The sequence below is a fragment of the Theropithecus gelada genome, chromosome 6, assembly GCF_003255815.1.
Source record: "Theropithecus gelada isolate Dixy chromosome 6, Tgel_1.0, whole genome shotgun sequence".
Taxonomy (NCBI): Eukaryota; Metazoa; Chordata; class Mammalia; order Primates; family Cercopithecidae; genus Theropithecus; species Theropithecus gelada.
In genome coordinates this window covers 142608174-142752352 of record NC_037673.1, presented here as the reverse complement: position 1 = coordinate 142752352, position 144179 = coordinate 142608174, and the positions used below count along the sequence as shown (strand labels likewise).

At 40.0% G+C, this 144179-nt stretch overlaps 1 protein-coding gene across 1 annotated transcript; it reads right to left on the bottom strand.

The window, feature by feature from the left end:
- Positions 1-42003: 42003 nt before the first annotated feature.
- Positions 42004-129638, bottom strand: RBM27 (RNA binding motif protein 27). The gene is made up of 21 exons (XM_025389087.1): positions 129364-129638; positions 113729-113847; positions 109363-109487; positions 103859-103950; positions 103011-103204; positions 101889-102149; positions 99043-99336; positions 95356-95490; positions 79851-80015; positions 76289-76438; positions 73508-73652; positions 71518-71671; positions 70607-70903; positions 68753-68893; positions 64054-64173; positions 62531-62605; positions 62228-62392; positions 60771-60875; positions 60143-60334; positions 46785-46895; positions 42004-45286 (listed from the first exon to the last, which is right to left on the bottom strand). Exons 1-21 carry the CDS (start codon positions 129420-129422, stop codon positions 45203-45205), a joined length of 3183 nt encoding a protein of 1060 aa, XP_025244872.1. The 5' UTR covers positions 129423-129638; the 3' UTR covers positions 42004-45202.
- Between the last annotated feature and the right edge of the window lie 14541 nt (positions 129639-144179).

The window sequence follows — 144179 nt, the reverse complement described above, 5'->3', positions numbered from 1 at the left end:
TAATCCCAGCACTTTGGGAGGCCGAGACGGGTGGATCACGAGGTCAGGAGATCGAGACCATCCTGGCTAACACGGTGAAACCCCGTCTCTACTAAAAAAAAATACAAAAAAATAGCCGGGTGCGGTGGCGGGCGCCTGTAGTCCCAACTACTCGGGAGGCTGAGGCAGGAGAATGGCGTGAACCCGGGAGGCGGAGCTTGCAGTGAGCTGAGATCCGGCCATTGCACTCCAGCCTGGGCGGCAGAGCAAGACTCCGTCTCAAAAAAAAAAAAAAAAAGTGAGTGGCCAATGTGGACATCAACCTTGCCACATAGCATGGTCCCATTGTTCTGTGGCCTTCTTCTGTTCCTCAACCATGCTAACCTCATTCCCATCTCAGAACCTTTGCCTTCATGGTCCACTATTTAGAATCTTCTTTCTTCCACTTTTTCACCTGGCTGGCTCCTCCTAGTCATTCAGTTCTTAGCAAATGTCACCTCATCAGAGAGGACTTCCCTGACCTTCCCTGACGGCTGATCAAAATTAACTACCATCTACCCCATCCCCAGGTCAGTCACTTTCTATCCCATTACTTCATTCTTACTTTTCAACCTAGCACTTACTACTACCTGAAAATAACTTGTTTCTTTACTGGTTTACTTTTGTACAAAATCACCTGTGAGCTGTCACTAGAATATAAGCTCCATGAAAGCAGACAAGGCTAACCTTGTTTGTCATGAAATCTCCAGCGCCTGGCACACAGGAGATGCTCAATATGCGTACTGAATGAATGAATAAATGAATAAGTGAGTCAGACAAGCAAAGTTTGGCCTGGGGCTGCAGAGTAAGTGATTGGCATTGCCCTGGAAACCCAATTCCCAGTGCCCTCCTCCCGCTTAGACCACATTGCCTTCCCGATGTATGTGGGAAAAGATACCTGAAAAGATAAACAAGAAGAGCTGAAACTTTTCTAAGCCCAAACTAAAGGGGAAATGCTGAGCTCTTGTGGAGGAAAGAGGAAGCGTGTCCTGGCTTCGGGAGGATCACTGCTTCCTTTGTTCACCTGAGCCTGTGGGTCAAGAAAGCAGATTTCTGACATCATAAAACTGATTAGGACAAAAAAAGAAAAAAAAAAAGTCAACACTGGCTATGACATGACTGTTCCATTGTACAATCTGATCGAGGAAATGTTTCTAGGATTACCCAGACAGTCAATTATTCATGAGCTAAACGTCCAGGCATCAATTACCTGGCTTGATGCTCTTATTCATTAAGGAGATTGAACAGCCCAACTTAACAAAGCTGGAGAAAGTTGCTAAGTAACAGAAGTTACCTGACCAGCCACAACACTGCAGCCTCCACAATATGAGTCGTTTCATGGCAAGAGAGGGTCTGGGGATCACCAGCAGGCGAGATCAAATGGTAAACCCCACCGGGGCTAGCTTCAGCTTTAGCAAAGGGAAGGAGGCTGAGGGTGGACAGGCTAAATTTGGAGAAGGCAGAAGGATGTGCAAGATATAAACTAACTCATCTTCTCCAAACGAGGTGGGTGTTTGCCAGGAGGAATACGAATATTTCACCACACAAATTAATTACTATTTAAGTAAGAAGTCAAAGATGCTTATCAAGCATTTAATGAACGAAAGTAAACTACAAGTATAACCAAGATTTCCCTGGGTGATACAGATTCTTGGGTTTTCTCTTCAGGTATCCATCTCAGAGTGAGTCTAAAAATCATTCTAAGGATAAGGAAATTTATAAGCAGGATATAAAAGTTTATATAGAAAACACCGGGCTTTATTTTATTTATTTATTTTTTTTAAAAACTGACAGTTTATTTGGGCCATGGTTGAGGACTGTGCCCGGGACACACTTCCCAGGTTGCCTTGGAGAGTGTTCTGGGGAACAAGGGGGAGGCTCTGGTTTTCAAAGAAAAAAGGATGAATCAGGAGAGGGGATATTACAAAAGCTGTTTGTCAAGAATTCTCTTTGGCTTACAAAAGTAACACTGGTTAGTAATTAGCTACACATTGTTGAACCAACCGCAGGATGTATGGCTTCTTCTTTTTTTTTTTTTTTATACTTTAAGTTCTAGGGTACATGTGCATAACGTGCAGGTTTGTTACATATGTATACTTGTGCCATGTCGGTGTGCTGCACCCATCAACTCATCATTTACATCAGGTATAACTCCCAATGCAATCCCTCCCCCCTCCCCCCTCCCCATGTTAGGCCCCAGTGTGTGATGTTCCCCTTCCCGAGTCCAGGTGATCTCATTGTTCAGTTCCCACCTATGAGTGAGAACATGCGAACACGGGGCTTTATATACTCAACATAATTAACTTTCTCCTTGTAAAATCTTCCTCCACTTTATATAAAACTATAGTCCCCTCAACTACTACCTCCAGTGCTTGTATTACTTTTATCATCAGAAAAAAGGCTTCTGTATTTTTAGACTTGAGCATGTAGATCTTGAAGAAAGGAGTTTGTGTTTTGGACTTCAGTGCATACAGCATTTGACACAGGGTCATCAAAATATCAGGATGCTCACCACACCTGATGTGTTGACACTAGACACAGGGTGGGTATAGGACCAGCTACATAATTTGCAGGGCCCAATGCATAATGAAGGATGGATCCGGCTGGGCGCGGTGGCTCATGCCTGTAATCCCAGCACTTTGGGAGGCCGCAGCGGGCGGATCACGAGGTCAGGAGATCTAGACCATCCTGGCTAACACGGTGAAACCTAATCTCTACTAAAAATACAAAAAATTAGCCAGGGGTGGTGGCAGGCACCTGTAGTCCCAGCTACTTGGGAGGCTGAGGTAGGAGAATGGCATGAACCTGGGAGGCGGAGCTTGCAGTGAACCGAGATCGCTCCACTGCACTCCAGCCTGGGCGATAGAGTGAGACTCCATCTCAAAAAAAGAAAAAAGAAAGATGGATCCCATTGTTCAGAAATTATTAAGAATTTCCAGGTGGCAACAGCAGAGCATTTAATCAGGTACAGGCCCCCTAAGCACAGGACCTTGTGCAACCCCAGTTTGCACACCTGAAGCTGGCCCTGGGCTGTAGGGTTAAGAGCACAGGCTTCCAAGTGAGACGCATCAGAGTGCAAGCCCGTTTTATCCTTACTGTCTGTAAGTCTCCATGTTCTCATTTGTAAAATGGAAATAATAATAGGGTTTTGTGAGGATTAAACAAGATCATGCCTGGCACATGCTGACCACTTCATCAGAGATAATTGTCTTTAATGCTGTGGAAATGTTAATGACAAGTCGGTGACTATGGGGCCAGGCTTTGCCAAGCCTGGTGCTAAGCACCTGCATAGGGTAACTTCAATAGAAGCACACACAAAAAACGAGGCAAACCCCTTTCTCTTCTCACTTGGGTATCACCTAGTCTCAGTGTTCAGTGGAATTCCTTTCTTCCCACAGCTATTAGCATCTAAGAAGGACCTGATTTGGGTTGATGTAAATATTTCATGGGAGGTAAGGCTGTTGCAAGTTTGATAACTAAGGTTCATTCCATGTCAGAATAATTTGGTTCATTTATTCATTAAATACTTTGATGGTCATACTGAGCACCTGCCTTATCCTGAGCACTTCGCCAGACATAGAGGAGGAAGCAGATAAATTACATACAATTCCTATCCTCGGGGAGGCGGAATGGGCATGGGGACATGCATTCCGGAAAATACTGCCACCAGCCCTTCACATGACTGACTTGCTCACATTCTTTTTTTTTTTTTTTTTTTTTTGAGATGAAGTCTCGCTTTTGTTGTCCAAGCTGGAGTGCAGTGGCATGATCTCAGCTCACTACAACCTCCGTCTCCTGGGTTCAAATGGTTCTGCTGACTCAGCCTCCCGAGTAGCTGGGATTACAGGCGCCTGCCACCATGCCTGGCTAATTTTTTTTTTTTTTTTTTTTTTCACTAGAGACGGAGTTTCACCATGTTGGCCAGGTTGGTGTCGAACTCCTGACCTCAGCTGATCCACCCGCCTCAGTCCCCCAAAGCGCTGGATTACAGGCGTGAGCCACCATGCCCAGTCTCACATTCTGTTAGATGTCAGCTCAAATGTCAGCCCCTCAGACAGGTCTTCCTCAACTACCCCCCTACCAAGAAGACTACCCAATGACCCTGTCACACCACCCCATGTATTTCCTTCCTAGATCTTATTGACTTATTTGTAAACTGGGACCATGTCTTGTTCATCTCTGTATCTCTAGAACAAAGACCTGACTTGCATAAGAGAACAGTAAATATTTTTCAACAAATTAATTAATCAAGTCCTAGAGGGATTTGATGGTGACATGGGAATGCAGAGGATGAGCATGGTGCTCTGCCTATAGTCATTACCGAAGGAGGTGCCATTCACAGGAGATGCCATCTCAGATGAGCCTTGAGGGATGAGAGGCAGCTCGATGGGCAAACAAAGGTGGGTGGATCCAGATTGAGGGGACAGCATGTACAAAAGCAAGAGGCCCAAGAAAGCTCAGGAACCACAGGTGTTTTAGGAGGCAGAGGGGCAAGGGTCAGGTGACAGGAGGAGCAGGAACTAGATCCTGAGATGGAAATGGGAACCAGATCACAAAAGATCTTGCATGCAATTCTGAGGAATCTGAGTTGTATACTGTGGGCAATAAAGCATCTTGCATGTATCTGCCTGCCATATGCCAAGCATGAGCTAAGTACAAGGGATACAGCAGTGAGCAAGACTTAACATGGTCCCTGCCCTCAGGGAGCTTACCTTCTAGAAGGAAAGACAGACATGACATAATTATTTATGATTTTATCATTAAATAAAAATAATCAAAAGCACTGTGATTACACATTACAGAGAAGAACAGGGTATGATAAGAGTCCGTAACAGGGAGGTCTAACCTGGTCTGGGATTGCAGAAGCGTACTCCCCCACCCACAGCACCCACTCCTTTTGACTTTCAAATCTCCTGGAAAAATCCATCGCTTGATGCCAAAAGTTAGCTTAAATTTTTCCTACATGTGCCAATGGGGAAAAAATATTTCACATATCCTGATGAGCTCAATTAGTCCATTCCTAGAAGGATATATTTTGTCTGATGCCATTTATATACAATTTTAAAATGTGCAAAATGCTATTATTGTCTATGGATACATACATATAGTATAAAGACAAGGGTAAGACTGATGAGCACCAGGCAGTATGGTGGCTCCTTCCAGGACAAGGTTAGGGAAAAGAATATCACTGGGGAGGTTCAACTGTTTTTATAGTGTTTTATTTCTAAGCTGGGGTTAGAAACATGAACTTATTCTCTACACATTTTATAATTTGAAGTATAGTTTCACTTTCTAAGAAAAAGTTAACTAGTCTATACTGAGGAGTTTTTTTGGTTGTTGTTTTTGTTTTGTTTTGTTTTGTTTTGTTTTGTTTTTGGAGACGGAGTCTCGCTCTGTCACCCAGGCTGGAATGCAGTGGCACGATCTCGACTCACCCCAACCTCTGCCTCCCTTCTCCTGCCTCACACCCTCCCGAGTAGCTGAGATTACAGGTGCCTGCAACCATGCCTGGCTAATTTTTGTATTTTTAGTATAGACGGGGTTTTGCCATATTGGCTAGGCTGGTTTCAAACTCCTGGCCTCAGGTGATCACCCACCTCAGCCTCCCAAAGTGCTGGGATTATAGGCGTGAGCCACCGTGCCCAGCCTACACTGAATATTTTTTATTAGCCATCATTACCGTTAAAGAAATTGTATCATCTGTTCTTCAAAAGAATATAAAAAAAGGAAATATCCATGTGGTATCAATTCTCTCACGTATTGCAGGGTAAATAAACTCCAAGCCCACACACATTTTTGGGTAAAAACTTTCCTGGGCCTGTAAGTTCTTATCAGGGCTTCTGTATATAAAACAAGTATATAGGAAGAAAGGAATGCTCCTTTTATTTATTTTACTCTATCCTTATAAAAGCAACTCTTCTTCTAAACTAGGATCCTTTGGTGACTGGCCGGACCCCTGGAAAATTTTCCTTTATCTTTATTCTGAAAACAGGCAACTAAAATGAAAAGCAATCCAGCAAAGGCAGAAATAGCTGGAACCTCAAATTGTCACCAACAATGCCAAAGCCTAGGCGCCAGTGGAACAGCTCCCCAATCAATGGTTAAGTGCATGGGAATGACTGATCTTTTGCCCTGTCATAAATGGCTTCCAACTCTACCCCTCAAAGGGACTTCTGGTTTGCCTGCATCTCAAGGTCTATGACTAAGGTCAAAGCCAGACCCTGGTAGAGGAGGAACGAGGGGCTTCATTGTTTTCAACTATTTTCTCATGAGTCCATGGTAGATCTCTGTGGCAGTCCTTAAAATAGCCAGTGAGGAGTAGGTGGACTGGCAGCCAGTTATTGATCATTCAACAGAGTGCTAGCAGCTGTCATTAGGCCAGAGTAATAGACCAAGTACCCGCCCTCCCCTGGCAGAATACATTTCCCAAATCCTCATCACAGGCCCAGAACTAAAAGCCCTAACTAATTTGCTACCTCAGCAGCACCATGACTAATAATATCCTCTGATAAATTGAGATAAATGATGTTTGGAAGATGGACTGTGCTTTCTAGATTGACAACCCAATCCTAGGAGACACAAAGGCGTCAAGCCATCATCTGGAGTGAAAGTCTATAAAACAATCAACAGTAGAAGCTCTTTTCCACCCTGGACCTGTTTCTAAGGGCCTATTCAACTGCTAAATCCATCCACCCATTCATCCATCAAAACATAGTTTAGTGTCTATCTGTGTTAGCTTCCATTTTTGGTTATGGGATATGAAAATGACCGAGATTCTGCCCTGGAGGAGGACACAATCAATGTCGACCACATACACCACTGGAAAGAGAACATGGCCTAAGGTTTCTAGGGGAAAAAAATCTCTCTCCAGCTTTAATATGCCAAGTTAACTAGATGATGAAATAATTGATGAAGGTTAGATAGTCTTGTCCAGGAATGACCAATAGGTTTGTTTTATCTCCTGTGCCACCTATATTCAATCGGTGGTGGCTGCCTGAAGAATTGTGATAAGAATGATTCTGAGCATGAGTTCAGGTGGTAAGAAAGAATACTGTGATCAATCAGTGATGTCTGTTACAGGTGAAGAATGAGAGAGTGACTACACATATCTGCTTTCCCTGCCGTAGTAAAAAGATAACAGGCTAGAAGCTTTTGCCGGCATACCTGGGAGATATTACGGGTTTGATTCCAGATCACCACAATAAAGTGAAGATTGCAATAAAACAATTCACACAAACTTTTTTGGTTTCCCAATGCATATGAAAACTGCATTTATACAATACTATATTCTATTAAGTATGCAATAGTTTCATGTCTAAAAAATGTACATAACTTAAAAATACTTCATTGCTAAAAAATATTAATGACTATCTGAGCCTTCAGCAACTCATAATCTTTTTTCTGGTGTGTGACCTTGGCTCAATGTTGATGGCTGCTTACTGATCAAGGTAGTGGCTGCTGAAGGTTGGGGTGGCTGTGGCAACTTCTTAAAATGAGACAACAATGAAGTTTGCCACATGCATTGACCCCTTCTTTCATGAAAAGTTTCTGTATAGCATGCAGTGCTGTTTGACAGCATTTTACCCACAGTAGAACTTCTTTTAAAATTAGGGTCAGTCCTCTCAAAACTTGCCACTGCTTTATCAACTAAGTTGATGTGATAGTCTGTAAGAAATTCCTGTGGTCATTTCAACAATGTTCACAGCATCTTCACAAGGAATAGATTCCATCTTAAGAATCCACTTTGTTTGCTCATCCATGAGAAGCAGTTACTCATCTGTTAGTGTTTTCTTATGAGATGGCAGCAATTCAGGCACATCATCAGGTTCCACTTCTAATACCAGGTCTCTTGCTATTTCCACCACACCTACAGTGACTTCCTCTGCTGAAGTCTTGAACCCCTCAAAGTCACGCATGAGGGCTGGAATCAACTTCTTCCAAATTCTTCTTAATGTTGACATTTTCACCCCCTCCCAGGAATCACAAGTGTTCTTAGTGCTATCAAGAATGGTGAATGCTTTCCAGAAGGCTTACAATTAACTTTGCCCTTATTCATCAGAGGAATCATCATCTTTGGGTAGCTATAGCCTTGTGAAATGTATTTCTTAAATAAGAAGACTTGAAACTTGAAATGATTTCTTGATCCATGGGCTGCAGAGTGGATATTGTGTTGGTAGGCATGAAAACATTAAACTTTGTGTACATTTCCATCAGAGACCTTGGGTGACTGGATGCATTGTCAACAAGCAGTAATATTTTGAAAGGAATCTTTTTTTTGGGGTAGTAGATCTCAACAATGGGTTTTAAATATTCAGGAAACCATACTGTAAAAAGATGTGCTGTTGTCCACGGTTTTTTTAAATACAAGTCTTGCTACACTGACCAGTCTAGTCTCAAACTCCTGGGCTCAAGAGATCCTCCTCATTTAGCCTCCTGAGTAGCTAGGATTTCAGGCTTGTGCCACTGCAGCTGGCTCACCCAGGCTTTGTTGTTCCATTTATAGAGCACAGGCAGAGTAGATTTAGCATCATCCTTAAGGGCTCTAGGATTTTCAGAATGGTCAATGAGCATTGACTTCAGTTTAGCGTCACCATCTGCATTAGCCTCTAATAAGAGAATGCATCCTTTGAAGCTTTGAAGCCCAGCATTGGTTTCTCCTCTCTAGCTATGAAAGTCCTGGATGGCATCTTCTTCTAATAGAAGGCTATTTCATCTACACTGAAAGTTTGTTGTTTAGTGTAGCCACTCTCATCAATTATCTTAGATTTTCTGGATAACTTGCCGCAGTTTCTACACCAGCACTTGCTGCTTTACTTTGCACGTTTATGTCATGGTGATAAACCAACCTCTGCTAGCTTCCAACTTTTCTTTTACATAGAATTGAAGAGAGTTAGGGCCTTGCCCTGGGTTAGGCTTTGGTTTAAGGGAATATTGTGGCTGGTTTGATCTTCTATCCAGATCACTCAGCCTCTCTCCATATCAGAAATAAGGTTGTTTCACTGTCTCACCATTCCTGTGTCCACTGGAGTAGCACTATTAATTTCCTTCAATACTTTTTGAAGTTCAAGATGAGTTGTGTGGTTTATGATCAAATGTAGCCCTGGGGCCTTGCCGCACCCTCAGCAGCAGGGTTCTCTGATCCCCCACATCACAACAGTGGCTACTTTCTGTGATGTTGACGATGATGATGAAGATGAAGATAGTGATGGATACTGTGCCAGGCACTGTTCTAGAGGCTTTACTGAGATTTCTTTATTTAATCCTTCCAACAGTCCTCCTAGGAGGTAGATTCTACTATTATTCATAACCAAGAATTAAGAGGCTAAACAACACCCAAGTCCACAGTGTAGCTGCCTTCGTCAATGAGGATCATCTAAAAGCAAAGTCCGTTGAGGTCTCATCCTTTACACTCTAATACCACTCATCCTAGAAGTCTCCAGGCAAAGAAGAATTTATACCTCAGGTTGGGAGTTAGATTTAACAATTCTACATGCCTCTATAGCTTGGAATTCTGTAAATTTAGGCCCATGAACACAGAACATTGGTGTAAAGGGCCATTGCTTTAAGCCGAAGGGTTTTTTTCAGGAACAGGCAACTTGATGGAACCAAAGTGAGCACAATCAACCCTAGAATGTTGTACTTGTATTATTAATAATTTTAAAAAGTATTTTGGATTATTAAGTTATAACAATGCAGCAAAAACTAGAATTTTCCCCCATTTCACTCTCATCACCTGTTTCTGTTCCCAGAACTCGTAAAATTTCCATTTTCTAATATCACATTTTACAGAGCCCTTGTCCATAATGTAGACCACATCCTTTTAGCATTTACATCCTAGCAGGTAAATAACATTAATTTTAAGAAGTTCCCATCATATGCTTCTTAAGAACTAGCTAAAGTCTATATATAGTGCAAATGCTTGGGCCTGTCTAGACCACCAAAAGGAACTATTCTGACATAGAATATTGGGGAAAGTTTGTTGAATTGACAGCCCCCTTATATCCATTGTTTTCAAAATATCTTGTTGAAACTTCATATCTTAAACTGTGTCCATTTTGCCCACAAAGCAGTTATAGAGACCTATAGATGGACAGCATGGGCAAATGGAGCTCAACTGTTCGGTCCCCATATCAGCTCAAGCCTAGGGGCCAGAAAGTTCTACCCTTGCTTAGGAAAGTTACAGAGGGTAATGTGTCCGCATTTATAGAATAATATTTAGTATCTAAGCATGGGGCTGTTTTCAGGGGGAAAAATAAATGTATATCGGCAAAGTGCTCAGTGTCCAAAACATTTAGGCCCTCAATAAATGGTAGTTGTCACCATTTTTGTGGTGGTGACAGTGGCTATCATGGGCATTTTTCCATAACATGGTATCTTTCCCTCACCAGTCTTTTCCTTGGCCATTTAATGACTGCATAGTATTCCCTTGTAGAGATATTTTGTAGTGTATTTATTCATCTGTATTTTCTGAATGTCTTCGAGTATTATGTATCACATAAATAATAACATATTTTTTAACCGGTACTTGCAGCCACTTGTTCTTGCTACCAAAAAGATAATAATCAAATTGAAAAGTTATCTATTGAGTACAATGTTCATTATTCAGATGATGAGTACTCTAACAGCTCAGACTTCACCATGACACAATATATGCATGTAAGAAATCTGTACCTGCACTCCCTAAATATATTTTAAAATAAAATTTTGAAAGATAATCAGATATTGTGGCCAGGAGCAGTGGCTCACGCCTGTAATCCTAGCACTTTGGGAGCTCGAGGTGGGCAGATCATGAGGTCAGGAGTTCAAGACCAGCCTGGCCAACATAGTGAAACCTCATCTCTACTAAAAATATCAAAAAAAAAAAAAAAAAAAAAAAATTAGCCACGCTTGGTGGCGTGCACCTGTAATCCCAGCTACTCAGGAGGCTGAGGCAGGAGAATTACTTAAACCTGGGAGGCGGAGGTTGCAGTGAGCTAAGATCACGCCACTGCGCTCCAGCCTAGGTGACAGGGTGAGAGTCCATCTAAAAGAAAGAAAGAGAGAGAGAGAGAGAGAGAAAGAAAATCAGATATTGAAAGTAAAGTACTCATGGCTGGGCTCGGTGGCTCACACCTGTAATCCCAGCACTTTGGGAGGCAGAGGTGGGCAGATCACCTGAGGTCAGGAGTTCAAGACCAGCCTGGGCAACATGGTGAAACTCATCTCTAGTAAAAATACAAAAAGTAGCCGGTTGTGGTGTTGGGCACCTGTAATCCCAGTTACATGGGAGGCTGAGGCACTAGAATCTCTTGAACTCAGGAGGCGACGGTTGCAGTGAGCAGAGATCGTACCACTGTACTCCAGCCTGGGTGACAGAGTGAGGCTCTGTCTGAAAAAAAAAGAAAAGAAAGTACTCATTAAACATACACATTTTTAAATACAAATGTGCTATTTTTAGGATTATTGAAGAAAGTCTCACCTAGCTGATCTTTAAATAACACCAAATTTCCTACGTTGTTACTAAACATCTTAGAGAGACTTAGCACCGAGTGACACCCTTCTAAATTGAGAACATTAAATCTCTTTGTATATTCTTTGCAATGTTTAGCAGTAATCAGACTGCAGAGATTAATGTTATGCTGGTTAACTCATGTCATTAAGAGCCCGAGTGAGAATTTGAGCCTGAACCCTTATGTAAACATGGGGTCCTCAACAGTGTCTCCTATTCTATACCTGGATGGGCAAATGAGCTATTTGAGAACCCGCAGAGACATGTAAATAGGCATAACTATTTGGGGAATCATGAGGGCACTGAAAGATAGTTTCTTATCTATTTTATTTTGAAAAACATCTAAAATATCAAATAAACTTTTTAAAAGCACAAAATAATTTCAAAGCTATTGTAATGGATCTCTTTTCACAATATACAGGAGTTTTTTGTTTGTTTGTTTGTTTGTTTCCTGAAACGGGGTTTCACTCTTGTTGCCCAGGCTGGAGTGCAATGCCGTGATCTCAGCTCACTGCAACCTCCAACTCCCTAGTTCAAGTGATTTTCCTGCCTCAGCCTCCCGAGTAGCTGGGATGACAGCTGCCCGCCACCACGCCCAGCTAATTTTTGTATTTTTAGTAGAGACAGGGTTTCACCATGTTGGCCATGCTGGTGTCAAATTCCTGGCCTTAGGTGATCCGCCCACTTTGGCCTCCCAAAGTGCTAGGATGACAAGCGAGAGCCACTGCACCCAGCCTGGAGTTTTTTGGTTTGTTTTTTGTTTTTTGGCAACTGGAATATATCACATATCCAGCTCTAAAATTAACTAAAAGCTTTTATTTTTCACTGGAAGTTTCATTGAAGATTTTCTGCAAGCCATGTTTCTCTTCCAAATGTGTGAATAAGTTACAGCTTTGCTACACATTTTACTGTGCTTTCCTGTTACTTTTGGTGTGACATTTGCCTTGTTTTGTTTTGTTTTAAGACGGAGTCTTACTCTGTCTGGAGTGCTGTGGCACGATCTCGACTCACTGCAACCTACACCTCCCAGATTCAAGCCATTCTCCTGCCTCAGCCTCCTGATGAGCTGGGATTACAGGCGCCCACCACCACTCCCTGCTAATTTTTGTGTTTTTTTAGTAAAGACAGGGTTTCACCATGTTGGCCAGGGTGCTGGCCTCCCAAAGTGCTGAGATTACAGGCGTGAGCCACTGCACCCGGCCTGCCTTGTTTTAATCAAACAGTTATTTCAAAGCTTTTGAAAGGCACTGGTGTGGAAGGGAGAAACTTTAGCCAGCAACTCAAGCAACACTTTGCAAAGGGCCATTTCAGTCCACCGCAGAGGCCATGAGAGCACGGAAGGATTGTGCCATCACAGTGCATATATCCCTGCCCTTACCCACAGGATCCATTCTACTATTTTCTAAATTAAAATGTAACTGTTACACACTTTGTCTTTGGCATTTCAGACTTGCGTCTGTGAAACTATGGTGTGACTTAACTCCATCTGTGTCATGAAGGTGTGTGGGGTAGTAATAAAGTTGGTGCCTGAGTCAAAATGGGATGTGGGAGAATCGACGTAGCCAACGCCTGAAAAGAACTTCAGATACAATAATAACCTCCAAAGAGTTTTTCAGTTCACAGATTTGGAAAACAGAATGTTTGGATGAAATGTTCACGGGCAGTTAAAGTTGTTCCCCACGGACCCATCCATGGATGTAGCCCACGGTAGTGGCCGGTGCTAAAAACTGCAGGTGTAGATAAAACTGGAGGGCCTTCTATCAAACTCTGGCCAAGAATCTTGCAGTTTGGGAAATGCCACATGAGGATGTGTTTGCAACAATTCAGAAATGGCAGACGAGAAGCAAAAAACAGACTTTTCCTACACAGCGGTCCAGCAGGTACACGCAAAACACATAGTGTTCAGAGGGGATACACACATCAGCTCCACTGGGAGACGGTCTGAGATACTGGCTTAAGAGCACCAGTTCAGGCTGGTCGTGGTGGCGCAGAGCTGTAATCTCAGCACAACTTTGGGAGGCTGAGGCAGGAGGATCACTTGAGGTCAGGAGTTTGAGACCAGCCTGGCCAACATGGTGAAACCTTGTCTCCACTAAAAATACAAAAAGTAGCCAGGTATATTGGCACATGCCTGTAGTCCTAGCTACTCAGAAAGCTGAGGCAGCAGAATCGCTTGAACCCAGGAGGTAGAGACTGCAGTGAGCCGAGATCATGCCATTGCACTCCAGCCTAGGCAACAGAGCAAGACTCTGTCTCAAACAGAAAAGCGCACCAGTTCTAGAGTCAGAGGGACATGAGCTGGAATTCCAGGCTGTGTGACCTAGGGCTAATTAATTAATCACTCTGAGCTTCAGTTTCCTCATTTGCAAAACAGGAACACTATTAGTACCTGCTTCACAGGGCTAGGTGTGAGTGCTTATTACGATTGGCACAGACAAATAAGCCGAGGTCACATATGCAGAGGCTATTCCACCATTAGTCATGTCCCCCAGATCACACATGATAAAACGACAGCAGCGACAGTGCTGCTGCAAGAAGAAAAGTATGAATTTTAAAAGACTATAGGAATTTGTGAGGGCCACCAGAGAAGTTTGATGGACTCCCACAATCCCCAACTTATAATTGGAAAAATACAACTTTTCTCTATAAAAGTTATTTTTCTTGGCCGGACGCAGTGGCTCACTACGCCTATAATCCCAGCACTTTGCAAGGCTGAGGCGGGTGGATCACCTGAAGTCAGGAGTTTGAGACCAGCCTGGTCAACATGGTGAAACCCCATCTCTACTAAAAATACAAAAATTAGCCAGGTGTGGTGGCAGGTGCCTATAATCCCAGCTACTTGGGAGGCTGAAGCAGGAGAATCGCTTAAACCCAGGAGGTGGAGGTTGCAGTGAGCCAAGATCATGCCATGGCACTCCAGCCTGGGTACAAGAGCAAGACTTCATCTAAAAAAAAAAAAAAAAAGTTATTTTTCTTACTGTATGTTTATTATGGAGACATTAGAAAATATACAGAAGTAAGTCAGACATGGTGGTATATACTTGTAGTCTCAGCTACTTGGGAGGCTGTAGTGGGAGAATCTCTTTAGCCCAGGAGGTCGAGGCTGCAGTGGGCTGTGATTGTGCCACTGTACTCCTGCCTGGGCGACAGAGCAAGCACTTGTCTTTTAAAAAAAGAAGAAGGAAAGAAAAGAAAATATGGAGAAGCACAAAAAATGCAGGAAAAGCAATTCACAGTCTAAAATTACTCTCACATTTTAGTACATATCACTTCAATGTATTTTTTTCTGGACATCCATATTTATTCATACAACTGTTAATTCCTACTACCTTCTTTCTAAGGTCTCTCTGCCCTCAATGTTTCCTGTCCCCAAAATGGTACCACCTTTGTCTAGTTGCTCAGGATAGTATTTAGAAATGACTTTTGGTTTTTCCCTTTCACAAATCTCACCACCTCCAAGGACATCACTCATGTCCAGCCAACCAACATCTCTTGGCTTCTAACTGAACTCCCAACTTCTGCCCTTACATCTCTGTGTCCCTAGTCAATTCTCAAAATAGCTAGAGAGATCCTTTTTAAAAGAGTTTCATCTCATCATACCCCTGACCAAAACCTTTCAATAGCCTCCTAGCACACTCGGAATAAAATCCCAAGACTTTCTCAGGGCCTACAAAGTCCTGCAGGTTCTATTCCCCTACTCCTCACCCCTACAATATTATCTTCCTCTCCACTTCCTAGTCCATACCCTGCTTCCTGTTCTCCAAGCACAAGAATTGCAGGACCCCCCATCTGAGCTTGCACACCCCTCTGTCTGAAACTGTCTGCTGCCAAGATGTGCACATGACTTGTTTTCATGCGGGTCTCTGTTCTTCTGGTTTATTGTCTGTCTCCATGCCAAGAACAAAACTCTGAGAGAGCAGGGGCTTTGTTTACCTCATTCACTGCTGTGATTCCAGGTTCTAGTACCGTGTCTGTCTCATAAGAAATATACACCATAAGGAGAGGCTTGGTGGCTCACACCTGTAATCCCAGCATTTTGGGAGGCCAAGGCAGGAGGATAGCTTGAAGCCAGGAGTTCAAGACCAGCCTGGGCAATACAGCAAGGCCCTGCCTCTACAAACATTAAAAAAAAAAAAAAAAAAAAAAAAAAAAAAAAAACTTAGCCAAGGCCAGGTGAGGTGTCTCACGCACTTTGGGAGGCCAACGTGAGTGGATCACCTGAGGTCAGGAGTTTGAGACCAGCCTGGACAACATAGTGAAACCCCATCTCTACTAAAAATATAAAATTAGCTGGGCATGGTGGTGGGGACCTGTATTCCCAACTACTCGGGAGGCTGAGGCAAGAGAATCTCTTGAACTCGGGAGGCAGGGGTTGCTGTGAGCCGAGATTGTACCACTGCACTCCAGCCTGGGTGACATAGTAAGACTCTGTCTCAAAAAATAAAAATAAAAATAAATAAATAAATAAACAAACTTAGCCAAGCATAGTGGTGCACAACTATACCCCCAGCTATTTGAGGTTGCTGAGGCAGGAGGATCACTTGATCCTAGCAGTTCAAGGCTGCATAGAGCTATGATCACCCCACTGTACGTCAGCCTGGGTGACAGAGCAAGACCTTGTTGAAAGAACAAAAAGAGGGAGGGAGGGAAGGAAGGAAGGAAGGAAGGAAGGAAGGAAGGAAGGAAGGAAGGAAGGAAGGAAGGAAGGAGAGAAAGAAAAAAGAAATAAGGAAGGAAAGAAAGAAAAAGAAAGAAAGAAAAAGAAAGAAAGAAAAAGAAAAAGAGAAAGAGAGAGAAAGGAAAGAAGGAAAAGAAAGAGAAAGAAGAAAAAAGAAGAAAAGAAAGAAAGAAAGAAAAAAGAAAGACACCATAGATGAGCGAGACATTGACTCAGAATAGCAGATGTAAAACTACAACTACGGTAAGTGATAAATATGATAGACAGGCTGATTTATGCTACAGTAACTAGCAGCCCTCAAATCTCAGTCGTTGAAAATAACAAAGAATTGTCCCGATGTAGTGGCTCACGCCTGTAATCTCAACACTTTGGAAGGTCAAGACAGGAGGATCATTTGAGCTTAGAAGTTCAAGACCAGCCTGGGCAACATGTCAAAACTCTGTCTCTACCAAAAATACAAAAACTAGCTGGATGTGATGGTGCATGCCTGTAGTCCCGGTGGAGCCCGGGAGGTCGAGGCTGCAGTGAGCCATGATCATTTTACTGTACTCCAGCCTGGGCAACAGAGTGAGGCCTTGTCTCAAAAAGAAGGAAAAAGAAAGAAAAGAAAAGAACAAAGAATTGTTTGTTGTTTGTCACAATACATTGCATCATACATCAGTGGGATGTGGGGCGGTCTCTGCCCAGGTCACCCTACTCAGTGATGAAGGTTGACTGAGCTTCTACCATCGCACAGTTGCCAGTCCAGGAAGGGGAAGAGATTCGAGCAGATTGGACTGTTCCTCAAAGGCTTCTACATGAACTGATACTTGTCATTCCTGCTCCCATTTCACAGGCCAAAGCAAGTCACATGACCGCAGTAACTCCCTGGAGGCAAAGGAGTATGATTCATGTGCCTGGAAGGAGGAGAATTGGAAGTTCAGGGTAAGTCAGTGGGGACAATGTGAATGTGACCTGGGACTAGACATGGCTTTCTTGGCTGGATCCCTGGGTCCCCTATTAGGCCATGCCTACAGGTCCACAGCGCTGGTGGGTGGCAGGTGGCTCCAGCCCTGGCCTGGCTGGGGCTCCCTGATGCCTGGGGCCTCCCCACCCAACAGCAGGCCTGGGGCAAGGCACACTAGGATGAGTGTCAGCTAGGCAACATCAAACTCAAGCACAAGCATGGCTGAATCTGGCAGCTGAGCAGGCCATAAATGCCCGTGGGTCACGAGTCACTGGGCCATTGAGGTGCATAAGGCTGCCACAAGCAGGACCCCCATTAAATCAATTTTCTTGCTTGTTGCTGCTTCTGCAGGGTGCTGGGGAGCAGGGGTGGCTTTTACATGGGTGCTCCCCAGATTCTGTGATTGGCCCAAGAGGGAGCAGTTTGGGTGAGACAGGAAAGGGGAGTAGGAAGTCATTTCTTGGCAAGTCCCTTGTTATGCTTTTGAATTAGGAAGGATTTTGAACACACTCAACACACCACAGAATGGCACAATGAACCCCTATCTACTCAGTACGATGCAGTGCTGACCACCAACTGCCCATAGCCTGCCCTACCCCCTTGTGTGTTCCTTTGAAGCAAATCTCAGGCATTGGGTTATTTTTCCCGTAAATATTTGAGAATGTATCTCTCCAAGATAAAGACTCTTTAAAATATAATCACAACACTTACCACACATAAAAAAATTATTAATACTTCCTTAATATCAATAAATTTCTAGGCTGGGCACGGTGGCTCACGCCTGTAATCCCAGCACTTTGGGAGGCCGAGGCAGGTGGATCACTTGAGGTCAGGAGTTTGAGATCAGCCTGACCAACCTGGTAAAACCCCATCTCTACTAAAAAAAATACAAAATTAGCCAGCTGTGGTGGCACATGCCTGTAATCTCAGCTGCTTGGGAGGCTGAGGCAGGAGAATCACTTGAACCAGGGAGGCAGAGGTTGCAGTGAGCCAAGATCATGCCATTGAACTCCAGCCTGGGCAACAAGAGCAAAACATCATCCAAAAAAAAAAAAAAGAATTCTACTAAATGTTCAAACAAAAGAAGTATCCACGAAGTCTGAAAACAGGAGAATGCATAATAGTTTATTGATACTACAATTTGTGACAGAATTACATTATCTTACTACCAGAGTTTTGGCTACCTGGTATTTGGTGAACGGCACTGATGACTTTCTCAGTGTTGTGCAGAAAATGCCTGTCTCCTCCATGGGGACTCTGAGAACAAATAATGGAGATCCTGAATCCTATTTGTGGGATCACGCTTTCCTGAGAAAGTGATATTTGAGCTGACATCTGAAGGATGTGTCACTAAAGGGACAGAGAGAACTTCTTGGGCAATGGATCTGTGGTGAGGGGAGTCATTGAAAGAAGAATCAAGGGGACAATAATTGGAGACAGGGGAAGAGAGGCAGGCAGAACCAGGGTTCTGCGTTCTTGCACATTTGTGTGATGGTGAGAGTGCGCATGTATGTATTATTTTTACAAAGCAGATATTGAACCCAAATTGTTTCACAGCTTGCTTTTTTTTCTTTAACTTAACATTATATCATACACAACTTTCCTTGTCGTTATGAATTCTAATATACATTCTTCTTTTTTTTGAGACGGACTCTTGCTCTGTTGCCCAGGCTGAAGTGCAGTGACACGATCTCGGCTCACTGCAACCTCCATCTCTTGGGTTCAAGCAATTCTCCTGCCTTAACCTCCCGAGTAGCTGGGATTACAGGAATGTGCCACCATATCCAGGTAATTGTTGTATTTTTAGTAGAGATGGAGTTTTGCCATGTTGGCCAGGCTGGTCTTGAACTCCTGACCTCAGGCGATCCACCCACTTCAGCCTCCCAAAGTGCTAGGATTACAGACAAGAGCCAGCACACCCAGCCCACATTCTTTTTAATGACAGCATATAACCCCATTATATAGTCAAGCCATGATTCATTTATCCAATCTCCTATTGTTCAACTTTGAAATAGTTTCCATTTTTTCACTACAGTAAATGACACTAAAGAGAAGACCCTTTGTAATTCAGTCTTTGCACTCTTCTACTATTATTTGCTTTGGATAAATTACTCAAACCACAATTGCTGGGTAAATGGGTGTGCACACTTTCAAATTCCTTTCTCTCTCTGTCTTTCCTTCTCTCCTTCCTTCTTCCTTTCTTTTTGTGAACTGCCAAATCAATCTCAGAAAAATCTTGCGCCTCTTTGTACTCAAAACCAATATGACTTTTCTTTAAATGTTAAGACAATGGAAAGTCACTTTATTTCACTATTTTCTAGCACAATACATTATACCAGAAGTGAGGGAAAATGTTGGGAGGAAGAGATCTCCAGTTGCTCAGGGATATTTCATTGAGACAAAACAGCAAAACTCATCTGTCAGGCAATAGTTTCCAGTAAGTACCCATCATCTATCCACAGTATAGATCTCTCTGGCAGCAAACATTTAGGTGCCATATAATTCAGGAGTCATTGTCGAAACCGATCAATGGGTCTTGTACATGATAACAAGCTTTCACCCGCAATTGAGAGCTGAGGAGTCTGTGCCTCTCTGTAGAGCAGCCTGGACCGTGAATGGCAAATCACCATTCAGCCCTCGGTGAGAGGCAGCACTTTCCGTTTCAAGACCAGCCCTGAAGCAGCGGAAAAGGGAAGTCGTGTGGCTTTGTGGTTTGATTAGAGGACTGGGCCATTACAACTTCAAGTTCTCTTTGGGCTCTGCCAATGACTTCTCCGATGGCCTCAGTGCAGTCTGTCTCTTTTTTCTCAGCAGTAAAATGGAGACAAGAATGCTAGCTTCTTCCACATAAAGAATACAACCAAGTACTTGAAGACTTTTAACACATCTGGGCATCCATAAAGGAAACTGTTGCCCAAGACAATTCATTTTTTTTTTTTTTTAAATCACCATTGTAGAGGTTTTGTTGCTTCGGAGAAATCTAAGTTTAATCGTTATGTATAAGAAATGGGGCAAGCTGGGCACGGTGGCTCACGCCTGCAATCCCAGCACTTTGGGAGTCGAAGCGATCACTTGAGGTCAGGAGTTCAAGACCAACCTGGCCGACATGGTGAAATCCCATCCCAACTAAAAATACAAAAATTAGCCAGGCAAGGTGGCAGGTGCCTGTAACCCTGGCTAGTTGGGAGGCTGAGGCAGGAGAATCACTTGAACCTGGGAGGCAGAGATTGCAGTGAGCCAAGATTGTGCCACTGCACTCCAGCCTGGGCAATAGAGTGAGACTCAGTCTCAAAAAAAAGAAAAAGAAAAAAAAAGAAATGGGGCAAATTGTCTCTTCCCTGTCTCCACTATGACCAAGTAAGCATAACACTTTATATTAATTAATTACATATTAATGTTTTCATATTAAAATATGAAGCTCGTTGGAAGCATGAAAACAAGGTACAAGAAATATGTGTTTATAATTAAGGAAAGATAATAACTTATTGTTGAATGAAAAAGATAATGAAAGTTATATGATCATTTTTGAAAACTGTGAGCACATATATATGTAATACATTCACATAATTTTAAAAATCTAGAGGCATACAAAAAAATTTCAGGTGGTTGTCTGTGGATTTTCCATTTCTTCCGTTGGCCTGTCTCTATTTTCCGATTTTTCTACAATGAACACTTGAGTGCTAAATGAATTACTTGAGTGCATGTGAATTACTTGAGTGCTAAAAATTATTTTGAAGTAAGTGATGAATATTTTAGAGGACAATGATCTTTGTGAACCTAAATAGAAAATAAACCGGGAAGCTTTTATATTATATATATGGACACAATCCAAAACTGAGTAATATGAAATATTTGTTTTCGTTGGAAAGTAAGTAAATCAAGAGGAGCAAGCATTTCCTGACTTGAAGTAGACATGTTCAGAGACCTGGTTAGGAACAATTACTGACTTTTGTATAACATCTTAGAAAACTCTGTCTCTAACTGTTGTTACAGATCAGGTTCTCCTTCTCTGCAGATGATGCAGATTTTAGTTCCAACCATAGACCTGGTTGAAGGTGAGACGGAGCATCTAAATACTCATTTCCTCTTCATATTCTAGTAGCAGTAGACAACCCAGCACCTAGCACCGTGAAGTCTCATGTAACACAAGACTCTCCTGCCAGAACACACGGGCCCATGTATACCCAGTGCAAGCCTATTGTGCTAAGTAACATGGAGCCACATGGGGTCTCCATTCATGACCACCACGATAACAAGCCTATATATGGTGGCTGTCATAGACTGCTTGCTCATACCACTCCGGGGGAGAGATCAAATACAATACTGAAAGGATAAAATAAATAACTGCTTTTAGCCTACCCCTTCTACCGGTATGCACTCCACTTTTGCTTTGAGAACCAGCGCTTTCTGAGTGGAGACAATCTTGGTGAGCCTGTCAATCAAGAGTCCTACCCTCTTCTGGCTGATGGTTTGACATAGGCCAGGCCCATGTTCTCTACACAGAAACAGGATCTTGAGTGCATTGACAAGAACTGCAGGAGTTCAACCTGAAAGTACAGTCCCAGCTGGGCGTGGTGGCTCACGCCTGTAATCCCATCATTTTTGGGAGGGTGAGGTAGGTGGATCGCTTGAGGCCAGGAGTTTGAGACCAGTCTGTGCAACATGGCAAAACCCTGTCTCTACTAAAAATACAAAAACTAGCCAGGCACGGTGGTGTACTCCTGTAGCCCCAGCTACTTGGGAGGCTGAGGCAGGAGAATCACTTGAACCTGGGAAGCAGAGGTTGCAGTGAGTCAAGACCATGCCATTGCACTCCAGCCTGGGCGACAGAGCGAGATTTTGTGTCAAAAAAAAAAAGAAAAAAGAAAGAAAAAGAAAGAACGTACAGTTCCTTTATTCCTGCTTCTTCTGAACTGTCTGCTTTCTGTCGTTCCTTGAGATTTTCAGCCTTTCTTAAATTCTGTAAGCTACTCTATATTTCTAGTAAATTTTCTTTTTGTTTAAGTTACACTTAGTTCCTATTGTCACAACCAAGGAACCCAAAGAAATACTAAGCCTCGTTTATGGACTACTTTCCCATCCAGCCCTTGGATTCACTGCAAAGTCACAAGATGACACCAGATAATTGCATGTGCATTTTAAAAATGTGTGCCTGGAGGCTGATGACAAGAGGTCAGAAAATATCTATTATTCACTGAAAAAGCAATGAATGCAAATCAATGTGTATTGTAATACTCAACTACAAAAATAGCACACTTTTGAGATGAAGATGAGTCCCCACTACTATAATCTGCCATAAGAAGAAAAACATTCTGAAGTGTAACTAATGTAAAATAAGCTGGAATCCTGCAAAACATCCCCCAAAGCAATGATGGTGTAGTAGCAAAAGTTTTAGTAACCCCCAAGTAAAGAGTGCTGAAAAGAGAGAAGGGGATAAAAGAAGCAAAGATGGGGCAGCATATACAAACAACTCTAGGCTGAGAATCAACAGAGCAGCTCTGTAGGATGTAATTGTGAAGCTGATGACTTCAGGAATTTCTAAACAGCATCACTCTGATTAAGAAGGGAGACAGCATATATTATTTCTCAGCTCTCTCTTTCTTTGTCCAGATTCTCAGAAGACAGTCTGGCTGATTCTACCCACTAGTGGTTGCTTTCCCCAAGGTTAGGTGTTCACCTACAGTCCAATCACCTGAGGCCAGAGAGGGACAGGGTCATGTAATATAAGAAGGTGCAGAGGTCAGCCCTGAGAGAGGAGAGGAGAGTTATGAGAAGTGATGGCAAGAGCCCAGAAGGAGATATCAATTTTACCTCTGTAGCAATTTTAGAACAAGAGGGGGACTAGAGAAGAGGTCCCCTGTTCAACTGCCTGACCACGTTATCACCTATAATGTAACTTTAAGATAGAAAGGGTTGGGCCGGGCACGGTGGCTCGTGTAATCCCAGCATTTTGGGAGGCCAAGGAGGGCAGATCACGAGGTCAGGAGTTCGAGACAAGCCTGGCCAACGTGGTGAAACCCCATCTCTACTAAAAATTCAAAAATTGGCTGGACATGGTGGCAGGCGCCTATAATCCCAGCTACTCGGGAGGTTGAGGCAGGAGAATCGTATGAGCCTGGGAGGCGGAGGTTGCAGTGAGCCGAGATTGCGCCATTGCACTCAAGCCTGGGTGATAGGGCAAGTCTCTGTCTCAAAAATAAATAAATAAAATGAAGATAGAAAGGTTCATGTTAGATCATTCTCAAGACCCTGCCAGCAATAAAGCATTGTGGCAAAGTTTCTGCACAGTTTGAAGATTACTTTGTTAGTACACGAAGAACATTTATTCACAGCATGAATTTCAGTTGGGGCAGGCATATTGCATGGTGATAAATAGAGCATGGACTTTGGAGTCAGGCTCCCTGAGTTCAATCCTGGCTTACAGTGTACCTCTGGTTTCATGTAAGCACTCTAATACCACTTTGTATGTCTATCATGAGAGATCAATGAAATCACTGATGCAAAGGACTCATTGCAACGCCTAGAATTTTATTATTATGAGATATAAAAATCCCATTGTGAAGTTAGCAGGGAAAAAAAATGCATGAACAAAACCATTTCTCTCTTTGCCTGATTTCAGTGTTTAATCTTATCATGAATTCATAATCTGCTATCAACCTTTTGCGACAGAAATCAACGCAATCTCAGAACTCATTCTTTTTTGCCATGACCTTCATTTAGGCTAAATGAAGTGAGCAAAGCAAAAATCTCTATGTTATCACAGAAACATTGATAATTGATTGTTTTTTAAGTGATGAGGGGAAAACAAGGGCATTTCTCACTAAGCCCTGGTTCACACAGGGAATGTGAACACTGACTCCCTCCCGCACTGCTCCCCCCACCCCTGCTCACACCCTTCCTGCCTCCTGCCTGCTGTTAGTATCTCTCTAGCACTGTCCTAGCTCCTGTGATGTACCCTCCCAGGACTAGCTTCAATAGAGGGAAAAAATACACTTTCTATTGATTTCATTTCATATACATTTATGCCGTTGGTTGGCTGCTTTTATGTTACATCCAACCTTCAGAATTCAGGTTGGATATGTCATGTCATGATGTGCAGGAGGCATCGCGGCGTCAAAAAGAGACTGAGGCCTGCAGAGAGAGCGCCCCTGGACTTTAATGGGAGCCGAGTATATTCAAAGGGAGAATTTTGCTTTCAGTGTATTTAACACTGCTTGCCTGGAGTTCTGCCTCCACAGGGGCTAACATCTGTGTAAAGACAGCAGGGAGAGGAGCTCCTGACCTAGGCCCTGCTGAGAACAAAGCCAGGACACCTGAGAATTGAAGGGCTCCCATCCTTTAAAGCTTTCCTAAGACAAGCATTGCTTATCATTCTCCTGCATGTCTTGGTGCTTTTACTATCCATGCATGCATCACTAAACAATTTATCCATAACATCATTGTGCAAGTTTATAAAGTTGATATAAATGGCATCACATTATATGCATTCTATTGCCACTTGCTCTTTTTGATCAACATTATGTTTCAGAGATTTATTCACATGGCTCCAGTTCATTCATTTTAATAACTGCATAGCATTTTATTGCTCATAATACGTTTCATTTCTTGAGTGATGGGTGTTTGTTATATCCTCTTCTAAACTTTATAGGAGTCTGAAATATTTCATGATATAAAAAATAAAGTGAGTGCTATCATTTGGGTTTTTGTGGATAACATAATACTTCTGGCTGTTCATGGCTGTCTGAGTAGGCAAGAATGTGCAGCTTCCCACACATCCATACTCCTGGCTCTGTAAGCTTGAGCTCAGCCAGTAATCATTTTGTAATAATACCTAGTATTTATTGAACATTTTTGCTATGCGAGGCACTGTGCCCAGTGCTTTCAGAGGGTGATCTTGTTTAATCCTCATAACAATCCTACAGGGAGGAGGGTGTCATTATTATCCTCTGTTTATAGCTAAGAGAACTGAGGCTCAGAAGTTTGGTAACATGGCCAACTTCTCACAGCTAGGAAGGTGCAGAGTCAGGATTTGAAAGCAGGCCTCTAGGATTTGTGTTCTCACCACCATACCATTGCTTCCTAGTTGGGAGAGTGAGGGATGCCTTTCACTTGGTTTGGATGCTCTCGGTTTGCCTGTTCCCTCCCGCAAGATACTCTCAGCCAAACACCAATGGTAGGACGGAAATGTAAAAGGAGCTCTGGGATTGTAACCTTCATCCAAATCCTTCTTCATTACAGTTTTGGTGAAGAAACCACCCTTTCAGATGGTTTAATCTACACATTAAAATAGTTCCAAGAACCAGACACTACCCTAAACCCACTTTCACCCCACCGAATTTGCACGGCCTCCATCCTTCCAAACAAGGCTCGCTAGGGCTTAGGACCTACCACAAAGGTTGGCTGACAGACTTTTTGGGGCCAGATCTTTAGATCTTTGCGATTTTTCTTAAATTAGGTTATACTTAAAGTCATTGTCATTCTTATTCTTTTCCCTCGTCACTTGTCTTCTTTTTTTGCTTCCTTTTCTTTAAATGCAAATAGTATTTACATTATTTAAGTTGAGGATCTAAAATATGCCAATTTCATAGTTTCATCTTAGTATTTTTTTTAAAAAAATTTTGTATATATTAGGAGCCTTTAAAACGGACATGGCCTGGAAGACTGAGAAGGTTTACTTTGACTCTGGTGCAGAGGGAAGGTCCAGGGTCTTGTAGGTCCCACTGTGTGCTGAGAATTCCATCTGATGCCCTGGATAACCATCAAGCCTTTGCAACAGCCAAACTAAATAAAGACTCTTGGATGATTCTGAACTCACTATCTGTGGAAGGCCTATTAAAGGGTAACATGAAGGGTATCAGTGCTTGTGTTTGTTTGTTTCACCATATGTCCAGTCCAAATTAGCACTGGCTGTGGATGAGTAACCACTGAAAACTGCCGTTGCTCAGCCAAGCTGACAGGTGACCCTTCTCAACTGCAACCTTCCTCCAAAACCTAATATTAATTCTATTCTGCAACTGTGCTACCAAAATCCAAACCAATCAGTGTAAAAACAATTAAACCTCATGCCTCTGAAAAATCATCGTCTGATTAATCAGACAAGATTGCTTTTGGCCAGGCACGGTGGCTCACACCTGTAATCCCAGCACTTTGGGAGGCCAAGGCCAGTGGATCACTTGAGGTCAGGAGTTTGAGACCAGCCTGGCCAACATGGTGAAACCCTGTCTGTACTAAAAAACTACAAAAATCAGCTGGGCATAGTGGCATGCACCTGTAGCCCCAGCTACTTGGGAGGCTGAGGCAGGAGAATTGCTTGAACCCGGGAGGCAGAGGTTGCAGTGAGCCAAGATCATGCCACTGCACTCTAACCTGGGCTGCAGAGTGAGACTCTATCTGGAAAAAAAAAAAAAGTTGCTTTCTAGCCAGGGATCTGATCTGCTATTTTAATAATTTCAAACATTCTGAGCAAGACTGCTGCTCCTTTTAAAGGACTGCTGTAACTTCAGGCACTTGTGACAAAACCTGGGTGAATTATTAGACAATTTCATGCTGGTTTGCAGAGTGATTAAAACAAGTGGCCTTGAATGATAGCATATGTTATAAAGAGATGGAGCCTTTCAGTTATAAAAGATGTATCAATCAGGGGAAAGCAAATACAAATTAAAGTTTGATGAGCAATTGGATATTAATTGGTACTAACTCTGCTTTTTATGTCACTTTGATATGGAGTGGATCATAAACATGGTAAGCGATACTAATAATGTATATTCACTTCAATACAACTTTATGGCTCCATTTATTAAAGAAACCAATATTGGGATTGAGTTGTGAATGCACGAGTGTGCACTTTTCCTGTTGTATACCTTCATCTAACTCTTGCCGGGCAGGCTCTCCACCACAATCTGCAGGATACATTACAGTTGCTTAGACATCTAAGAGTCATTGCCTAGCTTTTTCTTTATGCATCAGTTCTAAATTACAGTCGAAACAAATGTAACAGCAAACTAGGGCTTTATATTTTTTCTGGAGTTTTTTTTGGTTTCAATAAGTTGCCTGCTCTTTACTGAATTTAGACAGCAATCTCAAGGGAAGGAAAGTCATCCTGATGTCGTTAAGTAGACATCAGGTAGACATCAAGTAGACATTGTAGTGTAGATCTATAAATAGCCAAAATGTTTTATATCAAATACAACCCAATTTTTTCTCAAATATAAAAGTAATTTTTTTTAATTTTAAAAATACAAAGATGACACATAATCAGTAGTAAAAAAAATAAAACCCTATCTTTTTCAAAATTAAAATGAAAGTTTACTGGATAATCAGTTTTATAATGTCCTTTTCTCCTTTAACAATCCATTCAGACCATTTTTAAATTTTTATGTTACCTGGATTCATAGCTCAGTTCTGCCATGTCCTTACTATGTGATCCTGGACAAATTACTTAACCTCTCTGTGCTTCTGTTTCTCTTCTCGGGCATAATAATACGTGCCTTAAGGATCATTGTAAAACTAAATGAGACTTTTTAAAAACATTCTTTAAAATGATTATTTAACACTTAGCACTATGCCTGACAAGTCCTCAAAAAAGTTAGCTATTTTTATTATGACAATATTATTTATAATGGGTGGGGTCTATTCAATCATATTGCTCTCCTATAATTTATTTAATCAATTTGCTATTGCTGGCCCTTCAGGATGACACCAACATTTCTCATTAATACCTGGCATTATTACCTTGGGATAAATCCTCAGGAGCCAGTATGCCTAAGAGAACTTCTAGGAAATACAGCTTCTCTTTCCTGCAATGGTTGCCATTACTCAGAGTTTTAGCACAACCATTTGGGAGATATGATACTTTAGCACTACCTTTGAGGCATCTACTTCTGTATAATACACTTATCCTACTAGTTTAGTTGTTGTTTTGTTTTTAAACCATCCACAATTTGCCTTTGTTTGGGTGAAGTGTAGCCCAGTTCGGAGCTAGGCTGAACAATTTTCTTGAGATCCCTGAGAAGACCAAGCAGACATTCTGCTTTGGCAGGTAACCTTTACCTACTCTACGTGTCAGAACCAAACACATACTTATGTGCATTTGATTTTTTTTCTTGGAAGAAAACCTAACTATTAATTAGGCTAAAGGCTTTAAGCAAAATATTTCACTAGGCTATTTGCCTCAGAATCTATATTTTTATAGCCTGTCCATTAATTGTGAACAGATTATTTAAAAGGGATATATATTAATAAATATTAAGGGTGGAAACCAAAAAAGTAAACCAGGACAAAGGTTCCACTGTAAGTGTATCACCTCAGAGAGGACCCCCAGCAGGCAATGAAACGGAGCTTTTTCACAAAGCAAAGGGAGGAGGGATGTCAGGGGCGGCACTAGGCAGGATCCTGGTGTTTTGAATCTGTTTGATTAAAAGGCAGGTTTGTGTAGAGAATTAGAGAAACAAATCATAGAACGGACACCTTGTGATGTTAAGCCCCTTCACAAACAAAAGACATGTGTTGCATCTCATTAAAACAGGTTTTCTTTTATTGCCACTGATGGATTGGGATGTCATAATTTTCCCTCAAAAGTAAATGGCCTATTTTCAAAGTAGGCAGAGGGTCCGTGCTCCTTATATCTGTTCTTAATTCAAGAAATATATCTAACTGTAGTCTAACAAGAGTCAGTCTCAGAAGAAATTAATGAGGAACATCCATTAATTATTTATGCTCTGAAACAGTAGGTCTGCTAATGTTTCTGCTAATCACCAAAGCTAAACAGATGTATCTTCATAAAGACAATCTTGAAGAATAGAATGAGTATAAAAGAGACACAAATAGAAAAAAGATGTATATGTATGGTGATGACAGGAAATAATAGTGAGCATCACTGCTCCTAAGACAATATTTGTTTAAAGTGCAAAGCAAAAATTGTCAGAGAGCGTTCTGTTCATGATTTCTAGCATTTAAATGTTATAGTAAGCAATAATGGTAAGAGTTAAGTTTATAGGGGCTAAAACTAATGCTAGAAATGAAAAGAATTAGACTCCTACTTTTTAAAACAGCATTTAGAAAGCTGTCCAATTTCCATAAACATTCTAAAAGCAGCATCTTTCATGGATGCTAAATGAATGGTAAGGTTGTAAATTTTAAAATCATCATTTACAAATACAAAATTATTCAAACCTTTATTTTTGCCTCCACACAAAATTGGTCAGAATTGAATCTGTCAGTCACTTCATGGAGTTGCAAAGATGGTGTTAACATGGCCCCCTCATGGTTCTGTGATCTGCAGTATGGAGTAGTAAAGTGGAGCCATTTCTGAAACCAGATCATCTGGACGTAAAGTTTGACTCTACATTTACTAGCTTTGTAACTTGGGCAAGTTAACCTCTCAGTATCTTAACTTCCTCACTGGCAAAATGGAATAATAAGAGTACGCACCTCAAAAAAAAACAACAACAACAACAAAAAAAACAACAAAAAAAAAAACAGAGTACCTACCTCAAAACGTTATCAAATGAGTTCTTAGGACAGTCCAAAATAAGTGCTCAGTATTTGTGAGTTATTATTATTATCATGATGGCCTTATTATAGTCAATATATGAGAATGACAATGCTGGGTATGTTTCATAGAATTCACATTTTGTATGGCTGCAGCTTTCATGATGGAATGATAGTGACAGGCTCCACGTTGCCTCCTAATGCATATTCCCGGTCATGATGTTGCTTCTCACAGTCCTTTGAATATAATACAATTCCCTTCACAGTCTAAGGGAGATTTGCAGGATGGTTGGTATCAATGTGGTGATCAGTACAGGGGCCACAGGAGACACGGCTTGAAAACTCGGTCCTTTTTCCAGTGGTCTGCCTCCAACCCATGCTGGAGACCGGGGATTAGATCCTTTCAATGGCACTTTTATCACTCAGATCTTTTATCCAAATTGTCACAGGGGGATGTGCCTTTGCACTTCTTTGGAAAAGTCACCTATGTCCTGCCTGCTGTCATCAGTATATGACATCAGTGATTCTAGAAAATACTTCCCATTCTGCATGCCAGAATCACTTGGAGAAGTTTAATATATATATTTAATAATATATTTATTGTCCAGGCGCAGTGGCTCATGCCTGTAATCCCAGCACTTTGGGATACCCAAGTGGGCAGATCACTCGAGATCAGGAGTTCGAGACCAGCTGATAAGTTTTGTTGTTTAATAAAACACAGAAGTGACATAGAAAGCTTTGGCTGTATGTGGGTTTTGTTTTGTTAGTACAACTGATGGCATGTGGGCTTTGCCCAGCCCTGTGTATTTTCCCCACATTTTGTAAGCTACTATTCAAAGGCAGTGATTCTTAACATCTGGGTCATTGCACATTTGACCTAAAGAGTGTCATTTATGAAAGATCCACTGTCATAAATGAGGGTGGATTTGAGGTTATCCCTTCTAATGAAATCACTCTCCCTCACTTGCATTCTCTAATGCTTTCTTGCATGGAGAGGAGAGGCACTTCTATTGCTGTGCATAAACTGGCATTCTGTTTAATCTCTACAGCAGTCTAGGGAGTGAGTGCCACTGATAGTGCATTTAAAAAGGTGGTTGAAATATTGCTTTGCTTACCAGAAAAAATTCAGGGGTGGGGGGCTATTTTTAGCTCGTCCTGACCACGTATGCTCACATGATCGTGCAGTACCTACCGAGTAGGGTACAGCAAGACCCTGCTCTAGTCTCCAGCAGGCCAACGGCATGTTCCCCTATGAGCCAGAATGACTGTCTCACCTTTCAAGCTAGAACCCCTCACTGGCACAGGTCCTCCTTCATCCCACAATCGACCTCTCCCTAATGCCCCTGTGCCTTTTCCTCTCTGCCTGCTCAACTGGGATGGCCTCAGCCTCGGACTTACAGGAGGTTTAGAAGAAATAAAGACATGAAACAATACAAGAATAGTAGATTCCTTTGATATTATCCTCCGTTTTCCACCCACCCCCATGAACATACCCCTTTAGCATCAATGATCCCAGAAGCAGTTGGTAGGAAGTGAAATTAAAATAGAAATACCACAAAGAGAAGACAGCCTATGACCAAAAACCACGCTCCCTGGAAGTAGCACATTAGCTCATTCATCCAAATGTGGGGAAAATACACAGGGCTGGGCAAAGCCCACATGCCATTAGTTATACTAACAAAACAAAACCCACATGCAGGCAAAGCTTTCTATGTCACTTCTGTATTTTATTAAACAACAAAACCTATCAGTCATGTAACAGGCACTGTTTTTTGTACAGAGACCAACTGAATTCTAAGAGCTGCTCAGCTGTATGGCAACATTTAGGTCTTTCTACCCACACCGGCCATGTTTCTATTTCCCTCTCCACATATTCCTGATCTGCAGCACATGCTTATTTGCTGTATTGTCTGTAAAAATGTGTACGCTCTCGCAGAGCAGAATGCAATTCATCTGAAATAGAAATACGAACACTTTATAAACTAGGAAAATGAAAAAAACACGGGGGAGTGATGTATATTTTGATGACTACCAAAACTGGTGATACTGATGAGTTTTCTGCCACATGGTAGCAAAACTCTCTAAGGTGCCTATGCACATATTCAAAATTTCCAGACCACTTTTTCACTTATCACAAACTTCCTCTCGGGTATTTTTACTCTAGGACAGATACTATCACCTTAAAAAAGCAACATCCAGAACTGCACCTATTACTAAAATATCTACAGAGTATTTAAATAACAGATAAACCAGGTATGGGAGAAAGAAGAAAATTAAGCAGTTATTCTAGAATTTCTCTTCTTCCCAGTGTTGCCAGCCTCTGTCAGGAAAAAGGAGTTAACGTTCATAAAAACCTGAGCTACTAAGGTTATGCAAAATCAACGTGTATGGGGAGAAATAGCAAGGATGTTTCCTCTGTGTTTATCTTATAATTTATTATCCTCCTGAAACAAATGTGCAGATGACACTCATTTGTTCCTGACATAATGTGGTAGGTGGTAAAGTTCTTCAAAACTTGTGTAAGCTGCTTTTTAGTATTACTACCAATTCATGAAGTAGCAATAGCAAATTATCTTTACCCACATGAAAGTCCCAGTCTCTCATGTACTTTGTAATCTTAATTACAATAACTTTGTAATCTTATTTACGATAACTTTGTAATTTTTGTATTCTCTAGTAGGAAGTGCTAGAACAATGTAAAAGTTTGAATGATTACATAATCCTTACATTTGTTGCCTGAAAAAAAAGTCTCCTGTTGGCTATAAAATAGGCTTACTTTTTTTCTGCAGGTGCTTACCCTTTAGGGTGAGAGTGGAGTGTTAGAATGGAATCCACAGGTAATATTAAAAAGTCCCTTCCCCTAATGCTCCAGATCTAGTCCAGACAAAGTCATTATTAAAAATTTCACACCTGTTATCCTGTTTTGATTTGAAATTTGAAGAACAACTTTGCCTCTGGCTTCTGGGTAGGCACATGAAGTTAATCACTGCAACAACAAGAGAGAAGAATAAAGCAGAAAACGAAGAGGGACTCCCTGTGAATTAAGCATGGTGCCCCTGGCTATCCCGGAGGAAATCAATGTGACCACGGCCTCCCTTCTTCTTAAAGGGGTATCCTGTGAAACCCCGTCTCTACTAAACATACAAAAAAACTAGCCGGGCATGGTGGCGGGCGCCTGTAGTCCCAGCTACTCGGGAGGCTGAGGCAGGAGAATGGCGTGAACCCGGGAGGCGGAGCTTGCAGTGAGCCAAGATCGCGCCACTGCACTGCAGCCTGGGCGACAGAGCGAGCCTCCGTCTCAAAAAAAAAGGGGGAGGGGGGAAGGGTGGGTATCCTTTGCTGTGGGGAATGGGATTTTAAAAAAAAGGTTTACAATTTTATGAATAGAGAGATGATGTCCTAAGGAAGTATAAAATTGAGATATAAAAACAGCCTCATAGAAAAGTCTTTCTCTGAGAAACTATTTGCAAACTATGTATCCAACGAAGGACTAGTACCTAGAATATACGAGGAACTCAAAAAAATCACCAAAAGAAACCACAAATAATCCCACTAAAAAGTGGGCAAAGGGGCCGGGTGCGGTGGCTCACACCTGTAATCCCAGCACTTTGGGAGGCCAAGGCGGGCAGGTCACTTGAAGTCAGGAGTTCGAGACAAGCCTGGCCAATATGGCAAAACCGCGTCTCTAACAAAAATATAAAAAATTAGCCGGGTGTCTTGGCGCGGCACCTGTAATCCCAGCTACTTGGGAGGCTGAGGCGGGAGAATAGTTTGAACCGGGAGGTGGAGGTTGCAGTGAGCTGAGATCACACCACTGCACTCCAGCCTGAGAGACAGAGCGAGACTCCATCTCAAAAAAAAAAAAAAGAAAGAAAAACCAAGTGGGCAAAGGTGGCCAGGCGTGGTCGCTCACGCCTATAATCGTAGCACTTTGGGAGGCTTAGATGGGCAGATCACTTGCTGCCAAGGAGTTTGAGAACAGCCTGGCCAACATGGTGAAACCCCATCTCTACTTTACTTAATAATTTAAAATAAATGTATAAAAATAATAAAAAAATTTTAAAGTAAGTAAAGGATATGAATAGACGTTTCTCAAAAGAAGATATACGAATGTCCAACACACATGAAAAAAACGCTTAACACCACTAATTATTAGGGAACTGCAAATTAAAACCACAGTGAGATACCATACCACCTTACTCCTGCAAGAATAGCCATGATTAAAAAGTTAAAAAACAATAGATGTGGCGTGGATGTAGGGAAACAGGAATGCTTATACACTGCTAGTAGGAACGTAAATTACTACAATCTTGATGGAAAACAGTGTGAAGATTCTTTAAAGAACTAAAAGTAGATCTTTAAAGAGCTAAAAAGTGGATCTAACAGTTGATTCAGTAATCCCCACTGCTGGGTATCCCAAGGAAAAGAAGTCATTTATATGAAAAAGGCATTTGCATACATATGTTTATAGCAGCACAATTTGCAATTGCAAAGATACGGAACCAATCTAAGCACCCATTGACTAAAGAGCTGATAAAGAAAATGTGCCGTAAATACACCATGGAATACTATTCAGCCCTGAAAAAGAATGAAATAATGTCTTTTGCAGCAACTTGGATGGAGCTAGAGGCCATTATTCTAAATGAAGCAACACAAGAGTGGAAAACCGAAAACCTTATGTGCTCACTTATAAGTGGGAGCTAAGCTATGAGTACACAAAGGCATACAGAGTGATATAATGGACTTTAGAGACTCAGAAGGGGGAGGGTGGTGGGGGTTAGGGATAAAAAACTACATATTAGGTACAATGTACACTACTCAGGTGATTGGTGCACGAAAATTTCAGAATTCACTACTATAGAATTCATCCATGTAACAAAATCCAAGTGTACCCCAAAAGCTATTGAAATTTTTTAAAGGGAAAAAAATACCAATCTAATAATAAAAAAAAAGTAAGTAAAGTCTCCCTCTGGTCACTTTAATAGTGTGGCATGTTAGAAGGGAAGAGGGGAAACAAGCACAGATTCATCATTTCCAGACAAAAAGTGTGTCTAGTTTCTATTTGCGTGTTTAAAACATTTTTGTCTTCCAGGGTGTTCAATAAATCAATATGCTTGCTTAAATGGTTATAATAGAACTCACTAAAAAAAGAAATGTTTAATCATTTTAATAACGATTATTTTCACAGTGTGTATCATTTGAATACTTTTGTAAAAGTTACAAGATGAAGAAAATGACAGCTTGCTTTTAATTTTTTTTCTGCCTTTTATCCAGAAACACAAAATCCACGAATGACTTGTGAAGTTATTTCACATACTTTGTACTAATGATATATCTATTCAATAGCTATTCTAGTGTCCCCCAAACAAATCTATTCTATATACAAAACAGTTTCATCAGTTTTTCTATTTGAATTGTTTTCCTTTGGCCACACCCTATAACATAATTCATTGGCCAGCTTTTTTACACAAGTATACACATTTTACAGAATTTTTTTTTTTTTTTTTCCTGTCTCCCAGGCTGGAGTGCAATGGTGCGATCTCGGCTCACTGCAATCTCTGCCTCCTGGGTTCAAGCAATTCTCCTGCCTCAGCCTCCTGAGTTGCTGGGATTACAGACGTGCGCAGCCATGCCAGGTTAATTTTTGTATTTTTAATAGAGACGGGGATTCATCATGTTGGCCAGGCTGGTCTCCAACTCCTGACCTTAAGCGATCCCACCGCCTTGGCCTCCCAAAGTGCTGGGATTACAGGCATGAGCCACCGCGCCCAGCCACAGAATAGTTAAGGAAATATCTCATTTTCTATAACTAAGGGATTCACACTAAAGGATTTAATGGGCTGAAGCAGATCATGTAACAGACAACCGAACAGCCAGTAAGGGTCATTCTGAAGTGACTCTCTTAAATAAACACCCAGAACAAAGAGCCCAATACTAGGGAAGTGTTTATGCTTTTATGTGGTATGAGGAAAACTAGAAAGAAAGGATTCTTATTAGGAGAGTGAGCCCCTTCTACCATCTTGGGAAGTGATTTGTAAGACTGTTAAAACATGCTTTGACACACCTCATGACTACATGTAATGTGTACTTACAACTGATACGGATTAGAAAATGTCGTCACCTATAGCTGTCTTTATCTAGTTGATTATCATGGTATACAGTATTATAGAAATACAGAGGTGCCAACTCAGGTATGCAGTATACCTTTCTCTTTTCTTCAACATTGCTTACACATTTATTTAGGTGGTTCCACAAGATTTAATAACCAAGGTAGAAAATTCAATTGCAGTTGCAAATAACTCGAGACCATTTGACGAAGCTTAGATCTGCTGATAGTGATGTACATTTCACAAAATACTTTCAGTGAACTCCCATTTAATGTTCATTGCAACCCTGTGAACATTAAATGGGTACTAATATTATAATGTTCATTTTATATGAGTAAACTGAGTCTTCTAAAGACTAAGAAGATCAGGGGCAGAGACTATACCTGTGATGCTAGTGCTTTGGGGGGCTGAGGCAGGAGGATTGCTTGAGCAAGGAAGTTGAGGCTACAATGAGCCATGATAGCACCACTGCACTCCCACCAGGCAGCTTGGATGACAGAGAGTGACCTTGTCTCCAAAGAAATGAAACAAACAAAACAAAACAAAAAAAGACTAAACCCTGTTCACAGCTCACACAAGTAGCAAGAATTGAGATGTGAGCACAGTATCAGGCAATGGTAAAAAGCTCCATTTTGATGTCAGACATAACGTGGTTTTAACTGTTGGCTTTGCTTTGAGACCATAGGTGACACAACTGCTCTATGCTCAAGTTTCCTCTTGTACAAAAAAAGAAAAATAATAGTATACTTCAGAGTTGAATAATAATGTTTAAGAAACTTTCTACAAAGAGTAGATGAAACTTCTTTGACATACTTGGGGGCCTCAGGAGACCACACAGCACCATTCTATTGAGATGACTCCAAATAATTTTCACATGAATGGCTAGAGTGCAGAAATGTATAATTTATTAGGATTTAAATAAATCAGGGAGAAAAGTGCTTTAAAGTTATTGGTAGAAAATTTTCAGAAAATAAAGTTATAATTCTAAGAAACTAAGTTTCTACGTATAAAATTCTTCCTTCCCTATATTTAACATTTCAAAGCAAAATATGCTGAAAAACTCTTTAATAACATGCATTTTTTTAAGCATTCGATCACAGTAAAGGTTTTAAAAAACACACATGACATACTTCTGGAATCTTCACAGAGGAAAAAAAACACACGACATAATCCAATTTTATTTTTAGGGTGAAATACCTGTCTTAAAACATGTGCTGTGTGGCCAGCAGAATGTTATAATCATTCTCTTTTGTCTCAGCAATTTTCCTGATACAATTATCATATTGGAAATATTCCCTAATGCTACAAAGTTTGTCAAGAATATAAGACTTTTTCATTGAACCTCTTAGAACATGCCTAGTTTTCTCATGGGCTGTCAAAGAACAAAAAGTCCCCTCTTCTTCAAGGCCACTTACATCTTTTTCTTTTTTCAGATGACTATTACCATAACAACTACAAGTCAATAAACATTTCAAAGTTCTCCAAATAGCAAAAATTAGAAAGATTTGGAATGATCTAAGAAATCTGAACATGTAAAAAAACAACTCCCCAAACAGAACAATGACATGAACATCAGTTTTATTCACTGAGAATAATTCTTTTTAAAAATCTATGGCATAAACATAACTATAAACGAACACTGCTATTCTCAGCACTTTTTGTCTAGAAAATTCAGTGTTCTATATGAAAACATCATTAAATTAAAGCATGTAAACTTATTTATGTACAACATGATTTTTTTTAATGTGAAGGTTAAAAGGAAAAAGACACGAGAAATATTGAAAAACACAAAGAATCAAGGTAGAAATACTGCAAGATTATCATAATTCAATTTGTCACAGGGAAAACATTTAAGATAAAATTGAAAACAAAATAACACAGGTTATGATATAGCTAAATTATTGTGAATGTATCAAATTGGCTGGCTGTATATTGTGGAGGTCACAGAAAATTACTACTTTAAAATGTTCCCCCACAAATTAACATAAATAAGCTGTTCTCTGTGGTTTCCAATATGCTACCTAAAAACACAGTGTTGCTCCCCAAGGGAGTCTGGTTCCAATCCAAGGCAGATGAGAAAGATGCAGCCAGAATGGTAGCGTTTGACAGACACTAATAAAAAAGACCAGTGACATTCTACAGACTTGGCAATATTCCGTTTTATTAGAAGCAGTGGAGCACAGAGGTTAAGAACTTGAGCTCTGGGGTCAGACCTGTGTTCAAATGCTGACTCCACCACTACAGGTTGTGTGACCTCAGGAAGGCAAATTTATCTCTCTGAAACTGTTTTCAAAGCTGAATAAGGTGGTAAGAACACCTTCCTCAAAGGCTATGGTAAGCACAGAATGTAGGCAAACGACTCACTCCACTAATTGGGTCACAGTCTGCATTCAGTCCATGGGTTATTTCTTCAAAGTGAGTTTAAAATTATCAATCAGGTTAATTCAAAGTATTTGTTTGGTACCATGGTATTATAGTATTATAAGAAAGTCAGGTTTTATTGCTTAAGGAATTCCAAAAGAGAAGTACATAGACAAGGGGGTAGAAATACTGAAATGTGTAACTCATAACTCCATGATGAGTTCTGATTTCACTACTTTGCAGACTTAATGGTTTTCTCCTTTGCATTTCTGAATATATGGGAATATTCTTATGGACATGTCCCCAGTCTTTCTTTTCGCACTTTAGAAACTGGGAAAGGTCAGACATGTAAAGAGACAAGTGACACACTTGCTCAAGAGTAAGAAAAGTGGCAAAGGCAGTTAGTTATGTTTTATATAGGGCTTATCTATTTCTTATATTTCTTATAAACTTATAGGGATATGTTTGAAAAAGGTGAAATTCAGTGGCACGTTAGAATGTACACTTTTTTTTTAAGGTATCAAAATTGGTTCATTTTAAATTGTTGATGGCTAAGGTGAACTCTAAGTGCAAAATTTAATTCAAAGCCAAATAATCTCTTACTGATTTATAGCCCTTAAAGAGTTGTAGTTGTGGGCCAGGCACAGCGGCTCACGCCTGTAATCCCAGCACTTTGGGAGGCCGTGGCGGGTGGATCACGAGATCAGGAGTTGGAGACCAGCCTGGCCAATATGGTGAAACCCCGTCTCTACAAAAATACAAAAATCAGCCGGCGTGGTGGCACGTGCCTGTAGTCCCAGCTACACGGGAGGCTGAAGCAGGAGAATCGCTTGAACCTGCGAGGTGGAGGTTCCAGTGAGCTGAAATTGCGCCGCTGACTCCAGCCTGAGCCACAGAGCAAGACTCCATCTCAAAAAAAAAAAAAAAAAGAACTGTAGTTTTATGGACTTCACAGCTTTTTAAAAAATATACAAATAATTACTGCAGTGATTTGAATTGCATAAAATGTAGCACCAATATATCAATATTCCCATTCCCTTCCCAAGACAAGTAATGACAAAAATATAAAACCGTAGGCAAGTTTAAAAAGTCACTGAGAAGTTGTCTACTTTTAAAATTAAAAACTACAAAATACTCTTCAAGAAAAAACATCAAGTAAAAAAAAAAAGGAAAAACAGAAGTAGTAACATTTTATATTCAAAATAGTTTCTACAATGTCACGGCAAGGAAGAAAATGACTTTAAAATGCGCTCCATCATGCAACTCAATAGGCTAATTTTCCAAACTGTAATTTTGAAAGCCAAATAGTGGGAACCTGACAAGATTTTTATCTAATAGGATGAAAATATCAGGTGCATATTGGGTAGGTATTGTTTTGTAAACTTTCGTTTTGTATGTGTATACTGGGTTCCAATGCAAAATGTGTCTCATTTTGAGTTGCTGTGAAAAAAGATTCAGTCCCTGCTCCAAGACTAAATTTTGCCTTTTGGAGCCCCCTGCAGGCTCTAAATGTTAATAACGTAAATCCTAAAGTAAATAAATAGCCCTACTGTTGGAGGGTGGTTCAGAAATTACCATTCAATAATTTATGCAGGAATACATGTTTACATAGATAAATAGGCAGCGTTTGGTCTAAGAACTCAAACTGACTATGTGAGTAGTCTCAATCTTGAAGCGAAATTATCCTCAAGAAAAAATTAATTTGGCAAGGTCTGTATTAGGCCTTACTAATTAAATTTAAAATTAGAAGAAATATATCAATACCTCACAATAATAGAAGTCTGGAGGCAAACTAAGAAGTAAAACCGCAAGGACTTTAGGAAACTATTAATAAGACACTCATCTTTATAAGGTTTTTACAAAAGAGTGTTAACAATTTAATCAACAGAAACGGCTAAGTGCTGAAAAGGCTTGTTTCCGCCCCTATACTTGCCTTCAAAGAATAGAGTAAATTACAATTTTGAACAATCAAGTGCTAAACCTGAACTCCAACTCTACATATTATTTTAAGAACTAGTAGGTCACCACATCAAACTAGTAAAACTATGAAGTTGGCTGGGGGTGGTAGCTCAAGCCTGTAATCCCAGCACTTTGGGAGGTCAAGGTTAGAGGATCACTTAAGGTCAGGAGTTCAAGACTAGCGTGGCCAACACAGTGAAACCTTGTCTCTACCAAAAATACAAAAATTAGCCAAGATTGTGCCACTGCACTCCAATCTGGGCAACATAACAAGACTCTGTCTCAAAAACAACAAAAAACAAAAAATACCTCTATGTAGTGGTTAGAAAACTGAAGTGGAAGTGAGGTCAGAAATTCAGGCTTATCTTTATCTAAAACAAGCTAAGGGGTCTTCTTTCCTTGCTGCTCTTTCACAAAAGATAATTTAATATAAATGCAAAGACAAAGTAACAGCAATGTTAATCATGCTTATGTTAATGAACACCACCACCACCACAGTAAGAAATGCTTGCAGAAGCTTAAGAGTAGATGCAAACACAAATAACTCACAATCTTCAAACACTATTCTGACCTTGATTTCACCCTGTATCAAATTGCCTATCTTAGAATGCTGGAATGGTTTAGTTAACCTAAGGTCAACTGCAGAACAGGGAAGAGGCCAAATGGTAGATGATCCTGTTGAAAGGAGAGATCTTGGCAATAAAATCAATTTAGCATAAATGAAGGTGATTCATAATACAAGCAGTAGCAGTAGATTGCCTTTTTTTTTTTTTTTCTTTTCTGGGTCAGTTTTGGTTGGTCTTTCAAATTAGGTCTTTGAGACTAAAAATGAACATAAAATGAGCAGCTCTGCACAGCAAGGTAATATTGGTCCATTTAGTCTAAAGCAACCCAATCATCCAATATCCCCACATGTTGATAAACACAATTGTATCTATGTTTACAGTAACATATCTAGATCCAGATTTGATTGTATGCTGGGGCTTATGATTCAAAATTTATCTTTGGCTTTAGTACAAATTTACTTCAAAATCAGTAAAAATATCACATAAAATCATTAATTTCTGTTAATGAAAGCTCCATTTTAGTAAAACATTTGATTTATTCAATAGATGTAACTATGTTCAGAATTATGCCTCCTCCCTCCAAAAAAGTCCCAAAACTAATGTTTATTGTAAATATATTTAGGATTAATTATGATCTATTCAAAGCAAATGGTGACAAACAGCTTATTTGCTATTTACATAATATATAAAATAAATTTTATTTGAAAAGAATGAAAATAAACTTTACTCTCATTCTTTGAGTATTTTCTTGTATAAGCTGAAATTTAAAGAATGCTCCTTCTTAAACAATGCATAATCATTGGAAGGGGAATTTTATAATAGCATTTTCTAAAATGGTAACACAAAGTGATACACTTCCCTTCTCTTTCTCATCACCACCCAGTCCTTAGTACATAAGATCACTACCTACTCCTGTTTGTCCCTTACAAATCTTCGTCACATTCAGAACTGATTTATCTTTAAATCATCTCTTGTAGGTGTTTTTTCCCTTCTCCCTATTCTACTTAAGGAAAATGTCCCTCCTACAATTGGCAGGCATAATGAATATCCTCAAGACAACATTAAAATAATTGCTTTCATGAAACTGTTTTGTGCTTTTTATCTGGGATACCTAAGAACCATCCATGAACAAAATAATGTGGCTATCAAAGGTTACTTACAAGTAGCATTTTAATACCTTCTCTTTCACTCTCCAGGTTACTCTGTTGAGAAAGTTATCCTATTTAATATTTAATAGCCAGTGACTTCAAACCCAACTTCATATTGAATGACATTCTCTCGTTTATGAACACAACATAAAACACACATACATGGCCACTACTCACCCACTCTCACAAGCAAGCATACACACACATTTTCTTTCTTTCCAGAACAAGCCAGAATTACAGCTCTTTTGGTGATTGTTATAATTTTTGGAATGGTTCATAAATTTTCCAAATTCTTTTAAATTTGTATTACTTTCATCTTTTTTTCTTTTTTTTTCCAATTGTGAACCATTCCATATTGCATCTTTATTGCAAAAGTCAACATGCTTCTTAGAAATTCAGATTGTAATTGATAAAACAAACATTACATATATGAATTTAAATGTATAAACAGTTAGAAATTCAACAATATCTCCTATTATACTATTACACAAGATCACAATTTTGTAAAAACTATAATACAGGCATACTATACATCAAGAGGAACCACTATTCCTTTTCACATGATTTTTTTCTTTTTTGAAAAAAATGACTCATCACCAAGGACCCTTTTCACCTTAACAGGACTGCTTTCCAATTTATCATCTTAGCTGGTAACAATATTTCTTCAATGTTATACAATGAAATTGAGGGAAATTTTGCAATACTTGGGGTTACCTTTTTATCTTGGACAGTAATCCAGTAGTATATCAGGCTGACCTAATCAACTGGTGGCTATTATTGATACATATAAATGATGTCATACACATTAAGAGGAACAGAATTTGCCTTAGATGCTGTATGTTATTTCTGTAAATAAAGATGCCAAGAAAACATGTATGGCAGTTATTCACTTTTAAGTGAAATTCTAACAGCTGAAGATTCGATGGTGGAAGTAAAATATTCCAAAGGGGGCGGGGGATATATATAAACTATTTTACGCTAACCTTAAGTGTTCCAATATTATAATTAACTCACTTTAAATTCATCTTTGAGTCAAACATGTTTTAAAATTCTTTGAAAGCATACTTTTAAAGTATTTTTAGTCCTGTTTAAGGTGTACTGAAAACTTTTATAGAAAGGGCCTCAAATCTTACTGAAAAAACTGTTTTTCACTTTAACACATCTCTTTTTTATCCTCTGCCCCCAATACTAAAAAGTCAAATTTTCAACTTTTTACTGATAAGATGTTCATTTTGAGGTCAAAAAAATCATATGAAAAGGAATCTCATTCTGTTGAACTGTCAATCTACTGAAATTTTTCTTACAGTTCCATTTATTTACTGTAATTTTCAGTTTCCAAATACAAAAATACAACAATTCTTATTGAAATCTATACGCTGGTAGTTTTAGTACACAAAAAGAAAAAAAAAAAAAAAAACACCCAAACAAATTATTTACAAAATTATACAGTTTAAGAAAAAACTTTGTACAAAAAATATATAAATCCTTTGTTCCCTCTATCACGATTAAACTGTCAGGACTCAAAATATTCACCACAATGAATCTTTCAAAATATATACCGACTGAGCCACAGACATCAAGAAAAATTTCATTAGAGATGATGGAGGAGTAAGGAGCAAGATTGTGTACTCTAGGTACACCATTCTAATGTTTTCCTTCTTTTATAAGCTTATTTTACCTTCAGTGTTACTAGAAATATAACAATAACCTAGAAAGAGGAAGTCCTTATTATTATGAAAGAAAATTATATGAACTTAAAAAGGACCCTGGTTTGACACATCAGTCCAGGAAAACACGCAGAAGAATAAAGATTATCAGAACATGGGATTTAACTTCTTATAGCTAAGTAAATCTAGAATCCTGATGGTTTTAAGTTCTTGAGTGAATAGTTTCTATTTTGAGAAATAGTCTTTACCTCAGCAAACAAAATCTTTGACATAGTGGTCACCAAGAACCTTTTGGAGCCAACAGGAGGTTTCAATTTTTCATACCACACATATATAAAAACAAAGATGTGTATATCCTTGAAAAAGTGATGGCCTATGTACATTAATCATTTTATTTTCCCAGGGGTCAGTACAGTGTAGTGTTGCTCCTCTGCTTTTCCATCTAACATTCAGAACACAAGGACATAAATTTACATATATATTTTACTTAACAGATACTCTACTCTATACAGTGTACAGTAAAAATGCACACAGGAAACTCTACTGAGGGATGCATATGTTCATGGATAGCAACAAACTACAAAATTATGAAAAAATAAGGTCATCTGATCAAAGTCATATATGACTCCCATTTATTACTAGCATACTCAGCCCTCAACCCCCTCCCACCCACCTCCCACCCCCAGTCACCTCACTATCATGGTTTAAATTTAGGAAAAGAATTTCAGACGTTTTAAAACCCTTCTGTGTAACTATAACTGAACTGAAGCTTCAAAAGAGGGAGAAAAAAAAAAAAAGCTGGTGATTCTCTTCTCCCCAAAATCCTTTCATCATTCTCATCAAAACATCACTTATTTATCCAGGTACTGGTTTGAACCTTTTATTGGAGACTGCCTGCGGTTGCCCAAATGAACCACTTATATCAATGATGACGTAAGTCAGGCCTATTAATAGAAAGGCAAGAGGAAGAAAAGGGGGATGAGAAAGGGGCAATAGGTGAAAGCCTTTTACATTCTGAGTTATAAAAATTTTTAAAAAGACCAGCTGAACCAGCGCTCACTAAATATCAAAGCAAACTAAGAATCAGTAGCTGGAAAAGTCCAGGAGTTCATATGACAAGAGAATGGAAATACTATAGAGCTAGCTACCACTGCTGTAGCATTTAAGAACACACAGTTTGTTGTGATTTTCACTGAAATAGTACTACCACACATAAAAACCATGAAAAACAAATTTAGACTGAATACAAATTGGGCTCCTCCAAAGTAAAAAAAAAAAAAATTAAAATAAACATATTTTTCTTCCAAGACCACTCTTGAAAGCAAAAGGGTATTTTAATTACAAATATTTCCTACTGTCTGATGACCCATCCATAATAACTGAGAGTTAAAAGATTACAGGTGATTTTGACATTTAATTAAACTTTATCAGTAGATTATAATCCAAAATAAAATTTCTGAACACCCTGTCATTTACATCATAATCCAACACCAATAGCAACAAAAAAAAGGTGGTGTGGAAAATAAGGCTCTAGAGATTATCCATGTCATTGCTGTGGATCTTCACAACTGTGTAAAAGTCACTAGGCCTTTGGTGCTTTAATATCATGTACAGTTATGAGATGTGTTTAAATAGCAAACTTGCTGTTCTTGAACCTACTGTGTTGAAAAGAAAAATAAAAAAAATTTTTTTGGCTCATTGACTTCTTTTAAATAATTTTTAAAAGTTGTTCTTCTAAACAATATTCCTAAAAATTATACAGCTAGCATCAGATTTCATCTTCGCCATGAGCGAGACTCATATTCATCTTCATCTTCATCGTCATCATCAGGCAAAAACAAATCTGAGGTTTCTGTTTCCTGAAGAAAGAGAGGTTAAAATCTGTTTAGTGGCACAAGAATGGTAAGTAAAATGCTTTTTACGCCAAAGGACAAACAGAGTAGTATATAAAGCCCAGGCTAGATTTCATAAGGGATGCATGCAGGAGTATCTTTCAGGGCAAAAAAAAAAAAAAAAAACCCCAAAATATTTTTGTAAATGAATATAAATTCTTCTCCCCTGCTAATTTTGCTACTTTTAATAGGAGATTTCTACTCTAACATCATCAGGAAAATAATGTGGACATTTAGTACAGAAAATTAAAGACTATGAGATACATTTCTGATAAATTAAAATTAATTTTATTCTATTAAAAATTAGGAAAATGGGCCGCCGCGGGCATCTGACAAAACACACCAAGTTTGTGCGGGACACGATTCGGGATGGGTGCGGCTTTGCCCCATACGAGCGGCGTGCCATGGAGTTACTGAAGGTCTCCAAGGACAAACGGGCCCTCAAATGTATCAAGAAAAGGGTGGGGACACACATCCGCGCCAAGAGGAAGCGGGAGGAGCTGAGCAACGTATTGGCCGCCCTGAGGAAAGCTGCTGCCAAGAAAGACTGAGCCCCCTCCCCTGCCCTCTCCCTGAAATAAAGAACAGCTTGACAGAAAAAAAAAAAAGAATTAGGAAAATAAATGACCAAACACCTAAATCTTTGTTTTTATATCCATCCAATCGTTTGTGAGAGGTGAATATACTAGCTTCCCCATGACACTGATATTCCAAATCTTACATAAAAATCTAAAATCTTAGACAAAGTAGATGTATCTGCAAACACTACCCAAATATCATGACTTTTTTTTTTTCTTTTAATCTGGGGAAATTTCTGCTTTTGCTGTGTAAAATTACCCATATAGTGAGAAGACACTTGATCAAACTATAAATGCTAGGCATCTTTTAAAACCAAGATTGTCATATAAATCAGGAAAACCTCGCAATGTAGCCTAAGTGTTCACTAAATAAACTAATGATAAATAACAGAAGTAAAAAAGCAAAATAAATTCTCATATATTTTAAGAAGTTGATTATTCAGTACTTTTGTTATTGAGGTCTTCAGTTTTCCAATTCTTTCCTCTATGTTCAATTTCTGCACACTCATTTTAACTAATTGTACACAGAAGGAAAATAAGAAACTCAAATCTATTACTATGGAACTTGAATTAAAAAAAGAGAAACCAACCAATTAAAGCTTAATTTGTTTATGTAATCTCTGACTTTATTCATCAGAATAAAAATTTCTAAAGCCCAAATAAATCCAATATAAATGTAAATAAAAAAGAACAGTCTTTCCTATACCAGAAGAAAATAATCCCCAAGACAGCTTTTTATGTCTCTAGACCTGTTTTAATTCTCTAATAAACATCTAAACTGGTCTTAACCCAGTATTTATTTTTAAATTTATACTATTTAATATCATAAAAAATACACAATTGAAAAGTGATCTAATTCAACTCTTATTTCCAACCATTAAATTTACCTCCTCCTTGACTTCTTCTTCTTCAGTCTCAGTGGATATAGATGGTACCTTGGGCTTGTGCCATGATATCTGTAGCCGACGGTCTTTAAATTTTGGCCCTTGGTTTGCAGCCTAAAATATATATTAGAAGAACATACAAGTTTGCACTCCAATTACTAATGATTTTTGCAAATTCTGTGTTATTTAAAAAGTATAATATAGGGCAGGGGAGAAATCTGTTAAGGTGGCTCTACAATCTCCAATGAGAGCTAAAACACAAAATAAAGTCCCTTTTAATTAGAGCAACTATATATTCTGGTTTGCCTAGGATAACCCATGGTTTATATCTGTGTTAGGTACATGTTAGCATCTGTCTTGGTTGAAGTAATACTTTTTTTTCTAAGTACAGTTGCTCTACTTACAGAAGTCATGATGAGGACAAGAAATATTCTTAATACATGTATTGACTTTTGGCTTTGATATCTACATACATAGACTCAAACCTTAGAAATAAGTAATTTTTTTAAAGGTGAATCATCTGCTTATTCATCTCACTGAATCTCTTACAGCCCCACCTATGTTTGATAAAGTTCTTCCTATTTCCAATTCTGAAATGCTATACATTAATAAGCACCTCCCAGCTCATCTATGCATTCAGTAAACATTAAATACACCTAATAATATCCTAACTCATAAAACTGCTCCGTTTCAAATGTGTTACTTGGTACTAATTTTTAAACATTTTTTTCTCCCCAGCAAATTCCAATAAGGGAAAGCAAATTTTAAAGACAAAGCAACACAGACAAGGGAACAGGGATCCAAAGTTTCAAAAAAGTAAAAGCTTAGCCATCCCTAAAGCTTTCCTATCAAAGGTCCTCATTTATAGAACTGAGGGTTCTGAAAAACATAACAGAAGAGACTCTTTTTTATTTGGACTTTCATTCTAATCTATCTAGCAAAAATCATTGTTAAACCTCTTGAAGCATTTGCCAAATGTTTCCATAAAATACTTGGAGCATAGCATGGTGTGAATGTACATTAGGGCAGACTCATAAATCCATTACTGCCTGCACAGACTTCATCCTGTGTTCTAAGAGAAAAATTCCCACCATTCCTTGCAGGGTCTAAATGCTTATAACCTAACACAAAACATTATGACTCATGGGACATACCAAACTGATGTATCAAAATAGCCCTACCAAATATATATATATGTACCTTTTCTTTTCTTTTTGAGACAGAGTCTTGCTCTGATTCCCAGGCTGGAATGCAGTGGGAAGATCACACTCACTGCAGCCTTGACTCCCTGAGTCCACGTGATCCTCCCACTTCAGCCTCCCAAGTAGCTGAGACCACAGGCATGCATCACCTCACCTGGCTAATTTTTTTAGTTTTATAGACGGGGTCTCCCTATGTTGCCCAGGCGGGTCTCAAACTCTTAGGCTCAAGCAATTCTCCCACCTCAGCCTCCCAAAGTGTTGCGATTACAGGCATGAGCCACAGCACCTGGTCTATATTTACCATCTTTTAAAAATCAGGTAATGTATGTAATAGAGATCCTTTACCCTTCCTCTATCCTTTAACACACAGCTCAATTACAGAGAGGCTTTCCCTGCTTGTTTTGTTCATTTCTATATTATTTGAATTTCTAAATAAAAATATATTACTTTTATAATCAGAAAAAGTAATAAAGATTTTTAAATCTGTAATAACCGTGTTGCTCTCCAAAGAGGATAAGAGCTCTGTCCTCCAAAAGGAATAAGGCATTAAATGTATTGCATACACATTATTAAAGGAAGAACCAGAAATGTATATGCAGTCTGAAATTAAGAAAAATTTCTACTAACTTAACAAATCAAATCAGCAATTAGAATAAAGATATGACGCTACCAAGTTAAGAATTCTCTGGCCGGGCGCGGTGGCTCAAGCCTGTAATCCCAGCACTTTGGGAGGCCGAGACGGGCGGATCACGAGGTCAGGAGATCGAGACCATCCTGGCTGACACGGTGAAACCCCGTCTCTACTAAAAAAATACAAAAAACTAGCCGGGCGAGGTGGCGGGCGCCTGTAGTCCCAGCTACTCGGGAGGCTGAGGCAGGAGAATGGCGTGAACCCGGGAGGCGGAGCTTGCAGTGAGCTGAGATCCGGCCACTGCACTCCAGCCTGGGCGACAGAGCGAGACTCCGTCTCAAAAAAAAAAAAAAAAAAAAGAATTCTCATACACAAATGGTGAGAATCTCAAACTGATTCTAAACTGGTAAGAATCTAAAACTGATGGGGTTCACTCCGCAATTCCACATACAGTCATCACTTGGTGTTTCTGGGGGACTGGTTCCAGGGCTCTCTGTGAATACCAAAATCCATGAATGCTCAAGTCATTTACATAAAATAGTGTAGTATTAGCATATAACCTACACACATTCTCCCATATACTTTGAATCCTCTCTAGATTACTTATAATACCTAATACAATGTAAATGCTATGTAAATAGTTGTTATACTATATTGTTTAGGGAATAATGACAAAAAGTGTACATGCTCAGTACAGATGCAACCATTCATTTTTTTCCTAATATTTTTGATCCAAAATTGGTTTAATCCATGGAGGTGAAACCCACACATATGAAGGTCCAACTGTATATCCAAGAGAAATGTGTGTACATGTGTAGTTAAAAACATGTATAAGATAGCAACACTGCTTACAAAAGCCACAAAGTAGAAATAACCCAAATATCCATCAATAAGAGGATGAGGCTGGGCACGGCAGCTGGCACCTGTAACCCTAACACTTTGGGAGGCCGAGGGAGGCGGATCACCTGAGGTCAGGGGTTCAAGACCAGCCTGGCCAACATGGAGAAACCCCACCTCTACTAAAAATACAAAAATTAGCCAGGTATAGGGGTGCATGCCCATAATCCCAGCTACTCATGAGGCTGAGGCAGGAGAATCGCTTGAACCCAGGAGGCAGAGGTTGCCGTGAGCCGAGATCGCGCCACTGCGATCCAGCCTGGGCAACAGAGTGAGACTCCATCTCAAAAAAAAAAGAGGATGAAAAATAAACTGTGGTATATTGATGCAACTATTATATAGTAATAAAAATGGCAAGTTAATGTTACATGTAAAAACATGAATGAGTCTCACAAACATTAAACAGAAGAAGCCAAGCACAAAAGAATACACACTGTGTGATTCCATTTATATAACATTTTAAAAACAAGCAGAATACTACTGTAATATTTAGGAATGCTCATTTAGGTGATAAAACTACGGTCAATTCTCATTACGTGCAGTAGTTATGTTCTAAAAAGTTGATGCAAACATTTAATTGGCAAATACTGAGCCACTAATCATAGGGGAAATAGAATTAGATTCTTACGAGCCTCTAGAGCAACCTTGTCCAACCTGAGGCCCACGGGCCACATATGGCCCAGGATGGCTTTGAATGCAGCCCAACACAAATTTCGTAAACTTTCTTAAAACACTATGAGATTTTTACTTTTTTCCGCTCATCAGTTATCATTAGTGTTAGTGTATTTTATGTGTGACCCAAGACAATTCTTGTTCTTCCAATGTGGCCCAGGGAAGCCAAAAGACTGGACACCCCTGCCTTAGAGGGTCACAACATTTTTGTCAGCTTATCAACACATACTTTGGTTTTATGTGTTTCTGTTGACAGACATCTTATTTAATATGTATTACTGATTCATTAACATTGAACTCATGGCCAAAAGCACTGACTTATGCCTGAACAAAGCTTAACTAACACATGTATCTTTGTAAGGCACATCACAGCCTTGCACTTAGGAACACTAGACAGGACTTTAGAACTACATTCAGGGGCCATTTAAAATAAAACAGTGTAATCACCAAGAAAACAAAAAAAATTGAGAAAAATGTGGCACTAAATAGACTGCAAAGGCTGGGCATGATGGCTCATGCCTGTCGTCCTAGCACTTTAGGAGGTTGATGTCAGGAGTTTGAGACCAGCCTGGCCAACATGTGAAACCTCGTCTCTGCTAAAAAATACAAAAATTAGTGTGGTGGTGGGCGCCTGTAATCCCAGCTACTAGGGAGGCTGAGGCAGGAGAATCACTTGAACCCGGGAGACGAAGGTTGCAGTGAGCCAAGACCGCGCCACTGCACTCCAGCCTGGGAGACAGAGCGACATTCTTTCTCAAAAATAAAAAATAAATGAATAATAAAATAAATAGACTGCAAAAGGGGCATTTGTTTACAGTATAAAAGCTTAAACAAGAAGGCATAGCGCCACCTTATTTCTATCTCAGCTGAAAACAGGCACATGAGGGGACTGGCAACTGTGTGTGTGTCTGAGAACGACCACGAAAGCAGAAGTATTGATTTTGGGGTTACAAATAAATTTCAGCGAGTAGATGAACTGGCAAATATGGAATCTGAAAATAATAAGGATTGACTGTATAAAGAAAGCAAGGTGTTCTTCATAAAGTGAGGCTAACGGTTACTGCTCTGAGAAGGAGAGAAGGTAGATAGAGGCTGGGAGAAGCAACAAAGGGGATTGGGGTATTGGAAATGTTCTATTTCTTGACCTGAGGAATAAGTATATTAGGTATTTGTCTTCTGATAAATCACTGAACTGTATGTTTATGATCAGTTTAGTTGGTTTTTATAAACTTTTTTAGGTGACTATAGGTATAACCTTTAAAAATTTTAAGGAAATAGGCTGGCTGCGGTGGCTTATGCCTATAATCCCAGCCCTTTGAGGCTGAGGCAGGTGGATCACCTGAGTTCAGGAGTTTGAGACCAGCCTGGCCAACATGGTGAAACCTCATCTCTACTAAAAACACAAAAATTAGCCGGGCGTGGTGGCGCATGCCTATAATCCCAGCTACTCGGGAGGCAAAGACAGGAGAATCCCTGAACCTGGGAGGTGGAAGATGCAGAGGGTTGAGATTGCACCACTGCACTCCGGCCTGGGTGACACGTGACTTGAGACTCTGACTCCAAAAAAAAAAAAAAAAAAAATTAAAGAAATATCAGATAGCTAAGATTTTTATGTGAAAAAGGCAAGGTTTGGAACACAGCCCTGTATTTATAATATGATCACATTTTGGTAAATGTTTTTAAAGTAAGAAGCTTTATATATGTATTCTTACATACGTAGTATTTTTCTATAAAGATACCTAAGAATAGTGACTATCTTTTAAGAATGGACAAAGATGAATAAAAGGGAGATTTTAGTTTTATTAGTCATACTTTTTTTTTTTTTTTGGGGAGACAGAATCTTGCTCCATTGCCCAGGCTGGAGTGCAGTGGCGCAATCTGGGTTCACTCCAACCTCCACCTCCCGGGCTCAAGCAATTCTCATGCCTCAGCCTCCCGAGTAGCTGTGACCACAGGCAGATGCCACCACATCCGGCTAATTTTTATATTTTTTGTAGAGACAGGGTTTTGCCATGTTGTTCAAGCTGGTCTCGAACTCCTGAGGTAATGTGATCCACCTGCCTCGGCCTCCCAAAGTGCTGTGATTATAGGCATGAGCCACCATACCCAGCCCTAGTCATCCTTTTAACCATTTGCATATATTATATTTTTATAAGGTTTTTTTTTTTTTTTTTTTTTTTTTTTTGAGACAGAGTCTCGCTCTGTCTCCCAGGCTAGAGTGCAGTGGCACCATCTCGGCTCACTACAACTTCCACCTCCCAGGTTTAAGGGATTCTCCTGCCTCAGCCTCCTGAGTAGCTGGGACTACAGGCGCATGCCACCATGCCTGGCTAATTTTTTGTATTCTTAGTAGAGACGGGGCTTCACTGTGTTAGCCAGGATGGTCTCAATCTCCTGACCTCATGATCTACCCACCTCGGCCTCCCAAAGTGCTGGGATTACAGGCACGAGCCACCGCACCCAGCCCTAAAAAGTACTTTTTAAAAAAAATCTAGGATTAATCTCTTAACATATCTGTTACTTATTAAAGTACCTAATTGTTCTACACATACACATATATTCTCTCATATACACATCTAAATATGGTTTAAAATGATAAAATATTGGGAAAAAATGGGATGTCCATCAATATAGGGCAGTTCAAATGTAGTACGATACATCTATGCGATGAAATACCACGCAGTCATTAAAAAGAATGAAGCAACACCACATGCACTAGCATAGAACAATCTAGCATATATGAAGTAAAAAGTACATATGGCAAAAGGGTGTAATATAACATGAAGTAAATATATATGAAGTAAAAAGTACATATGGCAAAAGGGTGTTGTATAACATGCTACCATTTTTATAAAAGAGAGAACAAATGATATACATATATAGAGAGAGTATCTTTAAGCAGATATATGAGAAACTGGTAACAATAATTGTCTACAGGGAGTGAAATTGAGTGACTGGAGGTAGAAGGGAATCTTATTTTTCATTGTATACACTTTTACTCCTTTTTCATTTTGTTTATGTGTGTTGGCCAAGGAAATAATTCAAATAAAAATATATATAAGTGAATATGAGATCAACTATATATACCATAAATTAAAAATTATATGCATATTAGGGTTCTTGGTAGAAGCTGCTCTAAGAGAAATTCATGTAGTCCAGCCATTTTCCCAGATTAGAAATTGACGCCCAATCTATGCTAGTCATCATATATCAATCAACTGACTGGCAGATAAAAAAACAAACTTCAAGTCTATATAAGGGAGAGCAAACAGGTACTCTCATCCAATATCACTACAAGTATAAATTAGTACAACAGTCTGAAGGGTTATTTGGCGAGCTGTACCAAAATTTCAATGCCTGCCTTTGATCCAGTTATCTCCTTCCTAGGAATCTACCTAAAGCAGTGGTTCTCAATTGGAGACATCACTCTAGCAGGTATTTTGGTAGTCACAGTGACTGAGACGCACTTATTGGCAATTAATAGGTGGTAGCCAGGGGTGCCAGAAGTTTTACAATGTGCAGCACTGTCCCACATAATGAAAAATTATCGGCCAAGCATGGTGGCTCACGCCTGTGATCCCAACACTTAGGGAGGCTGAGGCGGGCGGATCACGAGGTCAGGAGATAGAGATCATCCTGGCTAACACAGTGAAACCCTGTCTCTACTAAATATACAAAAAATTAGCCAGGGGGTGGTGGCGGGCAACTGTAGTCCCAGCTACTCAGGAGGGTGAGGCAGGAGAATGGCGTGAACCCGGGAGGCGGAGGTTGCAGTGAGCCGAGATCATGCCACTGCACTCAGCCTGGGTGACAGAGCAAGACTCCGTCTCAAAAAAAAAAAAAAAGAAAGAAAAATTATCCCAGTAAATATGCCAAATCTAACACGATGTATATAACATTGTTCATAATAGTGAAATAGTAAACAACCTACCTAATTCATCAATAGGGAGTTGTACATAAAGATTATGGCATATTCTTACAATAGAATGCCTTTAAATAAGACAAATGTATACCTATATTCATAAACATAAACAATTCTCCATGATACACTACGGATGAAAAAACAAACTCCAAAACAGCATAGGTAGTATGTATACGTATGACAGATACAGGTGCTAGAAAGATGTTCATAAAAATGTAATTGATAAGATTTCAAATTCGTTGTGCCTTCTCCTTTATAATCTGTATTGTTTGAATGTTTTAAAAGCATTATCTTTGTAATGAAATTTTCAAAATTCAGAGAAAAAAATTAAGGCAGTTTAGAGTTTCAATGTCTTTGTGGGTCATAGAATTACTATTGCCATATTTCACTCCTAGAACTAGCTACGAAAATTATATTTTCACCTGAAGAATCCTGATCACAGTAAAGCGTGCAGAAAAGGTAAACTCCTGATCACTTGTGACAGATAACAACAGTAAATGGTCATGGCTCACAAATCACCTATATTATCTTTTAATTTTTAAGTTGTTTTGTAAAGATAGGGTCTCACTATGATGCCCAGGTTGGTGTTGAACTTCTGGGCTCAAGCAATCCTCCCACCTCAGCCTCCCAAAGTGCTGGGATTACAGGCAGGTGCCACCACGCCAGGCCTACATTACTCTTTTAACAAGGTCTGAGGAAGGGCAATCAATGAAGCACTATCTAAAAAACTTTCTCCACATGTTAAATACAAAGAAAAGGCTAATTTTTGTTGTGGAAAGCACAAAAGAAAACTATTTGCCTAACTATAAGGTATCATTTCCATGTACAGTAACATTCTCAAGTATATTTTTCATATACTTGGAAGGTGGGGGAAAATCCCTGTCTAGAGAGGCTGTGGGGAAAAGCTAACTATGTGCGAAGTCTTTAGTAATTACAGCAGAAATACTCAGTTGCCTTATATGAAGTTTCAGGAATGGCAGGAGTGAGAAATTAGAGGTTTTATCCAGTAAGAATATAAAAATTATAACAAATTATATAAATATTGTGGGAGCACAGGTTCTAAACAGTACTTTAGAGATAAACCTCTTTCTTAACACTCAAAGTGACTTCTGGCTAAAGATGGGGAACTGACCATCTGTGGTATGCAATTTCATACCCTTCCCCAGACCCCCACTGAAATGACAGTAGAATAATTTATTTTTTTAAGGTATAAATTTGTAAGAAAAAAATAAAACACAACAAGGTAAAAAAAAAATGGAGCGGTGGGAAGCAGAAAGACTAATGGGAAGTCAATATATAATGCTTAAAATTTAAAAATCAAGAAGTAACAGTAAAAACAGGAATTTAAAAAAAGAGAAAAAAACTGCCCAGGTGCAGTGGCTCACGCCTGTAATCCCAACACTTTGGGAGGTCAAGGCAAGAGGAAAAAAGCCTAATAAAAGGCAACATGGTAGGATAGAAGAGAAATATGTAAATCTGAGCAGCTGAATTTCTGAATTGATCAATCCTAAAACCTAACTTTAGACTTCTTCAAAAGAAGGAAAAATTCAAAATTCTTAGTTAAATGAGCCATACTACTTGAAAAATATCAAAGTACAGTCTATATATTCCAAATATTTAGAAAAAATAACTTTTCCTTTTGTATCTAGCCGAACCTCCCTTCAACAGGGATGAAGGAATGTACTTTAGTTTTTGTCCCATCTGTGCCCTTGGCAAGGCTGTTAAAATTTTCAACTTCTGAATTAAACTTCAATTATAAATATTTAACATTAACTTCATTAAGATATTAAAAATCTTAAGATTTCTGTGAAAAAAAAGATATATAAATAAAGATTCTTCTGTTAAACAGTTCTTTCTGGGCCAGGCACAGTGGCTCATGCTTGTAATCCTCACACTTTGGGAGGCTGAGGCAGTGGATCGCCTGAGGTCAGTAGTTTCAGACCAGGTTGGCCAACATGGTGAAACCCGTCTCTACTAAAAAATACAAAAAAAATTAGCCAGGAGGTATACACGCCTGTAATCCCAACTACTCTAGAGACTGAGGCAGGTGAATCACTTGAACCCAGGAGGCGGAGATTGCAGGGAGTCGAGATCACACCACTGCACTCCAACCTGGGCGACAGAGCAAGACTTCCTCTCAAAAAAAAAAAAAAAAAAAAAAAACAAACAACTAGAAAGTTCTTTCTGGATTCGCTGATTTTGATCTTTAAAATATATAAAATTAGGCCGGGCGCGGTGGCTCAAGCCTGTAATCCCAGCACTTTGGGAGGCCGAGACAGGCGGATCACGAGGTCAGGAGATCGAGACCATCCTGGCTAACATGGTGAAATCCCGTCTCCACTAAAAAAAATACAAAAAAACTAGCCGGGCGAGGTGGCAGGCGTCTGTAGTCCCAGTTACTCGGGAGGCTGAGGCAGGAGAATGGCGTAAACCTGGGAGGCGGAGCTTGCAGTGAGCTGAGATCCGGCCACTGCACTCCAGCCTGGGCGACAGAGCGAGACTTCGTCTCAAAAAAAAAAAAAAAAAAATATATATATATATATATATATATATAAAATTATATTTATATATTTCAATTAATTATGTTTAACTTAAATATTTTATATATAAAGTAATATAATAACATACTAGGGTCTGCATACTACAGCCCTCAGGATAAATGTAGCCCAGCACCCTGTTTTTAATGACCTAGGAGCTAAGAATGGTTTTTACATTTTTGAAAAGGTTATTAAAAGAAAAAAATGTTCATCCACTGAAGTACAAAGAAGAAAAAAAAAGAAAAAGAACTAGAAAGGAAAGAGGAAGAGAGGGAAGAGCAGGTGAAAAAGAGAAGACAATGTATTTACTATCTAGTCCTTCAGAGAAGAAGTGTGCTGATCTCTGATACATATTATTAATATATTTATATATTAATATATGTTTTTATGCTGTTATATATATAACCTGCAGTATAAATTAAATATTCGATGTATTTTAAATTTGTATATGCTTTAATCTATATATACCTTTCATGTATGTACCTGGGACCAAAAAGATCAAGATCAACCAATATCCTCAAATTTGGTTTTAAAATACACAACATAAAACACTGATGCTTCATCCCAAAAGTGAATGTGAAGTAAAAAGTCTGATTTTAAAAGTAGTTTGCATTGGCCGGGCACAGTGGCTCATACCTGTAATCCCAGCACTTTGGGAGGCCAAGGCGGCCAGCGGGCGGATCACTGGAGGCTAGGAGTTTGAGACCAGCCTGGCCAACATGGCAAAACCCCATCTCTAGTAAAAATATAGAAAAATTAGCTAGGTGTGGTCATGCATGCCTATAGTCTCAGCTACTCAGGAGGCTGAGGCACGAGAATCGCTTGAACCCAGGAGGCAGTGGTTTGCAGTGAGCTAAGATTGTGCCACTACACTCCAGTCTGGGTGACAGATGGAGACTGTCACCAAAAAAAAAAAAAAAAAAGATAACTACCTATTTAAAAAAAAAAAAAAGGAGTATGTGTTCCTCAGGAACTATGGAAAATAGAGAAGTGCTAATACTACTACCACTAAAAATACAAAAATTAGCCCAGTGTGATGACTAATACCTGTAATCCCAGCTACTCAGGAGGCTAAGGCAGGAGAATCGCTTGAACCCAGGAGGTGGAGGTTGCAATAAGCCAAGATTGTGCCATTGCACTCCAGCCTGGGCAACAAGAGCAAAACTCTGTCTCAAAAAATAAATAAATAAATACGTTTTTAAAGGCAGCAAAACAGTCAAACATTTACACGGTTATCATTTTTCACTATTACATGCACTATAATGAGCATATTTATAGCTGCCATTTGTATACAACCATAACCCACTTATGGTAAGTTCTTAGACTACTGAAGAGCAAACTCTGAAGGACTCCAGAATTCTATTCCGAATAACTTCATTAAAATCCATCCATCATTTTTTCATATAGATACGGCTCACCCATGATCCTTTCATAATCATTAAGAATAGAAGAATATTGAAAATACAGATTTTACCTTGGCCTCTGTGAGATACAAAAGACCTTGAAGAACAGTTTCCTTTTATGTTTGCTAACTCTATTCACAATAATGCCTAAGCATATGTATTTCTGTATTTCAAAGAAAGCATACTATATTGCCCAAGTAGTTATTATTAGGGAAGCGTGCTCCTCGTACTCAAGACCCTATCTGATAGCACGCTATCAAACAAGAAAACAAAAAGAGCCATCCAAACCAAAGGAAGTGTTTTGTTCCTAAGTTACCTCATCTGCCTTAGCTTTGCTTGCTCTTTTCCTAAGTGTCAAGACATAACCACATCTGCCAACTGAATGCCACACTGCAGACTTATCAGGTACATGTACATAAAAATTGGTTATTATTAGATGCTTTAGAATGGTTCTACTTTTCAGAAGGAAAGAGATCCATTTGAGCATGACTTCTGGGTTAAATTTTAAACATCTACATATAGTCTCCAGTGACCACAGGAATGAACATGTAGCTGTCTTCCTAGTAAGATTAACTATTTTTTGTAACTGAAACTTTCTGCGATGAGTCAAATTTGTAGAAATTCTGCTTCACATAATCCAATATCACCTCACCAGAACTGGTATTCGTTCTACATGACCAATTTATTTGGCAAGGAGATTTTAATTTTATAAACTAAACCTTAAAAGACAAAAATCAACATTCAGGCAGCCTTCACAAAAATACCCTGCACTTGTATAGTGCTTCGCCATCCTCTTTACTCCTCAAGAAGTCACTTAGAGCTATCCTCCCACTTTACAAAAACGGCAAATAAGGGTTACACCAGGGAAAGAACTGGGTCAAGAGTGAACCATTCATAACCCAGAGGACATTCAAATGGGGAATGTCCTTTTCGTAACAGCCTATCTTCCCCAAGAATCAGGGTGAAACAAGGTTAATGGGCATCAAACTAATAAGAACACTTGAAGTGAAACCTTGCTCTTTATGATTTCCCTCACTATCTTTAATATTTTTTGTTTTCTTTTTGAGATGGAGTTTTGCTATTGTGGCCCAGGCTGGAGTGCAATGGCACTCTCTCAGCTCACTGCAACCTCTGCCTCCCGAGTTCAAGCAATTCTTCTCCCTCAGCTTCCCAAGTAGCTGGGATTACAGGTGCATACCACCACACACAGCTACTTTTTGTATTTTTAGTAGAGATGGGGTTTCATCACGTTGACCAGGCTGGTCTCAAACTCCTGACTGACCTCAGGTCATCCACCTGCCTCAGCCTCCCAAAGTGCTGGGATTACAGGCATGAGCCACTGTCCTGGGCCATCTTTAACATTTAATAGGGCTAAAAATATTTCCTCTCAAAAGAGTTGTTCGAGGAATAGGGAACCTAGTTATCTTGGTTCCACTATTTATTAATTATATGATTGCTGTTGACATTTTAAGTTGTGGTGGTCACATCTGTTGTACACATAGGATTTCACATGTATACCGTTTTACATGTATTTCACATTTATACAGTCATTTAAAATTAAATGCGATCATGTATGAAAATGTTCTAGCACAAATAATGCTCAATAAAATATTTACTGAATGAATGAGTGCCTGGAAAGAGTATATACTGCATATGTCCAAAACAGTAAAGACATTTGCCTGTAGCAAATCTATTTGCATGTTTGCCTAAAAGTAAGGGGTTGTCACTACATACAGAATATAACTAAATATACCTGTTATCCTAATAAATTATTTCTTTGAATTTTGCCTCTATCCCAGACTGTTTCACTATTAACTGTAAATACCTGGTAAGCCATGTAATAAACCTAAAACAAGCATTAAGTATAGCTTTGAAACAACTTGTCACTACAAATGCACTTAAGTGGAGTATTACGGAATCAAAAGCAAGAGCTGCTTCTTGACTTTTAAATATATTAAATAGGCATTTGGTAGTATTCATGTTTTTTACAACTGATTTTTCTAATCTACAAAACATTTGACATTTATACACACTGCAGCAAGGAAAATGATGAACACAGTGTTTTTAGAGTTAGCATTTGCTGTTTTAAAAACTTACTGAGAAATGTTGAAGCAAGTCTTCTTTTTCTTCCTCAATGAATCCTCCAACTGTTAGTGCTTTGGGGCGATGGTCCACCACCATGTGATTTAGTGAGCCCCTTCCTCTTCCTCCACGCCCTCGGCCTCTTCCACGACCTTGAGAGGACATGGTCTTTCCTCGACCCACAGGTAAAATACCTAACCGTGCAGCCTGAATAACAACAAAAAGTAGAATGCAGCATATATTGTTAGATTAAACCTTAAAAACAAAGGAAAACTTTTTTTTTCTTTTATTTTTTGAGATGGAGTTTCACTCTCGTTGCCCAGGCTGGAGTGTGATGGCGTGATCTCGGCTCACTGCAACCTCTGCCTCCCGGGTTCAAACGATTCTCCTGCCTCAGCCTCCCGAATGCCAAGTAGCTGGGATTACAGGCATGCGCCACCACACCTGGCTAATTTTGTATTTTTAGTAGAGACAGGGTTTCTCCATGTTGGTCAGGCTTGTCTCAAACTCTTGACCTCACGTGATACACCCACCTCAGCCTCCCAAAGTGCTGGGATTACAGGTGTCAGCCACCATGCTGGCCAAAGGAAAACTTTTTTGAGATGTTAAATGTGGTGGGGCACTAACTCCTTTTAAATCTCACCTCAACCTGTAACTGACTGAGTTTTTTCCGTAATTCTGTGGTGTCTTCTCCTGAGGACAGCCTCTTGTGGAGGTCCAGTTCAGTATCTAATAACTCCTTCTGGGCCTTTGGAAAAATTGAAAATAAAAAGGTATTTTTTACATAACTTACAAGATCTTCTCCAGAACATTATAGTTACACAATGACACAGAGAATGAGAGGATGCAATAAACATGGGTGTTTTGAAAAAACTAACTTTACAGATATAGTAGTGTCAACATGTAAAAAGTAAATGGGTATCAGTGAAAAATAGTAAGCATTAGACGGCTTAAAAATCAGATCCTAGGAACAGACACCTGAGATGAGGGAGCTCAGAATAACTGTCACATAATAAAGTATCACAAATGAAACACAAAAGAGCAAAATAAATTATATAGTAAAAATGTATTTATAGTACAAAAGTAACAGCTACATAATTACTACCAGATTGGAATCCATAACTACTGCCATTCTCTTTTTTATTAGAGACAAATTATTTATCAGTCTTTAAGAGACATGACTGCCAGTGATATTTTTCACCTCTTTAATTTTTAAAATGTGCATATATATTTTCTATTAATTAGAAAAAAATTCAATAAAAAACATTTTTATTATACTTTTAAGAAGAAATCTTAAACATTTTATGTTTCTATACTGATAGAGAACCATAATTTCAAATTTAATGTAATATTGCATATAACAATTTACATTCTACATATCTGACAAATTTATTACCGGTTCTGAGAGGACTAGAATTGTCTATAATCACACCACAGAACTGTGGTATAATGGAACCACTGTCTAAACCAAGTACAGGCAAGGAAACAGATAGAAATTAATAAAATTAGACTTAAATAGATCTAGAACTTCTGATTATTCTTTTTAATAACATGCCACATTTTTACTCATATGAATAGGCCAGGGTACTTTTTTAAAAGGATGGTTTTATTACAATACTATTACAGCATTAAAAAAAACACTGCTGAAATGGGAAATACCTCTTTCACTACCATCACTCTAACAGTGTCATCTTCAGCAGGGAACCAAAATATTCAGTTAAAAAACACATCTCTGTTCAAACAGGGTATTATGAACCTCTTCCCAAAAAGGGTACAGAGAATCTGTACAAACACTTAAAAAAAATTGTGGCAGCTGGGTGCAGTGGCTCACACCTGTAATCCCAGCACTCTGGGAGGCCAAAGTGTGAGGACTGCATCTGAGGCAAGCCTGGGCAATATAGTGAGACCTTGTCTCCTTTGGAAAAAAAAAAAAAAAAAAAAAAAAGTACTATAATCAGGATATATTTAAGTACAATAATTGTTTGCCTATATTCCTATTAGGATATTAGCTACCTAAGGGTTCCATTGTACTTTCAAGGTGCCAGGCACATGGCAGATGTTCAATAACCCTATGTTAAATAAAAAAATGCAAATAGATACCTCTGTTTTTGTCTTCACTTTAGATGGTGTGGAGACTGCAGAAGATGTTTTTAATTCATCTTTTAATTGTGAGATCTTCTCTCCAAGCTCTTTCAAAGTCTTCATTATATTTGCTCTTTCTTCTGGTTTCATGTTTTTGTTTTTTTCTAACTTGGATATTAACATCTACGAAATAAACAGAAAAAGGTAAAACCATGCTTAATAAACTTTAATATAAAGAAGACTTTAAAAATCACGAATAATACTTTTAAAATCAATTCTATACATCAATTCTAGCATGCAAATAATGAGTTCTTGTTTTACCTTTTGGCATTCTATTTGTTTTTCTAACACTTCTTGTCTTTTTTTCCTCATATCTTGTTGTAACTTCATTGCTTCCTATATAAGTGAAAAAGAAATTAATACAGATAACATAATTTGCCACCATTCTCATTTTTTCTGGGTCCTCCCTGAGACAGACTGTCCCCCTAATAAAAAAATAGCTGACACCAAAGATGAAACCTTTGAGTATATTTTCTCTAACACTTTCAACATAATAGAGTTTATAACTGTACTTAAAAAATATTTAAAATATTGGACCTAATTAGCTATCTCTATGAGATTTATTGACTTGAATGACCTGAATGTCCTTATGAAGAAAAACAAAAGTTGTTTTCACTTGCCAATGTAATAAGCTAAATCCTTATTTTTGAAGTTTAAAGTTTAAAAATGTGAGGCTAGGCATGGTGGCTCAACCTGTAATCCTAGCACTTTGGGAGGCTGAGGTGGGAGGATTGTTTGAGTCCAGCCTCAGCAACAGAATGAGACCCTGTCTCTACAAAACAATGAACAAAATTAGCCGGGGCACGGTGGCACATGCCTACTCAGCTACTCAGAAGGCTAAGGTGAGAGGATCATTTGAGCCTGGGACATCAAGGCTGCAGTGAGCCATGATCATACCACTGTACTCAACCTGAGCCACAGAGACCTCGTCGAAAAGAAAAGAAAAGAAAAAGAAAAAAATGACATGCAGCTATAGGTTAGAAATGATAGAGTAGGCCGGGAACAGTGGCTCACACTTGTAATCCCAGCACCTTGGGAGGCCGAGGCAGGTGGATCACCTGAGGTTGGGAGTTCAAGACTAGCCTGACCAACATGGAGAAACTCCGTCTCTACTAAAAATACAAAATTAGCCGGGGTGTGGTGGCGCATGCCTGTAATCCCAGCTACTCTGGAGGCTGAGGGAGGAGAATCGCTTGAACCTGGGAGGCAGAGGCCGCGGTGAGCTGAGACCATGCCATCGCACTCCAGCCTGGGCAACAAGAGCGAAGCTCTGTCTCAAAAATAATAATAATAATAATAATAATAATAATAATAATAATAATAGAGTAAAATCTATGGATTTCACCAGGAAAATTGTGCCTCCCACCCTCCTGTTAAATCTCTAATTATACTGAGATAGTACATATAAATATCTATTTAATTTGGAAAACCCTATGTGAACTTAATAGGATGACAATGAAACTCAGAACTGAATCATATAGATAATAATTACAAAAGTGTTATATTTTATATGAATTATCATCTACCTAGGAATTTTAAAAAAGAAAATAAACCCTAGAATTGGAGGGAATAATAGTGTATTTTAAAAAATTCTGAATGGCAATTGTGAAACATTTTTTTCTGTATGTCCATCCTTTTTTTTTCCAAGTGTATATTAGAGAAGCTATATGAGCATTATGATGTCATGCCCTACCGACATGAACTGATTTAAAAGTGATAATGTAACCACTTAACAATTCAACGCATCTTTTCTTCTGTAAGGCAAGAAGAATCAAGACTGTTACCTGTTTTTTTTTAAGCACTTCTTGAACATCATGAGATTTAGACCCTGAACAGAGCTTTGAAGGTGTCTTTAAGTTTGAGGAGCTGTAAATCAGTTTTGGATGGCCTGGAGTTGAAAATATCTAAAAGATAAAGAAAAAAAAAAAGCACACACAAATATAATTATATCTAAAGAAAACAAAAGCACACACAAATATAATTATATCTAAAGAAAAAAAAAGCACACACAAATATAATTATATCTTAGAAATGCTTAGAGTAATTTTTTAGAAACGATGCATATATTTCTACTCTTCTTAGGATTTAAATTTTCTTTCTACATTTAAAAACTTCATTATAAAATCTAGTTCTTTATTCATAAATTTGTCACCCAAAAGATAAAAACAGCCTTACTGCCCTCCTGTTAAACACAATTTCACAAAATACCAACATCAGACAAAGCTGCTCTTGTGACCATAACAGATCAAAACAAAATGAAGACCACTCCCTAATCATGACTGAACAGAGACAAAAACATGAATGCTATCCAAACCATAAAATGACTAAACATAACGTTTATGCCAGGAATGACTGCTGCTTCTTTACCATTTACTACTTTAGCCTCATTCCAGGTAAGATTTAGTAAGATATCTTATTACAGAATTTATGCCTGTTTCCTTAAATCCTTCTAAATCATCTAACTTAGCCGAAATCCTAAAATAAGTCCTTTTGGCACACACAGTTGCATTGTGTATACCTCTCACTGAATAATAAGTTGAATTTGTTTGGCTACAGGTGGTATCTGGCTGGAGGGTATCATAAGTTGTTTTTTGTTAGGTGAAGTGCCGAACAAAAACCCTTGTTTCCAATAACTGAAAAATCCTTCTAAGAATTCAGCTACGTTTTTTTTTTTTTTTTTAATTTTTCCTTTCTTCCTTTTTTTTTAAAGACAAGGTCTCACTATGCTGCCCAGGCTAGAGTGCAGAGGTGCAATCACGGCTTGTTGCAACCTCAATCTCTTGGGCTTAATCCCACCTCAGCTTCCTGAGTAGCTGGGACTATAGGTGCGAGCCACCACACCTGGCTGGTTTCTTTTCTTTTTTGTAGAGATAGGGTCTCTCTATGTTGCCCAGGCTGGTCTCAAACTCCTGGGCTCAAGTGATCCTCCCACCTCAGCCTCCCCAAGTACTAGGATTAGAGGTGTGAGTCACTGTACCGGTCTTCTTTGAAACTTTTTAATTAATTTTGAATAATAGAGAGAGAAAATAATAGTAAGAAATCCATGGAAAATTCAATCTCATAAATAATATATCCAAATGTAAGACTTCTCTCAATCACCACAACACTTAATTATCATCAAAACTAAACTAGTTTACACAGGAAAGTCCTGCATGTACCATAAGAACCTTGTATAGCTGATGTTCATGTTATCATTTATTTTATTAAAATGGCAACAACTAAAATTTACTGAGCACTATTTATGTGCTACACATTCCCCTCTTGGGCTTTTTTTTTAACATAAAATTAACATTAAAGTTTTAATTCCCATAGCAACAGCTATTAAGAGGCAGGTTAAGTCAGTTAGGGCCATCTGACTTGAAACTCTTTAATCACTTTTTTTTTTTAAATAATGGAATTTTTGAAACACACAAAAGTACCAAGCAGCAACAATAATCAATATATAAAATAATCTTCTTTCATTTATATCCCCAACTAACTATATTCTTATCCCAAATATCATATGATCCGTAATATTTCAATTATATCTCTAAAAGATATGGACTCCTTTCATTTTTCAACATAACCACAATACTATCACAATATATAGTTAAAAGGCAATAACACTTCTTTAATATTAAATATTCACCTCTCCAGTTCCAGCTTGTAATTTTCTAAACAATTTCCTCCCATTTGAAATGGGATCTATTAAAGTCCATGTAAGTATAACTTGTTATATCTCTTTGAAGTCTCCTTTACTTCATAGTTTCCCTCTCCATCTCTTGCTTTTCGTTGCAAATTGTTTGTTGAAGAAACCAGGTCACTCATCCAGTAGTACTACCCCACAGGATTCTATGGTACCCTTGAAGATGTCCCTCTATACCCCAAATTTCTTTTAAATTAGTGGGTAGATCTAGAGGTCTGATCAGATTCGTTTTTCTCTTTGACAGAACTCTAGTATTCTCTGACACTCTCCTTACTTTCTAGTTTGATACCATATTCTAGGCTCATCTGCAATACTGCCAGTCTCAGGTCTGGAGACAGCTATTTCTTCAAGGTTCCCTGGATCCCTTTGAGTGCTAGGGATGCTCAATGACTGGGCTGGTCATTGTTTCTAGACCTTTTCAGTGAATAGAATTGGGAAACGTTTGGGGAATATTTTGTTGCCTTTCTTTCCCTTTAAGATAAAATACAACCTGAGTTTATACTGATAGTTTCTATTCAAATGCAGGACTACTGCATATTTACTTAATCTTATCTATCTTCTATCTCTCTTTTCAGCCACACTGAAAATCTCAGTTGTCAAGGACATCAGCATAATTCCTCATTTTAATTACCCTACAATGCTCACAGATGGGTTTCAGAATATCAACAATGCCAATGTTGATATGATTTCTTTAAATCGTTTTTTGTCCTCAGGGTATATCACACTAGGAATATATCATCAAATCACTGTTTTAAAGCACTCAATGCAGATATGCTAGTTCATGGGTTTCACTTTTCTTTTCACTTTTTAGGGATTACTTCTATTTCATTTAATTTTACTTTATAATTACATTCAGAATTTATTTACATGGTTCCAAGTCAAATCTACAAAACAAGACATAATCAAAAGTCATCTAGCTTCTTCTATACTTGCCATAACCACAGGATTTAAATAATATGAATTATCTTTTTGGTTTTTTCCTGTTATAAGCAAATACTTCTCTGTGTTCACTGCCTCTACTTTTTCACACTAGCAGTAGTAAACTATGTATCTTTTCTTCCATTTTGCTTTTTTACTGAATATATTCTGATAATCACTCCATAGTACATATAAAAATATTCTTCATTCTTTATATAGTTGTATATTTACTGTATAGATATACTACATTTGCAGTAACCAGTCCCCTACAGATGGGCATTTGGGTTGTTTCCAGTCTTCTGTTATTATAAAGGGTATATCATTACTAGCCTTGCACATATGTCTATCTATATTTTGGCTAGTATACCTTTGATATAGATCCTTAGAGGGAAGATAACTAGTTTAGTAATGCATATACATAATTTTGGCAGATACTGTACTGCCAAATTTCCTTTCATGAGGGTTGTATCATTTAGTTTTTTCAATCAACATCTAAATCTCAGATCCATTTGGAATTTATACTGGTTTATGATATAATAAAAAAAAAAAGGATCAGATCTTATTTCATCTTTTCCCTACTGGCTATCCAGTTATCCCAATACCATTTATCAACATGTCTATAACTTCCCCACTGATCTGGGACACTTTGTTATTATATAATAAACTCCTATGTGCAATTGAGTCTATTTCTAGATTTTCTATTCTGTTCCACTAGTCTTGTCTATTCATGAGTCAATATCAGGTTGTTTCAGTTACAGAAGCTATATTGTATTTTTTGGGATAGCATGCATTGCTGCTCTTCCTCTGCAGTTTTCTTTGCTTTTTCTGCTTATTTTTCTTTTTATTTAGCTCTCTTTGTAATAATCACCATGCTCAAGAGTTATAGTATAGATATATTACTAAAAATAAACTACTTAAAACATATTTCAAAGTTTGGTTTTTTTACTATGACAGAATACCCTTCACTAAATTCTTAAAAGATGAAATTAAAGAAATTAACTAATAAAGACACTTATCTATTAATAAATATCTAAAATTCGGCTGGGTGCAGTGGCTCACGCCTGTAGTCCCAGCACTTTGGGAGGCCGAGGTGGGTGGATCACCTAAGGTCGGGAGTTCGAGACCAGCCTGACTAACATGGAGAAACTCCGTCTCTATTAAAAATACAAAATCAGCCAGGCATGGTGGCGCACGCCTGTAATCTCAGCTACTCAGGAGGCTGAGGCAGGAGAATTGCTTGAACCCAGGAGGTAGAGATTGTGGTAAGCCAAGATTGTGTCACTGCACTCCAGCCTGGGCAACAACAGCGAAACTGTCTCAAAAGAAAAAAAAAATTTAAATACATAAATAAATAAATATCTAAAATTCTCAAATTCCTACTTCACTTTGTTTTTGTTTTTGTTTCTTGAGACAGTCTTGCTCTGTCACCCAGGCTGGAGTGCAATGGCGTGATCTTGGCTCAATGCAATCTCCGCCTTCTGGGTTCAAGTGATTCTCGTGCCTCAACCTCCCGGGTAGTTGGGAATACAGGTGCCTGCAACCACGCCCTTCTTATTTTTTTGTAGTTTTAGTAGAGATGGGGTTTCGCCATTTTGGCCAGGCTGGTCTCGAACTCCTGACCTCCGGTGATCCACTCACCTTGGCTTCCCAAAGTGCTGGGATTACAGGTGTGAGCCACCACGCCCAGCCTCCTACTTAACTTTGAAAAGGAAAAAAATTTCACTAGCAAATTTCTGACTGCAACATGGAAATTAGAGAGGTATACCTGCCACACTTAGGTTAGCTGTCACAACTGTCTTGACTGTCTGGCTGATAACTAATTTATTTTGTTAATTCATTGAATGATTCTAAATATATCTGAAGCTCCCAAAAATGCCTACCTGGCAATCTTCTCCAGCACCACCAGACTGATTCAATAAATGTGATGCATCACTCTGGTTACCACCTGCATGTCCAAGACGATGTTTAACAGGAACTTTGTTAAGAACATATGCACCTGATGTCTGTGGTTTGTTCATCATCTGCATATACAAAATAAACACTTATGTGGCAGAAGTTTAAAAACATGCCTAGGAATGATACAAATTTAAGATGATTACTCTAGGGAAGAAGATAAGAAAATGGGAATGGGAAGGTGCTTCCATTATCCATAAGGCTTTATTTTTTAATGACACTGGTGAATATACAAATGATTGATAGATTATTCATACTAATGTCTAAATACATTCATACTGAATGTCTAAAACATATCACAACAAAATGCATGCACCTACACACAAAAAAACAATTTTTTTTAATGTTTCCTCTGGTATGCAATGCTCTGAAAGAATTAGAGGGTCTTGGCTGGACACAGTGGCTCATACATATAATCCCAGCACTCTGGGAGGCCAAGGCAGGCGGATCACCTGAGGTCAGGAGTTCAAGACCAGCCTGGCCAACATGGTGAAACCCCGTCTCTACTAAAAATACAAAAATTGGGCAGGCATGGTGGCATGCACCTGTAGTTGCAGCTACTCGAGAGGCTGAGGCGGGAGAATAGTTTGAACCCAGGAGGCAGAGGTTGCAGTGAGCCAAGATTGCGCCACTGCACTCTAGCCTGAATGACGACAAAGCGAGACTGTCTCAAAAAAAAGAAAAGAAAAGAAAAAAATAAGAAGAATTAGGGGGTCTTAACTGACAGTGGCTTAATATGAATAACTGTGAAATGATCACCTCAAAAACATAATGCAATATTGGGCTGTACTAACAGAACCTGTCTAATGATCACCATGAAGGTGATAGTACGAACTCTTTTCTACAGTATTCATCCAACATCTAGGGGAAGCATTCACCTTCGGGCCCTTACATGAAGTGGGATACAAGTGGGATAACTGAAAGAGAATTTAGATGCAAATGAGCAGGATGATAAATGGAGTTGACACCATGTACTATAAGGAATACTTTTTAAAAATCTGAATGCATTTACTCTAAGCATGAGATTTATCTAGGTCAGTATCTGAATGGCTCTGATGTGTGGTATTTTGTTCTTTTGTTTTTTCCTTCCTTCATCTATTCAATCAAATATGTTTTGAGCAATATGTACCAGGTATTGTTTTAGGCACTAGGGATAGAATGGACACAACAGGCAAAATTCCAGTTCTCTTGGAGCTTCTATACCCATTTTTAGAAGGAACGTATAATTTTTTTTACATGAGAAACAGGAGGGCAAATGGGTAGACACAAAAAAGACTGATTCTAATACAAAATAAAGAAATAGCTCTACAGTCAAAGTTGCTCAGTGGCAGATGGTTATTACACTTTAGTGTGCATAACAATAACTTAAGAGTAGTTGTTAAACATGTATATTTATAGGCCCCATAGCTAGAGACTGACTCTACACAGGTTTGAGAAGGTGAAGCCCAGGAATTTGCACCCAGGTAAGTGATTCTGATGTAAAATAGCACGTCTCAAACTTTAAGGTATGTAAGAATCACCTGGAGAGCTTGTTAAAACACAAATCCTTGGGCCCCACCCATAGGGATTCTGATTCAGTAGGATGGAGTATGGCTCAAGAATCTGCAATATTTCCCCCAAGAATCTGCATTTCTAATAAGATCCCAGGAGACCAGATGCTGCTGGTCTGCGGTTCAAATTATGAGTAGCTCTTATGTAGAAGACCCAAGGACCAGGAACTGAAAAATACTGATCTAGAGGGTGTAACTAAAAGACCTTTAATTCCCAGTGAACCAGATTACCTTCTGGATACCTCCGTGCACTGTTGAAGGAGTGGACTGGGCCACTAGCACCTGCTGCTGATGAAGATGCTGTGGCAGGTGATGATGCTGCTGTGAGAGGTGACTAAGTGTTTGCTGTTGTTGCAGGAGCAGCTGTGCTGAGGACTGTAGTGTCGGTTGCTCATTATTTTCCCTATGCCACAAGACTCGAATGAATCGGTTGTTTAGAACTGCTTCTGTGCTAGAAATGGCTTTCCTGGCCTCCTCATTGGTAAGATATTGGATTAGGGCTGCTTCTGGATCACCCTTAAAAGCAACCTTGAAGAAAATAAAACAATATAAATTCCCAAAACCAAAAAATAGTCAAATAAATTATGACCCATTGCTATGTAATGAATGTTTTCCCCAAAATACACATGTTGAAGCCCTAAACTCCAATATTACTGTTTTGGAGATAGAGCTTTTAGGATATAATTAAGGTTAAATGAGGTCATAAGGGTGCATCCTAATGAATAGTATCAGTGGCCTTAAAAGAAGAGAAAGAAATCTGCCCCAACCCCCTCTTTTTCTTTCTCTGTCTGCCATGTGAGAATGCAGCGAGAAGCCAACCATCTGCAAGACAGGAAGACAGCACTCCCTAGGAAACGAATCATCCAGCACCTTGATCTTGGACTTCCCAGTCTCCAAAACTGTGAGGCTACCCATTCTCTTTCAGGAAGAGATTGCAGAAAAGAACCAAATGAATTCACAAGAACAAACATGGTTTAACAAGTCCATCATAAAACTGGATATACAGATATATGGTGGCATTTACAGCACTTAGAAGAGATGATCAGAATAACCACTGACTCATTTAAACAAGGTGAGCTAATAGAAATTTTCCCAAGACCCATAAAATGCTTGGCTTCTGTCACTGACATAGCCACATTTACCTGGATATTAACAATAGTTCCAAATTTGCTGAAGTGTTCATTGAGCTTGGTAATGTTGTTCAATTCCTGAGGGATTTTCTTGACTTCTAATTTGGTGTTTGTATACTGATTCTTTCGTAAGAACCCTGGTTTATTTTGATTGTTATTTCCTTGCCTAAAAGGAAGATTAATACATCTTAGTTAATTCTCCTACTTCATGCCTAGCCAAGAGATAAAACCACAAAGAATTTAGGTTTATAATTTTTTTAAGTGCCTTTTGTGGATGAGCATGGTGGTTCACACCTATAATCCCAGAAAACTTTTTCAAAATCCTATGAAACATTATATTCAAAATTCAAACCACAGAAAATATATTAAACAACAAGAAACAGGTTACAGGCTGGGCGCAGTGGCTCATGCCTGTAATGCCAGCACTCTGAGAGGCCAAGGCAGAAGGACTGGTTGAGCCCAGGGCTTCCAGACCAGTCTGGGGAACATAGTAAGACCACATCTCTATACAATAAATTTATTGCATTGATTAATTTGTTTAAAGTGCCTTTTGTGAGCCCTTAACATTCTTCAGAAATTACTAAGCAATTTTCACATTATTCTTTTTTTTTTTTGTAGACAGAGTCTCACTCCATTGCCCAGGCTGGAGAGCCGTGGCATGATCTCGGTCCGCTGCAACCCCCACCTCCTGGGTTCAAGTGATTCCCCTGCCTCAGCTTCCTTAGTATCTGGGATTACAGGCACACACCACCACGCTCGACTAATTTTTGTATTCTTAGTACAGTCAAGGTTTCACCATGTTGGCCAGGCTGGTCTCAAACTCCTGACGTCAGTGATCTACCCGCCTCGGCCTCCCAAAGTGCTGGGATTACAGGTGTGAGCTACTACGCCCGGCCGACATTATTCTTATTATGTGAGAATAGGAAAGGTGAAAAGAAAGGTGAACAGCAATAGATTACAAAAAGAAAAGGCCCAACTAACACTTAAAATCATATGCTAAAAAGATCTAACATAAAGATCTACCATAATTATCAAGGACTCTAACATCATTAAATTAAATTAAGGCTAGAACATCATCTTTTTTTTTCTTTTTTGAGGAGTTTTGCTCTTTTTGCCCAGGCTAGAGTGCAATGGTGAGATCTCGGTTCACTGCAACCTCCGCCTCCAGGGTTCAAGTGATTCTCCCACCTCAGACTCCCAAGTAGCTGGGATTATAGGCATGCACCATCACGCCCGGCTAATTTTGTATTTTGGGTTTCTCCATTTTGGTCAGGCTGGTCTCGAACTCCTGACCTCAAGTGATCCGCCCGCCTTGGCCTCCCAAAGTGCTGGGATTACAGGCATGAGCCACCGTGCCCGGCTAGAACATCATCTTTAATGGCATATTTTCAACTTCTGCAAGGGTACTAAGCTATTTTCTTCACCATTTATTTCATTTTTTTTCTTCTTTTCTATCCATTGCCAGTGTGTCAGTAATTTTTAATATTGGGTTAGGTAGAGAAATAGGTAGGTACAAATTAGAAATACCTTTTATGGGCCGGGTGTGGTGGCTCACACCTGTAATCCCAGCACTTTGGGAGGCCAAGGTGGATGGATCACCTGAGGTCAGGAGTTCAAGACCAGCCTGACCAACACAGTGATACCCCGTCTCTACTAAAAATACAAAAAATTAGGTGGGCATGGTGCTGGCACCTGTAATCCCACTACTCAGGAGGCTGGGGCAGGAGAATCACTTCACCCCGGGAGGTGGAGGTTGCAGTGGGCTGAGATTATGCACTCCGCCCTGGGCGACTGCGTCTCAAAAACAAAAAACAAACAAACAAAAACCCTATTATAAATATTGTTAACTTTTTAATTTTTACAACATTCTAACGATGTCTTCTAGAACCCTAACTTCAAGATACCTAGTTTGAAAATCATTAATGACAAATCTTATTTTTATGAATTTATTAATGCAAACAACAATAATAATTAGATGCTACTAATTAGCAAATTATCTTACTTTCCCAGCCAAGGTTTCTTTGTGAGTGGCCCGTCCAAACCACTCATAGCTCTTTTTCGACTATCTGGTTCAAGAACTACTCTGGTTATGTTGCTGTTAATCGAAACAGGAACTGGTGGTTCAGTCTGGATCACAATGTTAGCAGCTGTTGGAAACAAAAATTCCAATTACTGAGTTTTTCAGGAGTCTCAATGATTAATATATTTAGTCTAAAAGTTAAAAAGTACTATTAATAGCTCAATTACTTTCATTTCTCTTTTAGAAATGCCTAACAGAGAAAAGTTACAAATGCCTTTTTCTATAAAAACTAGAAATCCATGTTTCAAAACTCAAAGTTAACCTCGATGTAATAAATGACTCAGGCATGAATGATCAATAGATGAAAAAAATACTGGTAAAAGGTTGTTGGAAAACAAGATACTTATGGTGCCAAAGTAACACTCCAAAAATTACATTTACAATGGAGAGCTCTGGGCCGGGCACGGTGGCTCACGCCTGTAATTCCAGCACTTTGGGAGGCCAAGGCGGGTGGATCACCTGAGGTTGGGAGTTCGAGACCAGCCTGACCAACGTAGGGAAACCCCGTCTCTACTAAAAATACAAAAAAATTAGCCAGACATGGTGGTACATGCCTGTAATCCCAGCTACTCGGGAGGCTGAGGCAGGAGAATCACTTGAACCCAGGAGACGGAGGTTGCGGTGAGCCAAGATTGCACCATCGCACTCCAGCCTGGGCAACAAGAGTGAAACTCAGTCTCATAAAGAAACAAACAAACAAAGAAACAAAAACAATGGAGAGCTCTAACAATGATCACCTTATGCAAGCAATCAAACTTAGCACCATTAATGGACATTATTTGCCTCCTGGTGTGATTCAACAAGAAGTTAACCACATCATAAGAATTACATATTATTATGGAATTATGGTTTTATGTGTGGCAATAATACTGTGCTTATATAGGACTGTCTTATTCTTAGATATAAGGTAAAGGAGTTAAAGTTTCACAATGTCTACCACTTACTTTCAAGAGATTCAACAAAAAAAAGTGAGTGGAGAGAAGAAAGAAAAGACAGCATTCATGCCCAAAGGTAATAAAATATTACTGGTAAATCTAAATGAAGGCATTCAGATGTTTACTGTGTTTCTTTTGATTTTCTACAGGTTTAAAGGTGGGAAGAAAATCCAAAGCCAATATTATAAATTGATAGAAATATTCTAAGAATCTGTCCTTACAATAAATAACCTGTGGGTAGGAAGAGGTGTACTGAACAAAACAGAAATTAACAACACAAAACTATGCCTATTAAATCCTGAGTATCTCTCTTAACTTTAGCAACTCCACCAAGCAAAGAATAACCCAGAGCTGAATGCCGGGGTAGGTATATGGTTAGGAGATGGTACATTTCATTTCATCTTTGTCAGGGAAATTATGATTTAAAGATTCATTCACTTGACATTTAGCTATGTGACAGCTCAGCAACTATAGCAGACCTTGGGTATACATTGGTGAATAAAATAGACATGATCCTTGCTCTTGTGGGACTTGTGTTTCAGAAGGCTAATGAAGAAGACAGCAACTGTGATGGCATAAAACATTCTAGAATTTGAGATGCCATTATGTTCTCCTTAAATAGTTTTTATCATTACCAGCTAACACTGCCTAATGCTTTTTTTTTAAATTTAATGAAGTGTGTCATATTAAAGGAAGGAGATATAACTAAAGGTTAAATGACTTGCCCAAGACAACAAAGAAATCCTGTTGTATACAAAACATGACTTCTACTCTGAATTCTAGTTCTGGCACTTAACAGCTGCATGACCTTGGGCAAGTTCTTTAAACCTCTCTAAACCTCAGTGTCTTTACTTGTAAAAGGGGAGAATAAAAACAGAAACATGAGAGACAATAATATATATGAGGCTGGGTATGGTGGCTCATGCCTGTAATCCCAACACTTTGGGAGGCCAAGGTGGGATCTGGATCACCTGAGGTCAGGAGTTCAAGACCAACCTGACCAATATGGTGAAACCTCGTCTCTACCAAAAATACAAAAATTAGCAGGGTTGTAGTGGCGCACACCTGTAATCCTAGCTACTCAGGAGGCTGAGGTGGGATAATCGCTTGAACCCGGGAGGTAGGGGTTGCAGTGAGCCGAGATCACGCCACTGCACTCCAGCATAGGTGACAGAAGGAGACCTTGTCTCAAAAAATATATACATATATATAAATATATATATATATATGAGAAGGCATTTGGTGTAGTCTTCATACAAAACTTGTTATTCTTATAGTGGTAATAGTGTTATTAATGGCAGGAAAAAAAGAATTAATAAAGCTAGGATAGAAAGAAAGATCAGGAAAATGCTAGGCTGGGCACAGGGGCTCACACCTGTAATCCCAGTACTTTGAGGTGCCAAAGTAGGCCCTTCAGTGATCAGTTCTTTGAGGAGGAGATCAGTAATTTCATCTATCTATACACAATACCTAACACAGTGCCTAGCAACAAAACTAAAACAGCCTAAAGTCCTACTAAAAGAAGTAAAGTAATATTAGTGTGATTTGTATGTAAAAATAAATATATTCTAACTATAGCTTTAAAATAAACTTTGGAGATAAAGTTATTTAAAAACATCTGAGATTAATACATAGTACCCTTCAAAGAGATGATATATAAGTAATTTGGACCTTAATTTCCTCAAGCGAGGCCAGAAATGCAAATGTAATAACTATATCCAACTACTGCATAACACTTAGCATCAGAAAAAGTTCAAGGTATTCTCACCTCTTGGATTTGCATCCATATCTCCAGATGTTAGGCCAATCAGATTGGGACGCTGTGTCTGTGTTCTTGAAAAGAACTGTCTGTACTGAGATCTACCAGAACTAGTAATACTAGGAGCTTCTGGGTTGTAACCATCTGGTTCATATGTATCTGAGGGAAAACAAAGCAACAAAACACACAACAAATCAGAGAGAGGTTAAATCATCTCTCATTGTTCTAAAATAAACACTTGCTTAAAAAACATATATTCTCCAACAAATATAAATACATCAACCTACAGTCACCTCTCAGTATCTGTGAGGGACTGGTTCTAGGACCCTCCCACAGATATCGAAATGCACAAATGTTCAAGACTTTTATATAAAATAGGGTGGTGGTACTTGCATATAACCTAGGTTAATCCTCTTGTATACTCTAAAACATCTCTAGGTTAATTATAATACATAATATAAATGCTATGTAAATAGCTGTTATGGATATTGTTTTTAAAACTTGCATTATTTTTAATTATTGTATTGCTATTTTTTATTTTTATTTTTTCTGAACATTTTCAATCTGTAGTTGGTTGAATCTGCACATGTGGAACCTGAGGTGAAGACTGCATTTCTCTTTGTGTTACAGTATCTAGACACACCTTTTGAAACTGAAAAAAAAAATGCTCCTATTACAGAATATAGATACATGCATCCATTCTTAAATACTGGTATTTTCAGATTCACTCACCTACTCATTTCTGCTCTATATATTAATTACCTTATCCAAATGTCAATGCACATTTTTTTTTAATTAAAAAAAAATAGAGATGGGGTCTCGCTATCTTGCCCAGACTGGTCTTGAACTCCTGGGCTTCAGCCATCTGCCGGCCTCAGTCTACCAAACTGCTGGCACTACAGGTGTGAGTCACCGTGCCCAGCCCAATGCACATTTGTTAATACAAATTTTTACAAACACAAACACCATATGTGAAGGACTGAGTTTCCTCTGATATCTATCATATCTCCAATTTCTAGGCACCTTTTTAATTGAGGTGAAAAGAAAATGTATTCATTTGGTTATCTGCACTTCTTCAAACTAGAGACAGAGGCCGGGCGCAGTGGCTCAAGCCTGTAATCCCAGCACTTTGGGAGGCCGAGACGGGCGGATCATGAGGTCAGGAGATCGAGACCATCCTGGCTAACCCGGTGAAACTCCGTCTCTACTAAAAAATACAAAAAACTAGCCGGGCGAGGTGGCGGGCGCCTGTAGTCCCAGCTACTCGGGAGGCTGAGGCAGGAGAATGGCATGAACCTGGGAGGCGGAGCTTGCAGTGAGCTGAGATCCGGCCACTGCACTCCAGCCTGGGCGACAGAGCGAGACTCCGTCTCAAAAAAAAAATAAATAAATAAATAAACAAACTAGAGACAGAACAGCTGGTTTCACACATAAACCATATTTCAAATAAAACAGCACACGCACTCACATACACGTCAGTCACTTCTATGATTTAGAGTATAGAAGTGATTCAGAATATAAGATCAGCAAATTATCCTCATTTAGGGGATCCTCCTGGCCACTACAGGCATTTGAGTCAATGGTCGATAAATAGCACAACTAGGATTCAGAAGTCCTCAATCCAGAAAATGTCTCACCCCCAATACTCTTAGATTAAACCTCTCCCATGAATATTATGCTTCTCCCAACTTCAGATTCACAAGCTAACTTCCTTCTTGCACAAAACATCCACAAGCTACAAGGAGGCAATAACAATAAAATGCTATTAAAGCACAGGTGATTCTGAGATATCTAATATAAGAACTAGAACTGCTGGCTGGCATTCCTTCTCTTCCCCCCACCCCCACGTTTCCCCTTTTTCCAGGTTTTGAGAACAGCTCATGGAATTACACAAAAAAGACATCACTAGATTAAGAACTGTCTCCCTCTAATAAAACGTTAAATTATGTTGAAAAGTAATCATTTGGGGCATTTGTACTGTCCTCCTCAGAGAAGGATGGAACAGAAAATTTAATAAATTATTATCACAACGACATTCCTATTAGATTTTTTATTTCATTCCTAAGGCTTGCATTCAGTCTCAAAGTTTCCTGATGATGATTAATAAAACCAAATAATTGGGTCAGGTGTAGTGGCTCACGCCTATAATTCCAGTACTTTGGGAGGCCAGGGTGGGTAAATCACGAGGTCAGGAGTTCGAGACCAGCCTGACCAACATGGTGAAACCTCGTCTCTACTAAAAATACAAAAATTAGCTGGGCTTGGTGATGCACGCCTGTAATCCCAGCTACTCAGGAGGCTGAGGCAGGAGAATCGCTTGGACCCTGGAGGTGGAGGTTGCAGTGAGCCAAGATCACACCCTTGCACTCCAGCCTGGGTAGCAGAGTCAGACTCCGTCTCAAAAAAAAAAAAAAATAAAAAATAAAAAAAAATAAAAACAAATAATTTTGCCTCAATGGTTACAGGACTATGATTATAGTTATCTGCCAAAGAGTATTTTGGGGGCTTCATACTTAATTATTTTAGCTTTTGCTCTAACTTCTCTATAATTTTTTGTTTCTTTAAGACAACTAAAGACAGTATTTAATTGTGAGCATTCCCTCCTGATGGAAACACACTGTAATATGTCTAGCTTAAAAGTAAATCTAACATAGTTTCTTATTAAATTTCAACGTGTTGAAGAATGATACAGTTTGAAAATGATATGTAAAGTAACAGCTTCCCTGGTTATGCCAACTCTAAAAATTACATGCAATATAACATACAAAATGAATACTGCTTTATCTTTTTAAAAATGGATCAGCAAATTATGATTAAAAATTTTCAGTTACCACTTGGCACTACTGACAGAAAATCTCCTACAGTTAAGACTGCAGAAAGTTTTAAAGAAGTTACATAATCAAATGACCTTGTGCTATAAATCCTGGGAATACACAGACCACCAATTAACTTAAAAGCCCTTTAGTTAATTAAGATGAATAAGATCTAAAGGCAAAGTGAGAAAGGGTTAAAAACACCTCATGAAACACCCACAAAGCACTCCACAGATCCTTCAAAATACCTATGTCAATAGGACAAAAGAATTTTTAAGAATCGTTACATTATACACACATACAAGGGGCAAAAGGACCATACAAGGGGCAAAAGGACCATATAAGGGGCAAAAGGGAAAAAAGGACATGATCGGCAAGAAACCAGATGTTTATTTTCATTTTGTTTCAAAGAAAAATTAACCTAGTTTATTACAATGTATAACTAATCAGAAAACATTCAAGTAGATATTATCTTCCTATCTACCTGATTAGAAACTAGCTCAAGGAACTAGCATCACTTTGTTACCGAGGCACTGAAAGTAAATATAGAGGACACCAGAGATGACAGATACACAGGCCTAATCATCTAGCAGCCACTAGAGACAAACCAAAGAAGCAAAGGAACAGAAAATAAAACTACCTATGAGCTTTAATGGGACTTTATGACAGCAGATCAGGATGCCAGGTCACTGCTTAGGCTGGCCAGCTTAAGGTAAAAAAGATCAGTGAGGTGGATGGCCATCTGTAGCAAAGCTTACCTGGAACCAGAGGGGTAGGGCTGGAGACTGAGGTATGGTACCCAATGGAGGATCCCATGAGGTTTCGAGGTGGCACCAAACGAGCTGCCAACAGAGGAGGCGGTGTCCCCAACTGAAGTCGCTCAGATGCAGCAGCACCATGTTCACGAGAGTACATGGGCTGTCCTATAGAGGAAAGAATAGGAGGGCAGCTGGGAATGAGAGTCATAAGCTTCTCTTAGGTGATGATGTGTTTCCTGAGACTTTGAGCCAAAAACAGAGAAATTAAACCAACAGGAATAGAAGTACAGAAAGATGTTCCTGGGATTCTTTCTAACTCAAGAAAGAACAGACATGCAACTGGTTAGGATCCATCGAGGTATAAAGAAAAGAATAAGAATTAGGTAGTATATATAATCTCCATCTTTTCTGATCTTAAGTGGAGAACACTACATGCTAATTGTATCCAAAGCTGAACAGTGAACCATATCAGGTTATTAGAAAAAGGAGCCCTGAGCTACTAATTATACACAATTTTTCTATCCAATGAGATATGCAGGTATGAAAACTGTCATATCCATTAAAAAGAAAACCACCCCCCTCCAACCAACCCACATAATTTCAGGTTTGCACAAAATATGCTTCCATATCTAAGGACAGAATAAAAGATAAAGGCATTAAGAACAAACCACTACATGCATACCTTCACAAAGAATAAGAAATGCTCCAAAGAAAAAACTAAAGATAGTGAAAATGTGTTATCTCTGTGAGCACATGGGTAACAAAAATTGAGAAAGGGAAAAGGACAGGCCAGGCACAGTGGCTCACGTGGCTCACGCCTGTAATCCCAGCACTTTGGGAGGCCGAGGCGGGTGGACCACGAGGTCAGGAGTTCAAGACCAGCCTGGCCAAGATGGTGAAACCCAGTCTCTACTAAAAATACAAAAATTAGCCAGGCATGGTGGCAGGCACCTGTAATCCCAGCTACTAGGGAGGTTGAGGCAAAGAACTGCTTGAACCCGGGAGGTGGAGGTTGCAGTGAGCCAAGATCATGCCACTCCAACCTAGGCGACAAAGTAAGACTCTGTCTCAAAAAAAAAAAAAAAAAGACAAACAGACCAGCACAGCACTGGACACATGAAATCATCCTGGATATTAAGAAGCACTTTTTGAAAGAAAACACATTTAGGATTTATATATAGGCTGATGCAAGAATGCACATACAATGAAGCCAAAATCTGAAGAACGGGATTAGAAAAAGACAAGGTGTCAAGGAGCAAAATCCCTTTGGGTGTCCATTTAATAGTATCTTTTTCACTGATAACCCCATTTGAGACGTATTTATAAGATTTAGTTATTATATATGTCCAACATCAGACATTTACTATGTGACACAAGACAAAATAAAGTGGATTTTGAGGTTTTTTTTGAGACGGAGTCTTGCTCTGTCACCCAGGCTGGAATGTAGCGGCGCTCACTGCAAGCTCTGCCTCCCAGGTTCACATCATTCTCCTGCCTCAGCCTCCCAAGTAGCTGAGACTACAGGCGCCTGCCACCACACCTGGCTAATTGTTTTGTATTTTTAGTAAAGACAGGGTTTCACCATGCTAGCCAGAATGGTCTCGATCTCCTGACCTCGTGATCCACCTGCCTCAGCCTCCCAAAGTGCCACCGGGCCTGGCGTCCAGCCTTGAATTTTTTTTTAATACCTGGTGAAATGTCCTTAAAAGCTGTAAAATCCCTAAATATTTTAAATGCACCTTAATAAGACAGGAAAGGAACCACTTGGTTTCATAGTAAGTCTCTAAAGGGAATATAGAGATGCTAAACTTCACTACCCTTTTCTTCCTATATAAGAAGCAAAAGAGGAAGTAACAAATCATCTGTATAACTGTGCACTTAGCATTAACCCTTTTAAAATTTACATTTCTAATGGATGTTGGGCTTAATACCTAGGTGGTAGGTTGATCTGTGCAGCAATCCACCATGGCACACATTTACCTATGTAACAAACCTGTACATCCTACATATGTCCCCTGGAACTTAAAAGTTGATGGGGAAAAAAAAAAGTACATTTAAAAAGAATCAGCTAAGTATTACACTGCAAAGCAATTTAACGTATTTTTTTTTCTTTTTCTTTTCTTTTTTTTTTTTTTGAGACAGAGTCTCACTCTGTCACCCAGGCTGGAGTACTGCATGATCTGGGCTGCATGATCTGGGCTCACGGCATGATCTGGGCTCACGGCAACCTCCGCCTCCCAGGTCTAAGCAATTCTCCTGCCTCAGTCTCACTCTGTCACCCAGGCTGGAGTACTGCATGATCTGGGCTGCATGATCTGGGCTCACTGCATGATCTGGGCTCACGGCAACCTCCGCCTCCCAGGTTTAAGCAATTCTCCTGTCTCAGCCTCCCGAGTAGCTGGGATTTCAGGCGCCTGCCACCACGCCCAGCTAATTTTTTTGTATTTTTAGTGGAGGCGGGGTTTCATCATGTTGGCCAGGCTGGTCTCAAACTCCTGACCTCAGGTGATCCACACATGTTGGCCTCCCAAAATTCTGGGATTACAGGCATGAGCCACCATGCCTGGCCCAGTTTAACATATTCTCAACGAGGGGAACAAATAGTTGTAAGCACACAATCAATGGCAGAGAATTACTTGTGAAGAGTGACCTATCAGCAGAATGAAGTAGTATGTTAAAGAGAAAAACGGGCCAGGTGCAGTGGCTGACGTCTACAATCCCAACAATTTAGGAGGCCAAGGTGTGAGGATTACTTGAGCCCAGCAGTTTGAGACCAGCCTGAGTAACATACCGAGACACTGTCTCCACTAAATATTTTAAAAATTAGCCACGCATGGGGGTGCACGCCTATAATCCTAGCTATTTGGGAGGCTAAGGCGGGAGAATCACTTGAGCCAGAGGGTCGAGGCTGCAGGGAGCCACGATTGTGCCACTGTACTCCAGCTTAGGTGACAGGGTGAGATGCTGTCTTTAAAAGAAAAAAATTTAATTAAAAAATAAAAATACATAAATACATAGAAAAATGGGAAGTACAATCTTAGTCTGTATGACTACTTTAAACGTATGATATATCACTCAATGTACTGAGTATATCTAATTAATAATAGCTGTCTCAAAGTAAACTGGAAACCAAAAGGCTACTTTGCCAAATGTCTGTTTTTAAAACTACTGACAAAGAACATACAATTCAAATACTTTAGAAAGGCCGAGCACAATGGCTCATACCTATAATCCTAGCACTTCGGGAGGCCACGGCAGGTGGATCCCTTGAGCTCAGGAATTTCAGACCAGGCTGGGCAACATGGTAAAACCCCATCTCTACTAAAATTACAAAAATTAGCCAGGCATGGTGGTGCACATCTGTAATCCTAGCTACTCTGGAGGCTGAGGCACAAGAATCACTTGAACCCAGGAGGCAGAGGTTGCAGTGAGCCGAGATCGCGCCACTGCGCTCCAGTCTGGGTGACACAGAAAGACTCTGCCTCAAAATAAAAAACAAGGCCGGGTGCGGTGGCTCACACCTGTAATCCCAGCACTTTGGGAGGCCGAGGTGGGTGGATCACGAGGTCAGGAGTTCAAGACCAGCCTGGCCAAGATGGTGAAACCCCATCTCTACTAAAAATACAAAAAAATTAGCCAAACGTGGTGGGTGCCTGTAATCTCTGCTACTTGGGAGGCTGAGGCAGAGAATTGCTTGAACCCAGGAGGCAGAGGATGTAGTGAGCCGAGACCGCGCCACTGTACTCCAGCCTGGGTGGCAAAGTAAGACTCCGTCTCAAAAAAATAAAATAAAATAATAATAAATAAATTAAAATAAAAAAACAAATACCTCAAAAAGATGGCAATTAATTCAAATGTAGCCTGACTTTCTTAAACAATTCCTACTGAGTCTCTAAATACTACTTCTAAAAGCAACAGAGTTCTTTAGACAAAGGGCCAATTCTAGGTCAGGGCAGAAAATCTGTAAGATGAGCCTGGTACTTCCTTGGTATACCTTGTCCTTCCAGACGCAAGAGAGTTACCAAAGACTGGCATGTCAAAAATTTAAAAAAAAAAAAAAAAAGATCAGAAGCCAACATGAAGAGGCTCCCACTGATTAAAGATGAGACAATCTGAACATTAAAAAAGACTATAATGGAGTGAAACATATCAAGTGTTAAAAATTCATGAGTTCATAATGATACTTAAAAAGAAAAAACAAAAAACCAGGAGTTCCCTTTGGAAAAAACTAGGCAATCAACTCATTCTTTAAATTGATAAATGAAAGAGAATACATATATCATGTCTCTTCTGTAAAAACTGCATTTCAGGTTAACCAAATGGTTGTTACAGTCAACTATATGGAATGCCAGCAATAAATGCAGAAGAAACTGTACATTTAGAGTTTCATATACAACGGCAAATCCAGGCGATGATCAAAAATGGCTGTTGAAACCATCAAGGAAGTTTTAAAATGAATGGATCAGGATGAAAACACCTCTACACACTAATCAATATTTATAATACAGAAAAGAGACAACCAGACATCATGAGCATTATAATGTACTGTGTAGGAAGTACATAACGCTATCTATAAAATGTTCTTGCCAAAAAAAGAAAAAAAATGAATCTTATCAAATACCTAGCTCTAACTTCCAATTTACAGGGAATACAGGGGACAGAGGAATGTGTTAGATGACCCCAGAACATGAATCTGCCAAGTCTAAAATGTGAGAAAATTCTTCAGGACAAATGATCTGTTTCTTCAACAAATAAATGCCAAGGGGGGGAAAAAAAAAGTAAGGAATATTTCTATAAAGACTTAAGATATCAACTAAACGTAAGGTATAACTCTGTTTGGATATAGCTTCAAATAAACCAGGTGTAAAAGGGCATTTATGATACAATTGGGAAATATGAAAACTAACTGGATATTTCACAAGCAATAGTAAGCTGTTACAAATTTTGGGGGGACTGTGATAATAGTACTGTGTGTATGTATGATTTTGTGTGTATGTATGTTTAATTCTTATCTTTAAAGATACATAAGTTGTTACAGATAAAATGCTGTTATGTTTGGGACTTATTCTAAAACAATCATGTCATTAAGCTAAATTTTGAGGAGTCATAAAAGAAAAACCAAAAATAAAAACTAAGGTCAGGTGTGATGGCTCACATCTGTAATCCCAGCACTTTGGGAGGCTGAGGCTGGAGGACTGCTTGAGCCCAGGAGTTTGAGAGCAGCCTGGGCAACATTGGGAGCACTCATCTCTACAAAAAATTTAAAAATCAGCCATGTGTGGTGGCATGCATCTGTGCTGCCAGCTACTCATGAGGCTGAGACAGGAGGACTGCTGAGCTCAGGAGGTCAAGACTGCAGACAGCCAAGATTATGCCACCGTACTGAAGGCTGGGTGACAGAGCAAGACTTTGTCAAAAAACAAAAACAGAAAAAACAAACCCCACAGCACTAAAATAATCGTCAGGAGTAGATTATGGATGAAGCAAGATTAACCACATTGATTAACTGTTGAAGCCAGAAATAAGTACATGGAGATTCACTACATTATACAGTCTACTTTTATGTATGTTGTATTTGAAATTTTCCATAATAATATGTTTTCTCTTTTAAATTTGAGATGAGGTCTTACTATGTTATCCAGGCTAAAGTACAGTGGCTATTCATAGGTGTGATCACAGCTCACTGCAGCTGGAACTCCTGGCCTCAAGGGATCTTCCCCTGCCTCAGTCTCCCAAGGGGCTGGGACTACAGTTACATGCCCACACGCCCAGCTACATAATAAAAAAATGTTCAATATCAAATAGGTTACAGTAATGGTGAAGATCAGTCTGTCAGAATTTATATTCATTCAGTTTAGTTTTGGTCAGGGTAGAGAGTTTCCAAACTGCAAACATCCCAAGTTCATGTTCCCATCTTAAATTGTTAATATAGGTAACATGCCTAATATCAATATTTTCAACTTCTTAATATTAACTCTAGTCAGAATAAAGACAGTCTTTATTCAACCTAAAATTTTACCCACTCTGTATAATTTTCCTGATTTTGTCTTTAAGAGTATTCACAGGAAAAAAATCGTAAGTTTTAAGCTAAAAACTCAACTCCAGAAAAAATAAAAAGCTACATCTTCCCAATACTGGCCATATTTATGTGTCTTCTCAATTAGAATACAAGGTTCCTGGTACACTTGGGAAGTTCCAAGGCCTAAACAGTGTCTGATGCATAATATAAATCAAACAGTCACTTAAAGAAAAAATGAGAGCTTAAAGTACCCAAATGACAATTAAGTATTTCTTTGGATGAATATCTGTATGTTGAAACAGACAATATCACAACTAATACAACATGAATCAGACCAAACACAAGGGGAAGAAAGCCTCTAGACCAGCAGTCCCCAAGCTTTCTTTTTTTTTTTTTTTTTTTGAGACGGAGTCTCACTGTGTCTCCCAGGCTAGAGTGCAGTGGCGCGATCTCGGCTCACTGCAAGCTCCGCCCCCCGGGTTCACGCCATTCTCCCGCCTCAGCCTCCCAAGTAGCTGGGACTAAAGGCGCCCGCTACCGCGCCCGGCTAGTTTTTTGTATTTTTAGTAGAGACGGGGTTTCACCGTGTTAGCCAGGATAGTCTCGATCTCCTGACCTTGTGATCCACCCGCCTCGGCCTCCCAAAGTGCTGGGATTACAGGCTTGAGCCACCGCGCCCGGCCCCCAAGCTTTCTGACACTAGGGACCGGTTCCATGGAAGACAATTTTTCCACAATTGGCGGGAGTGGGTAGAGGTGATGACTTTAGTTTGAAACTGCTCCACTTCAGATTATCAGGCATTAGATTCTCATACAGAGTACGCAACTTAGATCTTTCGCATGTGCAATTTACAATACGGTTGGTTCTCCTATGATAATTTAATGCCACCGTGACCTGGGGGGTGGGGACCCCTGCTCTAGACAATATACAAGGACTCTATTAGACACTGACTTACTTTTCTAGCCATCAAATCCATTATTCTACATAGAAATATTGTGTATGCCACAGAATTAAATGAGCAAAACTCAAATTTAGATCTATAGTGTTTTAACAATTTTATACAGTTAGTAGGAAAGTATTTTCTGAAAGATAAAGATTTATGTGAATTTATATTAAGACTGGACAGTTATCTTCAACCTAAGAATCAGTCTCTAGAATCCAGGATGTTACCTACTACTCTTTCTTTTTCACACATCCAGTACAAAGAACAAACTTAGCAGTTAGAAAATATCTTTACTATGCTTCTTCAAGAAGCAGAACAGACCAAAAGCAAGGTAGAAAAGAGAGTATATTTTACTTAATAATAGTCTTGTAAAAGCCAAAGTATATACTGAGTTGGTGAGTTAAAACTTGGAGGCTGCAGTGGTACAGCTCTTTAAGATTTTATCTAGCAAGTTCTCTGGTCTCCTTTCTAGCAAGTTCTCTGGTTCTTCTTTCTCTAAGAAACCCCCACGCAAAAAAAAAAAAAAAATTAGGGGTCCAAATGCAATGCCTCAGGTCTGTAATCCAAGCACTCTGGTAGGCCAAGGTGAGAGGACTGCTCCAGGCCAGGAGTTTGAGACCATCTTAGGCAACACAGCAAGACTCTCTACAAAAAATTTCAACATTAGCTGGGCATGGTGTGGCATGTGCCTGTACAGTCTAGTTATTTGGGAGGCTGTGGTGGGGTGACCACTTAAGCCCAGGGGTTCAAGGCTGCAGTGAGCTAGAATCACGCCACTACACTCCACCTTGGGCAACAGAGCAAGACCCTGTTTCTAAAAAAAAAAAAGTAAATAAATAAATAAATGTTTTTAAAATTGGGGTAAGCTGGGCGTGGTGGCTTATGCCTGTAATCCCAGCACTTTGGGGGACTAAGATGGGGGGACAGCTTATGCCCAGGAGGTCAAGACCAGCCTCGGCAACACAGAAAGATCTCATCTTTATAAATAATTTAAAAAATCAGCTGGGCATGGTGGCGCATGCCTGTGGTCCCAACTACTCAGGAGGCTGAGGTAGGAGGATTTCCAGAGTCTGAAAGGTTGAGGCTACAGTGAGCCATGATGCCACCACACTCTAGCTGGGCAGCACAACAAGACTCTGTCTCAAAAAGAAATAAAGAGGGCGGGGGCATGGGAAAATTTTAAGTACTTCAGAGGAAATAGTTGATTTTAACAGTTGACTGCTGTCTTTACACAAAATTCCAAATACAGTTAGTTATTTAAGTTATTTTCACAGGGTCTATGACATTTTAACTCAAGAAAAGTAACAAAATTTCAAAGTCTTTTCTAAATTATAATCAATTTTTTTTTTTTTTTTTTAAAGACAGGGTCTTACTTCTCTCTGCTGTCCGGACTAGAGTATAATGGCACTATCTGCAACCTTGAACTCCTGGGCTCAAGCAATCCTCCCAACCTTGGCCTTTGAATGTGCTGGGATTACAGGGGTAAACCACTGCATCCAGCCAATATTAACTTTACCAGGAACTGTGTATATCCTATTCAGTTTTACAATCAGGTAATTCTATTTCTTATTTTAACATCCAACTTTTCTTTCTCCAGAACAAGTGACAACCGCAGCCTAAATGAGTGCTTTATTTCTCACAGAATTAGTTCCTTTGTTACCTGGGGTTTTTTTTTTTAGCTGTAATAGCAAAATATAGTCTAATGAGTTTTCATTTTGTGGATTTTTTAAAATCTATTTCTTTCCCACTATTAGATTTTTAGATTCTCAGATGACCATTTCTTATTTATCTGTATATTCCTAGTACCTAACATTGAGCAGACTCCAACTCCTACCTTCAAAAATCCAGATTTCGCTTTTCTGTGTTTACTTTGGGTCCTTATTGACATAATTTGTACAACTAAACACCATTTGATATGCATTTTCATCTGTATTTTCTGGCTGTGAATTTTAACATTAATTTTAATAACAATAAAATATCCATGACTTAACAAACTTTCCCAACTTGTTAAACTTTTAAGATAGCTCAAGTTCTCATTACACACTGAAAACATACATATAGCTTTTTACTTTATTTGAACCAAACTTCTAATCTTTTTGAAATTACCAATTATAGTATAAGTTGAGTATCCCATATCCAAAAGGTTTGAGACCAGAACTGTTTCAGATTTCAGATTTTTTCAGATTTTTGAATCTCTGAATTATAGTTACTGGCTGAACATCACGAATCTTAAAATCCAAAATCCAAAATGCTTCAATGAGTAATTCCTTTCAGCATCATACTGGCACTCAAAAAGTTTCTAATTTTGGAGCATTTCAGACAGGGAATGCTTGACCTGTATTTAGAAAAATAAACTTGAACAATGTGAAGGATTCAATTGTCTGACTTAAACACAAAAATATTTTTAAAACTATTTTATTTTATTTATTTTTTTGAGACGGTGTTTCGCTCTTGTTGCCTAGGCTAGAGTGCAATGGCGCAATCTCAGCTCAGTGCAACCGCTGCCTCCCAGGTTCAAGTGATTCACTGGCCTCAGCCTCCCCAGTAGCTGGAATTACAGGCGCCTGCCACCACAACCAGCTAATTTTTGTATTTTTAGTAGAGATGGGATTTCACCATGTTGATCACGCTGGTCTCAAACTCCTGACCTCAGGTGATCTGCCTGCCTTAGCCTCTCAAAGAGATGGGATTACAGGTATGAGCCACCACTCCCAGCTCAAAAACTATCTTAAAATCAACTGAATAGAAAAATATTAAAACCTTATTAGAAAAGTTAATAGAAGGATATTAAAAACTGAGGCCAAGAGTGGTGGCTCACCCCTGTAATCCCAGCACTTTGGGAGGCTGAGTCGGGAGGATCACCTGAGGTCAGGAGTTTCGAACCAGCCTAACCAACATGGTGAAACCCTGTCTTTACTAAAAATACAAAAAAAATTAGCCGGGCTTGGTGGTGTGTGCCTGTAATCCCAGCTACTGGGGAGGCTGAAGCAAAAGAAGTGCTTGAAACCAGGAGGCGGAGGCGGAGGCTGCAGTGAGTTGAGATCGCACCACTGCACTCCAGCCTGGGCAACAGAGCAAGACTCTGTCTAAAAATAAATAAATAAATAAACTTATGCCTGACAAACTATACTACACATCTCCCCCTTTTTAATGTTTAGATTATCAGGAACTCTACTAGTTTTCAAAATTTCTCTATAAATTTTAGAATCAGATTTGACAAGAAAGAAAACCACACATTTCTCTGCATAGCAGACTTCTGAAGTGTTCAATATGAATATTCTATAACTTTCAAAATATTCAGTTGCCAACCAATCAAATCTGTTTATCAATACTGACGCAGCATAGAAGACAATCCTCTAAAGCAGTAATTCACAAATGCTAATGGGAAATTATCACCTTTTATTGGTCTAAGACAAAAATGGGGGGAAAATGTAGTGTTATTTCATGAAATCAAATATTAAAAGATTGAGTCAGGCATAGTGGCTCATGACTATAATCCTACCCACTTTGGGAGGCCAAGGCAAGAGAACTGCTTGGACACCCAGCCTGGGCAAGACAGCAAAACCCTGCCTCTACATACAAAAGATTTTTTTTTGTTTAATTAAAAGATTGTCCTTGAGGTCGGGTGTGATGGCTCACACCTGTAATCCCAGCACTTTGGGAGGCTGAGGCGGGAGTATCAATTGAGCCCACAGTTTGAGACCAGCCTGGGCAACAAAGCAAGAACCTGTGTCTACTAAAAATTTCAAAACTTTTAAATAAATTTTTTTAAAAATTGTCCTTTATTCTGAGATTATGTCCTTTCTTCAGTTTAAAAATGTATTTTTAAAATTAAAGTAAGATATTTTCATATACAGACCTTAACCTGGCAAAATAAGAAACTGCTAACTGTACTGGTCCCAAGAATTTTCTTAGAAATGTTACCAGTCTTAAATGAGTTTAGAGGCTGGGCACGGTGGCTCACACTTATAATCCCAGCACTTTGGGAAGCTGAGGCAGGCAGATAACTTGAGGCCAAGAGTTTGAGACTTGCCTGGCCAACATGGCGAAACCCTATTTATACTAAAAATACAAAAATTAGCTGGGCATGGGGGCCCACAACTGTAGTCCCAACTACCCAGGAGGCTGGGGCACAAGCTTAAACCTGGGGGGTAAAGGTTGCGCCACTGCACTCCAGCCTGGGCAACAGAGCAAGACTGTCTCAAAAAAAATAATAATTTGGAAATACAGTTCTCAAAAGCCTTTACTCATCTATCACAAAATAGTCTTACTTTTAAATAAAACAGAAAAATGGATTTCAAAAAACATGAGATCTAATTAATCTTATTCACCTTGGCTCCCTAGTGTCTGGCATGATGCCTGACACATAGTAGACATTCAATAAATATTTGCCAAATTAATTTATTTATTAAGCTAAGTCACTGAAATAAATGGCAACTGCCAGATTTTTAAAAATTAAAACCAAATGGAATATTTATAGAGTGAGTCACAATGTTAAATTTAACAATATAAAAATAAATGGTAATTGCCAGATTTTTTTAAAATTAAAAACAAGATGGAATTTTTATCATGAGTCATAATACCAAATTTAACAGCATAAAAATATGCCATCTGCTACACACTCTGGAATAAATAGTCCACTTTTTCATATTTACAAGTCCAAAAGGCAAACAATATTAAGAGCTGATTCAGGGGGAAATAGATAAAAGAGGCTTCGCTATAAATTGATAACGGCTGAAACTGAGGGATAAGTACAAAGAACTTCATTATACTGGGTACACCGGAGTTCAATATACTGTCCTCTTTACTTTTATATATATTTGAGATTTCCCATAATTAAAAAATAAGTAACAAACATGTTCTATGAAAAGATACTATAGCCATCAGAATAGAGAGAGATACTAAGTATGAAACAGGAAAAACAATTACTTAAGTATCAAATGTGATTTCTGTTCTGTAGAAGCTCAGTTGAATGTAAGATTTACATATATTAAAAAAAAATCAAACAGTAGGCCTATATATATGTCATTATGTAGTAAATGCTTTTTGGTATTGTAAGAGTTTAAAACAGAGCAATAGGCAAGGCACAGAGGTTCATGCCTATAATCCCAGCACTCTGAGAGGCCAAGGCGGGCGGATCACCTGAGGTCAGGAGTTCGAGACCAGCCTTGCCAACATGGTGAAACCCCATCTCTACTAAAAATACAAAAATTGGCCAGGTGTGGTGGTGGGCACCTGTAATCCCAGCTAACTGGAGGCTGAGGCACAAGCATCACTTGAACCTGGGAGGCAGAGGTTGCAATGAGCTGAGATTTCACCACCGCACTCCAGCCTGGGTAACAAAGTGAGACTCTGTCTAGATAGATAGAAAGAAGAGAGCAATAATGTCTTCCAAGTATACTTAGAATTTGGGCCTAGAAAGAGGTGAAGACAGAGTATATTGGTAGGAAAGAAGATGGGGGCGGGGGGAGTTGAGTCATGACATGGGCACAGAAAGGGTATAATTGGCATGACCAGAGAAGGTGCATGTTGAAGAACAGTGGACAAAGATTGCCAAGAAGGAAGAGGTAGATTATTGAAAGAGTTAAAGGCCAGTAATGGTGGCTCATGCCTGTAATCCCAACCCTTTGGGATGCTCAGGTGGGAGAACTTGAGCCCAGAAATTTGAGACCAGCCTGAGCAACATAGTGAGACTCCATCTCTATAAAAAAATTTTTTAAATTAGCCGGGTGTGGTGGCACATGCCTGTGGCCCCAGCTATTTGGGTGGCTGAGGTAGGAGGATCACTTAGCCTGCAAGGTTGAGGTTGCAGTGAGCCAAGATGGCAGCACTGCACTTCAGCCTGGGGAATAGAGTGAGACCCTGTCTCAAAAAAAAAAAAAAAAAAAAAAAAAGTCCAGGAGTGGCAGCTCACACTTGTAATCCCAACACACTTTGCAAGGCCAAGGCGGCCAGATCACTTGAGGCCAGGAGTTTGACACCTAGCCAACATGACAAAACCCCGTCTCTACTAAAAATACAAAAAGATTAGCTGGGTATAGTGATACATTCCTATAATCCCAGCTACTTGGGAGGCTGAGGCATAAGAATTGCTTGAACCCGAGAGGCAAAGGTTGCAGGGAGTTGAGACTGCATCACTGCACTCCAGCCTGGGTGACAGAGCAAGACTTTGTCTCAAAAAAAAGAAAAAGACAAAAAAAAAAGGAGTTAGAAGCCCTAGAGAGGGGTTTATTGATGGCTCAGAAAGAAATGGTAGCCACCAAAAAGTTCTCTTAAGGAACTTTCATGGTTGGATTTCTCAGGAAAATTAGCTCAGTAGCATTATGTGGTATGACTTAGGGAAGTTAAACATAAAACATAATGGTGTGAAGTAGGCTGCAGTAACAATCCAAATGTGAGGTGATCTAGAGTGGATGAGGGCACAGGCCAAAGAAGAAATAGAAACGGATACTTCAAAGAAAAAAGATATTTTGATTAACTAGATGTAAAAAAGCAAAGCAATAAGTCAGACCTGTGAAGGTTTCAATTCTAGACATTAGGTGGGTGTTATTCCATTGACAAAAACAGGGATGGTCGAAGGTACAGATTTAAGAAGTTAATATATTTGATTTCAGAGTTTGAAATTTCAGGAAACAATAATAACTACAATAATATACTAATGAATCCTTATAGCTTACTAGTGGCTAGGCACTTTTTTAGATGCTTTAGATGTATTAATTTATTCCTCAAAACAAGCTTAATGAGGTAATATTACTCTCATTTTAAAGAAGAGGAAATTGAGCTACAGAGAGGCTAAGCAACTTACTCAAGGTCACAAAGATGTAAATGATAAAACCAGGATTTGAAACTGGGCTTAACAAGTTTGCTGAATTGCCTCTCCAAGACATGAAAGACATACAGAAATGTTTAGGATGCAAAACAAACTTTATGATAAACATAGTTACATAAAAGATGAACATATCCATAAAGTTACCTGGCCTTGCAAAAAAAAAAAAAATCTTCTAATTTGACATTTTTAACAACCAACTACCTTTTAAAAAAATGCTTTTGAAGAAAGTAATTTTTGGCCGGGCGCGGTGGCTCAAGCCTGTAATCCCAGCACTTTGGGAGGCCGAGACGGGCGGATCACGAGGTCAGGAGATCGAGACCATCCTGGCTGACACGGTGAAACCCTGTCTCTACTAAAAAATACAAAAAACTAGCCGGGCTCGGTGGCGGGCGCCTGTAGTCCCAGCTACTCGGGAGGCTGAGGCAGGAGAATGGCGTGAACCCGGGAGGCGGAGCTTGCAGTGAGCTGAGATCCGGCCACTGCACTCCAGCCTGGGCGACAGAGCAAGACTCCGTCTCAAAAAAAAAAAAAAAAAGAAAGTAATTTTTTAAAGCTTTAGTAAACAATAAAACACCTAAGAAATAAAAGAGAATTAGGATTCAAGAAAAATGGTTTTTTGTTTGTTTGTTTTGTTTTTTCCTGAGACAGAGTTTTGCTCTGTCACCCAGGCTGGAGTGCAGTGGTGCGATCTCAGCTCACTGCGACCTACGTCCAGGTACAAGCGATTCTCCTGCCTCAGCCTCCTGAGTTGCTGGGACTACAGGCATGCTCCATCATGCCCAGCTAATTTTGCATTTTTAGTAGAGACAGGGTTTCTCCATGTTGGTAAGACAGGTCTCGAACTCCCAGCCTCAGGTGATTTGCCCACCTCGGCCTCCCAAAGTACTAGGATTACAGGAATGAGCCACTGTGCCAGGCCCAAGAAAAATGTATAATTACAATCAAATGTGAATGTCACAAACAGCCTAAATACAGAATATTACAATTTAAATGATGCTCTCTATCTTCATTTCAGTATGCAAGTTAATTATTAGGCATATTTAACCCGCTCTTTTGTATACTCCTTAGGAGATATATCTTACATTTTAGAAAATCAATAGGATAAACAATTTTTTTAAAAAGCATCAAAATAAATTTCCTTTAGAAGGACTTGACATTAGGCTGGGCACAGGTGATTCACACCTGTAATCCCAGCACTTTGGGAGGCCAAGGCAGGTAGATCACCTGAGGTCAGGAGTTTGAGACCAGCCTGGCCAACATGGTGAAACCCCCATCTCTACTAAAAATACAAAAATTAGCTGGGCACGGTGGCACGTGCCTGTTGTCCCAGCTACTTGGGAGGCTGAGGCAAGAGAATCAGTTGAACCTGGAAAGCAGAGGTTGCAGTGAGCAGAGACTACACCACTGCACTCCAGCCTGGGTGACAGAGAGACTCCATCTCAAAAAAATAAAAAGGAGAGAATAAATGTTACTACTCCATGGCAGAGTAAAATTCTCCGAGACAGAAAGCCCTGCCTTTCTCTCCCATATCACACAAAATTAAAATATGTCTATATAGCACAAACACATGATAAACTGTATTGTGAATACAAATATAATTTTTAGAATCGATAAGAACAGAAACTATTTACAATGTTTTAAAGGGTAATACTGATATGAGACAACTTGGCTTTTCTACACCCTGTCAATTTTAAGTCAAACAACATGTACTTACGTTCTGAAACTGTGTAAAGGAGGTTCTGGGGCAAAGGAGGAGGTAGTCTTGTTCCCACTGATGCAAGATTGGGCACTGCACTTGTCCCAGGCTGGTCACGGCTGTTTATCAAGCTTGATTGTGTTATGGGTGGTCCTACATACAGATAACAAAAAGTGAAAAGTACAGCATTAATATTTCCTCATACAAGTACCAGGCCAGGAGCAGTGGCTCACACCTGTAATCCAGAACTTTGGGAGGCCAAGGCAGGCGGATCACCTAAGGTCAGGAGTTCAACACCAGCCTAACCAACATGGAGAAACCCTGTCTCTACTAACAATACAAAAATTAGCAGGGCGTGGTGGCACATGCCTGCAATTTCCAGCTGCTTAGGAGGCTGAGGCAGAAGAATCACTTGAATCTGGGAGGCGGAGGTTGCAGTGAGCCGAGATCGCACCATTGCACTCCAGTCTGGGCAACAAGAGCAAAACCGTGTCTCAAAAAATAATAATAATTAAAAAAAAATACCATCGTAGGCCAGGCATGGTGGCTCATTCCTATAATTCCAGCACTTTGGGAGGTCCAGGCAGGCAGATCACTTGAGGTCAAAAGTTCGAGACTAGCTTGACCAACATGATGAAACCCCATCTCTACTAAAAGTACAAAAATAAGCTGGGTGTGGTGGCATACGCCTGTAATCCCAGCTACTTGGGAAGCTGAGGCAGGAGAATCACTTGAACGTGGGAGGTGGAGGCTGCAGTGAATCGAAATCACGCCACTGCATACCAACCTGGGCAACAGAGAAAGACTTCGTCTTAAAATAAAGAAAAAAATACCATACTAGTACTAACTTGGATGCTCATTTAAAATACCTAATTTGGCTCTGAACAGAATTAAGGAATTTGATATATGCAAGCTTAAGCACTGCGAGTTGTATAATTAATTAAAAGAACATTACTTGTTCTAGAACAGACAAATCTAAGGTGAAAAAAGGCAGGACAGGTTGCCTCTATGGGTGAAGGTGGAGAATGGCTGAGAAGAGGCTTCAGGAAACTTTCTAGGGTGATGGTAAAGTTCTACAGAATTCAAGTTAATGATAAGCATGCTTATTAAGTGTACTGATGTCTGCAACATACTGTGAAAAGCATGAACAGTAAAAATGAGAAACGGAAAAGTATGTGCTAACATAAATACAGTAAATGCTAATTGTAGAACCTAGACGGTAAGTACACAAGTACAATTCCTTCAACTTTTCTATTTGTTTCAAACTTTTCATAGCAAAATATCGGGAGAAATGGTATTCTTGAATTTAACTTTTAAATAGATATGTTCCCACATTGAGATAATGTTCTTTATTTTAGAATTTCCATATATAAAACGATGTTGCTTTATCTGGGAAATAAAATCTCAGCTTGAGCTTCACAATTATACTGTTTATGTGATTATATTAAATATTCACATATGGGCTGGGCATGGTGGCTCACGTCTGTAATCACAGAACTTTGGGAAGCTGAGGAGAGCAAACTGCTTGAGACCAGGAGTTCAAGACCAGCCTGGGGAACACGGTGAACGCTGTCTCTACAAAAACGTCCAAAAAAACTTTAGCCAGGCATGGTGGCACACGCCTGTAGTCCTACAGGAGGTTAAGGTGGGAGGATCCCTTTAAGCCTGGGAGGCAGAGGTTGCAGTGAGCTGTGAGCCAAGATCTCCCCACTGCACTCCAGCCTAGGGCACAGAGTGAGATCTTGTCTCAAGAAAAAAAAAGAAAAGAAAAGAAAAAAAAATCACAAATGCTACGTTTAAAAAAAAAAAAACAACATGTTTCTATAAGCCAAACATATGCATTAAATCCCTCCAAACATTTACCAACTTTAATAATAAAACATATTTGTTTATTTTTTTGGGACAAGGTCTTGCTCTGTCATAGAGGCTGCAGTGCAGTGAGGCCATCACAGCTCACTGCACCCTTACTGCACCCTTACTGGATTGTTTGAGTCCAGACTTCCTGGACTCAAACAATCCTCCCACTCCAGCCTCCCAAGCAGCAGAGACTACATGCACCCCCCGACATGCCTGGCTAATTTTTGTGTTTTTTGTAAAGCCAGGGTTTTGCCATGTTGCCAAGGCTGGTCTCAAACTCATAAGCTCAAGTGATCTGCCAGCCTCAGCCACCCAAAGTGTTGGAATTACAGGCGTGCACCACTGTGCCAGGCCATGAAATGTATATCCTACAGAAAACTTTACTGCAGGGAAGCTCAGGATCATGCTAAACCATTTTTATAATTTCTGTAATTATAATTCTATAATTGAGTCTATAATTTCAAAATAAAATGTTAAAAAGAAATTCATCAAAAGTACTGCTTAAACTGAACAGCGATATTTCTAAAAATAAAAATTTGCCATCTTTATTTATTTTTGAGACAGGGTCTGGCTCTGTCACCCAGGCTGGAGTGGAGTGGTACAATCTCAGCACACTGCAAACTGTCTCCCAGGCTCAAGCCATTCTCCCACCTCAGCATCCCAAGTAGCTGGGACTACGGGTACACACCACCATGCCTGGCTAATTTTTCTATTTTTTCTAGAGATGGGGTTTCGCCATCTTGCCCAGGCTGGCCTCGAACTCCAGAGTTCAAGTGATCCACCCACCTCAGCCTCCCAAAGTGCTGGGATTACAGATACAAGCCACCATGCCCAGCCTAATTTGCCATCTTTTAAGGTTAAATGTCTTCAAGCAGATAATGTTTTATATCTTTGCATACATGAAAACAATTCATTCCATAATTTTTTCAATTACTTTTTAAAAATTTAGTCTTACTTCTATTTCTACTATGTTGGCAACTGTTAATAATGCTTTTTAAATGACCATTTTAAAACATTTCTTACTCCTAATTTTGGTGGACATGATAATGGCATATTGATTTTTTTTTTTTAATAACAAAAACAAAAAGTCCTTATCAGAAAGGAAATCCATACTGAAGTACATACTGGTGAAGTGACATGACATTTAGAATTTACTCCAGCAAAAAACCAACCAACCCAAAAAAAGTGTATGGGAGAGAAGGGAAAATAAATGAGACAAAACAGCAGAATATTGATCATCATTGAGGCCGGATGATGGTACATGCAACACACATACTATTCTACTTCTAAAAATGTCCTTAATAAAAAAATTTTTTTAAAATATTATTTCAATATTCTTGAAGGGATTTTCTTTAGAGACTGGAAAATTTCGTAAAATTGCTAACATGTTTTTTCTCTGACATCTTAAAAACTAGCTTTCTTGGCCAGGCGTGGTGGCTCATGCCTGTAATCCTAGCACTTCGGGAGGCCAAGGCGGGAGAGGATTGCTTGAGGCCAGGAGTTCAAGACCAATCTGGCCAACATAATGAGACCCTGTCTCTAAAGAAAAACTAAATAAAAATAAACAAATAAATACTGGCTTTCTTAAGATGAGAACTAGATTTGACTAGAGGTCAATACAGGTTAGGCCACTACACACAAAATTTACACTGTGGTAATACAAACAATACTATGCAATAATGGATGGAAAAAAGAAAAAAATAGCATCTTAATTATGGGAATATATTCCAAATTATATTATTACTCTATTTCTCAAACACTTTAAAGAAGTGTCAAGTTAGCTAAAAGGGATGGGGTTCTTCTAAATAGAACACTAAAGAAAGAAAAATTCAACGAATATATACTTACTTGGTATGGGAAGCACAACGGATGGTGGAGGCTGACCATGTCCTTGGGGAACAGGAAGTCTCATACTATGGCCAGGACCTGGACCTGGGCCCGGGCCCGGGCCTGGACCTGGGCCTGGGCCTGGGCCTGGACCTGGCATTGGAGGCATTAACATTCCAGGAGGTGGTGGAGGAGGAAGCCCAGGAGGAGGGGGTGGGAAAGGAATCATACTTGGCAGAGCAACTTCATCAACAACTAGGGGATCATTTCCATGATCAAACTGACAAAGGTCACCAAGTACACAAAATCCTCTTTCTGTGGAATAAAAAATAAAAAAGGAATCTTATTATCATCTCCTTAGAGTTCAGAAAACAACAAAACATGTCCCTGAAAAACCCACCAATCTCATTTACAAAGTGGTTTTCTCCAAGGAATCCAAAGTCTCAGTGTTACTCTGTTAAGCATCACATATCCCCAAGGTAGAGGCAGATGTACTCTCTACTTTTTATACTATGATACTATGACTTGTTGAGACGGCAAATAAAAGAGTCAAGAACAGGTTACCAACTACCATTATACTAAACCATTTGCAATTAAGTTTTCATAATAAAAACTCAGATATTTTAAGTGAATATCAATTTAGCAAAGGCTTGGGGTAGGGGAGAATAAGGGCATTGATCTAGATTATTTACTCTCAATCTATTCTCATTACATTATTCTAAAGCAACCATTATTGCTGCATCTGGAAGCTGAAACTTTCAAATATTCAGGTGGACATTATGTACCAGGTTATCATTTGCAGTACTGTTCATAGTAGAAAAATAATAGAAACATCCCAAACATACATCAATAAGGAATAAGTTAAACACGTTTGTACATAAAGAATACTAAGAAGTAGGGCTGGGCGCAGTGGCTCACATCTGTAATATCAGCACTTTGGGAGGCCAAGGCAGGCAGATCACCAGGTCAAGAAATTGAGACCATCCTGACCAACATGGTGAAACCCCATCTCTACTAAAAATACAGAAATTAGCTGGGTGTGGTGGCACGCGCTTACAGTCCCAGCTACTCAGGAGGCTGAAGCAGGAGAATCGCTTGAACACAGGAGGTGGAGGCTGCAGTGAGCTGAGATCACGGCACTGCACTCCGGCCTGTTGACAGAGCAACACTCCATCTCAAAAAAAAAAAGAGAAAAAAAAGAATACTAAAAAGCCTAAATAAATATTGAGGAAGCTCTTTATGTTTTAACATAGGATGAATGCCAGGAAATACTGCTAAATGAAAAAACATTATGCAAAGTATGAGTAGTATACTAGTATTGTTAAAAATGTGGGGAAAATATGTGTATGTATTTGCTTACGTACATATGCACAGACTATGTTTGGAAAGATAAACAACAAATTGATAACATTACGTTGGCCTTGGGAAGGAGTACTCTGTGGCTGAGAGATTAGGGCGAGAATGAGGTAATTCTTGAATTATAATTTGACTCTATTTCCTACTTTAAAATAAGTAAAATGTAAAAACATATGCATTCTATATTTATAGAAAAAAATTATGATGTCTGTGACTTGCCTGAAATAATACAGGCCACAGAAGTGAGTGGGAGTATACATTAAAACAACATTCCCCATGAGTTGGTGCCTATTTAAATGATGTAACAGATACGCTGGGGTTAAGCATACCATTTTGTCAGCGTTTATGAATATATAAATACTTCCATAATAAAAATTTAAAAGAAATGCACACATACCAATTCATTCATTCAAATGGAAAGTTGGCAAATCAAACTTGTAAGTAACTTCTACAAATTCCCAGCACCAAACACTACTCAAAAAAATGATAATTCCTGGCTAGGCATGGTGGCTTACATCTGTAATCCCAGCACTTTGGGAGGCTGAGGCAGGTGGATCACCTGAGGTCAGGAGTTCCAGACAAGCCTGATCAATATGGTGGAACCCTGTCTCTACTAATACAAAAATCAGCCGGGCATGGTGGCTCACGCCTGTAATCCCAGCTACTTGGGAGGCTGAGGCAGGAAAATCGCTTGAACTTGGGAGGCAGAGGCTGCAGTGAGCCAAGATTGTGCCACTGCGCACTAGCCTGGGGGACAGAGCAAGTCTGTCTCCAAAAATAAATAAATAAATAAAATTTTTTAAAATTAAAATTACTAGCATCTACGAAATTTTATGGTATACTACGGTATACAGTGTTTGAAGTAACAATGAGAACAAGAAAACAAACAAACAAAAATCTAAAAAAGGGTAAAATTTAAATATTCTCTCAATGAGAGCCAAACCATTAAATCAGACAAGTAAATAAGCATATGGCAAAAGAGATTCTCCTCCCCATTCATTCCTTTTAACAAAATTTGGACTACAGGCACGGCACAGTGGCTCACACCTATAATCCCAGCACACTGGGAGGCTGAGGCGGGCAGATCACGTGAGGTCAGGAATTCGAGATCAGCCTGACAAAAATGGTGAAACCCTGTCTCTACTAAAAACACAAAAGTTAGCCAGGCATGGTGGCACGCGCCTGTGTGTGACTTACTGGAAACAATACAGGCCAGTGAAGTGAGTAGGAATACAGATTAAACAACATTCCCCATGGGTTGGTACCTACTTGAGAGGCTACTTGGGAGGCTGAGGCAGGAGAATCACTTGAACCCAGGAGATGGAGGTTGCAGTGAGCCAAGATCAAGCCACTACACTCCATCCTGGGCGACAGAGCGAGTCTCTGTCTCAAAATAAATAAATAAAATAAAATAAAATAAACTGGACTATAACTAAAAGATATGCAATATATGCAACGTTTGCTTTGCTAGTACTTTTGGGCACAATATGAGAAAAGGTGTTGATTTTTACCATCATAATCTCTGCATCGCCTCTTTGGTGGTAGGTTTCGACCAAAAGAATTGGAAGAGCTATGATTGTTATAGTAATTAGACCAACTCTCAGTTGTGTTTTCAGAGTGGTGAGCAGGTGCGATCACTGTAACAGTGCTGGGAATAGACTGTGCCCCAGAGGAATACTGCTCAGAAGAGTTTGGAGGTGGTGCAGACACAGGTACATAGGAACTCTCCAAGTCGTTCCTTTCGCTCTTAAATTTTGATCTTTCCCTGTGCTCTGTTTGGAGACAAAATTAAAAACAGAAAACAAAGAGATCAGATATTTCATGTTCTTAAACTATGTTTATTTTCTCACATAGAAAACATGAGAATGTTGGGTGCAGCACACCAACATGGCACATGTATACATATGTAACAAACCTGCACGTTGTGCACATGTACCCTAGAACTTAAAGTATAATAATAAAAAAAAAGAAAACATGAGAATGTTGAATTAAACTTATCTAGCTATCCACATTTCGCACTGCTCTCTTTATTAATATATCCTAAAAGTGAGGACATCAACATGTGACATATCTTGGGCAAGAACTTATACAAAATCATCTTTTATAGTATCAACATTAGTCACACTTAAAAAAACAGTCAGCTTCTCCACAGATATTTAATAAGAAGGTTATCTAAGAACTGACTTCCAAACTTGTATCTCAGAAAATGAGTGGCTGGGATCCCAATAATCTACTTATTTTATCTTTTTAATTTTATCAACTTCAAGCACCCTTCCAGCATATCAATTACTTTTAGAAAACCAAATGAACAAAAAAGAAAAGCAGGCAACCCTCTCCCTCACATGATAGCTTTATTGATTAAAGGACATTTGTATCCATTAAACAAAATGAGTTAAGTCTAGACATGTACAATACTTGAACAGCTCCTTTTTAATCAAACTCCCTTGATTCCATCCCCAGAATAGAGCCCTGTTTTCTAACAAAATGAATATTGAGTTTCTTGAGACAATTCCAGTTTTTACATTGCTTAGACATATTAAAGGTACATCTTTCTTTAAGAGAATTTCTTGCACCCTTGTGATAGAGACAGATAAACAACTACAGAGTTTTTAGGGGGACACTCATCTACTCACCAACATTCCTATTTGGATCCCGGTCTTTGCTGCGCCCCCTACTTCGGCTTCTACTACGACTCAGGCCTCGGCTCTTACTCCGACTCTTACTCCTGCCTCTTCTCCAGTCATACTTCTCACGGTACAATTCATTCCGCTCATAGTACCGGTCATAGTCTCTCCACTTCCCGTCTTCTCTTTTTTTCTCACGTGTCCTACAATATACAGATATAAAAGCCATATGCAGGCGATAGAAACCAAGTCTGCAAACAAATCTATAGTGTAATACTACTCTTGAGTCATAATATCTACGCTTTTTTAGAAAGTTGCAAAACTACCACATAATTCCTCTAATCAAATATATACAGAGAAAAAAAAATCCCTCCTGCAATTATGGGTGGGGAGAAATGAAAAAAAGAGATGAATCCAAAGTATGGGGAGAGATGAGCAGAGGAAAACAGAAAATTTGAACTAGAAAAGAAAAAAGGCTCAAAACAAAGTGTTCCTAAACAAAGACCAATTTTTGATGTTAGGTTGATGATTCAATATACAAGTTGTACTACTTGTCATAAAAAATGCCATGGATGATTTTAATACTGAGCACCCCTAACCAAATGGAACATTTCATTAATATTCTCTAAGGGGACTGCTCCCACCCCTGAGCTCTTGGGGAAAACACATAATAATGACTGTTTATAAAAGGAACAGAAAGTAAAACAAAGAAAAAAACAGAAAGAATGAAAGCAAGAAAGGTAACATCTTTCTTTAATGAGTTTACAGAGAGGAGTTAGTATATATATTAAAAATCCCTTGCAAGGCAACTAAAAAGTGAGTCATCAGTATCTTCCTAATTAAAGATAAACACAAACCTTCGTTCACTAGATTCTGAACGAGTCTTCTGGGGACTAGGATACTTCTTTTTTCTGCCATCTCGTTCTTCCTCTGCTGGCTCCTGAAATACCTATATGAAAATATTGATTAGAAATAAGAGTAGGGCCAGGCACGGTGGCTCACACCTGTAATCCCAACACTTTAGGAGGTCCAGGTGGGAAGACTACTTGAGGCCAGGAGATTGAGACCAGCCTGAAAAACACAGCGAGACTCCATCTCTACTAAAAATAATAAATAAAATAAGTTAGCTGGGCATGGTGGCTGTAGTTCACCAGCTATTCAGGAGGCTGATATGGGAGGACTGCTTGAACCCAGAAGTCGGAGGCTGCATTAAGCCATGATCACACCACTGCGCCACAGGCTGGGCAAGAGAGTGAGACCCTTCTCAAAAACAAACAAAAAAGAGAAATAAGAATGGTCCCTCTTGGTTGGGCGCAGTGATTCACACCTAATAATCCCAACACTTTGGGTGGCTGGGCAGGCGGATCACTTGAGGTCAGGAGTTCCAGACGAGCACGGCCAACATGGTGAAACCCCATCTCTACTAAAAATACAAAAATTAGCCAGGCGTGGTGGCATGCACCTGTAGTCCCAGCTACTCGGGGGGCTGAGACAGCAGAATCATTTGAACCCAGGAGGTGGAGGTCGCAGTGAGCCGAAATTGCACCACTGCACTCCAGCCTGGGCAACAGAGCGAGAATCTGTCTCCAAAAAAAAAAAAAAAAAAGGATAGTCCCTCTATAAATTATGAAATATGTCCATCTACCTGATAATATTTCTGGCGCAAGAGAGGGCACAAGTAAATACACTGAAAAAATAAAGTCAAATCATACCCAAAAGAGTTAGGCAACAGCAGAAATAAAAAAGATGCTCAGATTACTTCAACAAGCAGTAGGTTAATTTTTTAATGTTAAAGTAGGGAAAGGTAGTGTAGGAAAAGAATAAATAATTCATTCTTCAAATTAAAATAAAACAGCAAATCTCCAAGTACCATATAGTAAAATGGTTGTTTTCCTCATTATGAAATACATATACATATATAATTAATTTTAGTAGCTCTTCAGATTTTTTTCATAGGAAATGTTTTAGGAAAAAATGGTTAAATTAATGAATGCTATAAAACTAAGTAATTCATGTAAACTATGGAAAAATTGTATAGGAACTAATGGAAATATTAAGGTTTTCTCTCAAAGCCTAACAGTCAAAATTGACCAGAAATACAAAGAGAACAGTAATTTTTTTTTTAATTTAATTTAATTTTTTTTTTGAGACCAAGTGTCAGTCTGTTGCCCAGGTTGGAGTGCAGTGGCGCCATCTCGGCTCACTGCAACCTCTGCCTCCCAGAAAACCAGTGATTTTTATTATTGTACTTGAACAAGTTTATCTCAAACCAAATATACAGTCTTTACTAGAGAAAGGTGAAATAAAGTAATTTGCAAGAGTTAAACAAATGCCCATCTATGGAGAATCTCACTGACAAATACACAAATCGGGAAGTGAGTGAATGGACTTAGGAGATAATTTAATAAAATTCAGGCAACATAAAATGGCAGCCACAATATGGCAACCATATGGCAGCAAAATCACTACACAGTCACTAGACTACATTTAAAAATCATTCTCTATCCTAATTCACAGGAAATACAGAGGATGTATTATTCCACTGGGATGCAAACAGCAAAATCCAGACAGTAAAAACTCTACAGGACAAATGATTGAATTTCTTCACAAAATAAAATTTAAGGAAAAAGATGAGATAAAGAAAAGAGGAATGAAGGCAGTGTGCTTCATTAATCATGGCACATGTCTACCACGTTGTTTTTCCAGAAGCAGGATGAGTTGGTGCCAATGATCCAAATTCTTTTACCCTGGTGATCAATAGTCTAACCAGAAAACCAGTAATGGAACCCAATATAGCCAAAGACCAAGGAAGAAAGTTAAAATGGGTAATCTCTAGATTTGCTTCTCTATACCCTGTTAGAGCAACTAAGCACAGACCAGAAAAAGACAATTAACCAAAGATGTGTGCCACCTCAGACTCCTTTCCTACTCTATTATCTAACAGAAATACTATAAACAATTATGTTTATGCACTCTTAAATGAACTATAATTTATTTCAGTAATTGCAATTAAGTTATGTATAAAACTCAGAAAATGAGAAGTGCCAGAAAGTTGTCATTTGGGGTAGCTCTACACAGAAACTGGTATTATCCATTTTTCACAATTCTCAAAATTGTATCTACAAAGACACAAATAAGATAGTATAACGGTTTTGTTTTGTTTTTTAACTGTTCTTTCAAAACTCAAGATAGGCTGGGTGCGGTGGCTCACAACTGTAATCCCAGCACTTTGGGAGGCCAAGGCAGGTGAATCACCTGAGGTCAGGTGTTCAAGACCAGCCTGGCCAACATGGTGAAACTCCGTCTCTACTAAAAATACAAAAAAATTAGCCGGGAGTGGTGGTAGACACCTGTAATCCCAGCTACTTGGGAGGCTGAGGCAAGAGAATTGCATGAATCCAGGAGGTGGAGGTGGCAGTGAGCCGAGACTGCACCATTGCACTCCAGCCTGGTCAACAAGAATGAAACTCCATATCAAAAAAATAAATCAATAAACTCAAGATAATGCAAATTTTCTCTTATATTCAAATCAGCTGCCTCTCAAACAGATACATCTATACCACTGAAATTCAATGACTGTAAAAAAGTCACAAAAAATTTTAACTTATAAAAAACATAATCTATACCATAGACCAAAAATTATATACTATAATGTACCAAAGAAAAATTTCTGTGAAAGTTCTCAAGAAAGATTTCTTCCAGCCCTGGCAGAGTGGCTCATGCCTATAATCCCAGCACTTTGGGAGGCCGAGGCAAGCAGGTCACTTGAGGTCAGGAGTTTAAGATCAGCCTGGCCAACTTGGTGAAACCCCATCTCTACTAAAAAAAACAAACAACACACACACACACACACACACACACACACAAATTAGGCAGGAGTGGTGGCAGGGCCTATCATCCCAGCTACCCAGGAGGCTGAAGCAGAATAATTGCCTGAACCTGGAAGGCAGAGGTTGCAATGGGCCAAGATCACAACACCGCACTCCACCCTGGGCGACAGAATGAGATTCTGTCTAAAAAAAAAAAAACCGAAAGGTAGCCAGGCACGGTGGCTCACCCCTGTAATCCCAGCACTTTGGGAGGCCGAGGCAGGTGGATCACGAGGTCAGGAGTTCAAGACCAGCCTGGTCAATATGGTGAAACTCTGTCTCTACTAAAAATACAAAAATTAGCCAGGCATGGTGGCACATGCCTGTAATCCCAGCTACTTGGGAGGCTGAGGCAGGAGAATCGCTTGAACCCAGGAGGTGGAAGCTGCAGTGAGCTGAGACGGCACCACTGCACTCTAACCTTGGGCGATGGAGCGAGACTGTCTCAAAAAAAAAAAAAAAAAACCAGAAAGGTTTCTTCCTATTTCCAGTACTTGAAGACACATTAAACAAGCCTCTCCAATTTTGAGAGAACTTGATGAGATAATTACAGGGCATGATATTAAAAAAAAAAAAAACAGACAGCATTCTCAGTTGATCTTAATTAAATATAGCCACGTTTTTTTCTTTTAATGTTGGATCAGGTCAATCAGCCTAGCATTTAAAAATGAATTGGAAATAACTAAACGATACCTAATCCTTAGAATCAATCCTGAAAATGGAGAGGAAAAGAACATGCTATAAAAAAGAAACACTTGGGACCAGGTGCAGTGGCTCATGCCTGTACTCCCAGCACTTTGGGAGGCCAAGGCAGAAGGATTGCTTAAGCTCAGGAGTTCAAGACCAGCCTTGGCAACATAGTGAAACTCTGTCTCTTTAACAACAACAACAAACTTTTTTAAATGGAAATAAAAAAAGGACATTGCCTGGTAAATTGATAAAACTGAATACAGATAATACATTAAAATACTATACGGATGTTAAATTTACTGAACTTGATCACAGTATCATAAGTTACCTAAGAGAATATTACTTATTTGTAGGAAATATACATTGAAGTACTCTACTTAGGGGTGAAAAGACATGAAGTATGTGACTTACTACTCAAATGACTAAGAAAAAACTCATACGGATATTTAAAGAGAGCAGATGGGGCAAAGTTTCAGTAAATATATCTAGAACACCTATAAACCCAGAGCTTTGGGAGGCAGAGGTGGGAGTTTGAGACCAACCTGGGCAACATAAGGAGACTCCATCTCTACCAAAAAAAAAAAAAGTTTATCTAGATAGATGTCATATGGGTGTTTTGGATACTATTCTTGTAATTTTTTTTTTTTTTTTTTCTGAGGCAGAGTTTTGCTCTTGTTGCCCAGGCTGGAGTGCAACAGCATAATCTCGGCTCACTGCAACCTCTGCCGCCCCAGTTCAAGTGATTCTCCTGCCTCAGCCTCCCAAGTAACTGGGATTACAGACGCCTGCCACCATGCCCAACTAATATTTTGTATTTTTAGTAGAGGCAGGGCTTCCCATGTTGGCCAGGCTGATCTCAAACTTCTGACCTCAGGTGATTTGCCCACCTAGGCCTGCCAAAGCACTGGGATTACAGGCATGAGCCACCATACCCGGCCTCTTGTAATTTTTATTTAAGTTTAAAATTATTTCTAAATTAAAAGTTCATTTTACCTTCAGAATAAATGTAATAAAAAAAATATTAGGAAATATTTCTGCATGATAACCAACATTTATGTGCCAGGCACTGGACTAGAAACCATATATATACACACATATAATCTCACCTAATCCTCCATAGGTACTACTCTGATCCTCATTTTACTGATATCAGAGTGAGACAGATAAGTGAACTTGTAGAGTTGTTATTATAACTCACACAACCCGATTCCAGAATCCACATTTTTCTATGCTATATTGTCTGTATATAAAAGGAAGTACAAAGAACTCTGTAAAATTTCCTTCTTGGCTCAAACAATTAGGTTACCATCTATAACCATGTTTTTATACTTCAATATTATAAAAACATTTCTAAAGTCCTCTTTCCAATATTGACACTGATGTTCACAATTAAATTAACTATTTTTTAAAACTCTATATAATAAAAAAGTGTAACTGGTTTCTCCATACACATGAAAATGTGTTACCTAATGATTTCTCTTGAGGATTTGTTAACAGTTCACTTTCAGTCAATCTCTCTATATTTAACCAAGTTTTCTTTTTCTAAAAGTCACTAGATAAGATTTCTCTGACTTCCTCAATATTGCTAAAATATTTCTTGGATCTCTAAACAAGCTATCTGAAACTTTTCCAACTCTTCAGTCCAAGCAACTACGAAATCCTGATGAATAATCTGTACCATGCCTAAAATCCGGAAACTTGAATCAATACGCAATTACTTTTAAAAGGCTCAACTTCCAACTAAGGATACTGGTGACAGAATCTAAGAGGCCCCCAAGAGCAGGAGAAAAAATTTGCATTACCTCTTCTTTAATGTCTTCTTTTTCTTGGACTAGTGGTTTTGGCTCAGGCTTAACTGGTTCCAAAGGTGGAAGGTAGTTCTTAGTATAGAGACTTTCGAATAGTTTGTCCACAAAACCTGAAGTTTCTAAGGAGAAGAAATAACATTTACATATTGTGCAAACAAAAAACAAAAATTTGACAACACATTGTCAGCAAAGCTTAGGAAAACAGGGCATCTTGCACACTGCTGGTAGGACTAAAAATGAGTCCTACCTTATGGAAGAGAATCCCACTTCCAGGTTTTAAAATCCTTCTGACCTACTTGCAAAATAATATATAAGATTATTTGTTGGAGTATGTAATAGCAAAAGATCGGACACAACTCAAATTTCCATGAATAAGAGACTAGTTAAATAAACTATGGGATATCTATACAATAGAGTACACGACAGCTATAAAAAGAAAGAATACTAATAATACCTGATCTCGAAGATATAAGAGTATATATTTATATGTATTTCTATCCATCTGCATAAAGAAACTGAAATAAAATAAAAACTGACAAAATTGTGTACTGTAGGTGGGAACGCGGTGGACGTAAAACAGTAGAAGACTTTTACGGTATACCTCTTATTGTTGGATTAAAGGCACTGCCAACTCAAAAAACTTAACTGAAAATTGTTTTAAATCAGTTAAATATTTATTGACATGAAAATGATACAAAACTAACTTTTTGTGTTTTACTTAAAGGGTGCTCTGTTTGAAACTTTCTCAGACAACTGAATGGGAGAACCAGATGAATTTACTAAAAGTATTAATGTCAAATATTTATACTGCCTTTTTTTTTTTGAGACAGAGTCTTGCTCTGTTGCTCAGGCTGGAGTGCAGTGGTGCAATCTCAGCTTCAATCCTCCTGAGTTCAAGTGATTCTCCTGCCTCAGTCTCCTGAGTAGGTAGGATTACAGGCATGTGCCACCACGCCCGGCTAATTTTTGTATTTTTAGTGGAGACGGGGTTTTACCATGTTGGCCAAGCTGGTCTCGAACTCCTGACCTCAGGTGATCTGCCTGCCTTGGCCTCCCAAAGTGCTGGGATTATACGCATGAGCCACCACGTCTGGCCTATGCCTTATTAAAACCAAATCTAATTAACTTTGATTGGTCCTACCCTAAGGAACAGCTAAAGAGCATATTAAAAGCACAACACAAACTCTGCTTACATTTCAATTATTACATCTTTTACATAAAACCTATTTCTAAAATGTTATCTTTTCTATAGAAAAGTATCTTCTTATAAATTTCTTTATACTACTGATTTGTGTAGTAAGCATTTTTCCATGATTATAAAACTGTTAGCTCTCATTAACTATTACATATAAACTTAAGATAATCAGACCCTTCAAAGCCTCTATAATAAGAATACTTTCACTTATAATTATTTTCTAAACCAATTTATAACACGTTATTATCTTTTGTAATCTGAAAGACACATAGCTCAATTTGTAAAAAGCAAAGACAAACATCTACTATTAAACAATATTCTCTGGGAAACCAAAGTTTGGAAAAAATTAAAAATAAAAAATAAAAACAATATTCAAGGTACACTATTAAATTTTTAAAACATTATATATCATTATAAAAGAGTATGCTCACTTAATACTATTTTAAGATGCAATATAAACAGACATAATTCTACAGTTGCACTGTCCAATATAGTAGCCACTAGTCACATGTAGCTCTTTAAATTTGAGTTTAAATTAATTAAAATTAAATTTAAAAATCAATTTCTGGTCAGACGCAGTGGCTCATGCCTGTAATCCCAACATTTTGGGAGGCCAAGGCGGGTGGATCACTTGAGGCCAGGAGTTTGAGACCAGTGTGGCCAACATGGTGAAACTCTGTCTACTAAAAATACAAAAATTAGCCAGGTGTGGTGGCGCGTGCCTGTAACTCCAGCTACTCAAGAGGCTGAGGCAGGAGAACTGCTTGAGCGCAAGAGGTAGAGGTTTCAGTGAGCTGAAATTGCAGCACTGCACTCCAGCCTCGGCAACAAGAGCGAAACTCTGTCTCAAAAAAAAAAAAAAAAAAAAAAAAATCAATTTCTCTGGCCTATTAACCAGATTATCAAATGCTCAATAGCCACATGTGGCTAATGGCTACTGAAATGGAAAGTACAGATGTAGACCATATGCACAAAGTTCTATTGGACAGTGCTAGTCTAGAAAGACATATACAAGCTGATAACAGTGATATAAATTTATCTCTGGTGGCAAATTTATGGTTACTTATTTTCTTATCCTTTTAAAAATGTAGTGTATAGTTCCTTCTCATACATATTACTTATGTAATTTTTTAAAGTTACTAAAATCCTTTCTAACTTTTTTTGAGATGGAGTCTTGCTCTGTCACCCAGGCCTCCCAAGTAGCTGGGACTACAGGCAACCATCACCACTCCTGGCTAATTTTTCTGTATTTTTTTTAGTAAAGATGGGGTTTCACCATGTTAGCCAGGATGGTCTCGATCTCCTGACCTCATGATCTGCCCGCCTCAGCCTCCCAAAGCGCTGGGATTACAGGCATAAGCCACGGCGCCCGGCTAATCCTTTCTAACTTTTTATAACAAAGAATTCTTAGACGTCTAAACATTAATTTGGCCTTTTACCCCAAATATCTTTACCATGTTTTGCTTTCTCTTTTATCATGGTTCTGCATTTCACAAGATTCATCTTTAACGTAAATTAAGTAATGTAAATTAACACATTTAGAAAAGATAACATCTGTACTGGGGAGGAAATTAAATAGTTGTTATACTGGGAAGAAATTCTGTCAGTATTGTTCTGTTTCTACAAAAAGAGCTATAAAATGCATGAAAAAATATGTAATCCTATGTTTTAGATTGAGAAGCCATACTTACTTTTCTCTTTCACAGTAAATACTTATTTTAAATGATATCTTCTCATCACCAATAGCTAAATCAACTGATAAACATATATATATATATATATATATTTTTTTTTTTTTGAGTCGGAGTCTCGTTCAGTTGCCCAAGCTGGAGTGCAGTGGCGCGATCTCAGCTCACTGCAACCTCCGCCTTCTGGGTTCAAGCAATTCTCCTGCCTCAGCCTCCCGAGTAGCTGAGACTACAGGCATGCACCACCACGCCCTGCAAATTTCTGTATTTTTAGTAGAGACAGGGTTTCACCATGCTGGCCAGGATGGTCTCAATCTCTTGACCTCATGATCCGCCCGCCTGGGCCTCCCAAAGTGCTGGGATTACAGGCGTGAGTCACCACGCCTGGCCCATTCAACAATATTTACTGAACATCTTCCATGTACCAAGTACTGTAGGTTCCAAGTCTCCACTCTCAACCAAATGAAAGGCAAACAAAGGGTAGAGAGACAGATAAACAGGGAAATAAACCTATGACAGGTGGTGACAAGTGCCATGAAAACAACAAAACAGGAGTCAGGCACAGGGGCTCATGCCTTGTAATCCCAGCACTTTGGGATGCCAAGGTGGGGCAGTTGCTTGAGGCAAGAAGTTCAAGGATCAAACTGGGCAACAAAGTGAGACCCCAACACTACAAAAATAAAAATACACAGATATAAAAATAAATGAATAAAAAAGTAATAAAACAGGGTTGGAAGGAGGAGAGTGGATGGAGGCATGGAGTATACTATACTACACTGTATGTAGAGCACTCAGGGGAAACTGCTTTGAGAAGATGACATTTGAAGAGACCAGAAAGAAGTGAGGGAAGAATCCATGTTTCAGGCAAGGGTAAAACGAGTTCAAAGGGCCTGAGTTGGGAACATGTTTGCCATAATTCAAAAAATAGGTGGTAAATGTGGCTAGAGTGGAACAAGTGAGGGGGAATGATAGGAGATAAGGTCAGAGGCAACAGGGGAAACCTTGAGGAAGATCTGTAGACCATGGAAACGGATTTGGTAAGATGAAAAGTTAAAGGCACAAAGAGAAGAGGATCATGCACATCTCTTCTTGGATATTAAGAAGCCCCATCCAAGGGGGGGAAAAAAACTGATGAGCTCATCATCTTAATGAAAAGCAAGAATAAGCAGCTTCATTATCCTTAAACTGTTATTCCTCAATCATCAAGTAGGCTCCATCAAAAGCTGCAAAAGACCTAATCATCTAAAAAGCATTAGAGCTGCCATTGCCTTAATAGAGGAAAGCAGCAAAGAAGAAAAGGGAAAAAACCAGTTCTAACAAAACATGATAAATAATTAAGTATGAATGGGTATATTCAAGTATTCAAAGGACTCTGACTACTTTCTTTCCTATCAAGCTTATATCTCCAAGACTTTTCAGGGAGTTTTAAATTTAAAATCTTTACTTCAATACTTGATTGAAGGCCCATAATAATTACCTTTTTGTAAAAAGACATCAAGTTGATCAGCACAAAAGGCTTTTAATTCTTTCTCAGGTTTGTCCTTCTTGACCAGTGCTACAACATAGTTGGCTAAGGCTGAAGGATCAGCATCACATCTAGTTAGACAAAGAGAAAACAAAAATTTTAAAAAACACTTTTTTTTCAAACAGTTGTGTCATTAATGAAGTAACCCTTATTTTGGAAAATGAGAGATCAAAACTATTCTAAAAACTGACCACAAACACAGGCAACTTTTATAATAAACATATACATACTGCGAGATTTTCCTTTTGCATTTATTTCTACAAAATGACTAGTATGTCTTCTATTTTTGAGGTTCTAATTATACCAAGGATCTTGGGTGAGCTCTACATTTATTTGTTCTCTCATTGATAATAGGGAAAGAGTGGCAACTGATCCCTAAGTTGCTGTTTGGCTCCCAGCTATAGAAGCACTGTCAGTAACACCTTCAGGAACTATCTGTTCCAGGTGATTGATGAGCAAAAGGAAGGGAAGTGATGGAAAAATTTTCTCCTCTCCTCGAGACACCTCTCCTGACACCACAGGCACCAGTATCTAAAAATGGCTATCAGCCCTTTGGCTAATCTCAATGAGTATCTTAAAGATCTTTTTAAAAAATAAGAACATGAAAAGAATGGCATTTAAATATTATTGGCAAATGCTTTAGCAGCTGTAAGAAAGAAAGATCTAGGAGTTAGAAACAGAAAGGAAAAGAGAAGTGGTGAAAGGACAGCAGAGATAACCTTTATCTACTTCACATTTTTTCTAGTAAGTAATCCAACACTGACACTCAAAATCATCTCCTATTCCAGGATAGCTCATAATCCTTGGGTTGTCAACTCCTGATGGATAGTAATCTGTCTGAATCAAGGTTTTATGTACATCACATGAAACTAGAAGTTTTCTTGTTGTAAACATATATATACACACACAAATATAAAATATTCTAGACTTTCTGATGAATACATAATTAACACATATCCTTCACAGTATGGTTATGGAGGTAAAATGAAAACATTCAGGCTGGGTGCAATGGCTCAGGCCTGTAATCCCAACATTCTGAGAGGCTGAGGCAGGAGAATCACTTGAGCCCAGGAGTCCAAGACCAGCCTGGGCAACATGGCAAAACCCTGTTGCTACAGGAAATACAAAAATTAGCCAGGTGTGGTGGTGCACGCCTGTAATTCCAGCTACTGTGGAGGCTGAGGTGGGAGGATGCTTGAGGCTGGGAGGCAGAGATTGCAGTCAGCTGATATCACACCACTGCACTCCAGCCTGGGTGACAGAATGAGACCCTGTCTCAAAGAAACAAAAAACAAACAAAAAATTCAGAATAACAGTAAGTAAAACTATTATGCAAGCAAAGTGATTATATAACCTAAAAAACACTATTCAAATCTAACTAATCTTGCTCTATAATTCTCGGGCCTTCACTGCCAGCCAGAAAGTTAAAAGATTTCAGCTCACTTGGGAGGCTGAGGCAAGAGGACACCTTGAGCCCCCGAGTTGGAGGTTGCAGCAAGCCATGATCACGCCACTGCACTCCAGCCTAGGCAACAGAGTGAGATCTTGTCTCCAAAAAAAAAGAGGCTTCAGCTCAAGAATATCAATCACGTTTCCAATAACTTTCTGAGATTAGTAAACAAAATAAAAATCAAGCACCAGTACTTTTACTTCCTTCTAGTTTTTATACTTAAAGTTCGTAATTCAGTAACACAGGTTTTTTTGTTGTCACTATTAACATTGTCATGGGAAAGGCTGGTTCTTTAAACATTCATGTGCCTGGCCGGGTGCAGTGGCTCATGTCTGTAATCCTAGCACTTTGGGAGGCCGAGGCAGGTGGATCACCTGAGGTCAGGAGTTCAAGACCAGCCTGGCCAACATGGTGAAACCCTGTCTCTACTAAAAACACAAAAATTAGCCAGGCAAGGTGGTGGACACCTGTAATCTCAGCTACTCGGGAGGCTGAGGCAGAAGAATCACTTGAACCCAGGAGGCAGAGGTTGCAGTGAGCTGAGATCATGCCATTGCATTCCAGCCTGGGCTACAGAGCGAGACTCCATCTCTAAATACATAAATAAATAGACAGACAGACAGATAGATAGACAGATAGTCAGTCAAGGCTGGGCATGGTGGCTCATACCCGTAATCCCAACACTTTGGGAGGCCAAGGCAGACTGCTTAAGTCCAGGAGTTCAAGAACAGCTTGGGCAATATAGCAAGACCCAGTCTCTACAAATAATATAAAAATTAGCCAGGTATGGTGGCACATGCCTGTAGTCCCAGCTACTCAGGAAGCTGAGGCAGGAGGATAGACTGAGCCTAGGAGGTCCAGGCTATAATGAGCCATGATCACACCACTGCCCTCCAGCCTGGGATACACAGTGAGACCGTGTCTCAAAAAATAAAAAATTAAAGAAAGTAAAGATTTTTCTTAAGTAAAAAATAAGTTACATTTTGGAGAATTATGAACAGATAACCTTAGTAAGTCCAACTGCTAAATTCTAAAATTTATATATATATATATGTGTGCCTGTGTGTGTGTGTATATATACATATATACAGAGAGAGAGAGAGAGAGAGAGAGAGAGAGAGAATGTGTGTAAACTTGAATTTGCTAAGAGAATAGATCTTTTTTTTTTGAGACAGAGTCTTGCCTGTGGCCCAGGTTGGAGTGCAGTGGCTCAATCTCAGCTCATTGCAACCTCCACCTCCCGGGTTCACACCATTCTCCTGCCTCAGCCTCCTGAGTAGCTGGGACTACAGGTGCCCACCACCACGCCCAGATAGTTTTTCGTATTTTTTAGTAGAGATGGGGCTTCACCGTGTTAACCAGGATGGTCTCGATCTCCTGACCTCGTGATCCGTCCGCCTCGGCCTCCCAAAGCGCTGGGATTACAGGCATGAGCCACTGTGCCTGGCCTAAGAGAGCAGATCTTAGGTGTTCTCACCACACAAAAAAAGATAGCTATATGAGATGATTATGTTAATTAGCTTTTGATATATATGCACATTTCAGCATTTGTATGTATATCAAAACATCACACCTTAAATGCATACAATTTTTATTAATAAAATTTTAAATTAAAAACAAAAATAGTGAACATATAGCCTTTCTATCTTCAAAAAATATTATGGTCCAGTGTGGTGGCTCACACCCATAATTCCACACTTCGGGAGGCCAAGTGTGGGGATCGCTTGAGTCCAGGAGTTTCAGACTATGGCGAAACCCATTTCTACAAAAAATTAACCAGGTATGGTGACATGCGCCTGTGGTCCCAGCTACCCAGGAGGCCGTGGTGGGAGAATCACGTGAGCCCAAGAGGCAGAGTGTGCAGTGAGCCAAGATTGTGCCACTGCATTCCAGCATGGGCAACAGAGCAAGACTGTCTCAAAAATAAAAATAAAATAAAAATTACACATGCCATCAGGGCGCAGTGGCTCACCCCTGCAGTCCCAGCGCTTTGGAAGGCCGAGACAGGAGGATCAAGAGGTCAGGAGTTCAAGACCAGCTTTACCAAAATGGTGAAACCCCATCTCTACTAAAAACACAAAAATTAGCCAGGCGTGGTGGTATGCGCCTGTAATCCCAGCTACTCGGGAGACTGAGGCAGGAGAATCACTTGAACCCGGGAGGCAGAGGTTGCAGTGAGCAGAGATCACGCCGCTGCACTCCAACCTGGGTGACAGAGCGAGACTGTCTCAAAAAAAAAAAAAAAAAAAATACACATGCCACGCTTACCCTGATTATTCTATAAACACCTTAAAAAACAGATGTGTAGTCCAACTTAATTTCACCCCTGAGAACAGTAAGAAATTTTTTTTTTTTTTTTTTTTTTTTTTTTTTTTTGGGTCGGAGTCTCGCTGTGTCTCCCAGGCTGGAGTGCAGTGGCGTGGTCTCGGCTCACTGCAAGCTCCGCCTCCCGGGTTCACGCCATTCTCCCACCTCAGCCTCCCAAGTAGCTGAGACTACAGGCGCCCACCACCACGCCCGGCTAGTTTTTTGTATTTTTAGTAGAGACGGGGTTTCACCATGTTAGCCAGGATAGTCTCGATCTCCTGACCTCGTGATCCACCCGCCTCGGCCTCCCAAAGTGCTGGGATTACAGGCTTGAGCCACCGCGCCCGGCCAGTAAGAAATTTTTGATCAGTGTAATTCTAGTCAACACTCATATGGAGGAGAGAAGGGGAAAAAATTATATTTCCACCTTTATGTAGAAAGTTTAGTTCTTGGATAAGGATAGTCTAACACAGAAGAGAAAGACTTAGAAAAATAAATAAGAATGGCACAAAATGGTAATGTTATTTTCTCTGGTGTTATAGGAATCTTCAAGGAGTCTAATGATTTGATAGATTTAGTGCTGGGTATGGATAATAAGGTTTCTACATGTGAAGAATGGGCAAAACATTCAGATATTGGATAACTGAAATGGGTTTAAGAAACCCAGATAATGGCTGGGTGCAGTGGCTCATGCTTGTAATTCCAGCACTTTGGGAGGCTGAGGCAGGAGGATCACCTGAGGTCAGGAGTTCGAGATCAGCCTGGCCAACATCATGAAGCCCCGTGTCTACTAAAAATACAGAAATTAGCCAGGTGTGGTGACATGCACCTGTAATCCCAGCTACTTGGGAGGCTGAGGCCGGAGAACTGCTTGAGCCTGGGAGGCGGAGGTTGCAGTGAGCCGAGATCATGCCACTGCACTCCAGCCTGACCGATAGAGCGCAACTCAAGTCTCAAAAAAAAAAAAAAGAAAAAAGAAGAAGAAAAGAAAATAAACCCAGATATATTTTACATATATTTAGTATTCAGACTCTTAAAAACACACATTTTGATACGATACTTTTAAAAATCAACATGAGGCCGGGCGCGGTGGCTCAAGCCTGTAATCCCAGCACTTTGGGAGGCCGAGACGGGCGGATCACAAGGTCAGGAGATCAAGACCATCCTGGCTAACACGGTGAAACCCCGTCTCTACCAAAAAATACAAAAATCTAGCCGGGCGAGGTGGCGGGCGCCTGTAGTCCCAGCTACTCGGGAGGCTGAGGCAGGAGAATGGCGTAAACCTGGGAGGCGGAGCTTGCAGTGAGCTGAGATCCGGCCACTGCACTCCAGCCTGGGCGACAGAGGGAGACTCCGCCTCAAAAAAAAAAAAAAAAAAAATCAACATGAATATACAGAAAAGTAAAATAGAGTAGAAAAGGTTAGACTCCAGGAGAAGAGAATGATCACAGATTCTAAACATTTGTTTAATGTGAGGAAACAAATGATTGTCAATAACTGACAGAAATCTGCACCAAATACAACAGCATGTTTACAGCCAAAGGAATAGGACCATTTAAATTTAACGGCTCCTAACATGTATCCATAAAGTACGCTCTTAAGAAAATTACAAGTCTAAAATAATAAGTCACACTAATTGAATAGTGAAACTTAAATACATTGGGGAGTTTTGTGCTTTAATTTTCTAGACCTTCATAATTATTCTTATTCTTTCACCCATTGATTCCTCACTATATAATCTCTAAAACACAGCCATGATAGTGTAGCTACAGTATCAATGCTAACTACTCAACAAGACTTCCAGAAGTATGTCACAAAAATCTGAGTACAACTAAGACTCTTGAGAATATAATACAAGTGCGGTATCCCCTCCCTTTCCTGAAAATTCATCACTTCCTTCTTCTCATACCCAGGAAAAGTAGTTAAAATCTTTTAGCTACTTTATTTGGAAGCAAAGCTTATGGGAATCCACTACTGCTTGACTATAAAAACAAGCATATTTGGGGATGAAAGAGATTGTAAAATTTGGGATCCACGACTATGCTAAATAAACATGTCTCTAGACAAAAAGGGACTTCTATTATAACATGGAGATTAGAAAAGACAATAATACCCATTTTAAATTACCATTCTACTATAGATTTGTAAATCTGTAAAGATAAATTAAGTGATCCATTTAAGATCAGGCAGACAGCACATCTGTGGAACTAAAAATCAGCTGCAATTCCACACAAGTAAAATCTGTTTCACAAGCATGTCTTTTTCTAATGTATATCTGCAAGAAAAATTAACATATCTTAAGTATCAACCAACGGTTACCTTTTAAAGAATCAACAAAAGAAATTTTCTAAAGGTTAATGTTACTTACAAATAGGACTCCTTAAAATTCACACCTTGTATAATAACGTTTTAAGAACACATCTCAATTATCTTTTAAGTTATTTTAAAAAGTCAACAAATTTTTATCAGAGTAAGCTAATAGAAACATTGCCCTAAAAATGCCTCATCTGTAAAAATCTCAAATTTGTCTTTTTCCCCTTTTAATGAAATCTCTATTGCACGTATATTACACAACTGCTGAGCCAGTACATAAGCTTCACAGAAAATTTCAGACATACAATCATAAAATCAAATAGTAAGGTCCTATATCTTTGGCCCCAAGCCAAAAAACACTACTGAAAAACCATTATCATTTACTGGCTTTAGGAAAAAAGCCAAGACTACCTAGACCTTTTCCACTTTCAGAAAAATTTACATGTTTCTGAATATGGATCTAATTTTAAGTTCCATCTTAATGTGCTCTTTCTTTCAGAGGTGAAATAGCTAATACATGTGCTTCTGAGCCACAGGTAAAAAAAATTATATCTCCTGATCTCAATGTGTATCAACAGTCATTAAAAATATCCATATTCTCGGTGGGGCGTGGTGGCTCATGCCTGTAATCCCAACACTTTGGGAGGCTGAGGCAGGTGGATCACCTGAGGTCGGGAGTTCAAGACCAGCCTGACCAACATGGAGAAACCCCATCTCTACTAAAAATACAAAATTAGCTGGGCGTGGTAGTACATGCCTATAATCCCAGCTACTCGGGAGGCTGAGGCAGAAGAATTGCTTGAACCCGGGAGGCAGTGGTTGCGGTGAGCTGAGATTGCGCCATTGCATTCCAGCCTCGGCAACAAAAGCGAAACTCCATCTCAAAAAAAAAAAAAAGAAAAAAAATCCATATTCTCTGACCAGTAGTTACACTTATGAGAAACCAGACTAAGGAAATAAAGGCAAATATAGAAAATACTACTGGCACCTAAAGCTACACACACATAAAATGTATTTATTATATAAAAACAGCATTACTTTTTAACAAAAAAAACAGTGCCAAGGTAACCATTCTCTTATTGTTGGATGTTTGTGAAATATTAGACATCCAAAGTGATGGTTATTAGCTGCGCATGGTGGTAGGCGCTTGTAATCCCAGCTACTCAGGAGGCTGAGGCAGGAGTATCGCTTGAATCCATCCAGGAGACAGAGGTTGCAGTGAACTGAGATCATGCCACTGCACTCCAGACTGAGCAACAAAGCAAGACTCCATCTCAAAAAATATATATGTAATATAAAATACAATATAATAAACAAATGTTTTTTTAAAAAATTATGGTTATGGCCAGGCACAGTGGCTCATGCCTGTAATCCCAGCACTTCAGGAGGCTGAGGTGGGAGGATAGCTTCAGCTCAGGAGTTCAAGACCAGTCTGGGCAACATAGTGAGACCCCCATCTCTAAAAAAACAAAATTAAAAAATGAGCCTGGTGTGGCGGCATGCGCCTATAGTCCCAGCTACTTACGAGGCTGAAGCGGGAGGACTGTACGATCCTGGAAGGCTGAGGCTACAGTGAGCTATGACCACATCACTGCACTCCAGCCTGGGTAACAGAGCAAAACCCTGTCTTGATAAAAAACAAGGGCCGGGCGGGGTGGCTAACGCCTGTAATCCCAGCACTTTGGGAGGCCGAGGCAGGCAGATCATGAGGTCAAGAGTTCGAGACCAGCCTGGCCAACATGGTGAAAGCCCGTCTCTACTAAGAATGCAAAAATTAGCCAGGCGTGGCGGCACATGCCTGTAATCCCAGTTACTTGGGAGGCTGAGGCAGGAGAATCGCTTGAAACCGGGAGGCAGAGGTTGTAGTGAGTTGAGATCACACCACTGCACTCCAGCCTGGGCGACAGAGCAAGACTCCACCTCAGGGGTGGGGGGAATAACAAAAAACAAAAAAACCAAAGTGACAGTTATAAAAGCAACATATACATGTGAAAAATGCTTCTAATGTAATGTCAAAGAAATCAGAATTTTACAATGAGTTTGACTGTAGCTATATAAAAATTTATACACAGAAGAGAAACTGAAAATAAATACTAATAATTTTGTTTTCTCTATTTTCTATACTGTCATAATGCAATAATACTTTTATTTTTATTTTAAAAGAATGAAAGTAAATTTTTTAAAACAGTCTGACTCTGAGATCTGTGTTCAGATTATTCCTTTGATAAGACCATACTGGGCCAGGCCCGGGGGCTCACACCTGTAATCCCAGGGGCGGATCACCTGAGGTCAGGAGTTCGCGACTAGCCTGACCAATATGAAGAAACCTCGTCTCTACTAAAAATACAAAATTAGCCAGGCGTGGTGGCGCATGCCTGTAATCCCAGCTACTCAGGAGGCTGAGGCAGGAGAATCGCTTCAACCCAGGTGGCGGAGGTTGCAGTGAGCCGAGATCGTGCCATTGCACTCCAGTCTGGGCAACAAGAGCAAAACTCCTCTCAAAAGAAAAAAAAAAAAAAGACAAGACCATACTGGACAAAGTAAGTAAAAATGGAGTTGACTTTCACATTTGTTAATACCTATTAAAGATATACATGTATTGGTACTTTCAAATGAAAACTTTCTGTCTTAGTCTGTTTGGGCTACTATAACAGAATACCTTAGACTAGGCAATTTAGTATTTATTTATTTTTTGAGACAGGGTCTCATTCTGTTACCCAGGATGGAGTACAGTGGCATGATCACGGCTCACTGCAGCCTCAACGTCCCAGGCTCAAGTGATCCTCCCACCTTAGCCTCCCAAGTAGGTGGGACTACAAGCGTGCACCACCATGCCCGACTAAGGCTATTTTTTTTACTTTTTTGTAAAGGCAGAGTTTTGCCCCGTTGTCCAGGCTGGTCTCGAATTCCTGGACTCAAGTGATCCACCCACCTCAGCCTCCCAAAGTGCTGGGATGACAGGCATGAGCCCACAGTTCCTAGCCAACTAGGTAATTTATAAACAGAAATGTGTTGCTCACAATTCTGCAGGCTGGGAAGTTCAAGATTAAAGCATCAGCAAACTTGGAGTCTAGTGAGGGCCCATTCCTCATAGATGGTACCTTCTATGTCCTCTCATGGTAACAAGCAGGCTCCTTACTTTTTTTTTTTTTTTGAGATGTCCAACATGAATTTTGGGGGGACAACAACATTCAGACCATAGTACTTTCATCTTCCTTTTAAGTAATTAGGGGCTTTCATGAATGAACATGATGTGGAAGAAATAACCCTAGGTTTATTTGGGAGGAAAACATATACATACATTCATCAGTTGCAAATACCATTTGGGTATTTGGACGATAGCTCCTGGTATAGTAACCACCAGCTAAACATATGCACAAAATTAGACTACTAAAAACTTCTTTCTTTTCTAATTGTCAATTACCTATATATACATATGAGAATGTTCATTCATTTAAACATATACTGAATGTTTACTAAGTGCCAAGTATATTGCTTGGTAATGGAATTACTCTGAACAAAACAGACCTTGCCCTGCACTCCCATGGCCAAGAGGTAGACATGCAAACAAATAATTACAGTACAAAATAACAAATTGTATAAAAAGATATTAATAAGGAAGTAAGTAGCAACATTGTGAGAGGATAAGAGAAGACAGTGGCAAGAAACATAGGGCTATAAAAGCAACTTCTGGCTTCTAGCCTATAGTTATCGGGCCAGGAAGGATGAAGTCAGACATCTTTAAAAGGCAGACCAAAGGACATAAGAATAAATACATTCTTAAGTTAGTGGACTAAAACTTGCCAAGAAGTCTTCTGGCCAAAGTTCTTTTCTATGAAATCGTGAATGGTATCCTTAAGTCCTACAGCACTTTAGAGGCACACTAACTCTCTGAAGCCACTAAGTACACTTAGAAAATTACCAATTCTTCCCAAACTTAAGAATATACCTCAAAATACTTATTTAACCCGTAGTTTATTTACCAGGTGGTCAGGTCTAACAATTGCTAGATGATTATTTTTCCTCCCATTTGGGCAACTGCAGAGATTACCATCCAGAGTTCAATTTGATAAGGACTGCCAACATAAAGCAACATGTAAACTCTAGAGTTCAACCAAAGTATACGCATCATGATCACTGAACCCATAAATGTGAACCAATGAAATAAACTTATTCTATTAACCTTATTGCTGCCTTTTCTATCACACTCCAAGCTGACAACATATTCAGTCTCCTAGTGCACTTTAAAAGACACTGATATGGCCAGAACTCACAAAAACCGCACATCAAGTCTATGACTTTGACTAGCAGTTCCTGTTGCTACCTATAGCACCTGCAATGAGACTCTAGATCTGCCTTGTAATAGACTGATTATTATTATTTAAGTGGCAGTGGTGTTTAACAGTAATAAGCAAAATACTTTTGCAGACAGTTTCACGTATTTTCATATTCCAAAAACCATAAAATGTTGTTTATATTTATAGAATGATTCAAAGGTACACAAACCACTTAGTCTACATTTTTAATACTCATAACAGACTTGGTGAAGTAGGTAAAAGGCAAATAAAATTTAATTCTGTTTAACAGAAAAAGGTAGACAATTTCTCCTGTCACAGAGTGAATCAGAAATAGATATGGAACTAGAAATTAAATGCCCTGATTCATACGTCTATTAAAGTAAGATAGACAGATGCAAATTGTCCAAAGAGTTTACAAATTCCACCATGCTTTTTAAAACATACACCAAGAGAAAGTTTTACACTAAGCCAAACAAGCAGCAGTGAATAATACATATTTATACATTTTATATAATATAAATAAAACATTCCCCATTAAATACAACATGTTTTGATAGAAATGCAGGTTACTGAAAAATGCTTGCCTGATCTTTTTTTAAACTTGCAGAAATTTATTTAGTGATGCACTTATCTCCTGAATTTAGTAGAACCGTACTTTAAAGGGGTTCACATACTTACAATGAGCAGTTATTTCTGACAGAAAGAAACCATGACATCTCTAAATTGTGCATGATCCCTACACAGTCTCTATGACTAGGATATCTAGGATATTTTGAAAGTGAGGAAAGATGAAGGCCCCAAACAAGAACTGAGTCTAGTTTACTCATACAGCTGTAGGGAAAGAGAGAAACTTCTTGACTGAGATATTGGTTTCCCTCCCTTTTACTGCACTGCCAACAAAAATGGTGGTACTAGTTTATTCCAGCCAGTTAAGGTGTCGTTTCTTCCTGTCTCCCTCCTGTCTTTCCTCTAATAAAAGTAATAGATGTGTTTGCTACCTACAAAGGGAATGGAAGATGACAGTTATAAGCTCTACTAGCCCATGACATTACTAACTAGTCCATAGGGAATAATCAACTGTAAACTAGATTGGTTTAGAAATACCTCCTGTTAGGCCGGGTGCGGCAGCTCATGCCTGTAATCCCAGCACTTTGGGAGCCGGGTCACCTGAGGTCAGGAGTTCAAGACCAGCCTGACCAACACGGTGAAACCCCATCTCTACCAAAAATACAAAAATTAGCCAGGCAAGGTGATGCATGCCTGTAATCCCAGATACTTGGGAGGTTGAGGCAGGAGAATTGCTTGAACCCCGGAGACGGAGGCTGCAGTGAGCCAAGATCGTGCCACTGCACTCCAGCCTCAGCAACCGAGACTCTGTCTTGAAAAAAAAAAAAAAAAAAAAAGAAATACCTCCTGTTATATGCATATGTTTCACTAGGGACAAGCTGTAACATTTTAAAAATCCCCCAGGAATTGGAAGTTTTTATAAATTTAATTTACTGTAAACTAAGTTAAATAAGAAAATGTGATAGAAAATCATGTGCACACAGGCCGGGCGCAGTGGCTCATGCCTGTAATCCCAGCGCTTTGGGAGGCCGAGGCAGACGGATCACAAGGTCAGGAGTTCAAAACCAGCCTGGCCAACATAGTGAAACCCCCTCTCTACTAAAAAACACAAAAAATTAGCCAGGCATGGTGGCGGGCACCTGTAATCCCAGCTACTCAGGAGGCTGAAGCAGGAGAATCACTTGAACCCGGCAGGCGGAGGTTGCAGTGAGCGCCACCGTACTCCAGCCTGGGCGACAGTGTGAGACTCCATCTCAAAAACAAAAGCAAAAGGAAAAAAAAAAAAAAATCATGTGCACAGCTATAGTTTTGATTCCAACCTAGCCAGTGCAACTATACTATCTCAAAGCCTAGCAACTGCTCTGAAATGCAATGTTGTAGCAACATGCCAATCTGCCATGAAAATTTTCTTGAATCTGGAATATGCAAAAAAGTAAATTTACAAACACAGCCCACTTTAGCATATCATTTATTACATTTTAGGATATCTAAACAAACAAAAAATCTCCCATGATGACATACTAAGGATAAAAATATACATAGTATCTGCATTTACTTTATTATTATTAATATCTCCATTCAAAACCGTTACTTAGGCGAGTTAAAAGTAAGTATTTTAGGCCAGGTGCAGCGGCTCATGCCTGTAATCCCAGCATTCTGGGAGGCTGAGGCGGGTGGATCACCTGAGGTCAAGAACTGGAGACCAACCTGGCCAACACGGTGAAACCCCCATCTCTACTAAAAATACAAAAAACTACCCGGGCATGGTGGCAAGTGCCTGTAAGCCCAGCTACTAGTGAGGCTGGGGTAGGAGAATCGCTTGAACCCAGGAGGCAGAGGTTGCAGTGACCTGAGATTGCACCACCAAACTCCAGCCTGGGCAACAAAAGCGAAACGCCATCTCAAATAAACAAACAAACAAATAAATAAATAAATATTTTAGCCTTTTTTTTACCCTAAATAACAAAAATTTAAAAAAAAATAAGCATGTGAACTTTAAGTTGAATATATAACTCAAAAGGAGAAACTAAACTCAAGTAATCATTTTGAAAGATAATTTTTACTCATGAAAATTACAGAATGATCATATTTATGAGTCTAAGTAGCTTTAGAAAAAAAAAAAAAGCCTAAGCAAGATGAAGCTCCCACCCAGACTAACTTTCAACATTAAGGGGGGAAAAAAAAACCCAAAAAGCACTACTCAGAGTAAAACATCTTAGGGAGCTTTAAAAAAAAAAAAAAGAAAGAAAAGAAAAAGCAAGTAACTACAAGGCTAAAAGTTGTTACCTTCTATCCAAGACATAAAATGTATGTTTAATACTTCTTAAAAGGATATCTACTAACAAAATTAAACTTGTATGGAAAGGTTTTTTTTTTTAAAGGCATCAGAGCAGCAGGAATACAAAATAAAGAGATGTATTTTTTCTTTTTTAATCTTAACATGAATAATACTTTTCTTATTTTTATTATTTTGAGATGGAGTCTGGCTCTGTCGCCCAGGCTGGAGTGCAGTGGCACCATCTCGGATCACTGAAACCTACGCCTCCTGGGATTCAAGTGATTCTTCTGCCTCAGCCTCCCCAGTAGCTGGGACTACAGACACGCTCCACCACGCCCGGCTAATTTTTACATTTTCTGTAGAGACGGAGTTTCCCCATATTGGCCAGGCTGGTCTCGAACTCCTGACCTCATCATCCGCCCACCCGGGTTTCCCAAAGTATTGGGATTAGAGGCGTGAGCCACTGTGCCCGGCCACATGAAGAACACTTTAAACATAAAGATATTTTTCTTTTTTCAAGCTTTTCCCATATACGGTCAATTTCACTACATCCATTTTATTTCCCACCTTCACCACAAACCATTTCCATCTTTGTGCCCAAAACTTCATTGTAGGGGTGAAAAAACCCCTATTCAAGAGACCTATATTCTTCTAAAAAACCTTCGAATGTGTTCAGAAGTCATTTTCACTGAAAGATTAACAGGGAAGTAGCTTGACACTGTTCCCCAAAAGCTCCTTTATCATGCCTCCACACCTCCCAAACTACTCCCTATCTTCACCTCTGAAAAACACTCAATTTTCCACTAATGCAGTCTGACCTAATGAATCGAAGCCTGCACATCTCTTCTTCTATCCCTTTCTTTCACGCAGAAAGCCCTAACCTTCAATAAGAGAATAAGCAGAAGCAAGGAGGAGGCAGAACATTATCCTTTCCTTTCCAGTAACTAGCCATACCCCATTCCCCCAAATAAACACTCCACAACCCTAGCCTTTAAAATGGTTATCAAACATGGCCAGGTCCAGTGGCTCACGCCTGTAATCCCAGCACTTTGGAAGGCCAAGGCGAGCGGATCACCTGAGGTCAGGAGTTCGAGACCACCCTGGCCAACATGTCTCTACTAAAAACACAAAAAATTAGCTGGGCGTGCTGGCGCGCGCCTGTAGTCCCAGCTACTCGGGAGGCTGAGGCAGAAGAATCGCTTGAACCCGGGAGGTGGAGGTTGCAGTGAGCCGAGATCGAGCCACTGAACTCCAGCCTAGGAGACAGAGTGAGGCATTGTTTCGAAAAAAAAGGTTATAAAACAAACAAAATGTTGATACCTCTATTACCTCTTTCAAGCCTCCCAAGAACATTTCTACTAACACTACCCAAAATATTTTTAAAAGACCGGTCTCATTCTTTTGAGTCCCTCATCCTACACCCCAATTATCTTCAGGTGTCCTCTCAATCTTACAAAAACACTTACAAAACTATCCTCTCAATCGCACAAGAATATTTACAAATCTCTTATTCTTTCTACCGCTCCTTTTATTCCTCCAACACCTGTATCTAAAAATCCCTATATGCTGTTAGGTACACTCCCCCACCAATAAATGCTGCATACCAGTGTAGCCCTTTCAACCCTCAACTAAACTTACAAAAACCTATTTTTTCCAACCTTCATGTATCTAAAAGTCATCAGTTCCCCTAGCACTATCGAGTCCTCAGTAATACTTTAAAATCCCTTAATATCTTTGCTACCACACTTATCACCTCCCCAATAATTTCTAAAACCCTTCAAATGCCACACACCCTTTCCATCTACTCCATAGTATTTTTCAAATCCTCCAATATTCTTGATCCCTTAGAACTCACCAATAATCGCTATATAGTTTCAATGTCCCTGCTATCCGCTTCTGCCCTCATATTTCGAAAATGCCCTCGATATTTTGCTTGTAGACCTTTCAGTCCCAGAATAATAATGTTTATCAAACCCTTGATGATATTCTGCTATTCCCTTCGACATCCCAATATTCACATTTCAAAAATTCCTCAAGAGCCCTGCTACCCCTCTCTCAGTTCTCAAACAGCAATGTTTTAAATTCCCTTACTGCCCCTGCTACCCCTTCCAACACCCCGATATTTGCGTTTGAAAAGCCCTCGCTGTCCTTGCCTGCCCCCCCAGTCCCACATCCACGGTGCCTCTCCGTCCCCAGCGCTCCTCTTCCACCCTCAGCCCCACCACAATGGTGATAGTACTACAGGGAAGGCGTCGCCGGGACCTCCCGGCCGCGGCCCCTCAGCGCCGCCCCCCACGCCGCCTCCCCTCCCCCACGCCCCCGCGGGCCCCCAACGCCCACGTTCGCCGGCCCCGGCCCAGCCCGGCTCACTCACATCGGCTCCAGTAACTTGGCCAGCCAGGACTTGAGGGCATCCACATCCTCTATGAGCATGGTGCAGGGAAGGCGGGCTCGGCCGCCGCTCTTCTTCAGGCCTGCCGTGGGTCTCCACTACGCCGCCTCCTCACGTTCCCTTCACAGCTCCCGGTGCCCCAGCCCACCGGGCATCTTAGGAGACTTCAACCTACTCCCCCGGCCGGGGCCTAACAGGAACTAACCCAAGAGCCCTCACTCAACCTAGCCCGAAGGTTGAGGTGGGCGGGAGACAGTGCCGAGTGGCAGGCCTGAGAACCAATAAGAGAGAGAGGGCCCTGAGGGCAAGACCAATGAAAAGGCTCGCTCGCCCCGCCGGCAGGCCGTACCCAGTCAGGGAGGAGAGATATAGCAAGGTAGGTGGAGAGCTTACGTGAACTCCTGGTGCAAGATGGTATCTTGGAAAAGGTGCTTTGCCTCTTAAAGGGGCAGCGGCGCCTTTTTTTGACCACGCCGCCGCCCGCCGCGGAATACTGGTGTCTGCTGCTGGGAGTGCCTGGGGGAACCCGGCGAGCCCCTCAGCCTGGTTCCTTCCTCTCGTTTTTCCTGGAAACACACACTCGTGTCCCGAAATGACTCAGCTGTAGTAAATCTGCAACACAACGTGCAATACGTTCACGTTCGACACATTGCACAGAATGCAAAATTTTACTTTTCTTCTTTACACACTCATGTTGATCGGCACTCACGTTTGTATTTTTTGCTGCTCTGCTTTAATTACGCAGAATGTTTCTGACAACCATGCCTTGGAATCCAGTAATCGTCATTTTTAAAACGTGGCGCACGGATGTAAAAGGCTGAGGCCATTTCAATTTTGCTAGTATTATTAATAAATGTTGCTTTATTTAGAAAGAAAAACGACTCCAATAGTTTGGTTCTAATTATCTCTTCATTGCATATCTAAAATTCAGTGGTTGGGGGACGGGTAGGGAGAATTTTAATCAGCAAAGAAGGATTAAAAAAATAATTTTAAAGAAAAATTAGACACTACCGATATAGTCAACTTAACTTTCTAGTAGGTGAGAAATTCCTTCTGGAGTTTTGAAATCACTGATTTAGCACTGATGTTAAAATGCTTACCCAATAACATATACTGAGTCCCTGCAATTGCCAGCACTGAGTAAGGCACTGGGAGTCCAGTGGTGAGCAAAACGGAGCTTCTCCTCTTAAGAAGATGAACAGTTTTATGGGGTTATGCATTGTAATAACATTTTGAAAAATACCTAATGAGCACACACCTCATATAAAAGAAATGGATCAACCTCAAATAAACAGACATACCATATATATACAGAACAGGTAGAGGCACACTTCTGCAAAGGATCAGACACTAAATATTTTTGGTTTTGTGAGCCTTGAGGTATCTATGGCAACTACCCAACATACAATGTCTTGGCATAAAATTAAACATGGACAGTATGTATATAGAATGATTGTGGCTGTATTACAAAAATTTATAAAAATTATATAAAATTTTAAATTTATATAATTTTCACATACCATTTTTTTCACCATTTAAAAATGTAGGCCGGGCCAGGCGGCGGTACCTCACGCCTGTAATCCCAGCATTTTGGGAGGTCAAGGCGGGTGGATCACCTAGAGTCAGGAGTTCGAGACCAACCTGACCAACATGGTGAAACCGGTCGCTACTAAAAATACAAAATTAGCCAGACATTGTGGCGCACATCCGTAATCCCAGCTACTCGGGAGACGGAGGCAGGAGAATCGCTTGAACCTGGGAGGCGGAGGTTGCAGTGAGCCAAGATCGCCACAAGAGCGAAACTCCATCTGAAAAAAAAAAAAAAAAAAAGCAGGGGGGAGGCCGGCGCGCAGTGACTCATGCCTGTAATCCCAACATTTTGGGAGGCCAAGGCGAGTGGATCACCTGAGGTCAGGAGTTCGAGACGAGCTTGGCCAATATGGTGAAACCCCGTCTCTAGTGAAGATACAAAAATTAACCAGGTGTGGGACGGTTGTGGGCCGGGCGCAGTGGCTCACGCCTGTAATCCCAGCGCTTTGGGAGGCCAAGGCAGGCAGATCACGCCAACATAGTGAAATCCCGCCTCTACTAAAAATACAAAAAATTAGCTGGGTATGGTGGCGGGCGCCTGTAATCAATCCCAGCTACTCGGGAGGCTGAGGCAGGAGAACCACTTGAACCCGGGCGGCAGGGGTTGGAGTGAGCCAAGATCGAGCCACTGCACTCCAGCTCTGGTGACAGAGGGAGACTCCGTCTCAAAAAAAAAAAAAAAAAAAAAGATTATGGCTGGGCGCGGTGGCTCACGCCTGTAATCCCTGCACTTTGGGAAGTCGAGGCAGGCGGATCATGAGGTAAGGAGATCGAGACCAGCCTGGCCAACATGGTGAAACCCCGTCTCTACTAAAAATACAAAAATTACCCGGGCGTGGTGGCACATGCCTGTAGTCACAGCTACTCAGAAGGCTGAGGCAGGAGAATCACTTGAACCCAGGAGGCGGAGGCTACAGTGAGCCAAGATCGGGCCACTGCACTCCAGCCTCAGCGACACAGCGAGACTCTGTCTCAAAAACAAACAAAAAAAAAATTAGCGGCCGTGGTGGCACACGCCTGTAATCCCAGCTACTTGGGAGTCTGAGGCAGGAGAATTGATTGAACTGGAGAGGTGGAGGTGGCAGTGAGCTGAGATCATATTACTGCCCTCCAGCCTGGGCAAAAGAGCAAGACCCTGTCTCAAATAAATAAATTAATTAATTTAATTTAATTTAATACAAACAAAAATGTAAAGGCCATTGTAACCTCACAGGTGTACAAAGCAGATGCCAGCAGGGTTTAGTTTGCTGGCCCCAGTATATAAATCCCTTACATAGAGTAGTAAAATCAGAGGTGCACTTAAAACTCATCTAATGAAACTCTCTCACCAAACCCCTCCTCACAACTTTGCAAATGAAGGAAAAGGCCCAGAGAGGCAAGTGGTTTACTCAGAATTACACCTCTGTGAAGTAGAAGTAGCATCCAGAAGTTCTGACAGCAAGCCAAGAGCTTTCTCACTTGCAACTCTTGCCTCTTCTTTTCTCTCTCCTCTTCCCCCTCCTTTTTTTAAGTTTATCCACATTTTCCCTTCACTTCGAACAGCTACAGAAGTTAGCTAGGTGTGGTGACACATGCCTGTAATCTCAGCTACTTGGGAGACTGAGGCATGAGAATTGCTTTAACCTGGGAAACAGAGGTTGCAGTAAACCGAGATCAAGCCACTGCACTCCAACCTGGGTGACAGAGTGAGACTGCTGAAAAAAAAAAAAAAAAAAAAGAAACAAAAACTAGCTCCCGCCTTTGATCTCTTGCTCGGGGGAAAGCTAGTCATCATGTTTCAAGACATTCTAGTAGCCCTATGGAGAGGCCCACATTGAGAGGAACTGAGACAACTGAGACCCCTTCCCAACCCAGGGAGAGTGGGTGTGGTTATAAAAGTGCAACATGAGGGACACTTTTGGTGTTGGAACTGTTTTGATTCTTGACTGTGATGGTGGATGCAGGAACTACAGGATGGTAAACTGAATAGAACTAAACATATACAAAGTCAAGTTGATGACTGGGTCAAAAAAAAGAAAAAATAGAACTAAACTTACATACATATGCACAGAAGAAGGGACCTCAAAAAGTTCATGGAAAAGGGCAATTAAAAGAAAAATAAGGCCAGGCACGGTGGCTCACGCCTATAATTCCAGCACTTTGGGAGGCTGAGGCAGGTGGATCACGAGGTCAAGACATGGAGACCTGGGCCGGTCGCGGTGGCTCAAGCCTGTAATCCCAGCACTTTGGGAGGCCGAGACGGGCGGATCACGAGGTCAGGAGATCGAGACCATCCTGGCTATCCCGGTGAAACCCCGTCTCTACTAAAAAATACAAAAAACTAGCCGGGCGAAGTGGCGGGCGCCTGTAGTTCCAGCTACTGGGGAGGCCGAGGCAGGAGAATGGCGGGAACCCAGGAGGCGGAGCTTGCAGTGAGCTGAGATCCGGCCACAGCACTCCAGCCTGGGCGACAGAGCGAGACTCCGTCTCAAAAAAAAAAAAAAGACATCCAGACCATCCTGGCTAACACGTTGAAACCCCGTCTCTACTAAAAATACATACACACACACAAAATTAGCCGGATGTGGCAGCGTGCGCTGGTAGTCCCAGCTGCTGGGGAGGCTGAGGCAGGAGAATGGCACGAACCCGGGAGGCAGAGGTTGCATTGAGCCGAGATCGCGCCACTGCACTCCAGCCTGGGTGACAGAGCAAGACTCAGTCTCCAAAAAAAAAAAAAAGAAAAGAAAGAAAGAAAGAAAAGAAAAGAAAAAAAGAAAAAGAAAAAGAAAAACCACAAACTTTATTTCTCAACATAAGCTTTATCAAGTTCCAGACACATTGAGAACACACAAGTGATATCACACAAAATATACTGGGCATTTAGTTCATCCCTAAAGAACTGAGAGTCCTGGGAATTTAGCCATGTCAATGCAGTCTTTTTTTACATTAAGAAGTGAAGAAAAATGGGGGCCCTTTACATATTTTTTAAACATTAGGGGCCGGGCGCGGTGGCTCAAGCCTGTAATCCCAGCACTTTGGGAGGCCGAGGCGGGTGGATCACAAGGTCAGGAGATCAAGACCATCCTGGCTAACATGGTGAAACCCCGTCTCTACTAAAAATACAAAAAAACTAGCCGGGCGTGGTGGCGGGCGCCTGTAGTCCCAGCTACTCGGAGGCTGAGGCAGGAGAATGGCGTGAACCTGGGAGGCGGAGCTTGCAGTGAGCCGAGATCGCGCCACTGCACTCCAGCCTGGGTGACACAGCGCGAGACCCCGTCTCAAAAAAAAAAAAAAAAAAAAAAAAAAAAATTAGGAAACAAAAAGAAGGCAGAAGGAGCTAAATTAGGACCACAGGGTAGCTGCCTAAGTTTTTTTTGTTTTTGTTTGTTTGTTTGTTTGTTTGTTTGTTTGTTTTTGAGACAGGGTCTTGCTTTGTCTCCCAGGCTGGAGTGCAGTGGTGCAACCTCACCTCACTGCAAACTCCACCTCCTGGGTTCATGCCATTCTCCTGCCTCAACCTCCCTAGTAGCTGGGACTACAGGTGCCCACCACCATGTCCGGCTAATTTTTTCTATTTTTAGTAGAGACAGAGTTTCAACGTGTTAGCCAGGATGGTCTCGATGTCCTGACCTCGTGATCCGCCCTCCTCAGCCTCCCAAAGTGCTGGGATTACAGGTATGAGCCACCACACCTGGCTGTTTGATGAGATTAATGAGCAGGAGCATTGCCAAGATGGAGAAGGAATCTCTGGTGTAACTTTCACAGATGTGTTTCTGCTGAAGCTTCAGCTAATTTTCTGAAAACACTCTCATAATAAGCATATGTTATCATTCTTTAGCCCTTGAGCAAAATGCCTTGAACATCCAAAAAAAACTGTTGCCGTGACCTCTGCTGCTGACCAGTCTGCTTTTGCTTTGACTAGCCCACTGCTATTTCTTGGTAGCTATTGTTTTGATTGTGTTTTGTCTTCGGGATTGTACTTCTAAAGCCCTGTTTCATCTCCTGTTACAATTCTTTGAAGAAATGCTTCAGGATTGTGATCTCACTTCAAAATTTCCAATGAAAGCTACTCTTGTCTGCAGCTGATCTGGTTGCAGCAGTTTTGGCACCCATTTAGTGGAAAATTTGCTCAACTTTAATTTCCAGTTAGAATTGTGTAAGTGGAACCAGTTGAAATGTCTATGGTGTTGGCCACGGTTTCTGCTGTAAATTGTTGCTCCTCTTCCATTAGGGCACAAACAAGATTAATTTTTTTTTTTTTTTTTGAGACGGAGTCTCGCTCTGTCGCCCAGGCTGGAGTGCAGTGGCCAGATCTCAGCTCACTGCAAGCTCTGCCTTCCGGGTTTACGCCATTCTCCTGCCTCAGCCTCCTGAGTAGCCCGGACTACAGGTGCGCGCCACCTCACCTGGCTAGTTTTTTGTATTTTTTTTTTTTTTTTGTAGAGATGGGGTTTCACCGTATTAGCCAGGATGGTCTCAATCTCCTGACCTCGTGATCTGCCTGTCTTGGCCTCCCAAGGTGCTGGGATTATAGGCCTGAGCCACCGTGCCCGGCCTTTTTTTTTTTTTTTTTTTTTTTTTTTAGCAAATTGATGTGGATGATCTGCAGCTGTGGGGTTCATCGTCCACACTCTCTTGTCCCTTCTTATAACAAGCTATCCCTTTGTAAACTGCTGATTTATTTGGGAGCAATGTTCCCATGAGGTTTTTGTAAAGCATGAATAATTTACATTATTCCACCCAAGCTTCACAAAAAGTTTGATGTTTGCTCTTTCTTCAATTTTAGCAGAATTCATGTTGCTTTAATAGGGGCCCTTTTCAAACTGATGTCTTATCCCTCTTAGGGCCTCAAACTAGATCCTGTTTAGAAATGTTATAACAAGTTAGTATGAGTTTATTTTGTTAAAAAAATTTGAAATCCATGCATAGTGTTTTCATACTACACATTTTCCATAAACTTTTTGAAGACTTCGTGTGTGTGTGTGTGTCTTCTAAAGGCTTATGTGCAGACACACACACACACACACAAATGAACAAAAAACATGTATCAATGTCAATATTCTGGTCTTCAAATTATACTACAGTTTTGCAAAAAGTTACCATTGGCTGGGTGTGATGGCAGTTGCCTGTGATTCCAGCTACTCAGGAAGCTGAGGTAGGAGGATCTCTTGAGTCCAGGAATTTGAGACCAGCCTGGCCAACAGAGCAAAACTTTGTGTCAAAAAAATAAATGCCGGCTGGGCGCGGTGGCTCAAGCCTGTAATCCCAGCACTTTGGGAGGCCGAGACGGGCGGATCACGAGGTCAGGAGATCGAGACCATCCTGGCTAATACGGTGAAACCCCGTCTCTACTAAAAAATACAAAAAAAAAACTAGCCGGGCGAAGTGGCGGGTGCCTGTAGTCCCAGCTACTCAGGAGGCTGAGGCAGGAGAATGGCGTGAACCCGAGAGGAGGAGCTTGCAGTGAGCTGAGATCCGGCCACTGCACTCCAGCCTGGGTGACAGAGCGAGACTCCGTCTCAAAAAAAAAAAAAAAAAAAAAAAAAAAAATGCTACCATTGGAGGAAACTGGGAAGAGTGTGTGAGGGTTCTTTCTATATTACATCTTACAATTGCATATGACTCTAGAAGTATCTCGATTTTTTAAAAAGTTGCTTCAAGGCTGGGCACAGTGGCTTACGCCTGTAATCCCAGCACTTTGCAAGGCTGAGGCAGGCAGATCACTTGAGATCAGGAGTTTGAGACCAGCCTGGCCAACATGGTGAAACCCTGTCTCTACTAAAAATACAAAAATAAGCTGGGCATGGTGGCACATGCCTGTAGTCCCCACTACTTGGGAGGCTGAGGCAGGAGAATTGCTTGAACCTGGGAGGCAGAGGTTGCAGTGAGCCAATATCACACCACTGCACTCCAGCCTGGACAACAGAGCAAGACTCTGTCGGGGGAAAAAAAGAACCAGAATGTTGCTTCAAGTCAAGCATGGTGGCTCATGCTTATAATCCAAGCAATTTGGGTGGCTGAGTGAAAAGATCACTTGAGCCCAGGAGTTCAAGACCAGCCTAGGCAACATGGTGTGACCCTGTCTCTACAAAAAATGAGGCGGGAGAATTGCCCAGGAGGTCGAGGCTGCAGTGAGCCATGTTTATGCCACTGTATTCTGGCTTGGGTGACAGAGAAAGAACCTGCCTTATATAAATAAATAAATACAAAATTGCTTCGCACGACCACAGTGGCTCAAGTCTGTAATCCCAGCACTTTGGGAGGCTAAGGCAAGAGGATCTCTTGAGCCTAGGAGTTCAAGACCAACCTGGGCAAGATAGTGAGACCCCATCTCTACAAAAAATTTAAAAATTTGCCAGATATGGTGGCGAATGCCTGCAGTCCCAGCTACTCAGGAGGCTGAAGTGAAAGCATCACTTAAGGCGGGAGGTCATAGATGCTGTGAGCTGAGATCGTGCCACTGCGCTTCAGCCTGAGTGACAGAGTGAGACCCTGTAAGACAAAAATATTGCTTCACATGTTAAGAGCAGTGTCACCAGGGAGAAAAGATTGAGAACAGCATCTTTGGGTGTGTGGTTACTGGAAATAGTCCTTGCCCCAATTCCCCAAGATCTTTATGTGTTCCCATTGGACCTGTGTGGAGACCCAGATCTGACGTCCTTGCAGATTAGATAAGCATCCAGGAGAAATGTGGAAAGCTCCATGTCAGTAGTGACTGTTGGGGTTTTTTGGGCAGGGAAAGGGGGGGAATAGAAAACAGCAGTAGTGGACTGACAAGACTCTCATTCCATCTTGTTATCCCTCTGATGTTAGAAGAGTCCACTCTGATGTTTAAAACCATCCACTCGTCTTTGGATTAAATAAGCCCCTTGTGATTTAGACATATCAAATAAAAATAACTCATACCCCTGTGTGCCAGGCACTCTGCCATGCAACTTTACACAAATTAGCCTCTTTCAGTTCCTGCATTCAGCCTTCCTTACCTTCACGCAATATTGATTGAAAATCTACCATAAGTAGAACACTATTATAGGCCCCGGGGATACAGCAATGAAGAAAATAGGCATTCTGTCAGAGATCTATTTTAGTAGCAAGATAATAATGACAAATAAATAACAATATAATATGTCAGGTCTAATACTCTTAGAATGTATCCTAAGAAGGAAAATGAGGCAAAATGAGGAGATCGAGAGTTATGGGGAAGGTAAAAAGACTGAGCAGTGGCTTGAAGGTAGTGTGTGTGTTAGCTGTGTAGATATCTGGGACAGGGGCTTTCCAGGGAAGTGCGAAGACCCTGAGGCAGGAGCCGACTTGGCACGTTTGAGAAAAGGAAAGAGGCAGTGGGGCTGGAGCAGAGTGAACCAGGAAGAAACCGATGGTAGATGAGTGAAAGAGGTAGTTAGAGGCCAGATCAAGAAGGACTGCGTCATGGTAAGGACTTCAGATTTTACTTGTTGGCCAGGTGCAGTGGCTCACATTTGTAATCCCTGTATTTTAGGAGGCCAAGGCAGAAGAATCACTTGAGTCCAGGAGTTTGAGACCAGCCTGAGCAACATAGCAGGACCCCATCTCTACAAAAAATGAAAAAAACTAACCAGGCATGGTGGTGCGTGCCTGTGGTCCCACCTACTCAGGAGGTTGAAATAGAAGGATCACACCAGACTGGGAAGTCAAGGCTGCTGTGAGTTGTGATTGTGCCATGCCTAGCCTGGGTGATAGAGCAAGATCTTGTCTCAACAACAACAAAAAATTACTTCTGAGATTGGAAGACACTGAAGGGTTTTGTTTTTTGTTTTTTGAGACGGAGTCTCACCCCATCACCCAGGCTGGAGTGCAATGGCGAAATCTCGGCTCACTGCAACCTCTGCCTCCCGGGTTCAAATAATTCTCCCGACTCAGTCTCCCGAGTAGCTGGGATTACAGGTGCCCACCACCATGCCTGGCTAATTTTTGTGTTTTTTTATTTTTTTTATTTTTATTTAATTAATTAATTTATTTGTTTATTTTTTGAGACAGAGTCTTGCTCTGTCACCAGGCTGGAGTACAGTGGCCGGATCTCAGCTCACTGCAAGCTCCGCCTCCTGGGTTTACGCCGTTCTCCTGCCTCAGCCTCCCCAGTAGCTGGGACTACAGGCGCCCGCCACCTCGCCCGGCTAGTTTTTTGTATTTTTAGTAGAGACGGGGTTTCACCGTGTTAGCCAGGATGGTCTCGATCCCCTGACCTCGTGATCCGCCCGTCTCGGCCTCCCAAAGTGCTGGGATTACAGGCTTGAGCCACCACGCCCGGCCTAATTTTTGTGTTTTTAGTAGAGATGGGGTTTCACCATGTTGGCCAGGCTGGTCTTGAACTCCTGACCTCATGATCTGCCTGCCTTGGCCTCCCAAAGTGATGGGATTACAGGTGTGAGCCACAGTGCCTGGCCAGACACTGAAGGTTTTAAATACAGGGATGAAATAACCTCCTCTGCTGTTTTTTGTTTGTTTTTTGTTTTGTTTTGTTTTGATGGGATCACTGTGGTTGCTTTATGAGTATCAGACTGAAGGGGGCAAAAGAGGAGGTACCGAAACAAGTTAGGAGGCTACTACATTAATCCAAGCCAGCAATGATGATGGTTTGGACTAGACTCATAGTGAGAAGTTGGATTTTGGGTATATTTTGAGAGTAGAGTCAACAAGTTTGGCTGGTAGATTGTGGATATGAAAGACAAAGAGGAATCAAGGATGACATCAAAGTGTTTGGCCTGAGCACTGGCTTGAGATTGGGAAAAATGAGGGAGGAACAGATTCAGCAAACAGCTGGTAGATCCAGAATTCAGTTTTGAACATGAGAAGTACGAAATGGCTTTTAGACATTGTGGTAGCCAGTCTCAAGATGGCCCACAATTATTTTTACCTCTTATTATTCACATTCATGTGTACTTTCCTCCCACACTGGCTTAGGGATCGTAACTTCTAACTTGGATCTCTTGTTCTGGGAAAGACAGTCGCCATATTGCAAGGCTCTCAAGAAATCCAGAGGCCCACACTGAGCGGAACTGAGACCTCTTTCCAACAGCAAGGACTAGCTTTCCAGCCTTGTGAGGGAGCCATATCGGAAGAAGACCCTCCAGCCCCAGCCAAAGCTTCAGATAAATGTTTTCCTAGCTAAAATCTGAATACAATCTTATGAAAACTCCTAAACCAGAACCACCCAACCAAACTGCTCCAAAACCTCTAACCAACAGAAACTCAGAGATAATAAATGGTTATATTGCCAGGTGCAGTGGCATGTGCCTGTAGTCCCACCAACTTGTGAAGCTGAGGTGGGAGGATTTCTGGAACCCAGGAGTTTGAGTCCAGCCTGGGCAACATAGTGAGACCCCCATCTCTTAAAAAATTGTTGTTGTTATTATTATTATTATTATTATTGAGACAGTTTTGCTCTTGTTGCCCAGGCTGGAGTGCAATGGCGCGATCTTGGCTCACTACAACCTCCACCTCCTGGGTTCAAGCGATTCTCCTGCCTCAGCCTCCCAAGTAGCTGGGAGTACAGGTACATGCCACCACACCTGGCTAATTTTTGTATTTTTAATAGAGACGGGGTTTCACCATTTTGGCCAGGCTGGTCTCAAACTCCTGACCTCAGGTGATTCACCTGCCTTGGCCTCCCAAAGTGCTGGGATTACAGGTGTGAGTCACCATGCCCGGCTCTGGTTATTATTGTTTTTAGCCCTAAGTTTTGGGGTAATTCGTTAGGCAGCAATAGATAACTAATATAAAAATTCAAGTGGAGATGTCAAGTAGGCAGTTGGATCTTAAGTCTAAAGTTCATGAGAGGGGTTGGGCCTGTACTTAAAATTGGGGACTCATCAGCATGTAAATTGTGTTTAAAGCCATTGGCCTGGATAAGATCACTTAGCATATGAGTATGTCTAGAAAGGAAGGGCCATTAGAGAAAAGGTGAGGAATATTAAGTAAGTTGAAGAGGTATGGCCAATAAATCAGGAAAGAATAGAGAGTGAAGAAATATGTTTCAAGAAAGGAGTTTTCAAATATGTCAAACGTAGTTCATAGGTCAAATAAGATGAGAACAGAGAATTGGCCATTGGATTTGGCAGCATGGAGGTCAGTGATGATCTGGACAAGTCCATGGAGTAGGGCAGGTAAAAGGTTGAGGAAGGCTGGATGCGGTGGCTCATGCCTGTCATCCAGCACTTTGGGAGGCCAAGGCAGGAGGATCATAAGGTCAGGAGTTCGAGACCAGCCTGGCCAATATGGCAAAACCCCGTCTCTACTAAAAATACAAAAATTAGCCAGGCATGGTGGTGGGCACCTGTAATCCCAGCTACTCGGGAGGCTGAGGCAGGAGACTCGCTTGAACCTGGGGGGCTGCAGGTTGCAGTGAGCTGAGATCACGCCACCGCAGTCCAGCCTGGATGACAAAGTGAGACTCCCTCTAAAAAAAATAAAAATAAAAAATAAATAAAAGGTTGAGGAGAGACTGGGCATGGTGGCTCACATCTGTAACCCTAGCACTTTGGGAGGCCGAGGCAGGAGGATTGCTTGAGTTGACGAGTTTGAGACCAGCCTGGGCAATATATTGAGATCCTCATCTGTACAAAAAATAACAAAATTAGCCGGATGGTGCACGCCTGTAGTCCCAGCTACTTGGGAGGCTGAAGTGGGGGGATCACTTGAGCCCGGGAGTTTGAGGCTGCAGCGATGTTGCCACTGCACTCCAGCCTAAGCTACAGAATAAGACCACATCTCAAAACGATTTAAATAAATAAAATAAACAAAATAAAATAAAAGGTTGAGCTGGGCGCGGTGGCTCATGCTTGTAATCCCAGCACTTTGGGAGGCCGAGGCAGGTGGATCACCTGAGGTCGGGAGTTCAAGACCAGCCTGACCAACATGGAGAAACCCCGTCTCTATTAAAAATACAAAATTAGCCGGGGTGGTGGCACATGCCTGTAATCCCAGCTACTCGGGAGGCTGAGGCAGGAGAATCGCTTGAACCCGGGAGGCGGAGGTTGCGGTGAGCCGAGATCGCGCCATTGCACTCCAGCTTAGGCAAAAAGAGCGAAACTCTGTCTCAAAAAAAATAAAATAAAATAAAATAAAATAAATAAATAAATAAATAAAAGGTTGAGGAGAAAAATGGAGAACACGAATTAGAGAAAGCGTGGCAGTTCTCCTAAAGAGCTTTACTGTAAAGGGAAGTAGAGTAATGAAGGTACTGGACAGTACTGGAAGGGTATTATGGAATAGGGCAAAGGAGAGGGTTTGTTGGCATTTTGTTCAGTTTGGTTTTGCTTGCTTATCTGCTTGCATTAGGTTAGAAGATATGTGTGAATGCAGACAAGTATGATCTAGAGAGAAAAAATCTGATGATGCGAGAGGTGAATGAGAAACTGTGGGAATAAAATCTCCTAGTGGGCAAAAGACAATGGGGTCTAATGTACAAATGGAGCATAGGTCTTAATAGGAACCCTAATTGTTGTTCACTGTGACAAAAAGAGCACATATTAGTAGATAGACGTGTGATAGCAGATGTAGTAAAAGGAAATCATGAAAGTTGTGTATTGATTGCTTCTGTGCTGTCAGTGAGTGAAGAAACTATCCAGTAGAATGTGAGAAGGCGATGCTGGATGTTTGAAAAGAGAGGTATGAGGAGAAAAGCATATTTGGTTTTTCAAACATTTTAAGTTCACTTGGGAGGCTGAGGCGAGAGGATTGCTTGAGACCAGGAAATCAAGGCTGCAGTGAGCCATGAGTGCACCATTGCACTCCAGCCTAGGTAGCAGAGTGAGACTCGGTCTCAAAAAAACAAACAACAAACAAACAAAAAAACTAGGTTCTTTCCCACTTCATGCCTTTGCACTTGCTAGTTCTCCTGCCTGGAACTATTTTACACATATCTTTGTGTGCCTGACTTTTTTTTCTCAGCTCAAGTATCACCTCTTTGGGATGACCTTGACCATCCAACCTAAACTGTCACCTCACTTCCCTCCCCTAGTTACTCTCTATTGCATCATCCTGCTTTATCTTCTTCATAGCATATCTCACTATATAAAATGTTTTTTTCATTTATTTGTGCTCTCTCTGCCCCACCCCACATAGAATATAAAGTTTCATGAGGTCAGGAATTTTGTGTTCTTTGTTAAGTTTGTTTTTTTGTTTGTTTTGTTTTGTTTTGAGATGGAGTCTCTTTCTGTCGGCCAGGCTGGAGTGCAGTGGTGCAATCTCTGCTCACCACGACCTCCGCCTCCCGGTTTAAGTGATTCTCCTGCCTCAGCCTTCCAAGTAGTTGCGATTTCAGGCATGCACCACAACACCTGGCTAATTTTTGTATTTTTAGAGAGACGGAGTTTCACCATGTTGGTCAGCCTGGTCTCGAACTCCTGACTTCCAGTGATCTGCCTGTCTCAGCCTCTCAAAGTGTTGGGATTACAGGCATGAGCCACCGCGCCTGGCCTTCTTTGTTAAGAAAGAGCACTGAGAAAGAGATCCCTAGGATATAATGGAAGCTTGGCAGGGCACAATGGTCACACCTGTAATCCCAGAACTTTGAGAGGCTGAGGTGGGAGGATCACTTAAGAACAGACGTTCGAGACCAGCCTGGGCAACATAGTGAGATCCTGTTTCTATAAAACATTAAAAAACCACCTGGGCATGGTAGTGTGCGCCTGTAGTCCTAGCTACTTGGGAGGCTAAAGTGGGAGAACTGCTTGAGGCTGGGAGGTCAGGACTGCAGTAAGTCATGATCATCCCACTGCACACCATCCTAGGTGACAGAGTGAGACCCTGTCTCAAAAAAAGAAAAAAAAAGATGGTTAATAAATATTTAATAGATAATCTAACATAATCCTCTATTTATTAGAGATGATTACTAGATAAGTACCATGATTATCACCATGCTACAGGTGCAGACAGGTCAAGGTCACACAACAAGTTATGGATGGGGGTGGGATTCATGATTCAAAGTCAGGCAATCCCACTCCAGAATTCACAGTCTCAGACTCTATATGGAATAGGATCTAGAGGAAGATACTAGACTTCTGGCTAATAAGATATTAGGGATCTGACCAATTATTAGGGAATAAAAGGGTATGACCATGGTTGCTTCTCCAGTTCATATAGTTTAGACCAGTCTAATCTCATTGATACAATACAGACAGGCATCTTAAACCTTGTAAACACACAAAAATAAATTCTTTTTTTTTTTTTTTTTTTTTTTTTTTTGTCGG

What these genes read in the sequence shown, in the direction of transcription:
- RBM27 (XM_025389087.1), bottom strand. Translation starts at nt 129,422, where the DNA reads ATGCTCATAGAGGATGTGGATGCCCTCAAGTCCTGGCTGGCCAAGTTA. An exon ending in TGATGTCTTTTTACAAAAAG is followed by an intron (nt 109,488 to 113,728) that starts GTAATTATTATG and finishes TCTTCTCCTTAG; the next exon opens with AAACTTCAGGTTTTGTGGAC. An exon ending in TGCACGGAGGTATCCAGAAG is followed by an intron (nt 68,894 to 70,606) that starts GTAATCTGGTTC and finishes TTGTATATGCAG; the next exon opens with ATGATGAACAAACCACAGAC.